Source organism: Amblyomma maculatum, chromosome 3 (assembly GCF_055883805.1).
Source record: "Amblyomma maculatum isolate TAMU_Amacu chromosome 3, ASM5588380v1, whole genome shotgun sequence".
Taxonomy (NCBI): domain Eukaryota; kingdom Metazoa; phylum Arthropoda; class Arachnida; order Ixodida; family Ixodidae; genus Amblyomma; species Amblyomma maculatum.
The window spans coordinates 34,699,235-34,843,413 of record NC_139346.1 but is presented as its reverse complement, the minus strand read 5'-3'; the positions used below and the strand labels follow the sequence as shown (position 1 = coordinate 34,843,413).

At 47.1% G+C, this 144,179-nt stretch overlaps 2 protein-coding genes across 2 annotated transcripts in view; one reads left to right on the top strand and one right to left on the bottom strand.

Moving 5' to 3' along the window:
* Positions 1–13,711, top strand: part of LOC146194493 (uncharacterized) — a 25,590-nt gene extending 11,879 nt beyond the window's left edge. The window contains exons 2-3 of the mRNA XM_084596574.1: positions 11,090–11,190; positions 13,681–13,711. Of these exons, the coding sequence (XP_084452700.1) occupies positions 11,090–11,190; positions 13,681–13,711 (132 nt within the window). The remainder of the gene's footprint in view (positions 1–11,089; positions 11,191–13,680) is intronic.
* A 63,615-nt stretch (positions 13,712–77,326) lies between these two features.
* Positions 77,327–132,179, bottom strand: dtn (transmembrane protein 132C dtn). Its single transcript, XM_084597436.1, has 14 exons — positions 131,794–132,179; positions 123,831–124,189; positions 122,443–122,621; positions 120,130–120,393; positions 116,835–116,981; positions 116,039–116,264; positions 114,235–114,378; positions 110,737–110,939; positions 108,626–108,713; positions 105,353–105,604; positions 99,177–99,371; positions 93,479–93,682; positions 92,034–92,360; positions 77,327–84,051 (listed from the first exon to the last, which is right to left on the bottom strand). The coding sequence occupies exons 1-14, from the start codon at positions 131,831–131,833 to the stop codon at positions 83,266–83,268; spliced, it is 3,414 nt and encodes a 1,137-aa protein (XP_084453562.1). The 5' UTR covers positions 131,834–132,179; the 3' UTR covers positions 77,327–83,265.
* Positions 132,180–144,179: the final 12,000 nt, after the last annotated feature.

Below are 144,179 nucleotides of genomic sequence, written 5' to 3'. Positions count from 1 at the left end.
ACACCTTTCTCACCGCCCGTCTTCTTTTCATTTTTTTTTCGGAAGGGGGAGTAATGCCACCTAGCGTTGCCAGGTGGCGCATGACTGAGCGAAGGACGACGAAGTGTCGCTTGTGGGTTTTGCGTCTGTGCTGCTCACCGCTGTTGTATCGGAGCTATTCTTGATATTCTTCATATCCTCAATCACCTTGTACGTGACAATATATATATATATATATATATATATATATATATATATATATATATTATATATATATATATATTATAATATATATATATATATATATATATATATATATATATATATATATATATATATATATATATATATATATATATATATTGTCACGGTGTTGGCGACTGGGGCTAGGCTAACAGAGCCGGTACAGGTAGAATTACGCGGTCCAAGGTTTAGGTACGTCCTGCGAGTCCGGAGCCGATTCACTTCAACGTCGTTGTTCACTCCGAGCGCCCCCTGGCATTCCTCCCTCCTTAAGCGTAACGCACACAGTTACACGTGCACACAAGCGTACAAAAGCAACCTCCCCCCTAAAAAAAAACAAAAAAGTTTGTAGATGTAGTTTGTCAGTCACCGTGCAAAGTACGGCTTCAATCGCAAGACATGAACTGTCTCTGGACGATGTAGCCGACGGCCTGTGTGCTCTGATCCATCCGAGAGCACCTCGTAATGGACGTTACTGATGCGTCGCACGATTTTATACGGTCCGAAGTAGCGGCAAATTAGCTTGTCTAAAGGCCGCGGCGTCGAAAAGGAGTCCACACCCACACCTGGTCCCCGGTGTTGTAGGAAGCTTGTCTGTGGCGGAGGTTGTACCGGCGTGAATCCCTGTCCTGTTGCTGGGTGATGTGGACGCGTGCTAGTTGGCGTGCTTGCTCAGCATCTTGGGCAAACTGCTCGGCGTCAGAACAAAGTTCGGTATCTGTTTGGTAAGGGAGCATTGCGTCCAGCATCGTCCGAACCTCCCTGCCGTAAACGAGGCGAAACGGCGTGAAACGTGTAGTCTCTTGGACTGCCGTATTGTATGCGAACGTCACATATGGTAAGATCGCATCCCAAGTCTTGTGCTGGGCGTCGACGTACATCGCCAGCATGTCCGCGATGGTCTTATTAAGCCTTTCCGTCAGCCCATTGGTCTGCGGATGGTAAGCAGTAGCTTTTCGATGCGCCGTACCGCTGAGATGAGAGACTTCGGCCATCATTTTTGAAGTAAAGGCAGTCCCTCTATCAGTAATAATACAGGTAGGAGCACCGTGCCGTAGTATGATCTGGTGTACAAATAAATGGGCAACTTCAGACGCTGTACCACTAGGTAACGCTTTGGTCTCGGCATAGCGAGTCAGATAGTCTGTGGCGATGATTATCCAACGGTTGCCACCAGAGGACCGAGGGAAAGGACCGAGAAGGTCCATGCCGACTTGATCAAATGGTGCTCGTGGTGGTATTATGGGCATGAGGAGGCCCGCAGGCTTTGATTGCGGAACCTTCCGACGCTGACATTGCCGACAGCTCTTGACATAGCGCTTAACAACAGTGGCAAGGTTGGGCCAGTAGAATGTCTGTCGTATCCTGGCAAGTGTGTGAGAATAGCCCAAGTGGCCAGATGTTGGTTCATCGTGGCACGCGGAAAGGATTTCCTCTCTCAGAGCTGTGGGTACCACAAGGAGGTAGGTTCTTGACTCGGATCTAGAGTTCTGCTTATAAAGCACACCGCCTCTCAGGCAGAAAGTTGAGAGGCTCCGAGAAAAGCACTTAGGTATGGTGGCTGGCTGACCTTCTAAATAATCAATCAGTGCTCGTAAATCTGGATCGGCACGCTGCTGATGTGACATATCTGAAGCATCAACAGCTCCGAGGAAACTGCCAGCGTCATCCGTGTCTGATGAAGCGATCTCGACAGGCGCGCGGGAGAGCGTGTCAGCATTTTCATGCTTATGTCCGGACTTATAAACAATAGTGAGATCGAACTCCTGTAGGCGAAGGCTCCATCGCGCCAGGCGGCCGCATGGGTCACGCAGGTTGGCCAGCCAACACAAAGAATGGTGGTCAGTGACCACTTTAAATGGGCGACCATAAAGGTAGGGGCGAAATTTCGCAGCAGCCCAAATAATGGCGAGGCATACCTTTTCAGTAGTTGAATAGTTCGTCTCGGCGCGGGATAAAGTACGGCTGGCATAGGCGACGACTCGTTCAACACCCTCTTGGCGTTGCACGAGAACCGCCCCAAGGCCAATGTTACTGGCGTCGGTGTGTATTTCTGTCTCCCCCTGCTCATCGAAATGGGCTAGAACAGGCGGCGATTGGAGACGGAGACGCAGCTCGGCAAAAGCAGCTTCTTGTTCGTGAGTCCAAACAAAAGGGGTGTCTCCCCGGGTAAGCCGAGTCAGCGGTTCAGCGAGATCAGCGAAGTTATCGATAAAACGCAGGTAGTAACTGCACAAGCCGAGAAATCGGCGAACAGCTTTCTTGTCACGTGGAATCGGAAATTCCGCAACAGCAGCAATCTTGTCAGAGTCGGGCTTCACGCCGGCGGCGTTGACGACATGGCCGAGAAATTAAAAATGTTTTAAAATAACTCTGCATGCCAGAAAACACCACAGTTGAATCGCTGGCACATGCAATGGCATGCCATACAAACATTTATGGAGATGATTTACTTAAAGGAACATATAGTAATGACTTTAGTATTGGATGTTGGCGACTGGGGCTATGTTAACAGAGCCGGTACAGGTAGAATTACGTTAACATAGCCCCAGTCGCCAACATCCAATACTAAAGTCATTACTATATGTTCTACTATACTATACTATATATATATATATATATATATATATATATATATATATATATATATATATATATATATATATATATATATATATATATATATATATATATATATATATGTATATATTGTATATAACGGATGAAATGGTTTTAATACAGGTGAACTTCGCATGAAGGCCGGACGCGCACGGCTCAGAAACCCGGATCAGTCTACGCGCGCCTCGCTTCCTCCGCTTCTTCCTCTTCTGCTGCTTCTCAGAAATATGCTGGAAGAGTACTTTCAGAAAAATTTGATTTCGGATTTTGAGCAAACAATGTGACGCACCTAGTTTCAACATAACTTGAGCGCATTCGCGAACAAGACTTATATGCTTAAAATACTTTACATATGTGAATCTTTACATTCCAAACGTATTTTCCCTTTTTCTAAGATGTGACATTGATTGTGGCTACGTTCCAGCTTCCTAACGGAGCTATCTTGGAACGTCGGCGCACAACCATGCGCAGCTGCCAGCTAATGGACCGTTCTCGGCCAAGTGAGGTCTGATGATCGACGCTCACCCGGTCGACCAATTAACGAATTTTATGACACACAACGCTGGTACCGCCAGACGCCACCGGATTTTTTTTCTCTGTTGAAGGGTTTGTATGCCATCGCATTAATGAAGTAGGCACCTTGTAGGTTTTGGTATTCATGAAACCGGCGAATGATGCTGCTCCGGATTCGAGTGGATAACTGCGAATGAGCACTATTAGGTTTGGGGCTCGTGTGCCTGAGGTATCGTAGCATACCAGCAGTTATTACATGCGGCGCGCGGCCCCTCGGTAGCGTTAGCCTTGAGGCTCCGTGGCTCGGCGGACAGCATCAACGGTCCCAGCAAAGACGAGACGTCTTCTAACGAAACAACCTTTACTACAACATCATGAAGAAACGGGCAGAGAAGCTGACCCGGAGAGAATACAGACATTCTCACACAGCTGGTGTCTAGCGTCGTGTCAAAGGCGCGTCAAAGTAGTCTTTGTCGCAGCGAAGTCTGCCGCTGCTTTTTATAGGCATGTCAGTTCACAGGGAAAGGGGGAAGCCCTCACAGGGAAGAGAGAGCCAAACACGTTTGGACAAGACGGGATGACTCAATCGCAGGTGGTCCGACCGCATCTTCTCCACCTCCTGCAGACGGGCGAGGGCAAAGCACTCTCCCTCGAGCTCCAGGCTTGGCCAGCGTTTGCACACACACGCACGCACACACATTTGGAGCGTGGCAGGATCACGTCGAGACTTGCCCGCGGGAGGAAGCGTTGGGCGGCCGATGAACGGCGCCGAAATGGCCGATCCGCTCGCGGTTCTGCCTGTTGCTATGCGGTGGCCGCGTCAGCTGTCACCCTTGTCGGTGGCGAAACGTAACAGCACACATCACACATCCAAGGAGGGTTCGCTCAACCTGCCTGTGAGTACGGCTGCATCACCTAGGCTTGCAGGCGATGTGTTCGCGTTAAGAGGCGGCGCGCTTCTATAATGAAACTCTTAGTGGCGTTGAAACCATTTGCCCTCGGACAGAGTCCACGGCTCCTGGCTGTGCGGTGTCGGAGCACGCTCTGTTTTAAGGCAAAAACCTTTCTTGCCTCATGAGAAGTGCAGACAGAAAACCGACCAGAAGCGGCTAACAGTGTCGGCCACAATTGTGTCCGCGCGAAATTAAGTCATTTGTGTGGTGAACAAAAACAATGTAATAGTAGATTAGGTACAGTGGACAAGCACCATAAATAGGTAATGATACTAGTTAGTCATTGCTAGAAATAGATAGTGATAGTGATAACGACAACTAATGACAGTGATAGTGCTAGAGATAGTGATAGCAATGGCAGTCATGGTTGTTAATGGTAGTGGGGGTAGTTATAATGATGCTGGTGATAGCTAGTGATAGTTAATGATAATAATGGGGATGATGATATTTGGCGATAGTAGTGATGATGATAGTGATAGCAAAACGTCATGGGTTTGAGTCCTCGAAGGTCGTGGGTTCGAATACACTAATTACATAGGTAAAAACTGACCTCTGAAGAAGAATGAAAGCAAAAACAGAAAAAGAAACAACAAACGAGAAAAACAAGAAAGCCAAAAGAAAGTGAAAAGTAAAAAAAAAATAAAAAACACGAAATGAGAGGAAAGAGGAAGACAAGCGGTTTTGCATTTCCGCTCTTAAGCAGATTTAAGCTCAAACCTGTAACTTTAGTGAGGAGAGACTAATTTGGAACGTTGTGCCAATTATTCGAAAAGTGTCCAAAAAGCTGAGAATCAATTCAATTTGTTTCGAAATTTCTAACACACACTGTCTGCCATTTATCCTTTGTGTGATGTTCGAGGCCTTCAGCAGTGACGATCACGCGACATGGCTGCCGGTGGTTTTTGTGGCGTCCAGCGGCCTATTTGGTAGGATCTGCCAACTCGGTCACCACTTTTGAGATGGGAATCTAACCCACCGGGTCCACTGGATCCCGAGTGAGAGGTACTGCTTTTAGGCCATGCAGGCATGTCCCTGAGGCTTCCATACTATGTCAGGTGGTCTTTTATATGACGTGGCATTCTGTGACTGCAGGCTCTCTGCATGAAGTCTGTCACGTTTTCTTCGTGCGACGTATAGGTAGATCTAATTATGAAAGCGAATAGTTGTTCCGCACACGAAAGCGGGCTGTGCAGTTATTGCGACATTGGATTTGAATTTTTATGCCTATTGTCTGTTCGGTGGAAAACATTCTAAAACAAATAAGTTGTCTGCTTCCTATTCCAGGTTATGAAGTAACCATGAGTTCAATGCGCACAACGTGTTCCCTTAGATGTTGCTGCTACTTATATATACATTCGAAACTCACCATCAGATGAGCAGTTTATAACTCCCATGTGGGTCTGCTGTGCGCGAGAAAGGCAGCTCTGGCAATGCTATTTTAGGTGTGCTAATTATTAATAAATGAATCACAACAACTGTATAAAGACAAAATATGTCCTGTGACTCAAGCTGGTCCGCACTGCAGGTGCCTAAGCCTATCGGAACCAGGAAACTGTGGTAGCTTTTAGAGTGAACGCATCAATAAAAAAATCCACTCATTTCCCCTTCATTTGTTTCTTATTTCAGGTGGGACAGATTAAATTTACGTTGAATATCGAAGCTGCTAGACGCAAATCAGAAAACGTTATGCGATTAGAGACCGTGCGATGCGATTAGTAATTACATACATAAAGCCGAGATAGCTATGCTGGGTTACATGATCTAGCAGATACTTATCCAATGCGTAAAAATTATGGGGCAAATATTTATTATTTAACAGCGCGAAAAAAAAAAAAAGCCAGGACGTTAACACACACAACACGAGCGCTCGTGTTGTTGTGTGTGTTAACGTCCTGTTTTTTTTTTTCGCGCTGTTAAATATTGGATAACAACCAACTGGCCCAGCTTTCTATTCTTTTTTTTTATTATTTTGATGACTTGCGACCTTTGGATGGCGCAAAATTGATTTGACCTTTCTTTTCTTTTGCGACCATTAACTTTCCTCCAGCTAGTACGAGTTATGCCAAATCGTGTTTTCTTGGTTGTTACCCCGTCGTCGCGTGTTGTCAGTGGATGTAGGAGGGCGTATGTGCCTCATAAGGCGTCAGCACCTTCCTTCACAGGAGGCACTGTTATCCATCTTGTCGCCTCAGTGTCCAAGCGACGTCCCAATATCCGGGCGGCCCCTCTGAGCCCGTGGGACGGCGGAGCGACCGTGGATAATTGAATGGGTATAATTCTCACCGCCCGGAGCCACAACCACACCGGGGCGTTAACGAGGCACAGTTCTCAGTACGTCGCGCACCGAGCTCGCTGATGGAGGCCGGCACGGACCATTGCATTTCCATGCGGAACCGTGAATGGCCCGGCGCGCGACTCGCGTGCGGCATCTGCCGCAGCCCGCAGGTCGTTAACGTGGCGAGACTTCCTCCCCCACCGGAGAGGAAGGTGGTGTGGACGTCCTTTTTAGTGCGCTACGCGAACACGACTGCACGGTGAATGTGGCGACGGCAGAAACCCATTTCGAGCAATATGAGCATGAAAACAAAAAGAAGGACTGAAACAGGAGGGACGGTTTTGCTTTCTGTCTTTCGCTTACTCTCTAAGTCGTTTGTATTTTATTGTAGTAATGCACCGTTGCATCGCTGGATGTATTCGTACGCCGCTATTGTTTACTGTATGCGTACGCACGTATAATGGCAGCTGCGCTGCATGGCGGCTTGCATGCACCGGCCGCTGTTCGTGCATGCTTTCACTAATCTAAACTAATATGCGCTCAGGTTATGCGTACTACCTAGATTACAACCAAAATAATTTAATTTTTTTAGACACATGAGCTATACTACAAAGATGACCATAGGTACGAGCACTCACAGACGCCTACCGAAGACTATAGTTTATACTTACTGCTGCCAATTTTCATTTATTACACAATCTATATGGGAACGGAATTGCCCGGGCCGTAAATTCATAACAGCCTTACAATTGATGCGTTTATTCAATATGTTACGAAACACTCTGCACATATTTAAATGAGAAATTGACAACACTGGAGCAGGAAGAATTCCACCGACGATTTTATACGAGGTTTATTTTTGTTGTGAACGGCACAGTGACCGCGCCCATTCTTCCGCACTAGGAAAGGTGTAAGTGTTTTTGTATTGAAAGGACAGTGCTATACAAACATTTAAATACTATTGTGTTTTTTCTTCGATGCGTTTTTGGTCTAATTTTTTAATGTACGTATAAAGAATAAGAATACAACACATTTGTAAATTGTACTTTCTTTCTGTTTAATTGTTCTGCATCTTAATCTGCGACGACTTGCTGCTAATATACTAGCCTGTTGACAAAGTTGGCCCATTGCAATGCGCTTGGTTTGGTTTTTATAGTCTAAAATCATAACGCAACATGAATGTATTCACCTGTATACTTCATTCGTTATTCCAGGATGAGATTGGCAATATCTGTGAACAAATAAAACTGTATTAGTGAATTTCAGCATGATGGACACGCAGTTGGCTTAGACGGATATGGGACAAGTCGGGTGCCTGCAGCGCATAGGTGCGCATACTCGTCCGGTCACTAACCATGACAACTGAGACGTTTACGCTATGTTTAAACTCTCTATTGCCCTGAGATTCTGGTTTAAATAAACAATAAAAGACAGGTGAAAAGCTCTCTGTGCAGCGAAACTTACCACGTAAAGAGTCCTGAAAGTTAGGGCGGCTATGAACAAAGGGATGTCTATCGAATGGTAATTGAATGCCCGACACAAAATAATTTTAGAACCTAATGGATGGCTTAGTCACCAATGATAAAATCAATTCCAGTCCAAAATTCCAAGCTGTTTTCGCTGTACTCAGTAAATCTCGACGCTCGGCGAGAACTGTTCATTTTTCCGTGCCGAATCCATTGCTGGCCTGCCTCATTACCTGCCCCCCCCCCCTCTCTCTTTCTCTCTCGTACCCGCCGATGGGAGCCAATATTGATCAAGAGGGCTTTTGTCGGACTGGTTGGTTCATGTTGAACGAAACAAAGAAACAGCGCTAACAGACGGGAAGAGTGGAGAGGCGAAACATGCATATGCGCTGACTAACAACCAAATGGTTTATTGCGACACAAGGAGCAATATAAAGCAGAGAGCCAAAGCACAGATGAAAAAAAAAAAAGCCAGTTGCGGCGCAATCATGGTCCTGAGATGCACTGGGAGCAACCAAGCCGTCTCTGATTGAGATAGGAAAGCTCTTGTGGGAACAGAGCTTCCGACGGTTGGCTGATAGATGTGCCAGCAAATTGGAGAATTTGAAAGGCCTCTCATATGAGGCGTAAGGTAAGATCTTTATATTTGGCGATGATTGTGGTACTATTTAAAAATGCCTCACAGTCCTTGCAATCAGTGGAATGGATGACTATGTTATTTGGGCGTGATCGGTTTATTAAGTTTTTCGCGTGTTCGAGTAGTCGCTCATTGATGCACAGTCCAGTTCTTCCCATGTAAATCGGCCGTATGAAAGCAGAACCTTGTATACAACACCATAACAGCAGTTTACAATTTTTTTCGGTGTTTATTGCCAAATGCCTGTTTTCTAATTACTTGGTTAAGTTTAAATTTTAAACAACCCTCCTAACTTATTCCTGGCGGAAAAACGGAGCTTCACGGCGGTTTTGCTTACGATCATTATAAGGTTGTGTGAAACTTCATGAACGTATACGGTATACATGCCATGCTCTTATATTTGAATCGTGTGCAATGTTCTGAATCCTGCTTTCTGCTAGTATGGACTCTGCTACGCTTGAAATGATATTTGTCGGGTAGCCCGCAGTGGTAAACCTAGGGAACTGCGAGTCAAAACTGGTTTGAGTTCTATGCTTGCATGACCTATACCTCACTATCCCGCGCTTAACTATCTTTGAGTGGGCCGACTGGAAGGCCAGAAGGCTCTTGAGTACATCCAAAATACATGGTCCTCCGATATCTGGAACTGCATCTGGAACTTAAGCTATCGCCGTCTGTGCCCGGTGTATCATACCTCGGGCTAAGATGTTGGCAGCCTCGTTGCCGGGGTTCCCCGAGCGGACAGGCACCCAGATGATGTCCACGTGGCGGGGCGAGTTAGTAGCGTGCGAGGCCAGAATGCAAAAAGCAGGGACATGAACTCTCCAGCGTGCGAAATCTAGTAGCACAGCTTTACAATCCGGAAGTACATATCGCGTTTCTGTGTGGGGAATTGCAAGAACAATGGCTGACTTCTTGGTCATGTCGGAGCTGGATCCGGAGCGTTCGGATTCGAACTGTTTCTTTTTCTTTTTTTTTATTGCGCTGCTTGTGCTGAGGCGCCTAGTGCCAACCTGCTCTTCTTAGTCTAGCGCCGTGCCGTGGCTTGCAATAAGAGCGCGGCGTGAGGGGCACTACAGCCATTTCTGAGGAGGTGACCGAGAGGAGGGGAGAGGCTGTAGTTTATCGCTCACCATGACTGACGCCGCTTCCTCGCCCGAGCATGGGCGTCTACTCGTAACTGCGTCCGTCTTAGAGCCTGAATATTTGTGCAGCGCCTTTGCCCGGGCTCGGCGGCGGGGCTCGTGGCGTTGCTGATGGGATTTTCGGGGAAGGAGTTTTACAAGAAGGTTGGAGTGGATAGGGCGTGGGTTGGAGATGAGTGTGGAGTCGTTAGCAAGGATATGGACATGAAGACGTCATATCGATATGACGTCCGGTCCTGGTCTGTGTCAATCGGAGATACTGGGTTTGTCTGTGGGCCTATACACAAGCTCCTCAATATAATTGTGAAGACCCAATTAGAGCAGTTTCTCTGTGAAAGTGTTGAGGGAAAGGGGAAGGATAGTCTTAAATGTGGTGCGAAGCATCGCGTCCAAGGTGGTGATCTCCTCACCTCTAAGCTTGAGGTATGGATTCGTGTAAAGGAGTCGGCTGAGGATAAATGCATGAACGAGACGATGCAGATCACGCTCCTATGCCTCTGTGGTGGCCTGAAACTCTGCGGATGAGATGCGAGATCGCACCTACTACCTGCTTGAGCTTCCTCATGGTGCGGATGTTCCTACCGTTGTTTTGGATATGAAGTCCCAGGACCCGAAGATTACCACCTCTGGAATGGGACGATCTTCCAAAGCAACGGTTATTTGGGCTGTGGGAGGGTTACGGGTGGTGGGGTGGAGTATGCGGAGCTCGGACTTCTTTGGAGAGAACGAGTCCGATGCTTCGAGTGTGTTCTTGTGCTATTGTGGCTGCGTTTTGTAGTGTCTCCTCTATGTCGCCATCACTGCCTTGCGTGGTCAGTAGGTGCTCCACGTTTATGGGCGAGTGAGATAATTGCCGTGTTGAAAATGAAAAGGTAGAGGACGTAGAACTGGCGAGTAGTAGTAGTCGAAAACGTTTATTAGCCAGGAAAATAAGACTCGAGGAAAAATTACAATGGTTGGATTTTCAATTTCAAAACTCCACTGGTCTTGGCTGCCTATCTAGCTTGTGCAGAGTACGCGCTACAGTTCAAGCTCCGAGCTGAGAAGAGAGGCCTCCCATTGCTCCTTCGTTTTATATGTTTTGATGTCCGGGGGTTTGGGCCCTTGCATGCATCCCCATCTGATGTGGTATTTGTCGGGCCTATCGTCGCACCATGGCGCTCGGGAAAAATTATGCTGTGTTCGTGGAGATTGGGGAATGTATCTGTTTGGAGTTGCCTCCAGTCCCGAGCTTCATGAGCCTTTCGTTTCTTGTGCAGAGGGAGAACGTGCTGTCGTTGTCATCTCAGGAAGTGGAGTCATGTGCTGTAAGTAGCGGAAACTTCAGGAAGAAACTTGAGTCGGCGTTGGAGCCCGCTCGGTTGGTATGTCCTCGAGCTAATGTCCGCGACCTCGTTGCCCTCTAATTCCGCGTGACCAGGCACCCACGTGATCTGATGTTTTAGGGAGGAATTGGTGCTCAGAAGGTTTGTGGTTAAGCCTAAAAGTTTCTTGGGTACTTTAGGAGCCGACAGGCTACTTGGGAGTCTGTCATGACGTGTACACTTTGGCCTAGTCCGTCGCTATACTGGATCGCTAGCAGGATTGGTGCAACTTCTGCCTCTGTGATCGTCGTGTGTTTCATTGATGCGCTGACAATCTCGTTGTGGGATGAGTTCACAGCAACTGCAGTCGCCCTCGTGATCTCGGTGTGTGTTGCTGCGTCGACATACACTGTGTGGGGGCTGCGTGCCGCCGTCCGCTTGATGTATTTTATTCTGGCTGATATTCTGCCGGACTCGGCTCCGCTCGATATGTTTTTAGGAATTGGGCAGACATATGGACCTTCGACCGATATGTTGGGAGGTACGTCCTTGCTCTGGATGATCTGGACGTCAGCTGGGTAGCCCACCCGCTCCAGAATCTGCCTTCTGGGGTCTGCGCGAAGTAGGAGTATGCTTTGTGCCAGGAGGACTGCCTCCTGAATCTCCTCGAATAATTTGTGCACTCCAAGAGCCTCTAGTTTGGCGTTTGAAGTATAGGTAGGAAGGCCAAGTGAATGTTTGAATGTAGTACGTAAGATGACATTTACTTTGGTGAGTTCTTGTCTAATTAATTTTAGTTATAGTAGGCCATATGAAATGCGGCCTACCACGAGTACTTGGATGAAGCATAGTGTGTCCCCCTCCCGCATGCCTGTCCGGTTTTGTGCCACTTTTCTGATCATTTCCGCAACTTGATGTGTTGCGGTGGATAGAAACGTGATGGCATTTGTAGCTTTTGTGTAGCTCTGGGGCCATAATCGAGGATGTGGATTTGTCGGACTTTGCGGATGGGGACGCTATGTAGGAGAACCTGAATATCTCCTGGTGACCTGTAGCTACGCCCTTCTATGGGGATGACCTATTATACGTTTTAGGTGCACAGCGGAGTTCCCACTGGACGGCCGTCTTTTCGACGCAGGTGGCAGCTTGCTGCAGTTTCTTCCTTGGTCGCCACAGAGCCTTTGGTAGTTCATATAGTTATATCATCTCTATACAGTGTAAATCCAATGTTCGGAACTATTTGAAGGCTTCGGACCACACAAATCATGGCTATATTGAAAAAGAGGGGGGGGGGATAATCGACCCCTGAGACGTACCTACCTTTGTGTGGCATGCCCTGGGGGCCGAGGTGCCTGTCTACATCAGGTGTCTCATTCGTGCGCTGTACCACGTCAGTTGCGGGGCTGTGTGCCTGGCGATGGGCCGCACTCCAGTCCTGGATTGGTTATATGGGCCCCGAGGGGAATTCTGTGCTGCGAAATTTTAGCCAGTCCGTTATTCTGGCTGGTCCGATGCTTCTCCGGATTTTGGACGAAATGATAGAGGTGCTTACTATGCCGTGATCACTCTCCAGTGTTTCAGTTAGGTTGGTTCACTTCGAGTGGCTTACGTTCTTTACCAGGTTGAGGTCAGGACAGGAGTCTCTGTTCACACTATCCCCATCTCGTGTAGGAAAGGCAGGGTTGGTGAGGGTCCAAACATGTGTATCGCTTTCAGTATCGACTGACCTCTTGCAGTTTTATCTTGATACCTCCACTCTCTCTGTGGGGCGCACGTTAAAATCTCCCACAATCATGAGATGATTACGCTGGGATTTGTGAGAAGCAGCCAATAGTAGACCTGTGAAGTCACATTTCCTAGGCTTGGGTGGCTTGTAAATGTTTACGACAAAGGTGCTTGCTCGGCCGCGCTTGTTGGGCACAACCTCCATCGTCAGATGTTCGGCGTCCGTTACTGGCAGAGCGTGTTCAACGACAGTAATCTCTTTTGCCACTAATACTGCAATCGATGGCATCAGGGGCTGTTGTAGTATCCTGCAAGCGTCGTGGCTTTGTTGGCTCCCACTGGAGGAATTGGAGTGCTGGCAATGAACTGTTTCAGGAGACCGGCTTTGCGCTTGTAACCGCTACGATTCCACTGCCAGATTTCCACGTGTTCTGCATTTTGGCCGCTTTTAGGGTGCGTGGCAATCTTGTGTGTGTCGGAATATGGTGCCACCCCCATCACTGCTGACTGAGCTAGCGTGACTACGCATTTGTGAGTGATCCTGCCCATATTCTGCCGGCGTGGCTCGCTTACGGAATTGGGTCTGAAGTGCCTGAATGGTGGTTGTGTGTTGGTTTAGTGAAGTCTCCTGTCGCGCGAGTGTCTGGTGAAGGACTTCTATTTTCTCTGTTAGTGTTTGGAGAATTGGGGACATTGAGACTTGCTAGCAATGCATAATCTGTTCTTCGGTATTCGGTATCGCGGAACAATGAACTGCTTGATGGACAGCGGCGACGGATGAAACCTCGAGTATTGTCCAACATCTTCCCGATGTCTTTTAGTATCCACGTCGTGATCCCCATGCTGGCCTAGGGCTGAAACAGTCGTCAAAGGCAAGCCATCTAATCCGGCCATCGTCAGGACGTCTGTCCTACACCAAATTCGAGTGTGCCGCTCGGTGCAGGGTCCAGAATCCACCCCACACACATCAACGCCAGCCCAAATGCGGACTATGAGGCAACCAGCACGAGACGGGAACTCGGGAGTGCCCGAAACGTCTCAAGCCTGCGAAAACACCACGACCCACCACTAAACACGACGACAAGACATCTCATCAATCACGGAAAGACATGGGACTCACTCTCTACAACAGCTGGTTCTCCTCGGGCGAGAAGGAACCAGGTCGGAGAAACAACTGCTCGCGGAGCCGATCCAGCTCCGCATCCCGGGCGAAGACACCAGACCCCTCCCCCCTCCCAGCTAAGCATGAGGAAAACAAGCTCCACAAGGCCAAAGGTAGGTGAGCTGGTCAGGGAGAGCTGAGAGTCCCCACGCTCCTACACACGACCCCCATTTCCAACGGATGCAGGCTACAGTTGCGTCCCAAAGTGCCAAATAGCGGAACAAAACACGAAAATTGCAGCCCTAATGGCAGAAGCAGACGCCTCCGTCTCCACCTAAAGGTAAAAAGCCATACCCCCCAAAACCAACAGAATGTATAACCGTTCAGATTGCCCTGGTGGGTACCGGCGCCTCTAAGGGAGTGTGGAGGTGACGGGTGTGGGCCAAAGTGGGCCTCAGCCATGCAGTTGGTAATGAACGCCCCGATATAGGTGTACGTAGGTACGCCTATATCAAGATGTGAAGGGGCGTCATGATAGGGCCGTCCTGGGTTTGGATAAATCCAGAGCCAGGACAGCCTTTGTTACTCGGGATGACCGGGTCAAAGAAGTCGGTGATGAGCTGCAGCATGGCACCTTGCGCGGACAAAGGGGGACAGAAGCCGATAATGCTGTGGGAGTAAAGATCGTTGTTCATCATGTATTGAGCAAATCTCACCAGTACGTGTTCCAAAAATTTCCCGAGACACGAAATGAGAGAGAAGGAGCGGAGGTTGGCTGTTGTGCGTGGTTTGTCTGGTTGAGGTATGTATATAACTTTTCCATGAGGACATGACTGGGGGAAGGAGCCCTCCACCCAATATTTGTAAACGTAGTCAGCATCTGGGTGATCGATTGATCGTCCAGGTGGTGGAGCATGTAGTTGGAGATTTTGTCAACACTCAGAGTAGAATAGGTAAGGAGAGTGAGGGCAGCCGCTCTGATCGCGACTTCCGTAATCTCCGAATCAAGAGTCGAGTTTGGTTGGCCTGTGTAGGAAGAAAGGTGGTCGGATGTGCAGGGCAATGTATGCATTTGTTTGAGGTTGTACAAGAGGACGTCTCGGGTTAAGTCTTTGTTATGTATGATTCGAACGACATGATGTTGTGTAGCTGTTTCGGACTGTATAGGGCCGCTGAGATGCGGAAGGAGTTGCCAGGCTCGTTTAGTGGACAGATTTCCCGCCATGACCTCACAAACCTGTCCTCGGTTGAACCGGCAGAGCTCCTGTGGATGTTGTGTGATCTGTGACTGCAGTGTGTCTAGCCGCGTTTTCAGAGCGCGGTTAAATCGGTTCTTTTTTCAGCGCTCCAGGAGTCTATAATAAGCCTCCCAGAGATGGGCGAGTCTAGTCTAATTCAGGAGTGGCATACTGTGCCTTCCTTTTTCCCAATTCCAAATTAAACGCAACCCTCTACTACGGCTCCTCTTTCTCTCTTTCCACTTTCCCTCAGGTCTTCATCCCTTCTCTTGCGGTATGGCTCTGGTGTCCTCAGAAACAATTGTGACAGATACTGCGTCTTTTCCTTTCTGTGAACTACCTATTTATTTATTTATGCAAAACTGAAAAATCCGTGAATGAAAATGCGGTGTCAAAGACGCTATCACGTTAACTCTGCTTTATTTGTTTTTATTCTGTTTGGTTCGGTTTATAGAGTTTAACATCCCAAAGTGACTCAGGCTATGATAGACGTGGTAGGGAAGGGACACGGAAATGTCGGCAGCCTGGGGTCTTTTACGTGCACTAACGTCGCACAACCCATGATGCCTCTGTGTTTAGCCTCCATCGAAACGCAGCTGCCAGTGGTCGCGTTCCAATCAAGCTACTCCGGCATAGTGGTCGGCCATATTAACCACTGCTCCACCGCGGCGTTGCTCTGATTTATCAGTTGCAGAAATCTATTTTCAAATGTTGCATTTTCTTCTTTTTTGGTCCGTACATCTGTAATTTTCACAAGCGATGAAGTGACTGTCTCAACTGGATCCTATGAATTCCGGAAAATGTAAAATATTCGTGAACTGAGACAAGAATTCTTAAGGGGATCTCTACACAAGATAAGAGCAGTTGAGCTGAGAAGATAATTGGGGTTATATCGGGTGGGGTGGGAAGCAAACCCAGCGCATTCCGAATGGGAGGTGCGTATGCTACTCATAGGTCGTGAAGGCTTGTTGGTTCAAGTTGAATGAAGAGGAACTGGTTTAGACAGAATAAATAAGTTTGTTGTGGTGCTAACCGAGAAGTGTGTTGGATACCGCACTAAACGGAGAAGTGTTCGTGTACTGTGAGATGTCAGTGCACGTTAAAAATCCCCAGGTGATCTTTCTCTACGCCTTTCTCTTCCTGGAAATCAATTGATTTATTTATTTAAACTTAATATTTTTATTTCAAATTAACTGATCAATTGTACACTTCAAAATTTTCTAATTTGCATACTATGCATTGCCTTTTCGCCCTGGACATTTGACACCCATTGAACCACCTTTTCGAAATTTTACAGTTTCTCATTAATTTAAATTAATTAATTGACGAAATTCACACTGTAAATTTGGGATAATCAAGCATAAATGGGCATCTAAAGCAGTGGCTTTTCATTCTGAGTGGATTCACACCTTGAAGCCTCCTTTTCCAGTTTTTCAGTCTTTAATTATTTCAATCAACTAATTTGTCAATTACGCAATCAATATTTTTCTAAATACAATAGTACAGCACTGGCCTTTCATTCTGAGCATTTTGACACCTTTGATTGCCTATTTTCTTTTTTATTTATTTAATTTCGCAATTATTTATTAATTAGAATGATTTCATTACCTCGTAATTGGCTTATCACACACCAATAAATCATCAATCATGGAACCACAAATTATCATACGGTTTTTTCCGCAGCCCCTGATTGCTTCCGACATGCGATGCCGACTACTACTACTGCCACGTCGACTGCATTTCGGTTGAACGAGCTGTATAAGCTATCGCTTAAAACCACCTCTAAAGCGTCATGACAAGGGAACGAAAAAGAACAGCCACTGCGTCAATGGTAGCGCAGTCTGCGAATATAACCGGTGTAAGCAGACATCAGCAGCAGAATTTGGTCGTCTGCTGATATCTGCTCACACAGGTGACACTCTTAGATTGCGTCGCCATTGAGACAGCCACTAAAACGAAAGATAACAGCCACAGTGCCGATGGCGGTCCAGTCTGCGAGTGTCACCTGGGTGAGCATACATCAACAGACGACCAAAGTCTGCTCCTGATGTCTGCTCTCACACTCGCAGACTGCTCCGGCACAGCGGCTGATCTCTTTCGTTCCCTTGTCAGTAGTTGTGCCGATGGCGGTGCAATCTGCGAGTATCAACTGTGTGAGCAGACATCAGCAGCAGACTGGTCGTCTGCTGATGTCTGCTCTCACAGATGACACTCGCAGACTGTGCCGCCATCGGCACAGTTCCTGTTCTCTTTCGTTCCCTTGTCAGTAGCTGTGCCGATGGCGGCGCAGTCTACGAGTGCAACCTGTGTGAGCAGACAACAGCAGACAACCAGCCTGCTGCTAAATCACTAAAATTGAAAATTGGGGTATTAGAGTGAGCCAGGGTGCAGAGATGGCGTAGCGGTAGAACATCCGCCTCACATGTAAGAGGGCCGGGGCTCAAATCCTGGTGCCGCGAAATTCTCCACCGGATAAAAAAAATAAACAAATCCGCGTGTCGATGGAATTGCATAAACAGGTTTGGGGTGCGACCTGATGCCGGTGAACCACCTCCAGCAACGCACTCCCTCACCAGAACAGGAGTTGGCCACCCTAGTGCAGTAATTGGCCGCAACCTCCCATGATTAGTTTGGAGAAATATGGGAAAGGCCATCGCCCTGCAGTGGGTACAGTCAGGCTGATGATGATGATGATGATGCCATCAAATGGAGCTCGTCAAAGGAAAATGTTATGAATATAGTGCTAGTAACAAGTAGATGATAGCGGACGCCGTTTAGCATGGCAGGCGGAGAAGCATCGCAGCATAGCAAAATCATGTTTTGGAAGCGATCAATACATGCAAGTTGCACGGAACCTGTCAGGCGCTTTAAGAGAATATTTCAAAATCAAATATGTCTGCGATATCCCAATCGAAGGAAATTAGCCAAGTTTCCGCTACCAAAGCGGTGTTACTGGAAGATAAGCTGATTAGACCACACAAAGCATCATAAATTTATTACGCTGCGAATCTTAGTTTCAAGAAGCGAGAGATAAGTATTCTTAGTCTGGCCATTCTTGGTGGATATGATTGGTAGTTGCAATGAACTACGTATAAGCAGCTTCTGAGATGCACGATAAAAACTGTCATTTCAGGTATGAAATGCTTTTAGTACCCGTTGTCGGCGACCTTGGGGTGAAGTCGAGCCAAAGCCGACAGCCGCCATGCGGGCACCGAAACAGGAACATCCGGGCACAAAAGAGGCGAGTTCAACGCCGTCGTACAGGATCGACATGTGGCCTAGAAAGTATGTCTGCACCCCAAAACTTAGCATCCTGGACCCGAAATTTGACCTCGTCTGAATTCATTTGACCAAATTTATTGTCCAAAGTAGTTCTATGTGGCTATTTGGCCAATAATTCAATTATGACCTCTAAGGTTAGATGGGCGAGCCTTAATATTTGGCATGCTTACGAATTCTCCATGCATGGGAGCGATGGGGTAGGATGAAATGAAATATAGAAAGCGTCTTGCGGAAAGGAATCATTATCCGAGTTATACGCGACAGCAGTGCACTGCTCGCCCCTTCTGACAACACGAAGATTGTGCGGCTCCTCAAGAAGATTACAAGGCACGCTGAAAAGGAAGGAAATTTGAAAATGTATGCTGAGCCATGGCGTCACAGTAGTATACTAAATGGTAAATGTTTGGTGTAGTTTTGTTTCCTTATCAATGAAAAGAGTTTGCTATAATGGTAGCTCACAAGTCAGTACCTATTTTTCGAAACAATACAGTTGCGTACAACTACAAGAGCAACCGTTATCGCGGCATACATAGACATTTTTGCTACAAATGGACTTCCGCTCAGGCCCGCATTTTGTGTGTTACTCAAAGTCCGCTGTAAACTGACTCCACTGTCTGTTCATAACTCATTTTTCTTTCCTCCTCGGTGCATTGTTGTTGCATTCATTTCCTTAATGAAATTTGTATTCTGTTGTGTTTTCGGGCAGATTTTTTTAGTCCCAAACAGCGCTATAAGTCACCTGGTATATGTGCAGATTTAGTCACTACTCTTGCCACAGCGTTTCATTGCACTGCAGTGTATGTGCAGATAAAAAGAATATCGTCCACGATCAAGCAATGATGGAGGAACTATGGCCAAACAGGCGTGGAGGCATCACACAAGTTTGAAGAGAGATATACTGAATGAGTGCCTTGGTAGTAAAATTTCTACGAATATCATATTCTTCATGTCATTGTTATCGCGTTTTTTTTTTCAGAAAGGCACCAGCAGCTTTGTTTCCTTTGTTCGCAGATGCCACCATGAATAACATTCTTCTACTTTCTCTTGCTTTTTTTTTTTTGCACCTCTGTTAAACCACGAGTATTCTGGATATTGGAAAACACGTTAAATCCCCGCTGGACAACTCCGCCCACTGCTTCAACAAAAAATGTCAAGGTCTGTCATCATTGATTCATGTTGATGGGATAATCCTTTTTGTGAAGGAGCCGTATGCTAGCCCGCTATGCCGAATTTCCACGATCACTGATATCTTTGTTCCGAGAGCAATGCGCTTTGGTGCGAGAAGTATATGTCCGGGAAGAGTTGCCTAGCTGGCTAACGTATCTCGATGCTTGTGTGTGCCTCTTAGAATTTTAATGCGACAGCACTTCTTGGCTTATGCGTATCGGAGACAGAGCCTGTCATCAGAGTGTGTACACTCACGAACTGACACTTTAAAAAATCTTCACCGCCAAGAATCGAACCACCATACAAAGAGATTAGCTTCCGTGGTCCAGGCACGAGAGCTCTTTCGTATCGCCGCAGGAGATCACGCTTCGTGTAAAACTGCAACAAATTCTCGCACTGTGCCGTAAACATCGTCGTCTTCATTAAGTTCCATTTGCGCCGCTCCTGCATTTTACCTCGGAAAATACGCCATGCCCATAAGCCACCTGGCCGAGTGCTGCCAAGGTAGACTATAGCGTAGCGCAACCACCAGGCAGCGTGACAGAACTCGCAATGCTTTCGCATTACTGCTCCTAAGCAGACATGCGTGCACTCCTGAGATTTTTTTACATTTGTAATGCTGGGGAATTTCTCGGGTGCGGCAGATTCGCATTATGCAGCCCACTGATTTGAGGAATCGGCTGTTCGTGCTCTCGTTTTTCGAAGTTTTTCCGTACAATCAAGAAAAAAAAAAAAAAGCCGGCGTAAAGTAGTGCTTAGCGCACTCGTCTCGGATTCGGTGGGAGGGTGGTTCGATTCATGGACGAGATTTATTTTTGTTAAGTCATTAGCACCATTACGTAAACAAGCAGTGCTATGGACACGTTCGCAGCAAGACGGAAGACTGCCGGACGTAACGTGATAATTTCAGATTTTTATCAGGCTTTAGCGACGAACTCGGTCCCATCCTGGTATAAGGTGGTATTCGACTACATCTGCAGTGCGCCGAAGCAACCTTATCCTCATACCCAAAAGCTCGGCGACTCCATCCTCAAAGTCCCGGATTTCCGATCATAAATAAACTCTTACTTCTACAAAAGAAAGGTATCCGTTACGTTGCGAATATACATGCAACGCACACAGTTAGGCATGCTATTCGTACATATAACATGATACGTGCTGATCATATGTATGAATTTCGCTTACTAAAGGTTATGTATTTCTCTGCATCTAGTGCTAAAAATATCCTAGAAAATATCGAATCCTTGCGCTACAGAAATACAAATGTTAACACCCGGAGCACTGATGTATGGAAAATACCGCATTTCAGAACAAATTATAAACTGCAGTCGCTGGCTCATAATCTACCATATGTACTAAACAAATGTAAGCACACTACCGATTTTAGTTCCAAGGAGCTGAGAGCCCATTTTGTCGAAATGTCGAAATGAAGTCAATATAAAAACCTAATCTGCTTGTACCACTGTAATTTGCGTTTCTTTTCTCACCTTGTCATTCCGTATCATAATGTTGAATATGATTTTTAAGTGCTGATGTTTTAATCTTAGTACGTATTAGAGTGTGACATTGACAATGTAAATATGCTGCCAGTTTGTTGTTCCTTTTTTTTTCTTCATTGCAAGCGATTGTAGTGTGTATGTTATGCTACTTTGTGTACCTTTCATGTTGTGCTAAGATGACTTGTTTTTGTTATATTCGCTACTGCCATGTATTGATCCTCTGGGCCTTTGTCAAGATGTGCGCGCAGCTTTTAGCACAGGGTGACCATCCAGATATTTCTGGCAAATAAAATTCCGTTGATTGAAGCCTGCCGTCCACTGATTATACTTGCCCGAATTCTCCATTGTCTCGAGGTTTCCCTCAGAGGTATCGCGGGCGGTCACCAAACCTGCAGTAATTCAAGGCCCATCTCCCCAGAATGAGGATCATATCGAAGCGGCGGAACTCAGAGATGACCCCTTTGCCATTATCAAGTTGATTTCAGGACAGTTTTCCATCAGTTGTACCGACGGTTATCTCTTCAACATCCTCCGTTACTTAGGATTGGTGACGACCGAATCCAGTAGCTATTTATAGGTTTGCCATGCTGAGATGACAATGTCCATTCTCCTCAACAGAGCTGAGCTAGGCGCCCGATAATACATGGCTGCCGCATGTCCCTTCTCTTTTTTCGCATTACATAGCCATTTTGCCGGTTGGTCCTTGCTTCTACACCTATCTCGGGCTTAACGCTAGACACGGAAGGAATTCGTGTACTGGTGTACGCTGACGGCTTTGCTTTTATCAGCACCGCAGCATACCTCGATCGTGGCTTCGCCCGCTGTTTATGTCGCTTCTTCGTGGCTGAGCTGAACCTTGGAAAATCAAAATGAACCTGGCTGAGGGACTGGCTGGGGGACTGGCTCAGAAAAATGGTCAGCTTTCTCATGAGATTCCGTGCAGCGATACAGTTCACCATCATCTTAGGGTTAACTATGCATGTCTAGACACTGCATTAGGTGGCCGATGGACGCCAAAGATAGCTGTAGCGGACAGAAAACTTCAGGCGAGGAGGACACACCATCTAGCCCTTTTCACAAAGCCTCACGTCTGCAGTCTCTACTCTTCAAGAATCTCAACTATTGGTAATCAATTCTCCAGGCTGCACCTAATTTTGGCTCTGTTCATTTGACTATTCATGTAGGAGCCAATAATGCGTGGAACGAATATAATCGGCAGCATTTATGCAGGCGGACTCGGTCTCGGATCCACCGGTTCCTGTATTTCCGCGATCCGTGCGACCCCTTCCAACTAGCAGCTCTGCAGTCACATATCGCTCCACACACCTCGCACAAAGATGGCCACAACGATATGGCTTCGCCGCCTCACCCGGAACATCACCTGCCAAGCTGCTACAAACAAGTGGCACAGGCCCTCGAACGGCTACGACATTTCATTGGGTCTATTTCAGTATGATGAAACCCAAGACTGTGCTGCGATCTCGTGTTTAAGTTCTCCAGCACAACGCCAGAGTTCTCCCGGAAGCAGTGGGTCCGACCGGCGTCCTGAGACGTGTCCGAATTCTCCCATTGCATACCCACCAACAAAAGACTTCTTTTTTCCGCTTCCACGCAGTTGTCCTGCCAGTGCGAGCGCAGCAGGAGGAGTGTGGTTTTGCCATGGGGTGCCAATGCCATCTAGCTCGTAAACGGAAGACAGCGGAACAGGCTGCCCTGGAATGAAATACAGCAAGCACATTCTGGGACGAACTGAAATGCTTCTTCGGTAAAGGCTAAGACGTCACATGGGTCTGTCTTGGCGCTTTGATGAGCCTTTAGGCTCCGCCTTTGTAAGGCGGAGCACAAAAGGCGCCGTTACACATGGACTTCACCGGACGGTCTGTACAGGAATGAGATCGATTATATTCTTTGCCGGCAGAGATGGAGAAGCGCTATACAAGCAGTAAAAACAGGGCATGGGGCCGATTGTGGCACCAACCATCAGCTTCTTGTTGCCAAAATCAAGCTTCGATTGAGGAAAACGAAAATAACTAGAAGGCCTTTGTCACTAAATCGGCGCACATTTTTATTAAGCTGGCGCGGTGCGAGGCCCGCTTGTCGCCGCATGATAACTTCCACAAGATTCGAGAAAAACCTCCTTCCCCGCGCGAGAGAGCGTGTAGCTTTGTACGCATTGCCGTCAGCCTCTTTCCCATTACCCGAGGATGACGGTGGTTCATCGATCTGGAATGGGCCAGACCTTTCGGGAACATTCTATGGGACCTAACCAGTGACGACGCGCTGCTCGACGGGTGGAGAACGGAGCGCTCTAACTAGCGAAGCTAAGTGTGTTTGCGCGCTAGCTTCGTCGCGTTTTAAGACAGACGCGGCGCGCCCTATTTAAAGAGACCGCGCCGCTTGAGTAAGTTGGTCAGTCAGTCAGTGGTTGCGGCGTGTTCGCCAGTGCTTCGACTGGACTCCCGGGGATCGCCTGCTGCTGGCAAACCCACGGACCTGCGATGGAGCGGCGCTCGTCTTGCATGGCGGCCACATCGTGACTCTATAGGCGTCGGACTGCAACAGTGCCCGGTGAACAATTTTGTGTTTGTTTATGTAACTCTCTCGTGTTTGATCTGTTGTAAAGCCTCTGTGTTATTGAATACCTCTGTAATTACATACTTAGCGCTTGTTTTTTTCTGTGAACCTCTCGTCTGTGCATTTCAAGTGTCCTTGGGTATTCCTCTGTATCGTCTTTTGTTGTGTATAAAGTTTGTTTTGTTTGTTACTTCTGGCGCCGGCCCTTACTCTGGCTTGAACCGGCGACCGCTGGGCACCAAACGACCACCCCCTTCTGTCACTACAAGGTAGTTGAATTCCGGCTGTGCTTGCCACGCAGGTCGAGGGCATCTCCTTTGCGACCGGAACAGCTACCCCACTCACTCTAAGGGTGTCTGGGAGTGTGCGCACCGTTAAGGGCGCATCGTTAATAATACCTCCATAATTAATAACGGGTGACAATTATTCTAGCGTCCATGACAGGACGTTTGGTACACTCAAGCTCAGAGGACGGAGAACGAGTTTGAAGAGTTTACGAAGAGGTCGTAAACTGTGTAACAGCAGAGCGATAGCGAGAGGTACCGCGCTGAAGCGGTTGTGTAAGGTCCATTGAGAGTGCTATATGTTAGCATTAGACAGTTCAGATTGAAGATGAATCTCAAGAAGATTATTACGTTGGGCCTAGAGGAAGGTCTTAAAGGAGCTGAACTGCGGGAATGGGTAGACCTAAAAGAAAGGGAGGTTTTAGAACAGGCTAAGAAAGAAAGAGAGTGGCAGAAAGAAGAACGGGAGAGAGAATGGAACAAGCGTAGGCTTGATAAAGAAAGAATACTTAAAAGAGAGAAATATCCTTCTGAAGAAGCTGGCTGAAGTTCAGCGGTTGAAAGGCATCACCGAGCCTCTGGAGGTTACCTTTCCTTGCATTAGGAGGTATAGCGAAACGAGTGTTCCTGCAACAGAAATTTCAGAAGACTTTACTGGAGTTAAATTTTTCAGGGAAATGAGATAATGCCCTTCGAGAGGACAGGTGTCACAGAAGCTGCAAATGCAGTTGTCGAGCCAGAAGGTGCTCTTCGCCTCAAGAGGAAGGTCAGAATTCTAGCTCCACGTCAGACTGCACAATGCCTGAGTGCATGAGTGATCTAGAGGAAGAGCTGTCAAATAACAGCGAGCCCCAAAGCTCAGATAGAGCTGAAACTGAAGACAGCGTTCTTCCAGGAATTCAAGAGCAGGATTCGAGCGACGGCTCTACTACTAAGGAGGTTCTTCTCACTGAGAAAGATTAGAAGCCCCCTCCCACCGAGAAAGATGAGGAAGACGTTTTCTCAGAGGAGAACGGCAGCGCAGATCCTAGACTGATAGATTCAGATATGAAAGAAATCGAGGACTGCACTGCGATGAAAGAATTCAGAGAAAACTATGAGGAACAAGAAGTAAAACAATGTGAGGAGAATGAACACCGAGTAGAAGATGAGCCCTACTCTAAAAAGTTACGACTGAAGGTCGTAAAGAAAAGGAAGAAAATCGCAAGAAATAAGGGAGAACAAAGAGGTTTTCAACGAGATACTCGGTCAAGAGAATGTTCTGACCATGCCAGTAAAACCGGAGCAAGTGTGTCCCAGCCAGCTGGGCGAAAGAAAGTGAAAATGAAAATAAAGAGAAAAGAATGCAAACCTGCCAAGGCAAGTGAAGAGGAGCAGCAAAGCTTGAGAAGAAAAACAAGGAAGAAGTTCATGAAGGACTGGAAGCGTGAGCGCAAAGAATGTATCACAAGCCGAGAAGGAATGAGACTGCCTAATAGAAGCGGTCCTAGGCATGTTAGCGCTAGTTTTGGCCCTTCCGATCGGAAAGCAGAACTCAAGAGTAGAGGGAGGAGGGAGATAAAATCGCGGATGAGAAATATCATTACAACCAGAAAAAGAGCCAGGACATGCGTGAGAAAGAAAAGCTAGTGCTTTGTGAGAAAGAAAACTGGCATGCCTGAAAGATGGAGAAAAACTGATAAGTCCCAAGGAGAAGGTACAACATGATTTTGGAAATATAGGCGAAAGCTTGCCTTAGGTTTGTGCGCTCCGCGTTTGAAAAGCTGTGGGCTTCTGTGTTGCTTAATTTATGTATATTCTGGCAAAAGTAGTTATGTTTGTGAACATCATGGAATTGATATGTGAATTGTAATGCATTATTGCAATTTGTGAAATTTGTGCAATGTATGTGCGTGACGTGGACATTTGCCCAATGTAGTTTGTGAGCGCATGCATATGCGCCCGATGTTCGTGGGTATTGTGATGATTGTGGGACAATATTCTTTAAGGGGGGGGGGGGAAGTGTCACGAAATCGGTGCACATGTTTATTAAGCCGGCGCGGCGCGAGGCCCGCGCGTCGCCGCATGATAACTTCCACAAGATTCGAGAAAAACCTCCTTCCCCGTGCGAGAGAGCGCGTAGCTTTGTACGCATTGCCGTCCCCCTCTTTCCCATTACCCGGGGATGACGGTGGTTCATCGGTCTGGCATGTTCCAGACCTTTCGGGAACATTCTATGGGACCAAACCAATGACGACGCGCGGCTCGACGGGAGGAGAAGGGAGCGCTCTAACCAGCGAAGTTAAGTGTGTGTGCGCGCTAGCTTTGTCGCGTTTTAAGACAGACGCGGCGCGCCCTATTTAAAGGGACCGCGCCTCTTGAGTCAGTCAGTCAGTCAGTCAGTCAGTGGTTGCGGCTTGTTCGCCAGTGCTTCGACTGGACTCCCGGGGATCACCTGCTGCTGGCAAGTCCACGGACCTGCGATGGAGCGGCGCTCGTCTTGTATGGCGGCCACATCGTGACTCTAGAGGCGTCGGACTGCAACAGTGCCCGGTGAACAATTTGGTGTTTGTATCTGTGACTCTCTCGTGTTCGATCTGTGTTGTAGAGCCTCTGTGTTATTGAATACCTCTGTAATTGCATGCTTAGCGATTTTTTTTATGTGACCCTCTCGTCTGTACAATTTTAGTGTTTGTATGTTCCTCTGTATCGTCTCTTGCTGTGTATAAAGTTTGTTTTGTTTGTTACTTCTGGCTCCGACCCTTACTCTGGCTTGAACCGGCGATCGCTGGGCACCAAACGACCACCCCCTTCTGTCACTACAAGATAGTTGAATTCCGGCTGAGCTTGCCACGCAGGTCGAGGGCATCTCCTTTGCGACCGGAACAGCTACCCCCACTCACTCTAAGGGCGTCTGGGAGTGTGCGCACCGTTAAGGGCGCATCGTTAAGAATACCTCCATATTTATTAACGGGTGACAGCCTTTCAGGTATGATCTGGATCAAATTCCATCAGAATATGCCGTGGAAGTGAGGAATCGATTTCAAGATTATATCTAAAAGACAGAGAGCCTAAAGAGATGTGGACTGATGTTCGTGATATAATACAAGAAGTTGCTACTAATGTAGTTCCAAAGCAGAAAAAATGCAAGAAAGCAAACTGGTTATGTGAAGAGGCTTTGCAAACAGCTGATGAAAGGAGGATGGCAAACGTTATGGGGAAAAGAAAAAGATACAAGGTTTTCAATGCGGATTTTCAGAAAATAGCAAGGAGAGATAAGAATGCCTTCCTGTACATACAGTGCTGGGCAGTTGAGGACAACAGCCAATTAAGGAACACAAGAGCTCTGTATAAGACAATCAAAGATATCAAAGGAAGCAAGCTGGGCGTGATAAAGGACTACGAGGCAAGAACCTCACTAAAGCCTCAGAGATAAAGAAGAGGTGGCAGGAATACACAGACGAACTGTACAAGAAGGACCCGGATGTGAAAACCCAACATAAGACGGTTGTGATTACTGATCTCGAGCCGGGCATCCTGAAGAGTGAAGTTGAATGGGCCTTAGCCAGCCTTGCTAAGAGCAAAGCTAGCGGAATCGATGGCATTCCAGCTGAGTTGCTTCAAAACCTCAACTATGACGCTGTTAACATTCTGCATACATTAAGTCAGATGATTTGGACAACCCTGCAGTGGCCACAGGATTGGAGGAGGTCAGTTTACATCCCCATTCCAAAGAAAGGCAATGCCAAAGATTGTTCCAACTACCGCACGATCGCGCTTATTTCGCATGCTAGCAAGGTGATGTTGAAAATCCTCCAAGGTAGGCTGCAGCAATATTTGGATCGGGAGCTTCCGGACGTGCAAGCTGGGTTTCGCAAGAGCAGAGGAACTAGAGACCAAATTGCCAACCTTCGCTGGATAATGGAAAAAGCAAGAGAGTTCCAGAAACCCATTTACTTCTGCTTTATTGATTATGCGAAAGCGTTTGACTGCGTAGATCACAGCAGATTATGGTAAACTATCCAAAAGATGGGAGTTCCAATTCACCTCATCTGTCTCCTCAGGAACCTGTATGAAGGACAAGAGGCCGCAGTCAGAACTGTGCCTGGTCTTACTGATGGGTTTCCGATCGAGAAAGGAGTGAGGCAAGGCTGCGTACTGTCGCCCTGCTTATTTAACCTATATGCAGAGTGCATCATGAGGAAGGCCGGTCTGGACGAGTCTTCAGCTGGAGTGAAGATTGCTGGAAAACGTATCAACAACCTTAGATATGCGGATGATACCACTTTAATGGCAGAAAGTGAAGTGGAACTCAAGAGACTTCTGATGCGCGTACAAGAAGAGAGTGAGAAGTTTGGGCTTAAACTGAGCATTAAAAAGACAAAGATCATGGCGTCTTGCCCTATCAAGTCCTGGAGCATCAATGGACAAGAAGTGGAAGCTGTGACAGATTTTCTCTTCTTGGGCTCCAAGATTACCTCGGAAGGAGACTGCAGCCATGAAATTAGGAGACGCCTGCTTCTGGGAAAGAGAGCAATGGTTAGCCTTGACCGCCTAGTAAAGAGCAGACATTAGTCTGCCAACCAAGATCCGTGTAACTCGTGCTATGGCCTTTCCAGTTGTGATGTATGGATGCGAGAGTTGGACTGTGAAGAAGGCTGACCGCCGAAGAATTGACGGGTTTGAATTGTGGTGCTGGCGGAGACTCTTGAGAGCTCCTTGGACTGCCAGAAGATCAAATCAGTCGATATTGTCGACCATTAACCCTGACTGCTCATTGGAGGGTCAAATTCTAAAGTTAAAGCTCAGCTACTTTGGTCATCTGATGAGAAGAGAGGAGTCGCTGGAGAAAGAGTTGATGTTGGGAAAGGTTGAGGGTAGCCGGAGAAAAGGTTGGCAGCGAACGCGATGGTTAGATGGCATCCTCGAGGCGCTGCAGATGACGTTATGTGATGTTAGGAAGATAGTGAGAGAGCGGAAAGCGTGGCGTGACATGGTCCATAGGGTCACGAAGAGTCGGACACGACTGAACGACTGAACTGAACTTAGTAAGGGACGGCGTCCTTCTGCTGAGGCCTGCCTGTCTCTGGAGGGTGCGAACGGATGTGACGGAGTGCATGTGCAATCCTAAGCCAGCCTGGCTGCGCTTCAACAAATTTGATTGGGGCAATGTGCGCGCTCGAGACTCCGGACTCGGTACTTAAAGGTGAACTAGTGCGTGACCGAAAGGCTGCAGTTGAATTTAAGATACGTCAAACCCACAGTTTCAAGATCCACTTATGGACCCACATTTTCAAGACCAAAGAGGGAAGAGCCTGTCCTTGCCGGGCAACAGTCCACTGATACCTTCCCTTCACTTATATTGATCAATAGATCTCCCATGACACATACCATCCTGCATTACACTTCTGCATAGTTCGGCTTGTCTTTTTGTGTCACTTGTTTTATTTTGTAGCGAGAGCTACATTGGCCGTAGTCTCGCTATTTCGCTGTGCCTGTCTGTGCCTGTCCGGTGCCTGTCCGAAGAGCGAAGAAATAAGAAGAAATCGCGGGAGGCGGTAGCCCTAACCATTCCAGTTCTCCTCTTCTTCGGGGCAAGCGTCAAGGGATATGCCTTGAAAGCAATGTGCGATTCTATTCATGATTAGATAATTTAAACAGGCAGATTCCTATGCTAGGTAAGACTTCATTACGTTTTCTTTTTCTTTTTATTTTTTTTCCAAATTCTAGTTAAACACCCATATTTATCTGAATACACCAGTACTTGACCATATACATTTGCAATCTACAATGTTCCCTGGCCAATCCCCAGTAGTGGATATGTGCCATTTTGTCTGAGGTCATCATCATCATCATAAGCTGGCAGCTGACACTGCCGAGCAGGAGAGAGAGAGAGAGAGAGAAAACTTTTAATGAGCATAATAATCTGTAAGAATTCGCAAGAGCTGGGTGGTCGGTGCCCCTAGTCCAGGGCTCCGCTGGCAGCAGGTGACTTGCATACTAGCTGGATAATCGAGGCTTGCTGGTCCAGGTTGTCGCTGGTCAGGGCCGCCTCCCACTGCTCGTGTGTCGGGCATGGCAGTATTAACGTTGGGTCAGGTTTGTCCTGGCATTCCCAAGAGATGTGATAGAGTGTGGGGCTTGTACCGCACCATGGACAGTAACTCGTGTATTTTGTTGGGCTTATCTTATTTAAAATGTGAAGATTAGGGAATGTGTTTGTTTGTATTTTTCTCCAGTCTATAGCGTCCGAGGAAGGAAGTTGTTTGTGTGGTGGTGAGAAAATTCTTTCTAACCGTAGGTGTTCCAGCCTGTCGCCGTAGGGTCCTAGGAGAGGGGTGGGGTAGAGATGGGGATCCGCCCGGTTTGTGAGAGCTCGGGCTAGATCATTCGCTACCTCATTTCCTTCTAGGCCTTTGTGTCCAGGTGTCCATGTAATTGTGTGCGTCTGGGAGATGGAACGTAATATTGCACACGCTCTTCTGTGAGGTTTTCCGGCCAGGTAGTCCCTGCAGGCTGGTTGGGAGTCCGTCACTACGTGTGATGACTTCTTTTGGTGGTCTTGTGTTTTTATGGTGACGGCTATTGCCAGTGATTCCGCTTCCGCAGAATCCTTGGCATAGATCGAAGCCTGAATAATTGGCCTCTTCTGGTGGTCAACTGCAGCTATTGTGAACTTGCCAGGCTCGCCGTAAGCCCCTATGTCCACGTTGACAACTTCCGCGTCTTTAGACAATTGTTTTTCCAATGATTTGACTCTGGCTTTCCTTTGACCCTTCTGTAACTCATGGTGCATGTGCTTGGGTATCGGGTTCACATAGATGTTGTTTCTTGTGGATGTCGGAATTTGTTATTTGATCTCGGAAGTTCTTAGTGCCTGCCATAGCCCTAGTTTTGACAGGATTTCCCTACCCCCCTGCGTTGTTGTTAGGCGTTGTTTCTGACTCTCTAGAACCGCCTCCTTGAGCTCCTCGAAGTTGTTGTGCACTCCGAGTGCCCAAAGACGTTCCATTGATGTTGTTGGCGGGAGGTTTAGGGCCGTTTTATAGGCTCCTCTTATGGTAGTGTCAATGGCCCTTTTATCAGTGATTCTAATTTCGTGATATGGGAGCCCGTATGTAATCCTGCTAACGACTAGGGCTTGTACAAGGCGGAAGGTGTCCTCCTCCCTCATCCCTTTCCGGTGCCACGTCACCCTTCTAATCATTCTGGAAATTTGGTTGACTGTGGTTAGAGAGCTGAATTTCTCCTGGGGACTTGTAATTTCTTCTGTGTAGCCTAAGTTCGGATTTTTCTGGGGAGCATTGAAGACCGCTCTCCCCGGCAAATTCCTCGACTAGGTCTATAGCGGCTTGCAGAGCTTCTTCTTTTTGCGCCAAAGATCCCTGAGTAGCCGAGCAGGAACAGCACGTAGGCCTTCCTGACATTACGTTGGGCAGGAGCTATCAGCTCGATTCTCTCCTGTCATATGGGAGGGTGATACCACAATCAGCTTGCCAAAATCCTTGCATTCACACTATCCCTAGGCCACGCAAGCACTTTTATACGGCTCGGTTAAGCGGGGCTTTATATTTTGGCTGGTAGTTTACGCTTTCACGTCATCGCGAAGGTGGGAGTGAAAACAGAGAGAAACTTGTGCCGTAGTGGAGGGCTTCGGACCATCGCGCGATAGAAGCTCGCCTCATCGCACTTTAATCGTCAAAAGAAGAAAAAAACAGATAACTCGGTAGTTTGTAGAGGCGAACGACAACAGCGAGTTGCTAGGACAGAAGGTTCGTTCGAACGTTGTGACGGCGGTATGCCCCGAAGTTCGACGTAGAGACGATGTCATACCACTACGAGTCCTCTACACCCGAATGAGAATGATCAACGACGAGAGGCAAGGGGTGCTAATACTCGAAGTGATTCCCATATGGCATATTTTAAATAAAGCTGAAACCATGGAGTAAACTACTATGTGCAAAAGCCACGTCTTTACTTTCAAACCGATCTAATCGTAGCAGATTGCTCTCGCATAACTAAAAGTTTTACCGCAAGCTAAACCACAGCTAATTTTTATTTTGTTCCTTTCTGCTGACAGGTAACAGAAAAATATTGCTTCTGAACTATCGAAATTTTCTTGATTCAAACCACGCAACCTTACAGCTCCTCAAGTTCGCGAAGCCTGAAGCGCAAAAAAAGAAAGGGATGTGAGAGAGACTCAGGGCCTGTCCCTAAGAAACAGTCTTGCTGAACTTCCCACTCCCCTTCCTGTTCTCCATCGTTATGGCCAATATTAGCCCGCTGCCTACGAGATAAAATCCACCTGCTTTCTAAGATACCCAATTCCATCATCCGTGCATGCTTTACACTGATCCTTTCTCATTATTTCCACTCCCCCACCGCTAAATGAATATTATACTTTTTTCTTGATGGTACTTTCACTTGTGTAGCTGTATGTGCAATCACAAATTATATTTCTTGTTCTGTAGACTTTACCATTCTTGGGTTGCTATATGTCCAAACAAGAATGTTAGTTTTAAGATGATCTGACCTTTTAGCCCCTGCATTGCATTTATTTTGTAAATAAATAATTTGTTTGCAAAAGCAAAATGTGGTGTAGAGTAGAGGCTAGCTCTCATGGCTGAGACAGAGAAGGATCGTGGTTCGGTTCGTGCCATGAACAATATTTTTTCTTAATTAGTGCGGACGCGCTCTTATGACAGGCTGTGCCGACACACCTTGGTATTGCCACCCATCAGACAAGTAATGCTTTTGCTATAATAAACGTTAAAATAACAATTCTTTAGACATTCAAAAACAACATAAGCATAGCATTAAATGTATATAACATTCTTAAATATGGTACAGTAACCCTGCAAGGGCATGTGTGTAGGCCCATCAGTGATGACGGTGCGCAACGTGACCGCTTTGCAGACAACAACCACAGCGACACAACAACCAGTAGAACACGACATGCAGCCTCATGCAACTCCTGCTCTCTTATGTGAACAAACAGCATAAAGGCAATCGAACTTATAGGTATATTGATGACCGAGGGTTGTCCTGGGCGTCCCATGAGTGATAGTGGTAAAGTGGTAAAAATTAAGCAAAGTTTTCTAACCAAATAATGGAACGGTGCATGCACTCTATTGCAGGCATAATTTCAGATTTAGTTGCAAACAACTGTTAGTTAATTACATACTTTACTAGAAGCAGAAAAGAGAGAGCGAAATACATTTGCAATGTTGTTTTACGGTTATGATTAAGGTAATATAGTAACATCTAGGGGTTCTTAATGGAACAGTTTTTAACATCCAAATATTGTTCATAATACAACATAAAGCATATTTGTTAATTTTAACATATACGTAGAAAAGTTAACATTACATATGTTTATTTTGAACGTTAAGCTATTTTCATGTCCCACAAACGTTATGTAACATATTGTTTTTACATTCCTATGTTCGGTACTACGTAGCTTGAATGAGGCATTTTATTTTGATAGCGATTTGGTATGGCTTACGTTGCAATCGGGACGTATCTATTCACAGAGCGACTATTTCCCGGTGCGACCATGGTGCAAGTGACTGGCTTCCATAATTAGCTGGCCATCCACGATGAACCGAAAATTTCAAACTACAACCTAAAAATCGAAGCACAGCACTATGTAACCACATGGAAGGGTCTCCGAAAACGTGGATCGGACGCCCATGTTGTCAGACAAGCAACTATTGATAATTGAGAATTGTATGGGCAGCGCCTAAGGATCGAAGGTTACAATGGAAAATAACGCGTTCCGCGTGCCTTTTTCCGCACCATGTTGTGCCGGTGGGGTTATCACACAGCAGCCCACCGTCAACAAGGTTGTGCCAAGGAGTTGGTTGCGTAGCGCTCGTCACCCGTTTCGTGAACAAGGGCTGTCAGCTCCCTGGCCGGTAGCGATGAATCCGAGTCGGCGCTGGTGAGATGAAGAAAAAGCTTTATACACTATTTACAGGCATTTACACAACGAAATCGGCTCTGGGGCCGAAAGCTAACATAGCCATACGCGACTGTTCTCGCGCATCGACGGCCGGGGAGATTCCGCCGCGTCCGCTCTCTCAGGGGGCGAACTGCTCCCGATGGACGCTAGTGACGAACTCACACTCGGAGTCTCGAACGGAAGCACTTGATTCTCCGTAACCGATAAACCGTTGACGCTCAAAATGGCCCAATCCGACGGCAGCACTTTCGCAGGGCCAATGGGAGAGCTTGCTGCGCTCTCGCTTCAAATATGCCGCGGGGCGAGAAGGGGTTCACCGTCAGGGCCACGGCGCCGTGCGGTCTGGATGCTCAGCTCATGTTGAAACACGTCGCTTCTCTCCTTTTGGCATGGTTCGCCTCCAGTGCACTGATGCTTTGCAGAGAAGTATCCAGATTTTGTGAAGGAGGTGTTCGCCGAAGAAGTTTGGCGTCCGGCTGAATTTCTGGGCGGCTTTAGCCGGGCACAACAACCTGCACCTGCCGAATGAAGCCCACTTTCACTATTGTCGTCCGGACCTGCGACTACTATACCTACCCTAAGTAAATACTTACAGCGTCTCAAATTCAGTTTTCTTCGCATTAATTTTTTCACGCACTGTTTCACTTTTCCTGTCTCGATTGCTTGGTCAGTTACTATTTGTTCCACGAGTTTCTAGAAAAGCAGTTGTAATCAGCAGCTAGGCAATCAGGTAATTTTCATTAACGCTTCCCTCTCAGTTATGATAATGAAGTGCCCTTACTCCGGCCTAAACATCGTCATTTCGCCATCACAGCACTGCACAGCACGACGCACCTGAAAGAAGTACAGACACCTAAATTTTGGGTTCGAGCCATTATGATGGCTGAAAAATTTATAATTGAATTTCTTTTCTCACCTGTTTCAGCTTCGGCTTCTCACCTGTTTCGACGTCAAAGTCAAGGCTAGGCCACGTAAGGGATGAAAAACAAAACAAAAAGAAAACAGCGATATTGTCCTGGTTCAGCCAACAGCCGCTACCGAAGACGAAGTCGCTCTCTCGCTCGAGCTCCGGTCGGTTCAAGTACCACCGTCGCAGTGAATGTCGAACCTCTTGCTGCTGCCGGTCTGACAGGTCGGGGTTCACGTCAAATTGCAGGGGTGCGGCGCCATTCTCCAGCTTCATGAGCGAGGCACACGCCAGAACAGATGCATCGAGCATGTCGTCGATAGCGTCGATGCAAGCAACGGATGTGGCTCTGTTTAAGTGCTGATATTCTTAGCTGAAGTTTGTGATTAAGACATCGGCTTTGCCGGTGTGTACGTGGACGACACCCCTTGCAGCATCGATAGCACGCTCCAGCAGTAAAGGGTAATTTTTTTAGAGCGCAGCTCTTTGGAACCCATTCCTGCGTTTCGCGACGTTGCCGTCGGCGTTGTCCCTCGTATACCTAGCTCCATAAATAAATAAAATAATTAAGTCCTGTCTCCACCGGGAATCGGACCATCATCCCTTTGATCCCAAGCCGAGCGCTTTAACCAACTGCGCCCCTCCCGGGATCGTGAAACCCGCGTCATAATTCTCCAGAGGATGATAGTGACGCTGGAATTAGTGATAACGACAATGATATTGCTAATGATAATGAGAGCAAACGTGATGAATCGTATGCACCAGCAACGCTTAGGCTTTCACGTTTCTACAGTGCAGATTCCACAGTGCTCTTGGAACTTTAGAGCGCAGCTCTCTGGCGCCCGTTCCTGCGTTTCGCGCCGTCGGCGTCACTGTTGTTCCTCATAATCAGCTCCGCAGCCAAAATAGAAAGAGCGTCAAAGAAAGGTGCGCATGCCTTTGTCGGCGCTGCAAAAGAGGAAGTAGTAACGTAATCATAGGTGTTACCATTGTCCTTCGCAAACAGCTTCGCTGTCAAAATTAAAGGGTTAAGAGGAGAATGGTGAAAGCCTACCCTTCCTCTCCTATCACTTGCCTCATTAGACTTCGTTGTAGTGCTACATATAATTATAATTGGTTTACAGGAAATGAAAGGCGCAGTATTTGTCACACTTTCTCTGGAAAGTGTGAGTTTGGAAGTTGGTTGGTTGGTTGCACAATTTTATTTCCATCGGAAATGGGCGTCCTCTTCCCAGCTCCCGACACGCGTGCTGGGGAAGACGGGGAGTCGTGCGCCCGCGGATTAGAGGCTGACAGATAGCCCTTGGCTTGTTGCGGCCGCTTCCGCCAGATGGACGGTGTGATGCTGGATCGCAAGGTCCGCGCTTCGCAGGAGGGTATCGCAGGCTTCTCTACTTGCAATATTTTGTCCTATCCCTGGAGATTGTGGGCACTCCCAAATTATGTGGTCGAGGGTCCCTCTCGCCCCAGAGTGTTCGCCCAGATCATTGTCCCTAAGGTCTGGTAGTGTGTGAAACGCCCAGACCGGGTTCATGAACATATTAGTTTGTAGCCGCCTCCACGCGACAGCTTCTCTACTAAGGCTAACTTCTGGCGGGAGTACCAGTCTACGTCTCAATTTATAATGGTCGATGATTTCTCCGTAATTTTGGAGACGCTCGTCGTAGAGAGCTCGAGCTAGCTGGTGAGCCGCCTCGTTACCAGAGACGGCAGCGTGAGAGGGTGTCCAAATTAGCCGAATTTTCCGATTCAGCGTTCTTTGGGGGAAGGTTTTGGCTGCTTCTGACGATATTCTCCCCTTTCCAAAATTTTGGATGGCAGTTTTGCTGTCGCTAATTATGAACTTGACTTCCTTTCCTACACAAGCTATCGCTATCGCAACTTCCTCCGCAGTCTTTATGTTGCGGCTTCTGATGGCTACCGCGGATACCGGTGCCCCTCGGCCATCGACTACCGAGGCTACCGCAGCACCTTTTCTGCCACTTCCCGCATCAACATAGACTACTTCTATCACTCTCATGTTCTTGAACCGTCGCTCTAGAGCTTCGGCTCGTTTGGCCCTTCTTTCGACATTAAATTCTGGATGCATGTTTCTAGGGAAGGGGGGCACTGCCAAGGCGTCCTTGCTTTCCCTACTAATAGTGACTTTTTTTTGAACTCCTCTGCCTGGGTTGAGGCCTACTTTTGAAAGGATCACCCTGCCCGTCTCGGTCGTGCTTAGCCTCTCTAATTGGGAGACTCGCACTTCCTCCGGCAATTCTGCCCATGTGTTATGCACCCCGAGTTCGAGCAATCGTTCGCTCGAGGTACCCATGGGTAGTCCTAGCGCTTCTCAACGCATCTTCGAATCAGGCAGTCTAATTTCCTTTTTCTCCGGCCTTGATTTCCAGGTAGGGCGTGGCGTAAATGATTCTGCTTATTACATTAGTTTTAATAAATTTCTCTCCTTGAGGCCTCTTCTTTTAGTGGCGACCTTCCTCAAGAGCCCGAGGGTTTGCATCGCGTACGTAATCTTTCTAATTTCTTCAGGACCTCTCCGTTATGGCCGTGAGATTGGATGACCATCCCTAAAATCCTGATCTGATCTACCTTTGGCACCGGTTAGCCCTCTACCTGAATATGAAACTCCCCACTATTCTTGCAGAGGGGGTACTTTGGGTTATATACGAACAACTCGGATTTTTGTGGTGCTCACGAAAGTCCCCTTTCAGCCGCGTAATCGACAATGATGTAGGTCGCTGACTGCAGGCATTCCTCCGTACTCGCATCGCTCCCCTGGTTAATCCAGAGAGTGATATCATCCGCATACATGCTAAAATTTAACCCCTTGATTTGGTTAAGTTTACCCGGGAGGCCTCTCATCGCCACGTTGAATAGGAAAGGCAATAGCACTGAGCCCTGCGGTGTGCCTTTGTTTTCGAACTGTATCGTTGGAGTTTCTAAATTTTGAAATATCATGCAGGCTTTTCTGCCCGATAAGAAGTCTTTTATGTAATTGTACGTTCGCTCCCCTACTCTGAGCCCTTCGAGGCCTTCGAGGAAAACCTCGTGTCTGACATTGTCGAAGGCCTTGGTAAGGTCTAGGCCCAGGATCACTTTGGCGTTTTTCCATCGCGAGTCTATGATATCATGGTTTAGTCGGAGCATTACGTCCTGCGTGTACAAGTGTGGTAGGAAACCGACCATTTCGTGCGGCCACAGGTCGTTTTGCTCCATGAAGCACGGTAATGTCGTCTGGACTACGTGCTCCAGCAACTTCCCTACGCATGAGATTAGGGATATTGGTCTCAAATTTTCCTAATTGCGGGGGTTTGCCCGGTTTGGGTATTAGTATTATGTTTGCCGTTTTCCATTTATCTGGCAACTGGCTCGTTTCCCAAAGTTTTCCAATAAATTCCGTTAGAAGACTATGAAGTCATCGTACAGATTGCTTAGCATTTTATTGGTGATCTTAACGGGTCTGGGGGCTGACTTAGTTTTCAGTCTTGAATGGATGGATTACACTTTAATGTCCAACAGATAAGGTTATCTACCCACCCTCCGAAACGCAGGTCAGGGGGCGGATGCCAACGCCTCATATGCAGGCTGGGAGGTCTTGGGTCCCAGCAGCCTCTTCAGCCAGTTAGACGAGTAGGAGCTGGAGCTCAGGGTCCGAGCTGCGCACCAGGGTCTTCCAGGTGTCTCTACTGCCTATATTGTGCGTTCCCCTGGGAGAATACGGGCATTCCCATATTATGTGGTCGAGGGTCCCTCTCGCCCCACAAAGATTGCACTTATCACTCCTGGCCTCAGGGAACACGTGGTTCGCCATAACCGGGTGCGGATATGCATAAGTTTGTAGCCATCTCCACGTTACTGCTTGTCTGCTGTTTAATTTCGGGTCTGGCGAGGGCACCAGTCTACGATCCAATCTATAGTGCTGCGTGATCTCCCCACATTTTAGCAAGCGCTCTCCGCTCCCTCGGTCACCAAGGGGCCCTGTAGCGGCTCGGTGGTAGAGTACTCGAGCCAGCTTGTGGGTCGCCTCATTGCCGGGGGCGGCTTCGTGCGCAGGAGCCCAAATTATTTGAATTCTCCTATCCAACTTTCCCGGTCTAGGATTCTGGCTGCTAAGGACGAGATCCTGTTCTTGCTAAAATTTTGTATGGCAGTTTTGCTATCACTGATGACAAACTTCGCTTCCGTTCCGACGCAAGCTAACGTGATCGCAGTTTCCTCGGTATTTCTATGCCCCGCCCGCGCAAAGTGGCAGCTGTCACGGGATTGCCCCGGCCAATGATGACCGTTGCCACCGCGAAACTGCCACCATCTCCTGCCGCGCCTACATTAGCCACCTCATGTTCCGAAATTTCGCCGAATCTAATTTCTAATGCTTCTGCTCGTTTTTTCCCTCCTATCTTTGTTATATTCCGGGTGCATGTTTTTTGGCAGGGGGAGGGGGCAATCATCAGATTTTGTCTGACTTCCCTATCTACCTCCATCTTGACCGTGGGACCCCTATCCGGATTTATTCTAACTTTCGCCAAAATAACTATTCCTGTCTTTGTGGGGCTAAGTGTCTCAATTTGAGAGGTTCGCACCGCTTCCGCCAGTTCTGCCCATGTGTTATGTACCCCTAGAGCCATCAGTCTCTATATGGATGTGCATATATGGGCAGTCCCAGCGCTCTATTCACGCATTTTCTCATTAGAGTCCCAGTCTTTCCTTTTTCCACCGTTTTCAAATCTAGATACGGCGTTGCATAGCTCACTCGGCTGGAGATGTACTCCTGTATAAGTTTCATCATTTTTTTCCTTTAACCCTGGGCACCTACTGGCCACCCGCCTAATTAGGCTCATGGTCTGCATCGCGTGATTCCCCAGCCTCTTGATGGTCTCGCCATAATGTCCGTGTGACTGGAGAATCAAGCCCGATTAAGATTCCGATTTGCTCGATTATTGGTACCTCGTTACCCACCACTTTAATACCGCATGACTAGAGGAAGCAGAAGAGGTGGAGGTTCCGAACGTCCGAAGCCACTGCTCTTCCACTTTTCTAGATTTTTTATCGCTGTGAGCTATTTGTGATCTCGTCATCCTTCGGGATGGTGGGTGCACGACCCCTGCGCCCACCCGCCACCGTCGAACAGGCTTCGGCGTACTCGACGGGTCATCTCAACATCGTAGACGTGGAGCTTCTAGACTCTGCAGATGACTCCACAGTGACTGAGATGGATTCTGACAGCAGCTATACACGCCTGTACAGTCGCACCGCCTGAAAAGTAAGCTGCGCCGAACATCAATAACGAGTGAGACACCAAAGAAGAATGCTGAAAAGCAAAGGATCTTTTCCGTGGCCTTCGTACCAAAACGGCGACGGCAAATCTGAATGGTATAAACAGACAGCACCTGACTCAGTTTTTCGACCAGCTGGTTCCCGGTGAAGTTGACGAGGTCAGAATTAATCCCTGGAAGAATGTCCTCACCGTGGATGTCAAATTCAAGGCTACAGTGGACTAGCTGAATGGATTTGGTTGCGATTGGCAACATGCCGGTCCGTTCCTTTCTTGCACATGGGAAAAAGACTACTGCAGGTGCAATCACCGACGTTGACCCCGAGATAAGTGAAAGCGATCTCTGTACGCTGATACGCTGATCAAATCTAAGGTGCGCATCGTGGATGTTCATCGTTTCGGCCGCTCGAAGTGCGTTAAATTACTCTTTGAAACTGAATCCCTCCCATCCCACGTTAACGTGGGCTAAATGTGAGACATCCAGTTCGGATGTATGTTCCAATACCTGCTCAGTGCCACAAATGCTACAAGATTGGACATGTGAATGCCGTTTGTCGAAACGAGGTATCCTGCCGTCGATGTGGCGGTACGCACCCTCATGACACATGCCAGACGGAGACTGTCAAGTGTGCGAACTGCTCGTGTGCCCATGAAGTGACGGCAAAGGACTGTCCTAAAATTCGGAACGAAAGGCATATACTGAAGAAGATGGTGCACGATGATTCGACTCATCAAGAAGCGGCAGCTGCGTCTATTCGTCGTCGCAAGCACCGTTCCCGACGGCGACACAAGGAATCGGAAGGCAAGCCTAGCCTGGATAAGTCAACTTTACACTTAACGTCAGCTCAGGTGCCACCACAGATTGAGCCTAATCCCGCTAAGAATACACTGGCTGTAATATCCCAGGCAAATGATCAGACAGAAGCTGTTGTACTACTTGCCGCCTCTGATGTTGAGTGGCCTGCTCTACCATCAAAGGCCATTGCCAGTCCTCATCCCAGTTTGGTTGCCACACGTGCTGAAACTTTTGACAGCCCCGACAGCCAGCAGGTGAAAGAAATGCTGAAACAGCTTGTTCGTTCAATGTGGGTGCTGCTCTCTAGCATCGACACGCAAGCAGCAAAGATTGCTGTTCAGTTTTTGGACGCATTTGAGCCGCTCTTGGCGGCATTGCAAGAATTCACAATGGCGCAACAAACTAACGCCGCCTCTGTGATTATGCACTTGCGCCGTAGTGTAGTGATGCAATGGAATGCCCGAGGTCTGCATGGTCGGCTGACTGATTTCCGACAGCGGGTACAGAAGTACCGCTTTCCTGTGATTGTGATCTGTGAGCCCAATATGCCGGCTGCTTTCTGCCTTTCTGGATATGTTCTGCTATGGTCTCGAGGAGCAGACGAAACAAGCGAAGTGCTGATGTGTGCACGCCATGACATTGCGCACGTCCGCCATGCTCTACAGCCCCACAACACGAATCATTACATTTGTTTGACGTTAACCCTGAAAGGACGAGTATGTTCTGTAATTGGCGCTTATATTCCACCGAGGGATGTCTTGGACAAGTCATACCGGTATCTATTTTCAACTATCCAATGTTGTGCAGCTCCTCGTATTATTGTGGGGGACTTTAATGCTCACCACCCGCAGTGGGGTCGTGCCATAATGAGCAATCGAGGAAGAGACCTGGCAGACTTTATGCATACGCAAGATCTCGTCAACGACGGCTCACCGACGTTTCTACGCGGAACAACCTACAGCAGCTTGGATGTGGCGTCCGTTTCCGGAAGCCTCCCTCTGTTTCTTGATGTAGTGATGTAGGAACACATGGGAGTGATCACATACCAATTTGTACGTATGAATCAAGTGGTTCGCACCTGCCACTTCGCCTCATGTGCAATACACAGACTGGCCCGCCTTCAAGGCATCTGTGGAGACTTGGAGCGTGGACCTCCAGTCATCATCTCAAATAGAGGGCCTCATTATTTCCTCTCTCAATGAAAACACTCGCCGGCGTCAGTGTCCAGCATCGACGTGGAATTCGAGCGGCGCGCGATCCATCGGCGGGCTGAAAGGAAGTAAAGAACGAAATCCGCGCAAGTTCTCGCACTTTCTCGCCGAGCTGAACGACAAGTTTTGCGTCACCTGGAGAGCTTAGGATGACAACGTTGGAGACAGTTCTGCTCATCACTGGATTCCCGTAAGCCCCTGTCGCGTATCTGTCATGTTGCGAGAAGCTTGCGCACACCTCCGCAAAAAAAGGCACCTTTTTCGTGCCCTGGCCCTTTATCAACACCGTAATGAAGTTGACGCTGCTGAAGATTTTTGTAAAATGGTTGTGGGCACAAACCAGGCACAGTTACCAATTTCAGAAGTTTTTGCGCCACCTTCGCCGAATGATCAATACGACGTGCCCTTTACAATAGCTGAATTAGACGCCGCTCTTGCTTCCTGTCGGCATTCATCTGCACCTGGTCCTGACGGGATTACTTATTCAACCTTATCAAACCTAGGCAAGGATGGTATAACTGCACTACTTATTATTTGAATGATATATGGGCTTCTAGTACTATACCGCGCATGTATGATGTTGGGGGTTTCATCTGTATAATAATATATATATTGAGGCTGTATATGAGGCTCGAAATAAACTGTTGCAAGTCAGCGCTCGTGTGTCCTATGTGTCTTCATTTTGTCCTCGTCCTTCTCTGCGCTGTATTTTTTCATCTTCTAGTACTGTTCCTGAACACTGGAAGATTAGCCGCATGGTTGCTCTTTTGAAGCCTAAAAAGCGCCCTCTCGAACTTTCCTCATACCGGCCAGTTGCCAAGCTATGTTGGAAAACTTATGGAGCGAATAGTGCTGGCAAGACTTGAGTGGTTTCTAGAGAGTAATGATCATTATCCGAATATGATGACTGGATTTCGCCGGGGACGCTCTTCCATTGACAGCGTCATCGACCTTGTGGCGACAATAGAACACGAAAAGCGTCACCGTGGACTATAGGAGCTGCTGTCTTTTTAGACATAAAGGCAGCTTACGACAACGTCTTTCATGATGCTATTCTTGATGGACTTGACGACGTGAAAGTTGGTGGCCGGCTGTACTTGTGGATTGTGAGCTATCTCAGTGGCGCCTCTCTTTACATGATTACGCCTGAAGGAGATACTACCCGCTTTCAAGTTGGTCGTGGAGTTCCACGGGGAGTCCTCAGACCAATTTTATTTAACGCTGCGCTAATTGGCCTGGTGAGTGAACTGCCAACATCCACATAGTGCATATGCTGACGACATCTGCATCTGGGCCTCTGATTCGACGCGCCGACAACTACGTGCGAGATTGCAACGAGCTGTTTCAACGACATCGATGTAATTATGGCGCTAAGGCATATTTTTAGCGGCAGAAAAGTGTGCAGTGATCGCATTTACGGGAAAATATGTGTCAACCGCTACCCGATTACTCTTCATAGAGTTGTAATACCGTACGTCTCCAGGTACAGATTCTTGGGAGTAATTATTGAAATTATTGACCACCGACTATCTTGGTCGAAACATATTACTATGGTGAAGAAGAGGCTAATTAATTTTTGCCATGTACTTCGTTTCATAGGTGGCATCAAATGGGGTCCAACTGAGCGCTCCTTAATACGGCTTTACGAGGCTCTGTTTGTTGGCTACATCCGGTACAGTCTCCCAGTACTCTCTAGTATGAGCACTTCTTGTTGGCGGACTTTAGAGAGCGTGCAAGCGCAGGCACTGAAAATATGCCTTGGACTGCCCAGATGCATTGAAGAAGCATATACTTGTCACACGAACCACTTCGTGTATATTTACGAGCACTTACAAGACACCGTTTTCACCCACTCAGCAAGATTCTGGATGAGCGGCCGGACTGCAGTTTTACAACTGCACTCCGCTGCCATCAGTCGCAAGTACCGACAGGATATACCTTCCCATATCGTCCTGCCCAACCACCATGGTCGATGGATAAGCCTTTGGTGCACCTTCGTGTTCTCGAAATACTAAAGAAATCAATAGTGCCAATTAGTGGACTCAAACAACTTACTCTGGCGCATATCTGGTCAGAATATCCTAATTATATTCACGTATACACCGATGGATCTGTGTCAGCACAGGCATCCGCTGCAGCTGTGGTCATACCAGCTCAGGAAACGACTCTACATTTCCTTTTGGGACATACTTCTACATCAACCGCAGTATTGGTTACTTATGTGGGGAACCACCTCAAAAATGGTGTATATTCACGGACTCAAAGACTGCATTGCAAATTTTGGAAAACTTCTTATGCCACTCTGCCTACTAGTCCCTGGCACTAAACATTATGGAGCTCTTCACATCTGCCCAGCTGCAAGGCCACAGGATAATGTTTCAATGGATCCCTGCCCACTGCGGGCTCTATGGAAATGAGCAGGCCGGTGTTGAAACGAAAAGCGCACTCATCAATGGCCTCAAACAGTTGTGCCTTTTTCAAAATCGGATACGACGTGCCTTCTTACGAGTTGTATGAAGAATGCTACAGCAGCCTACTGGGCCCAGCCAGACGCCCGACACATTCGTCTGAGAAGGCTCGATCGAACATTAAAATTTTATGTTCCGCGTCATCAGGCATGCTTGCTACATAGACTTCGTTTAAACGCGGCTTTCATGCGCAGGTACTTACATTTAATTGGACAGGAGGACTCGCTGGAATGTTCAACTTGTGGCATCCCAGAGACTGTGGACCATATAATATTGGTGCGCCCAGTGTATGTGTGCGAAAGAAGTGTGCTAGTCGCTTCCTTGAAGCGTTTGGAGAAAAGGCCTCTGACGGAGGAACTGCTGCTGGGCGCTTGGCAGGACAAGGGGAAGAGTGTCCAGGGAGTGCGTGCTTTTTGCCGTTTTTTTTTTTGTGCGCCAGCGGACTAGATTCGTGTTTGTAAAGAAAGCTACTGTGCCTGTATATGTATATCATATGCATTCTCCCACCACCACCACCACCCCGCCGGGGTGGCGTAGGGGTTACGGCGCTCGACTACTGTTCCCAAGGGTGCGGGATCAGTCCTGGCCTCGGCGGCCGCTTTTCGATGGAGGCGAAAAGCAAGATGCCCGTGTGCTGTGCAATGTCAGTGCACGTTAAAAAACCCCAGGTGGTAGAAATTTCCGGAGTCCTCTACTACGGTGTCTCTCATAGCCTGAGTCGCTTTGGGACATTAAACCCCACAAACCAACCAACATATTGTCACCTATCATGATCTTCTTTCTTCTCTCCTTCCCCTTCCCCAGTGCAGAGTAGCAGGCCAGATTTTAATTATTCCGGCCAACCTCTCTGCCTTTTCCTACCCGCCCGCCCGCCCGCCCGCTCGTCCGCCCGCCCGCTCGTCCGTCCGTCCGTCCGTCCGTCCGTCCGTCCGTCCGTCCGTCCGTCCGTCCGTCCGTCCGTCCGTCCGTCCGTCCGTCCGTCCGTCCGTCCGTCCGTCCGTCCGTCCGTCCGTCCGTCCGTCCGTCCGTCCGTCCGTCCGTCCGTCCGTCCGTCCGTCCGTCCGTCCGTCCGTCCGTCCGTCCGTCCGTCCGTCCGTCCGTCCGTCCGTCCGTCCGTCTGTCTGTCTGTCTGTCTGTCTGTCTGTCTGTCTGTCTGTCTGTCTGTCTGTCTGTCTTGATCTCTGACGGTGTCTTAATTGCACCTCAAGTGCTTCGGATTGTATATAACCAAATCTTACAATTTCTGCCCTCACCTCTGCCTTCGTGATGGGGGCGTCAAGCGCCTCGTTGGGCGCACCACCGTAGTGACCGTAGCTCGGGATGGGGGAGCGCTGGTTGTCTGCAACGTAAGTTTTTACTAACTTATTCATAAACGCCGTGTTATCTCCTTCAAAGGCGTCTGACTTTTGTCAATCTTATTCCTGAGTGTTTGAATTTGTTGGGTCCAGCAGTTTGGATGGTACTATATCGCTCCTGTCACGTGGCGTTCCTTAATTGGCACGCGTTGAAATGTGGGATCGCCGATGGCATGAACACTAGACTACTAATCTCGCGGAATATGACAGATTTCGCGCACAAATCTGGCACACGCGATTTCGTTCCCTGAGTCTAGAAAGGCTGTCGCCTTGAAAAGAATGGCACCATAGGACTGTATGTCAAGGAAAGGTGTGCATAACTTTGTCGGCACTGTGAAAGAGAACTAGTTGGTATATCGGAAAAAGAATGATGCACTATAGAGAGTGTCAAGAAAAGGTGTTCAAGTGCCAAAATTTTTGAAGTGGTTTAATTAGGTAAATAATTAGAGCCAATAGCGATAATAATTGGTTCACAGAAACGGAAAGGCGCAGTTAAAAATAAAACAACGCGAAACACACGGACGAAAGAATAGAAGCACATACCACAAGCGCTGACTCTCAACTGACCTTTAATAATCGGAAACACGATATATATAAGGGAACTCAACAAACATAAATGACGAACACGTGTAGCTACGTGTTGTCAAGATACGCCACTTCACTATCACATAAAAACAGCGAAGGTTTGCTGACGTACAACCTCGGTCTTTTCTTCATCTTAAAGGCTTCAACGATCTAACGTGTCAGCTGCACCGGGTGTTTATACAAAATGTCATTATAATGGAATAGAGGGGGACATGATTGGCATTCTTGGCAATGGTTGAAGCCTTTGAGATGAAGAAAGACCGAGGTTGTGCATGAGCAAACATTCGCTGTTTCTACGTGATAGTGAAGTGGCGTATGACAACACGTCGCTACACGTGCTCTTCTTTCTGTTTGTTGTGTTCCTTTGTTTCCGATGATGAAAAGTCAGTTTAGAGTCCGCTGCGCTGATGGTATGTGTTTATATTAACGCGGTAGCGTTAAGGAGCTCGTGTCGCAGAAAAGCCGGTGTCGTCGGCATCCAGTGACCGATAAATCCCGGCATGCACTTCATAAATAAACATGCACTTCATAAATAAAAAGCAAGTTCCAAGATGGGTTGGGTGGGAATCGAACCAGGGTCTCCGGAGTGTGAGGCGGAGACGCTACCACTCAGCCACGAGTTTTTTTTTCTTTCTTTATTGCCTGTTTTGAGTTCACATCAATTCAAAAAAGATCCACGATAATGGTAAAACTCGCAACAACCAGACTTCGGCTGTCACGAAAGGTTTAAAATTTTTTGAGGACAGCCAGTTCATCGAGCACACTGATCCAGTCAGGTGGATCAGAAAGCACCCGATACGTTTCTCTAAGGAGCAGCACACTCTCGATAAAGTTCTCGCGTACAGAACGCGTGTTGACATCTGCATGTTGCACTTGCATCCTTGTTTTCCACAGGCTGTGGAGGCTCAGGACCATGACTAAATCCAAAGGAATACCCTCACTCTCGACTGGAAGGAACCGTATGCCATACGGATCTAACGGAAGGTCTTTCTTTAGTGTTCTCTGGAGAACATCCCAGTGAAAGACTAGGTCCCAGCAATCCAGAAAGACGTGCTCGATTGTCTCTGGTTTTTTGCAAAGAAGACAGTCTGTTGTCCAGGGAACGAATAAGCCTCTTTCATGTAACCAGGTTTTAACAGGTAATGTGTTGGAATGTTGCTTAAAGAAGAACGTTTTAACTGAAGGCCTAACTGGCATCTTTTTCACACGCTTTAAGACATCCTGTCCGGGGCCTCCACGGTGTGGTGCACGGTAAATCGGCAACGGTATCATCACATCCAGAAGATCTTTGTACAGCTTCTTCTTACACACTTTGCTCAAGTATTCTATTGAAAAACGCGCATGCAACATTCTGAAAGACAAGACAACTTTGCGCATGTACCCTTTTAAAGCGCCACTCATATTCTCACCAGAACAGACAACGTATTCTGGAAGCATTTTACACAGTCGTACTTGCATGACCGTCCTCAAGAATTTGTCGTTTTGATCACGAAGGAAAAAAAAACGCGAGACAACCTGTCGCAAAAAGAGATGCACAAGGCCCAAGCCCCCCGCCTTAACAGGCAGAAAGAGGTTGGTTCTGCTGCACTTTTCCCATGTTGATGCCCACATGAAAACGGCAAAGACACGATGAATTTTTTGAATGCTAACACGCGTCGCCGAAAGCACATTCATTACGCACCATATCTTTGCCACAAGGAAAACATTGCACACATAAGCGCGTGAGAACATTGACAACGGCTTGCCCTGCCATGAATCAGCTTTCTCTCTCGCTCTCTCTGCTTGGCCAGCCCAGAATGGGGTGGGATCTTGGTACGATTCAAGCGGCACGCCTAAATACTGGGTCGGCAATTTTGACCATTGCAAACGAGAAAAGTATTCAGGCGTAACATCCCAGTCTCCATGCCAGAAACCGGCACTTTTTTCCCAATTTACTTCACAGCCTGTCTGTCGGCAGAATTTTTCAACAAGGGCAGTAACTTCTTGAATGCTTTCTCTGCTTGAACGGAATACAGCGATGCCATCTGCATATGCCAGCATTTTGACCTGTGCTGACTGCAGCATAAAACCAGTTATACGTTCATTGTTTATGATAGACCGGCAGAGAGGCTCGAGGTAGGCCGCAAACAGTAGGGGTGACAGGGGGCAGCCTTGCCTCACTGACGACAGCACACGAATGCTGTCAGTGAGCTCTCCATTCACAATTATCCGTGTCGTGCAGTTCGCATACACCATTCGAACACCTTCCTCAATCACTCGCCCTATGTTTGAGTGTGTCAATACTTCGAACAAGGCATCGTGCGAAACGCGATCGAATGCTTTGGCGAGATCCAGCTGTATCATTGCCACTCGAGATCCAATCGCGTCACAACACTCCAAAACAGTTCGTACCACGTGCACATTAGTTGCGATGCTTCGACCTTTAATGCCGCACGTCTGGTGTGGCCCAACCAGACTCGGTATTACACTTTGAAGCCTTTTCGCCAGCACTTTCATGTATATTTTGTAATCCACGTTGGTGAGGCTTATCGGCCGATAAGAACCCACCAACAGGCGTTTTCCTGGCTCATCATACTTCGGAATCAAAACAATGTGTGAGGTAGAAAACGAAGGTGGGACCTGCTTACGTTCGTATGACTCATCTAGCACTTTAAGCAAAATCTGGGCTGTGTAATCTTTAAATGCTTTGTAGAAAGCAGCGCCAAGCCCATCAGGTCCTGGCGACTTTCCCATTGGAAGGTCGTCTATCGCACTTTCTATTTCTGTCAAACTTATGGGTCGTTCTAGACGCGTTTTAACATCCTCATCGAGCTTTGGCATTTGGCGCAAAAATTCTGCCTGAAAGCCATTTTTGACTTCGCGTTTACGGCCAAGCAATTCATTGTAGTGTTCTATAAAGGTATTTTTGATAGTAGCAGGGTCACTAGTTACAGCACCTCGGTTGTCAATTTGCCGTATTTCCTTTTGATACGCGTGCCGTTTCTCATCTGCCAGCGCTCGCTTAGTTGGCGTCTCCCCCGCCCAAAATTTTTCCGACCTTGCTCTTATCACTGCTGCCTTATACTTTTCAGTGTCAATGTTTTCAAGTTGTCGTTTCAAGGCTTTTATTTCTTCTGCATATCTTCCCGGCTGGATGCTATCCATGCTAAGCAAAAACTCAAGCTCCTCGTGCATTTCTTTCTCTTTTCTTTTTTCCTCATATCGAATTGCGCTTGCAGTTTTGATAGCTAAAAGCTTTACTCTCTGCTTTAGCTCCTCCCACTCAACTATATAGCTTTCGGCCTGCGTCGAAAGTAATTTATCGAGTTCTTTCGTTGTCTCTCTTACAAAACTGTCGTCCTCTAAAAGCTTCACGTTGAATTTCCACAGGTGCCAGTTAAATCGTGACCTCCGCTGTTTCCTGCCAAATGTTCCAATTACTAAGCAATGGTCACTGAAGCTTACGGGCTTAACTTCATACTCTGTGCACAATGAAGCCAGTTCAACAGAGACATAAATTCGATCTAATCTGGCGTGGCTATCCCTTTGAAAATGCGTGTATTTAGGGTGTGCGTCGTAAGAGAACAAATATCCAACGTCTTCGAGATTACACTAATTAATTAAAGAGTGCAGCAGCTGAGCACTCTTATCCCTCACTGGCAAATTTTTTGCGCGGTCCTGAGCGAAACAAACACAGCTGAAGTCTCCTATCAATATTACTACCTTGTCGCACCTAAGATGCATTTCGAGACTTTCGAAAAATGTTCTGCGCTCGCTCACCGCGTTCGGAGCATAAACACAGACAACACGATAACTATAATTTGAAAACGAAAAGTCAACAACAAGAAGGCGACCGCATTGGGAAGCCACAACGGAAGCAACGTTGATGCCTAAACTTTTACGAATAAATAAAACGCAGCCACCCGACGCGCCGACGGAATGGCAGACGCATGCGTCATACAAAGAAGAAAAGGACGACGCCATACGATCAGTTAGCTCTTCGCTTTCAATCTTAGTTTCTTGGATAGCGATTAGGTCAAGGTCATTTTCAAGAATTAGGCGTCGCAGCTGACTTTGTCGTCTACTTGCTCCCAAACCCCGGACATTTAAAGATGCTAGACGAAGTGTTACATCGAGATTAACCGCCATGTTTAGTAACAAAAGCCCCGCTAATAAGAGTTCGTGGCGGGTAACAAAACACTAAACTCACAGTGCATAAAGCCTCCATGCAGCGTTCCCCAATCCAGTCTTTCGCAGGCGCAAGTACAGATCACAGCCAGCACCGTCTTTACTGAGTCCACCTGGCCACACAGGCCAAAGGATTATGGAGGCGGTTTCACCGCCTGCCTTGACTCGGATGGGACGTTCGGGTTCGGCCGCGATTTGACGGCCGGCCGTCTCCTCCCGGTTGTTTTTGGTGGCGGCTCCCCGCTGCCACTGCCGTCCAGTTGCTCACTCTCGGTATCTTTCTGGTCACGCGGCCGCTTTCCGGGAAGTATACCGGCACCGACGCCAGCTACTCCCTGAGTAACGTCCATTGCGGGTGCTTCGGCGCCCTCGATGTTCGATTCGTCGTCGTTCGTCGCGTTATCCAACGCAGAATCCTCTTGGTCGGTAACTATTGGTTTGCTCGGTGGGCTAGCGTGAACACTAGGCTTCTGCGGCACAAGGACTTGAAGATTAGGCTGCAATACATCCTTGTCCGCTGGTCCTTTTCCTGCTTTCGAAGTCTCCTCAGCGTCCGCCTCATCCATGTACAGCTCGAACGCTTCATCGCTTTTGCCGGGACCGGTGACGCTTGCGTATGTGCGAGTGCACTGACTCTCTTCGTGTCCGAACCGACGGCAAGAGCTGCATCGCGGAATGCGGCACTCACGCCGTATGTGACCTGTACCTTGGCAGCGCAGGCAAAGCGGGGCCCTGCCAGGCACTACCACTAGAGCCAATTCGCCACTGACGCTCACCTGATGCGGAAGGTCGTCGAGCTTGACACCTGGATTCAACTTGAGTGTCACAAGTCTTGTTGTTGAACCCTTATCCGACACGCCCTGTGCTCTCCACTTCTCCTTTGCAACATCTGTCACCCTCCCGAAAGCAGCAAAGGCGAGCCGCACGTCTTCGTCTGGTACACTGTGCAGCAACCAGTGTACCTTCATTCGGACGTCTCGGTTAGCAGGATCGATGACGAGACACCGAGCACCTTTAACCTGCAGGTCTGCAAAGCGAAGTATCCTCTTCATCGAGTCAGCGTCCTTGAAGGTCACGGCCCAGACGTGGTTCATGCGGTACGCCCCCAGGGCGATAACATCCGGCATGAGCGAAAGCGGAGCAAGCGCATCACGAAAGTCTTCCACCCGGTATGGGCGGGCCCTGATGTCACCGTGCAAAAAAACAGTATTTTCAACAAATCGACCTGTAGGCAAACTTGGCAGTACAACCTGATAATCACTGTCCGAAACAAAAAGCCTGTTTCCGCGGCCAGACATGACCGCTGTACCCGCTCCAACGGAGCCCAACATAACACGTCCGTTCGCTACGGCGGCCGGAAGTGGAGTCCCACTCAGCCACGAGTTCGATGCATGAAAGCGGTACAAAAGCGCTTCTAGTGAATGCGGTGTTGCCTTAGAAACATGCCGTAGAACGTTATACTGCAGTGCATATCGGTAATTATGAGCATGTTACTTACAGAAGTCGCAGTTACACGAGTAGCGAAGTACGTTTCCGCTACATTTCTTCTGCGCTCTGCGCACATGCAGAGCCACCTTGCGGCAAACACAGAAGAACCCCTCCTCGCAATGTGCGGCGCTGCCCCGACATGTGGCGCGCCACTCGCCCCTGACGCTTCGCCGTGCACCCTCACAGGTTGTAGAATCAAGCGTCTTTCCTTTCTTTAGATCACTATCTTCGCTCACCCGCTTCTCCCCTTCGGGCCGCGCGGGTACCGGTGCGAGGATGCCCCAATACCCTTGCGTTTAGTAAGTTTTCTCGACGAGGTGCAATAACGCTATCGCGTTCCACTCTTGAAGGCGAAGCTTAAGCGCCCTCCAATTTTTTTTATTTCGCCTGTGCGTTTCGCGCCATTTTATTTTTAACCATGTATGACCAACTCGCTCACTTAGCTATTCTGTTGAAAGGCGCAGTGTCTGTCACACCTGTTCTGTGGACACATTAACCGCGCCGTAAAGGAAGGGAGGAAGGCGGGAGTGAAAGCAGAAACAGAGAAAGGGTTACCGTTGTGGAGGGCTCCGGAGTAATTTTGACCACCTGGGGATTTTTAAAGTGCACTGACATCGCACAGCATACGGACGGGGGGAGGTGGTGAGGGGTGCTGTTCCTGGCCCTACGGGGCTGGAATTGGTAGAACAACGCCGCTTGCGGCGGGGGCTAGCCTGCCACCGAATTTTTATCTGTTGTAGGCCGTCATTGCACCCGCCGCCAGGTGGTGGACGACGGCTGTTCGGCGCGCGTGTTTCTCTTCGTCTTTTTCTTCTCTACTTTCTCCCTTCTGTCCGCACGAGTACAGTGAACTAGAACACTGTAGCACGAGGCAGCGAAGGTGGCTCAGCTACAGAGCCAGTAGCAGTCCCGTGCATTTTAACGCGGTAGCGTTAAGGAGCTCGTGTCGCAGAAAAGCCGGTGTCGTCGGCGGCGTTGGCCGTGAGCGATAAATCCCGGCATGCACTTCATAAATAAAAAGCAACTTCCAAGATGGGCTGGGTGGGAATTGAACCAGGGTCTCCGGAGTGTGAGATGGAGACGCTACCACTCAGCCACGAGTCCGATGCTTGAAAGCGGTACAAAGCGCTTCTAGTGAATGCGGTGTTGCCTTAGAAACGTGCCGTAGAACGTTATACTGCGGTGTATATCGGTAATTATGAGCATGTTACTTACAGAAGTCGCAGTTACACGAGTAGCGAAGTACGTTTCCGCTGCATTTCTTCTGCGCTCTGCGCACATGCAGAGCCATCTTGCGGCAAACACAGAAGAACCCCTCCTCGCAATGTGCGGCGCTGCCCCGGCACGTGGCGCGCCACTCACCCCTGACGTTTCGCCGTGCACCCTCACGGGTTGTAAAATCAAGCGTCTTTCCTTTCTTTAGATCACTATCTTCGCTCACCCGCTTCTCCCCTTCGGGCCGCGCGGGTACCGGTGCGAGGATGCCCCAATACCCTTGCGTTTAATAAGTTTTCTCGCTCTCTCCCCTTCCAACATCCAGCGTGCGTCACTCGAACTATAGTGCCTAGAATATTCTAGGCACTATACTCGAACAGTGGTGTTTAGGCGACGCGGCTCCTCTTTACGCTCACAGCGCGATTGCTAGGTGCAGCGTCTGATGCCGGACGCCTCTGACGTGATCGCTGCGCCGTCATGTGCATTGACCTTGGCGCCGTAGCGCTTCTGCTGGGAAAGCGTCCCCTGCGATGTAATAACGCTATCGCGTTCCACTCTTGAAGGCGAAGCTTAAGCGTCCTCCAATTTTATTTTCTTTCTTCCTACAGCCTGGAAGCTATGCACTTCGTTTCGCCTCCATCGAAACGCAGCCGCCGGCGGTTGGGATCGAACCCGGATACTCCGGCACAGTAGTCAGGCGCTCACCACTGTTTTCGTTGTGTCTGTTGTTGTTGTTGTTGTGGCTGTAGAAAGAAGGAAAAGAAAATGCACGGGCCTGCTACTGTCTCTGTAGCTGAGTTACCTCCGCTGCCTCGTGCAGACAAAAGAGAAAATAGAGAAGAAAGAAAAGAAACAGGGACAGAAAGACGCGCGCCGCAACAACAGCCGTCGTCCACCGCCAAAACGGTGGCGGGTGCAATGACGGCCCGCAACAAACAAAAATTCTGCGGCAGGCCAGCACCCGCCGCAAGCGGCGGTGACCTACCTGCCCCAGCCCCATCTGGGGAGTACTAGTTAAGGAAGAATGAAAAGAAAATGCATGGGCCTGCTACTGGCTCTGTAGCTGAGCCATTGCCTCGTGCGGACAGGAGAGAAAATAGAGAAGAAAGAAAAAGAAAAGGGGGAGAAATACGTGCGTCGCAACAGCCGTCGGCCACCTACGAACGGGTAGCTGGTGCAATGACGGCCTACAACATATAAAGGTATGATGGCAGGCTAGCCCCGCAGTTACCTACCAGTCCCAGCCCCGTAGGGCCAGGAAAATTTGGTTTGGTTTGGTTTGTAGGGTTTAACGTCCCAAAGCAACTCAGGCTATGAGGGACGCCGTAGTGGAGGACTCCGGAAATTTCGACCACCTGGGGTTCTTTAACGTGCACTGACATCGCACAGCACACGGGCACCTTGCTTTTCGCCTCCATCGAAAAGCTGCCGCCGAGGCCGGGAGGAAAATTTATATATATATATATATATGTATATATATATATATATATATATATATATATATATATATATATATATGAAGGAAAGAAGCCAGCAGTCGGCGAGGCCAAGGAAAGCGTTGGGGATGGTACTTTATGTCTATTTTTTCTTTTTTTTAATGTTTACTTGGATAATCACAGAAAATTAGTAATGTAATCTGTTAGGGGAAAAATAATTAAACACAAAGTAGAAGAAAAAACAACGTGCCGATGGTGGGAAGCGAACCCAAGACCTCCGAATAACGCGTCCGGTGCTCTACCAACTGAGCTACATAGGCCGCTGTCCCCCCCTGCTACTTGCTTGGGTATTTATGTTGTCTGTATACGAACCTTGAGAGTGTTCACCAGCGCCACCCTCAGCCATAGCGGCGGACGTAGAACGTCCTTTGTTACCGCCAGCGTCACGTAGAACGTGATCAAGAGCGAGGGCGAAAGCTGTGCTAGAACCCTCTTACGCTACCTATGGCTTCAAGACTGCCAGAACCGAGACCCCCGTAAGCTACAAGCAGATCAATTATGGGGAAATGAGGGTGCTCGTTATAATACATGAAGGAAAGAAGCCAGCAGTCGGCGAGGCCAAGGAAAGCGTTGGGGATGGTACTTTATGTCTATTTTTTCTTTTTTTTAATGTTTACTTGGATAATCACAGAAAATTAGTAATGTAATCTGTTAGGGGAAAGATAATTAAACACAAAGTAGAAGAAAAAACAACGTGCCGATGGTGGGAACCGAACCCACGACCTCCGAATAACGCGTCCGGAGCTCGACCAACTGAGCTACATCGGCCGCTGTCCCCCCTGCTACTTGCTTGGGTATTTATCTACTTCTACTTTGTGTTTAATTATCTTTCCCCTAACAGATTACATTACTAATTTTCTGTGATTATCCAAGTAAACATTAAAAAAAAAAGAAAAAATAGACATAAAGTACCATCCCCAACGCTTTCCTTGGCCTCGCCAACTGCTGGCTTCTTTCCTTCATGTATTATAACGAGCACCCTCATTTCCCCTTAATTGATATATATATATATATATATATATATATATATATATATATATATATGTATACATATTGCCACCTAGCGTTGCCAGGTGGCGCATGACTGAGGTGTGAAAGGAGGACGAAGTTGAAGTGTCGCTTGCACGTTTGCGTCTGTGCTGCTGTGTTGTTGTGTCTCGGCTACCCCCTGCTATCATTGGTATCCTTAGTCACCGTGTACGTGACATTCTGGTGGAGCTGCTGGGAAAAACGATCGCCTATGCAAGAATCTCCATCTACAAGACGTCGCTCCAGCCCTGTACCATTGGACACCCCCGTGCATCGCTCCAGTCGACGGCTCCAGGGACTGTCTCCGGAGTTTCAGCCATCACCCGCCGCCATGACATCTAGTGCTCCTGCTCAGCAGGTAACGGGCGTCGCACCGGCCTGTAACTACACCTTGCAGGCCCCTCGGGTACCGAAGTCTTTCCATGGGGACCTCTTTGAGGATGTGGAGGACTGGTTCCTTCAGTTTGAACGTGTTGCTGCTTTCAACCTGTGGGACGATGCTGCCAAACTAAGGAACGTCTACTTCAGCCTTGAGGACGGCGCCCGTATCTGGTTCGAGAACCGAGAGCAAGTATTAACTTCGTGGCGGGAATTCCGTCGTCAACTGCTCGAGGCTTACACTAGCGCAGATCGTCGCGAGCATGCAGAACGGGCCATTCACTCTCGCATCCAAAGGCCGAATGAGAGTGTCCAAGCGTACGTCGAAGACATGACGCGCCTCTTCAGGCGAGCCGATCCCGCCATGTCCGAGGACAAAAAGGTCAGGCACTTGATGCAGGGTTTGAAAGAGCAGCTGTTCGCAGGCCTTGTGCGAAACCCACCGTCGACTGTAAACGGATTCCTTGCGGAGGCCACCACAATGGAAAAGGTGCTACACCAACGTGCCGTGGCTTATGACCGACCTTTTCATACAAGCACAATCGCGGAATCATTTGGATCTTCAGAGCGGCATCCCGATGCATTGCGCGAACTGATTCGAAGCGTCGTGCGCGAAGAACTAAGCAAGTTCTGGAGCCCTCTGCAGCAATCGCCAACTTCCGTTTCTGCTATAGTGCGGGAGGAGGTGCGGCAGGCACTCAAGAGCCCTCTTTCGCCTGTAGTTCCGAGCCCGCCATTGCTGTCGGGGCCGACAATCGTCCCACATATGCGGAAGTTCTGCAGAGTCAGGCTCCCCCTTCACCACCGCCCATTCTCGCGTCACCTACAGTTCCGCTGCATTCGGTGCAGCCAGTGCAGAACTTCGACAATCGTCCGCTGCCCCGACGCAAAGCCGACATTTGGCGCACGCCTGACCGCCGTCCGATTTGCTTCCACTGCGGTGAACCAGGACATCTTTACCGGGATTGTCCGTATCGACGCCTCGGTCTCCACGGCTTCCGCATCGACTCGCCTCCTCCCCGGTTTGGTCAACGACCCCGAGTTATTGAGGAGTACCTGGCGGAGCAGCGTTCTTCATCTCATTCGCAGCGTCAGCCCCGCTCCCCTTCGCCAAGGCGCTCCTCCTCGTTCACCCACGGTTCCTCGCGAGAGGACCAAGGCCGCTCGTCTAGCCCTCATCGGGAAAACTGAAAACAGCGACCTTCGGGGGCGAGGCCGCTGGTAGTCGCTGCGTTGAAGACCTCCCGTCGTCGCCGCTTCGATCCGACCGCGAGCTGCTGGTACCGTCACCTAGGGAAGCAAAAAGCGTTTCTCTGGACATTCCGGTTATTTTAGACGGTCGCACTACGGTCAATGCATTAGTGAACACCGGTGCCGATTATTCAATTTTGAGTGGTCGCATGGCGACTGTTTTGAGGAAGGTGCTCACTGCTTGGCCAGGTGTGTACCTTCGAACCGCCGGCGGTCATATAGTTACTCCAAAGGGGATGTGCACGGCTCGCATTCAGATTAACGGACGTACGTTCGTCGTTAGTTGCGTTGTTTTAAGTGACTGCTCCCGTGACCTTATCCTCGGCATTGACTTTCTGCGGGAGTACGGAGCAGTTATCGGCCTGCGAAATAGACTCGTCACGTTTTCGATGGGACAATCTACCGAACAAGATAGTAGCAGTTCTTGCAATACCGCACTTCGTCTCCGAGAGCGTCTCGCTGCCGCCGCGAAGCAGTGCTCTTGTGGAAGTTACCTGTGACGATTTCCGTACCGGTGATGCTGTAGCGGAGGCGAACCATACACTCCTGCTTGCTCATGGCATTTGCGCTCCCCGAAGTTTATTGTCGTTTCACAATGGCCGGGCTGCACTCCTTGTCACAAATTTTTCTAATGAGCACCGACACCTGTTCCCGGGGACTGCTATCGCTTTTGCTGACCATGTTGCGCACGATCCGGTCTGTTTTGCATCCACGGCAGTAGAAACTAACGAGCCATCTCTTGACAACATCGACATTAACTGTCACTTGTCAAAGGAGAAACGACGGGCCTTAGAGCAACTGCTGCTAGACTTCAAGCACTGCTTTGCTTCTTCCTCGAAGGTTCGTCAAACGCCCATCACACAACATCGCATCATTACTTATGACGACGCTCGCCCAATACGACAGCAGCCTTATCGTGTGTCTGCCAAAGAACGAGAAGTGATCCAGACGCAGGTTCAGGAGATGCTGGATGATGGTGTTGTGCAGCCTTCACAAAGTCCGTGGTCTTCACCAGTAGTCCTGGTCAAAAAGAAAGACGGCACTCTTCGATTTTGCGTCGACTATCGGAAATTGAATAATGTGACAAAGAAAGATGTATACCCGTTGCCGCGCATCGATGACTCACTGGACAGATTGCGACGTGCGAAGTATTTTTCATCTATTGATTTAAAAAGCGGCTATTGGCAAATCGAAGTAGACGAAAGAGACCGAGAAAAAACCGCATTTGTCACTCCAGATGGCCTATATGAATTCAAAGTACTCCCATTTGGATTGTGCTCTGCCCCAGCTACATTCCAAAGGATGATGGACACCGTCCTCACTGGCCTCAAGTGGCAGATCTGTCTTGTGTACTTGTACGACGTAGTTGTTTTTTCCGAAACATTTGATCAACACCTCGAACGCCTTCGAGCTGTCCTGGAAGTCCTCCGTTCTGCTGATCTCACGCTGAAGCCCCAGAAATGCCACTTCGGGTATACAGAACTCAAGTTCCTCGGCCATGTTGTAAGCGCTGATGGGGTGCGCCCGGATCCCGATAAGACTGCTGCCGTCGCACGATTTCCCGTTCCAGCTAATAAGAAGGCTGTTCAGCGCTTCCTCGGCCTGTGCGCATATTATCGGCGTTTCATTGCGGACTTTTCTCAGATCGCAGAACCTCTGACGCGCCTTACAAGGAAGGACACCTCCTTTGTGTGGAACTCTGAGCAGCAGATGGTCTTCTCTTTGCTTCGTGAGCGCCTTCAAACATCCCCTGTTCTGGCGCACTTCGATGAAGCGGCTGACACTGAGGTGCACACTGACGCCAGTAGTATCGGTCTTGGCGCGGTCCTTGTTCAGCATCAAGACGGATTTTAGCGAGTAATAGCCTATGCTAACCGTACTCTCTCTCGTGCCGAAATGAACTATTCCACCTCAGAAAAGGAATGCCTGGCGGTCGTATGGGCTACTATGAAGTTTCGCCCCTATCTTTACGGCCGGCCATTTAAAGTCGTCACCGACCATCATTGTTTGTGCTGGCTGGCAAATCTGCGAGACCCATCTGGACGACTTGCACGCTGGAGTTTACGACTTCAGGAGTTTGACATAACCATTGTTTACAAGTCCGGCCGCAAACACGAAGACGCCGACACGCTGTCACGAGCACCCGTTGACACTGGCGATAGTACAGCCGATGACGATAGCGGTTTTCTAGGAGCCCTCAGCGCATCTGAGCTCAGGGATCGACAAAGAGCTGATCCAGACATCCTTCCACTCATCGATTATCTGGAAGGGCGTGATACGACCCTGCCTCGACACCTATCTCGGCACCTTGGTTCCTTCTGCATACGGCAAGGCGTCTTGTATAAAAGAAACTCCCAGGGCCACGACAGAACTTACCTTCTGGTAGTGCCATGCGAGCTCCGTGAGGATATTCTCCTTGCTTGCCATGATGAACCAACGTCTGGTCATTTGGGTTGCTCACGGACTCTTGCTCGAGTGCGCAACATGTATTACTAGCCAGGACTCTCCGCAGCTGTGAAACGCTATGTACGAAGCTGTCGCGAATGCCAGCGCCGTAAAACACCGCCCCAGAAGCCTGCCGGATTTCTCAAGCCCGTCAAAGTACCCCGCATTCCGTTCGACCAAATTGGAATGGATCTCCTTGGCCCTTTCCCTTTGTCGCAGGCCGGAAACAAATGGATAGTAGTCGCTACTGACTACCTGACTCGATACGCTGAGACAAGGCAATACCTCATGCCACAGCTTCCGAAGTAGCAGAGTTTTCCATGCACAACATAGTCTTGCGGCATGGCGCCCCTTCCTACGTCATTACCGACAGAGGGACAGCTTTCACTTCACAGCTGATCGACCGCATATTTGAGCTGAGTTGCACGACCCATCGCAAGACCACAGCGTACCATCCACAAAGCAATGGCCTTACAGAAAGATTGAATAAGACGATTGCGGACATGTTGGCAATGTACGTCGATGTGCAGCACAAGACCTGGGACGAGGTGCTGCCGTACGTCACATTTGCGTATAATACAGCCTTACAAGAGACAACGCGCTTCACAATATTTCGACTTGTTTACGGACGCGAAGTTCAGAGCATGCTCGATTCCATGCTCCCGTGCCCAGATGATGACCAGCTATCCTCAGATGCCCAGCAATATGCCATCCGCGCTGAGGAAGCCCGCCAGCTCGCCCGTGTGCACATTGGGCAGCAGCAGACCACTGACGCGCACCGTTACAACCTCCGGCACCGCCAGGTTGACTACAAGCCTGGAGACCAAGTCTGGGTATGGACACCAGTTCGCCGTCCAGGCTTGTCAGAGAAACTCCTTTCCCGCTACTTCGGGCCGTACAAAGTGTTGCGCCGTGTGAGTGACATCAGTTATGAAGTTATCCCAGACAGTGCCACACAGCCAAAACGTCGAAAGCACAGCTCGGACATTGTGCACATTGTGCGACTGAAGCCGTACTACCACCGATAGCGTATGGCCACCCGCTGTGACCACTCTCTTGCTTTTCACACCATTTTTACCGGCCGTTCTCATTTTTTTTTTTCGGAAGGAGGGATAATGCCACCTAGCGTTGCCAGGTGGCACATGACTGAGGTGTGAAAGGAGGACGAAGTTGAAGTGTCGCTTGCACGTTTGCGTCTGTGCTGCTGTGTTGTCTGGGCTACCCCCTGCTATCATTGGTATCCTTAGTCACCGTGTACGTGACAATATATATATATATATATATATATAATATAACCTCCTTGGGCCAGGAGCAACCCCCCTCCCCACTTCTTACCATTGCACCACCGCGGCGGGGGACAAGCCCTGAAGCGGATTCGATGCTTATGAACATTGTTTTTTTTTTTTTCATTGTGCCACTGCTCTCTCCACGAAGTCATCGCGCCACCGCCCTCACCCATTATGTCACGTTGTTGCTAGGATGCACAATGACGTCTGCGGTGGCGGTCTCCATTGCAACCGCGGTGGCATGACGCTAGACGTGCCCAGCGTGGTTGTCTTTTAAGGCGCTCGGCTGGTGGTCGGATTTGGTTGAAAGGTTGAGTGTAACACATTTTAGGGACGGACGCGCACTCGTGAGCCTTAAAATTTCATTGCGAGAATGTGCTGCGTATACCATCTGCTTCGTCCCGCCGTAGCACTTCGTTTTAGCTTATCGCGGGATGCCATCGCAGCGTGTATACGCAACTTAAACAACAAATTATAAACGTTACGATGACAGCAGAGCCTAAAGCAATATATATGGCGCTCCAATACACTGCCTTTTACAATAGAGTTTGGTCAGAATAACGTGTGGAAAATCTGCCGTCTACTCGCCGTGTAGTTTTGGATTCCGCGGCGCGCGCATGTTTTCGAAATTATCACACCAGCGCGAACGAGCCGTGCAAACAGCGCGAAATTAGAAATTCCTGCAACACACGACTCGTGTACAAATAAAAGTGGCCCTCTTGCCTGCTGTGCTTTAGAATTCTTCGTCACGCAGACACTGAATCAAAAAATACAGATATCGGTGCACGAATTTTCAAAATACAAGCAAACCGAAAATTGCCCTCAACTCAAATTCCCGCTTTATCACTTTCCCATTTTCATCGCCCATGACTACACGCTACGGAACCAATCGAAAGAGCCTACATGAGAGCGTCGCTAAAACGTCGCGGAAAGTGACTTTTCAAAAATGTTTTGCTAAAGTTGACGCCTAGCGTCTTGCCTAAGCCCGCGTGGGTGCCTCGCAGAAATAGAACGGGTAGCATCCCAAGCAACCACCGACATCCATCGGACGGCCAATGGCCATCCGTTTCGGATGTTCCGGATAGCCGATGGACGTCCGCGAACAGCCAGTGGACGTCCGTCGGCCGTCCGATGGGCGTCCAAATGGACATGCTTGTCTGGCCAATGGACGTCCATTTCGGACGTCCGTTCCCGGATATTTCTCGCATATTCGCATATATGCTGCATGCATGCTTTTTTCGCTCCCACGAGGCAATAAAATAGAAAAGCAGCTTAAAGTACAACAGGCATATTTTATTGTAAAATGTCTAATTCCTCAATATGACGTAAAACTTGAAGCGCACATCCATCTTCCGTGATGAAGTGGAAGCGACCAGCTTTCTGCAAAAAGAGAGAAAAAGAAAAAAAGGTTAGTAAATAGTCTGTAGCTCATGCACAGCATAATCCTTGACTCGAGGTTTTCTGGAGGATAATAACAAGAAAATTGAGTATTTCTCATATTGTACCTGCCCTACAGCACTTGTTACAAGCAGTCTCAAATATCAGCGAGGTTCTGCCCTCCTTTCCCTTAGTTCACGCCAGTTATATCGCACCCGCTATCTTTCGAATATCACATAGATTCATCTGCAATGCTTCAAGGATAAAGCTAAATAAGCTAAACAGTTCATAAGGCAGTATCATACAGACCATACCTAAATTAAAATAAGCTGATAACGCGCTTCAATAATTTCAAGCACAGAAAAGGCCACTCGCTATATGAAATGATTTTTTTTTTTTTGTAGTGGTGCACAACTTTCAAGCTCGCGAGCTTGGGCGATTATCGCTTATCGCATTGTACAGGAGCAGTTATGCATTTTATCACTGTAATGCACTGCAGCGCAGACTGTGCCCTCGCAACCTGCAACTTGCATTGAAAAATGCAGAGCATGCCACTAGCGAAGGCAAGCATATTTAAAAAAAAATCTTTGAAGACCGACTGTTTACCCAGCGCCTTGGTTGACGAAAACAAGGAGGTTGGTTATAAGCCTCGCAAGATTGCAAGAGTGGAACGCGATAGCACCTCCAGCAATTTCCTAGTTTGCGTAGAGGAGAGGGAGAGCCAACTCAATCGACATAAGGCCGTTTCACATGATGCGATTCTCGCCGCAGCAGTGTGCGATTTCTGCCGCACAGCGACAGAAGGGCACGCCGCACCCGTCGCAGAGCGGCTGCGACAGACTTCCAACATGTTGGTCGCACGCCGCTCCCGTCGCAGCGATCGTTGCGAACGAAGCGGCCGCCAGCCAATAAAATTCTAAAACGTGACATCACAGGAAACGACGTAGCGGAAGCCGTCGAAACTGTAGCACAGGTAATTTTCACTTTCTTGCAAGCAAACCCGCGTTATTTGATCGCACAAAATGTCTCGCGCTTTGTTTAATGAGATATTGATAGACGAAATCGAGAAGCGCCCACTTCTGTGGGATGTGTCATTGAATGACTATCGTAAAGCAGGCAATAGCCAGCTGTGGCAAGAAGTGCAAGACGCCCTGATCAAGATTGATCCATCAGGTATGTATGGTTGTTTCGGAATCGTCTTGCATATGTAACTTGATAGTGCACTAGCGCAATGAAATTAACGAAGTGTGTCTCACTATTCTGTTTGTTCATAAGTTAGTGACGTTATGTTTTGTTTTTGGCGCTAAATATAAGCTGTGACAGCGAGCGCGCGTATGGCTCTAGTATAACGTCCACGATTGCCGTAGGCGCGAATACCGCCACACACCAGCTTTTCGTTGGTAATTCTTGCACGTCCAGGCAGGAGTATAAATTTACTGATATATATCAACTGCTAACTTTATCAAGCTGCGAAGCGACTGAGCACATGCGGGCTGCACAACTGCGCAGAGCCCATCAGCAGCCGCCAATTATTCGTGGTACGTGGTAGCGCTGGGCGAAACCCTCCAAACCTGTCGGCGTTAATAGAAAATAAAACTTCTGCGGGAATGCGAGACGAAGAGAGGCACACAACAGCGTAAACTTCCAAAAGAGTTTATTTCTTGGAAATTTAAGACCCCCGCGAAAAAAAAAAAGAAAAAAGGTTCAAGCAAAAGTGACATCATACAGAGATTGGAGAAGATAAGGGAAGTACTCCCGGGCGTAAAAACTGTTCTGGCTTGACATGACCGACTAAACTTTTCAATTCTTGCATTTAGGGTGATAAACAATAACTTCTCTTCCAGTCTTATCTGTGCATTTAATGAAAAGTTAATTTAATCTAGATGTCCAAAACAATCTTCATAGTTATTGAACTGGAAACACACATTAATTACTGCCTATAGCAGAGCAAAAAAAAAACTATGCAATCTTCCTTATGTAATTTTGTTTTATTTTTTTCATCAACATCATGACATCCAACTAACCATCCTTGTCACCACTTCCACACCAGAAAGCTGTGTGCACAATTAAGTAAATGTCTGAATTCGAAAATTGAACGTTTATTTCATTTTTGAAATGTAAGGCTTTATTAATTTTGAACCTCTCGTAATTGTAAAATTTGTAGGGCTTGAAAAAATACTTTCATAAAGTTTTGTGTCATTTCTTTCTTCGGACAGTTACACTAGACGAAATCCAGTCAAGATGGCGAAACCTAAAAGATACGCTTCGCCGAAAGTTAAAAGAGCTGAAAGACGCCACACGAAGCGGCTCCAGCGGGTCTGCAAAATCCAAATGGCCATATTTGGAAAGGATGCAGTTCATGAGAGATATTTTGCAACCACGCCAGTGAGTATTCATAAGCAAGTGAAATAGCGAGGTGGAATAGTTGCAAATTGTGATGGGGAAAAATACAAGGTAATACTTAAATACAGGTTGTGTGATTTTGAGTCCAGCTTCCCCTCGAATCACATGCTCAGCTAGTGTGTTTCATTTACTTACTGTATCTTTGTCAACAAGGCCATCATATGTGCAAGCTGAGGCATTACCGTAAAAACCCGCGTATAATACGAGTTTTTTTTCCAACTTTCAGCGTTCCAAATTTCCGCCTCGTATTATTTGCGGATCCCAACCAAAATGTCAAAGTTTTGCGAGAAGTTTTGGTTTCGTTGTTGCCGCGTGGCTACGGCTTGGCTTTGTTATCGATGTGCGGCTACGGCTTGGCTTCGTTGCCCTAACGTGGCCGCACCCCGCAGTGGCCACGACGTCGAGGTGTCGTCTCTTCGTTGTTGGGTCGTCGAGTGCGCACAGCATCAGCGCATGTGCTCTCGTGCAAACCACGGTTCGCGAAAAAGTGCACGCTTTTTTCTTTAAGTGAACGAGCAAGATGCCAGGGTCTCGGAAACAGTACTCAGCTGCTTTTAAGAGAAAGGTGATTTTAGTTGCTGAAAACATCGGCAACAGTGCGGCCGGGAGGCAGTTTGGCGTCACCGAGGGAAGCATTCGCTGATGGCGACGACAGAAAGAAGCCCTTTTCGCGTGCAAGGGAATGCGAAGAAGCTTTCGCGGGCCAAAGAATGGCGCATTCCCGGAAATTGAACTCGCTCTGACGGAGTTCGTACGAGAACAGCGAGCATCGCATCTAGCTGTGAGCGTAGAGCTTATGCAGGCAAAAGCTAGGGAGCTTGCAAGGGAAAAGGGAATTCCGAGCTCCGCCCATAGAGAAAGAGATTGGTAAAGAGCGGTCACTCGGCGAAAACTGGCCCCAGGAAATGACGCGCGACTTTTTGCGCTGCCGCCGATTGATGGATGGCGGCACCAACGTGCGCATGCGCGGACGCGCGCGCGACGGCACTCGCTGCAGCGGTAGCCCGCCGGAGCAGACGACGAAGTTGTCGAAAGGAGCGGTTTTGTGCTCGTGCCTCACCGCGCTTGTGCGGCACAGACCTTTCGTGGGCTGCTGCGTGGAACGACAGCGGTTGGAAACGACGGCAAGGTGAGCAACGTTTTTTGCTTAACTACGCTGCATTTCAAGCAGTTTACGCTGACCATGCCGGCCGGTGCCAATAAGTTTCGCAGCTCGTGAACAGGCACGCCGGCTGTTGAGGCGCAGTTCATTACGCCGTAACTCTGGCGGTTCCTAACCACGGCGAGGTGTAATATGTTGTGTTCCCGGGAAGCAGCTTCATTTCGAACAGTTTAGCTCGTCACGCTTGACAAACTGGCATGTGAAGGCACCAAGGCACGCCGTTGCGCCAAAATGGCGTGTTCGCCGGCCGGTGCGGCCATGCTGACGCAGTTTGCCGGACGGCTATAGTTTTGCTAAGTGTCGCGTTTAGCAGAGTAACGGTAAAGTGAGAAACGTTTCATTCTTGGCTTTCTTGTTAAACTACGCAGTATTTCAGGCAGTTTAGCTCAGTACGGCGGTCTGCGCTTCACAAAGTCGCACGTGAAGGGCAGCCAACAGGCATGACAAGACGCTCGCCAATATGGCTCGCCGGCCGCGATGACGTGACATGGCGTGAGGTTTTGCGAACGGCTAGTTTTGCGTGGTGTCGCGTTTAACAGGACAACCGCAAGGTGAAAAATGTTTCATTCTTGTAAAACTGCGAGGTATTTTGGGTAGTTTAGCTCAGCGCGGTGGTCTGCGCTTCACAAAGTCGCGTATGAAAGGCAAGCCAACATGGCGTGCTCGCCGGCCGCGGTTTTGCGAACGGCTAGTTTTTTCTTGGTGTCGCGTTACATTTAACGAGACAACGTTAAAGTGAATAATGTTTTATTATGCGGCAAATTTCATTGCTTCAGCTGTTCAGTGCTCTTGAGGAATATTGTTAGATTAGTGGCTGTTATTTCACTCTCTGTAGAAATGCATTTTCAGATAGGTTTGGTTAGCCTGCATTTCCTGACCTCTACGTTGCAAGAGTAGCTTTTGTATCAATTTTACGAATGACAGCTTTTCTGTTCTGGACCATAACTGCTGCTCACCAAGTTTTCAGTACCCACCCACATGCACAGATGTGTGCGCGGTGCAGTGGCCTTAATTTCATTGCAACCTTCTGCATCATGTTCATTCCTTTTCCAACAGCACTACATGGGCCCACGGACTGCAGCCGAAGCACGGCAGATGCGACGAGTGAATGGTGTGGCCTTCCCTCAAGCGTCAGTACTCCTCTCTGCCCTGGACAATACAAGTTACCCTTGCTAAGGTAGCCACTACTGAGACTGAGTAGTTTATGTATAATGCCTGTTTTGTTACATATCATTTGCAATAATTCGGAAATCAGTTATGCTATTTTTTGTCTCTACTTAAGTGCTGTTTCTCACCTTGTGTATTTTTATTTTTCTGTATTGTGCACATCGCCTAATGTGTGTCAAGTATTGTCAATGCATCCGTCTACATCTGTTGCATATATTGTGTGTTTTTTATGCAGCAAAATAAATGTTCATTTCACAAAGCACTTGACGTCTTTTCTGCAATACTGTTTTGCAAAGGCTGTGGCGCATCTGCGTTGATGGCCAATTTAGAGAACTGTGAATCTATTTTTCCTGTTGTTATGCATGCTGAAAATAAATAAAACAACTAGCAGATTATTTAAAACCAAAATAATGCGCCAAAAGGGCAGGGAAGGGCGCAGCGCATGGCTAGCATTCAAATCGCGCGCCTTTCAGCAAGACCGGAAGTAGTGGCCGCCGGCCGCTTGGTGCACTACAGTCAAATGGGCCGCTGGGCCCTATGGGAGTGTCCGCTCTTTACCAATCTCTTTCTCTATGCTCCGCCTTCAAAGCAAGCAAGCACTGGATACATCGCTATATGTGCCGTGCTGGATTCTCGCTACGCCGGCGAACCTCGATTTCACAAAAGCTGCCCGAATCCTTCGAAGAGCTGCTGGTGGCTTTTCAGCGCCACGTGATTTCTTTGCGAAAGACCAAAAACTTTCAGCTGGGGCAAATAGGCAATGCTGACCAGACGCCGGTTTACCTGGACATGCCATCGCCCCTCACCGTCCATGAGAAGGGCTCTAAACAAGTTTGTATCCGGTCTACTGGAAACGAGAAGACGCGGGTTACAGTCATGCTATCGTGCACGGCAGACGGCCGCAAGCTCCCGCCCTATGTCATCTTCAAGCGCAAGACAATGCCGAAAGGTGAGGAGCTGCCGAAGAATGTCATCGTGAGATGCCATGAAAAAGGTTGGATGAACGAGGATCTTGTCCTCGACTGGGTGAAGTCAGTGTGGTGCAAACGGCCCGGTGCACTGTTGTCCTTTCCATCCATCCTCGTGCTGGACGCGTTTCGTTGCCATTTGGCCGACTCGGTGAAGAGGCTGCTAAGCGACTGCCGCACAGAACTTGTTGTGATTCCGGGTGGGATGACCTCACAACTTCAGCCTCTCGACGTTTGTGTCAACCCTTCAAGGACGCAGTCAAGCGATGCTACGCGGAATGGATGCGGTCAGGTGAGCCTGCAGTGACGCCGGCCGGGCGGCTGAAGCGAGCATCGCCAGCCACGCTGTGCAAATGGATTGTGGACGCGTGGGCAAGCATCCCAGAGGAGCTTGTGCGCCGTTCGTTTAAGAAGTGCGGCATCTCAAACGCCCTCGATGGCACAGAAGATGAGTACCTGTGGGATGATTTGTCCGACAAAGAAATTTCCGAGGAAAGCGCTGCTGAAGATGAAAGTGATTGAAGTGTGAGGTCCGATTTCAATAAATGTCTTGTTTTTTCTCTCGTATTATATGCGGTAAAAACTTTTTTTTCCATTTCGCGTCTCCAGAATTTCACCTCGTATTATATTCGGGTTCGTATTATACGCGGGTTTTTACGGTACTTTCAAATTTATTTAGGTTTTCAGTCAGTGATTTGGTCATGTAAACATGTCCAGAACTAAGATACTGCATACATTCACATGAAAACATGATTTACTTCCAGGAGTCATAGCAACATGCTGGCCGAGCCTCAAGTGATTTGTGAATACCAACTGCCGGGGGACGATTCCCAGATACACACATCACCGCAAGGTGAAGACTCAAGTGAAATACTTTCACCAGCCAATGAAGCGGCTGTGAATGAGGTTTATCACATGCCAGGTGATGCATTCGTGCAAAAAAGCACTCCGAGGCACCCACAGTCTGCTCCGAAAAAAAGGAAACGAAGTGCAGAAATAGACGCTATTGATAGCCAGATTGAGGCAGTCAGAGCTGCTATTGACGCTGAAAAGCCCATGGATGACATCAAACATTTTCTACTCTCGCTATACAAAATGATGACAGAAGTGCCGAAAGAAATGCTGAGCCATTTGAAGATGGAGATGATTCATATTACTTCCACCTATGCTGGGGGCACTTACCCGAGCAGCTTGTTTTTTACAGGTGCGCAGGTGTTTGACCACAGTCTGAACGAATAGTTTTGCTTCAATGTATATACATTATATGTATATGTATATACATGTATATACATATGCATGTAATGTATATGTATATACAAATATGTAAATACAATGTATATGCATAAAAAAAATGCACCTCAGCATAGTCATATCATCAGACTCACAGTATACTGTGAGTCTGATGATATGACTATGGTGAGGTGCATTTTATATACATATATATTGTATTCGTTCATTTGTACATTTGTTCATTAACCTAGAATGTATATTTTTTGTAATCTTCAACTGCCATTGCAATAAATTTATGTACTTTGCAGGTATTCATTTATGTAAATTCATTAACCTAGAATGTATATTTTTTGTAATCTTCAACTGCCATTGCAATAAATTTATGTACTTTGCAGGTATCCATTTATGTAAATTCATTAACCTAGAATGTATATTTTTTGTAATGTTCAACTGCCATTGCAATAAATTTATGTACTTTGCAGGTATCTATTTATGTCAATTTATTTACATCCTATTTGTATTTACTGGAGTTTAAGTAATTGCAAAACTGTTTTGGGCTGATGTTTGAAACTGCATTTACATAACTATACCTAGCATAGTCTAGATTGGGCCTGGGAGTCTGTGCACATTATGGCCGCAGGCCTGCAGAAGCTCGCTGCCACGGCACTGAACCTAAAGCACTAGAAAAGTATGTGCAGAACAAGTCCCTAGTTTCAGCAGCTGATCGGCTGTAGTTGTGTCCGACTGGTGGTTGGAGGAGCATCATGCCCTGTCCCTCTCTTGCAGTGCTCGGCTCGTCGTCGCAGGTGGCAGACATGTAAATGACATCGTCCCGTAAGAAGTTGTGCAGAACACAACATGCCATCACAACATAATCTGCGTTATGCGGCAGCAGATTTATCGTCCTGTGGAAAATTCTGAATCTAGATGCGAGGATCCCAAATGTATTTTCCACGCACCTCCTGAAAAGTAACCGCAATAAGAATTAATTGCATGCGAGGACAATAATGTTTTAACATAAAGGTGCTGACCATGCTTTCACCTTGCTCTGCTCAGCCGGTAATTAAAAATCCTTTTTTCTTCACTCTGGCCTCTGCCAGAGTAAGGGCGAAGGAAATCCGGCCGAAGCTGGAAGGCCTCATCTCCCACAAAAACATAGGGTGCTGGGGTATCGGTGCCTGGCAGGTGTGCAGGGCTAGGGAGCCTAAGAAGGCCTTTCTCTAGACACTGGCCAAACCGTGACACACTTAGAGTGCCTCCATCACTCTGGCGGCCATATGCACCCACATCTATCATGACAAACTTCAAGTTGCTGTCTGCTACAGCCATCAATACAATGGAGTATGTGCCCTGAAAAACAATGTAACGATACAGTAAAATCTTTACTTAATGCACCGAAACCGAGAACTTTATACCTTATAGTTGTAGTAAAGGCTGCCAGAGTGTGGTGGAGCCTGAATCTGGACATGCTTCCCATCCACTGCACCAATGCAGTTCGGAAAGTTGCACCTTTCCTCGAAACCTTGGGCAACCTCTTTCCATTTTTCAGTTGTTGCAGCCTATACACAGAATGGAAACCTTTCAATGTACTACACATTCCAGTAGCAATAACAATGTATGTTTGTATGCAAGCTGCAAAAGTACTGTTGGACTGATATTAGCGGTACACTATATGCCAGTTTATAAGAGAAAAGAGCAACACAAACTTCACTCTAGGAGAATATTACTAAATAAACGTATAACATGCTTATCTGGCCGGCTGCACAATTGACCCCCAATTATCTCTCTTTTTCTTTTCAGCTCTTCTACTTGTGGGCAAATAAACATCTTGTTCAGTACTCTATGGAGGAATACTTTGTTACGGTAAAGTACATTAGCTGATAGAATATCTCACTGACACACAGAGAAAGCAAACAAAAAGCTATTTATTTGTGCATAAAGAGATGGGTGAATAGAATAAATACCTTGAGGTACAGAGGTTGCAATGTTGTCCAGAGGATTCGGCATGTTGCATGAACTATGTTGGCCACAGTTGAAATTCCAACTCGAAAATCAATAGCAACATCTTGCATAAACATGCCAGATGCCAAGTACCTAAAAAAAAACATAATTTCACTGTTATTTGTGATACTTTTTTCTACACTTTAACGGTGGTGCGGCCACTCATTTGCTTTACTAGGTAAAATGAAAGAGGTTAGGATAAGAACAAAACGCATTTTTCTAGTCACCTAAATGAATAATTTGAAAAAAAAAAAAAAAAAGAACGAAAAAAAAACAAACACAACAACATCGAACCATAGCAGTGGTAATTAAACTTTGGAACGTCATTCCATAGAGCATTAAGTCCCCTTAAATTATTGCGTCTGCTCTGAAAAAAAAAAAAAAAAACACGTGCTATGAGAACAGTGTACCTCCCGCGACTATGGAAATGTTCATGTGTATGTTGCAGCAATAAGCTCCATGGATAGATATATAGCAATTTTGTAAAGATCCAGATACCGCCATCGACGTGAAATTTGTGTATCTTTTCTGTGCAATAATGAATAAATAAATCCTTCAAGAAAAAAACACGATACGGAGCAACCATTCCGTTATATGACCGCAAATGGTACCTGAGCGTGATCGCAAGTCTCGCTCGAGAAGGGATCGGCTCCCGTACGACATGCAGTTTCGTGAGAGGCTCTTCCAGAAGCGAGTGCAGCTCCTCGAATTTTTCAGGGGTCATCCTGTAATATTTCTTGAAGTAGGCTGGGTCCCCTGACATAAGCAACGGCATCTGCAGACGACAAATTTACTACAGTATGAGAATATACAAGCAGACGACGAACACCAGAAAATGATTTGTTTAGCATGAACTCACCACCGTGTAAAACTCCGATTCCTGCTTTCTGTTGAGCCAAATCGGCCTCGTCCACCACTGCCTCGGAGTAGGAGCATTCATTATGGCATGTCTCTTCTTTAGCAGAAAACACTGCTCCAATATCAGAAGGTGCCGACGACTACAATCATTCGCTGGTTGAAGCAAAGTGTCCGCTTGGCCGTTCTCCTCATCGGCTCCGTGATGTCTTCTTTCTAGGAGCAGCTTCTTTTTTTCGAGAAGACAGAGAAGCTCGAGGAGCAAGCGTGTGTTGCTCGTATATTCCATTACGGGCGGGAAACGTCGCAAAGCGCGCTAAACGAGGCGCTGGCTAGCAGACGCTCAGCCAGAGCACAACTGTCATACGCAATTGCGTACAAAAGTAAAAACATAAAAATAAAAATTTTGTGTAATGTGCTTTATATTTTAATAAAATGACATAAAGTAGATACAATATTTATTCTCACGCGAGTTCTACATTTATTATTGGTATAATATGCCGGTACCGCTTGCGCCGCACCGACAGAAATCGCAGGCGCCGCCAGCATGTGAAATGACTGTTGCGACTGGCGCCGCAACGACACTGCGACTGGAGCGAAATTTTTCGTGCGCGTCGCACCATGTGAAACGGCCTATACACGGACGCCACCGCGCCGATTACTCCTGGTTTTCGGTGTAACTAGCTCCTTAATGCTATCGCGTTGAAATGTGTCAGTAGGTTCACTGCGCTGTTACATATTCATACAATTTTCGCTGCACAGATTTTCACGAAGCTCGATCGCAGTACTCACTTTCAAACGCGGTCGTTTTCGCCGGAGTCGTCCGTCCTGATGTGTTGTCGTCGTGAGCCACTGTTGCTCCAAGGGGGTAATCCTTTCACACTATAGGAACTGGCACAACTGCGCAATCGTTGTTCTTGCAGCGCACAAAGATGGGTGAAGGCATTCGAGCATGGTTGCGTGCACCCGCACAGAACGAAAAAAAAAAAAACTGCTGCCGCGAGCCGCGGCGGCAGGACGACAGCCGGCAATGGCGGCACAGAAACACGTGGTACGAAACTACGGCAGAAACATTCACGCGCAGAATTGAATCGGCCATAATAAGTTAACATTATATTTTTACTGAATATTGTTAATTTTTTTAAATAGGAACCCTTTCTTGTAAGGATAATCAAGCGAAACCTACCATCTCCCTTCCTCCCCTCCAACCCACACACACTACGATGGAATACGCAACCTTCAACCAAACAGCACGGCCGCCGGCCGGCGGGACTGGCGGTGATTTCAAACAGCAAAAAAAAAAAAAACTTTTTGTAAAGACCCACAGTGCAAGGTAATCCGGCGCTTTCGTTGGCCAAGACGTCGTCGGGGACCATCGTGGATGGCGAAGCCGCGCAGGTGGTACATGTAGTACATACGTTCAGGCTCAACTAGAGTTACAATTGAAGATCACGACCGCCGCTACCAACGGATACAACGAATTGCGGCATGAAAGCTGAGAAATTAATGACAATCGCCCCATACTGTGTATGTGCCAGAGTTTTTTAGGCCAACCAGCTAATCATTTGTTATATAATACAATTCGCTATCTCAGGGGCCGAATGTAAGTTGCAAACCTAATTGGATTTCCTATTGGAATTTTGAGTACCATTTGGAAAATCCGAATGGAATTTTACACGCAATTAAAACTATTTGGAATGCCCAATTGGTATTTGCAGAACCATTTGGTTAATCCAACTGGACTAATCCATTGGAGAGGTGGTGTCCATAATTGGGTCCAGATGTGACCATTTGTAGGTCCCAATTGGCCCCGTTTTTTTTACTAGGCAGGACACATCTCGAGCATTGAAGACAAGTGTGAATGTTGAAACAGAATTTTGTCAGCGAGGAAATATATGTCCTGGAAACATACTCGTCCGTACGTACATTGGACGTACACCTCGTCTCTCATGCGGATATACAAAAACGGACGTAGTCCGTACGTACATCGGACATACACCTCGTCTCTCATGCGGATATACAAAAACGTACGAATACGGATGTCCGAAACCGGAGGTTGTACGTATGTCCGACGGACGTACAATTTCGGCAAAGGACGTTCGGCTCTAGCTCGGACGTACAACGGACGTCGGTGGTTGCTTGGGATAGACCGGCAGCACGCAGGAGGGTCATTCCTTTGTCATTATGCACCCCCAAAATACACACTTTTCTCGTGAGTGCGTTTGTTGACCGCCGCCATGGAGGAAGAAAAAGACTAGGAGGGAGCGCCGCGGCGGAAAAGTGTAAAAAATATAATGGCTGATCCCGCGGGGCCGCCGCCGCCGCGCAGTGCACCCGTGTATTTCGCGAAGTATGGTTGGGTTTTCTCAGCTGCGCCATATGAAATGCTTGCGGGGCTCGACGATCAGACGAAGCACAAGAAGGACGAGGGAACGAAGCGCTGATCATCATTTAGTCCTGTCGTCCGCCGTGTTCTTGCGCTCTGTCTTTGTGCGCTGAGTCCCGCAAGCACGGAATCAAACCAACTAGCCCAACAAAAAGTACTGCCATATGAAATGCTGCGTGCCGGGATGCAAGAACTACACGGATACACCTCTCGGGGCTGTCGCTCCAACGGCGAGTATCCTAGCTGTTATGCGCACTCCTCGAGAAACGAAACGTTTGTTTGCCAGGACAGGTGCATATATTGTTCGAAACGAAAATCGTTTGATTCATTTAGGAAATGCAGACCTCAAATACACATTGTTACGCTGAAGCCGGTTCCCCAGGCATGCAACGTTATGTCGAATTCGTAGTCTCCCTAACGAAACCAAACATGAAAAGGCCACCTGCAGTTCTCACTAGAGTGTCTATAAACACGGAGTACAATGCAACAATTGTAAACAAAGTAACATGTGTTACGACGCGACACGCAACTTTCGGCAGACCACTTCGGTAGGCTTTCCGCGGGGACATCCAAAGTCACAAAAAAATATCATGTACCCTGCTGCTTTTGAGTCTGGCAACTATGTTGGCTAAATTCCCAAGAATCATTGAGCGCAAGAGAGAGAAGGGAGCGGCTTCAGAGGAGGTTGGCTTGCGGGGGCTGCGCGCGCTTCCTCCTAGTTGTGACCGCCCCTTTCTCTCCATCCGCAGGCATCCTACAACAGAGCCCCCTACATGGCTGCATAGCCTCGGGTACCTATTGTGCATATGCTGTGAAAGTCTGGTGCAAAGTAGTAACCAGCGGCGCTCTAACTGTTGGCGCTTTTTGCATCCCTTGCTTTGCTGTGCCTTTGCAGAAACCAAACACGTTGAATTCATTCACTGAATACAAAATACAACAACGTGACGTCACGTTGTTGTATATTTTTCTAATGGACACAATTTACACTGCATTAGCTATTTATCCAATCGTCAACGCTCACCAGTTGCAGCTATATCCACCATGAATTGGCCTTGTATCCACTACAAAGAACTGCCACTAGCTGTGTGCTGACGCGCCGTCAGTGCCACAATTTAGGTTTTCGAACAAAATTAAAATATTACATATCGAAATATGTTATGAAATAGCATTGCCATAACTCGGCGATTGCAACAAACAAGCAAACAACGCACTCAAATTATGTTGCAGGACGCCAAAAAGGCAATCTCTGATATATAAATAGCCCCGCGGGAAATAATTGCACTGTCGTCACCGCTCGTCCAATGCTGCTGCTAATAGAACGTTTTTCTGGAGGCTCACATTATGTGACAGCACTTAAGTAATCAAGAGGCACATAATCCAACCGTCTAATCCATGGTGCATCATTAAAATACAATGTCGCAGTCCAGTGCTGCGCACGGAACGAGAAATGGTCGCGTCGCAGGAGATGTAGTACTGCGGCGAGAGGTGGCCTGGGAGCATGTACGAACACTTTGCAATGAAGCACCTCATTGCTTCTGCAGACGCGCGCTTTGGCGCTCCGCGAGCCGTACCACACATTTTTTTCCTTTCTTTTTTTTTTTTTTTTTTACGCAAGAACATAGCAATAACTATGCTGCCAAAAACACGTGGTGCCGGCATGCGGCGGCCACCGAAAATTCAAGATTCAAGACCTGATGCGTCGTTGCCAAGACAGATGGTGCCTCCGTGTTTTAGTGCAAACTGCATGTCCATGTCAATTTCTCTATACGGAATCATGTCAAAGGACCACAGGCTACTATCATGTCATATGCTTAAAGCAAAGCTTGTGTCCTCCCAACTTTCGCTTTGGCTGGGAGTTTAGAGTTGGGGTGCTGCGGAACATAAGCATCGACACTGTTTCGCCACTCCAAGGGGCAGTCGCTTCATTGGTTTGCTGCAAAGTTGGGATCGGGCATTCCCGAAATCTTGAATTAACCGGGCTTGTGCAGGTTGCCCCTTTGAATCATACGTGCGGTCAGATTTACGTTAGAAATTACGTAACTGCAGCAATTCTTAGAATTGTCCGGAATTTCAAATTAACAGAGTTGGAGTCATTGATATTTACTGTACTAAAATGAAATGTAGTGAAGTGCTGCCATCAGCGGCCAGTTTTGCAAGTAAACAGCATGCGCTGACACCGAATTTTCCCCCTCATCCCGACACGTGCTGTATTACCAGTACCTTAAAATGGAAGCAACCAACCATGGTGATGGCGTATAGATGCGCAAGCTTGAATCAAGTATAGAGAAATGTCAAAATTCAATTTTATCACCTGTAAATGCGCAACTGAATTAATGTCATATCAAGAAAAAAGTGTCAGAAATTTTTTACAGAGAGCATGAATTCAATGGAGCTGTTCCCAGTGTCCCTTGATTTATGTAAGTGCCAATGATAGCGCAGGAACAAGCAAGAGCAAAGGGTCACACAGAAACGTCAAGGGGCTTCATGTTTATTGGCTTGCTCAAAACAAGTACAAAAGAAATACCGAGGGTGTTAATCTTTCCCTCGTGACTAGACATGCCTACAGAGAGCTCTCCCTACCTATACAGCTTTGAGGTTTTTCTATGTATATATATATATAATGTGGTTTCTTGTTGCGGCTGTTATATCTATACACATACCGCCGGCAAGGTCACACAACAATGCAGTAAATAATGCATATATGTACATTTCTCATATTATGCGTAGACTGTACAAACACACAAAATAAATTAGCATCACCCTTAGATAAAACTGGAAAAAGGGATGGAGGAGGAGAAGAAATAAACTCGCTTTGAATGCAGTGCACAGATGCTAGCATATGAAACATGGCTGAAATGGGAAAGACTTCATAAAAGAGAAGCATGCCTGCAGACTGTGAAGCATGCTAAGGTGAAAAAATAAAAACAGAGGTTTTTGTTTTCTTCAAGGTTGTCTTCCCAACTCGCATGCTTGAACTCCTGTTTACAAACACATGCATACATCGGACTTCAGAAACAGTAGTTAAAAAAAAATGCCTGGTGTGTGTGGCATGTGTGCAGTAGTCAAGAGGTACAGATATAATACAATGCACAGCATGGGTTATCGGTATAAGCAACTGCCATTCATGTCCAAAACACAATGCAAGCATCAAAGGCATGTGCGACTGTGGAATCAAGGCCAACATGCTGTGCCCTGCTCGTCCACTGCACAGTATGGTGTGGTAAGCAGTGTCATGCAATATGAAAATTTGGAGCATTCACACTGACTGCTCCTTGCAAATTCTCGTCTTTCGAATGTACACTGGCGTCATTGTGATAAAAAGTATGAGGTCGTGTTCACAAGCATACAGAATAACTGCCGCTCTTCAAACTGAAGAACAAGCATGAAAAGCTGCAAAAACTAGACTACCGAGTCAAGGAACGCATTGCGACTTCTTCAGCGTACCTGCAATATGCGCACACTGTCAAAGGTATAAGCTTAACACAAACAAGCTCAGGTGCATCGATGCTTCCCTCGGAGGCTAGGCTTAAGTTTTCAGGCAGCAGTGTCATGATCTAGCTGACTTTATATTTTTCACATCATCATTACTGTCCTATTTTTATGATTCGCACCCAGTGTGCAAAGCTGTCAATGGAAGTGCATCTTGCATGCGGAGGTGGGAGTACATACAATTTGCTGTAGCTCGGCCCCTTCTGCACACAACATTTTCTTTTAACCTTGTGTCACCAGTAACCATGTGAAACTGTACACCACGGGCCCTTGCTGCAAATAGGGTACCATAATTTTTTTCTGCTGAATAGGAAAGCATGCTGCATTTGTACACAAAATGCACTGAATATCAAATCTAACTGCTCTTAATTCCTTCTTCACTTCAAAGCTGAGGAAGTTCAAACTCTGTGTACAATCAGAAACTGAATAAATGCACAGTTTGGTTAAGGAGGTTTGTAGGCAAGACTTACACTATAGTAAAAGGGCTCTGTACTTTGATAGTGCAAGGAATAAAGGACTTGTCGACTTACATCCTGTGCACTTTCAGTAGTTAGGTTGTTCAAGTCGAAGAAATAGCAGCTGTATGAACAAATTTTTGTCTCGTAGCACATAAATTCATGCACAACCAGGTTCACGCATCATAATTTGTGTTATCATACACAGTTGCACATGGCTTTTTTTTTTTTCTTTAGCGTTCATGACTTTTTGTTCTTTGCATTCCATCTTTTGTGCATCTCTGTAAAAACCCATTCCAAGCAACAGAGCGCGTGGTTTTTCAACCTGACTATTTTCTGAAGACGACCAACTTCTTTGTCGCAAAATAGTCGTCACTCATGGCAAAAAGTCATATTGAATATTAATTTTAATGCTATTTCTTTTGTTAGACACTCTTTTAAAAGAACAATGCTTATTTACATTTATAAAAGGCAACCTTGAGATCTAAATTTCGTTCCCTTTGGATATTTGTAATAGTACCTTGAAGCTATCGCAGCATATTGTTGAATTCTTGTATAAGAACAATTTAGTAACTGGACAACTAGACAAAAGAACAGTGGGAATACATTATTACAGCTAACCAGGGTGCTAGTTATAAACATGTAAAGAAGATTCTTTGGAAAACGTGACAACACTGTGCTCAGGCACAAGCCAGTCAGCATCAAAGCCATAATGCAATAGAAACTGCCTCCTAACGGAGCATTCGGCTGAAAGGTGAACAAAAATAAAAACAAAATAATGACAAATGAAGTAGACGACATCTGTGACAGTTATGATCCTTTCAAAACATTAGTGACATGGTAACTACTTGTGAACGAACAGAGCATCTTGTGTACAGAGCTATTAATGAAAAAAAAATGCCATAAAGGCATATCTAGTAAAATTTCTCTCTCTCTGTCTCTCACAAGTAAAACACAGAGTTCTAAGAAATAAGTGAAATAAGTGCAGCAATGCTGTCCGCACAGAGATCATAAAATCACTAGCAATTGCAATCTAGAGATCTTCACCTAACACAGTGAAATTATGCAAGATTAATGGCAGCAAACGCAGTTGTTAGCTGAGAACAATTGGTTGGGACATGAATGAGTGACAAATATTCTTTTTGCTCTGTAATGATGCAAGATGTCTGATGCTCCACCACAGGAAAAACAGCAACGCTGTGTAACATTACCCATATATTTTCCAGCTTTTGCTCGCTATGTGAACTGTGTAACTAAGCATTGAAGAGAAGGCCTTCTCAGCTTTACACACATGTGCGCCATCACAAACATTACAGAATTTATTTAAGTCCCATGCAGCTGTTCTGACTAGAAGGCAAAATAAGTTCCACTGTCATTTTCGAATATACACACTCTACTTAAAGCTAGTTTAAAAGCACAGGTTTAAAGCAGAAATCTAGAAGCATCAGCTGTGACATAATCACATATTATAACAGCCGGACAAGTAAGCACCCCATTTAGAATGAGATAATATGAGCTATGGGTTCAAAATGAGCAAATGTAAAGGAAACAAGACCAAGGGCATTGCAGCAACAAGAAAGCAAGAAAGAGGCAAACTTACTCTCACAACATTGCTGCTGAATGTGTGCTGACTGCTCTGCAACAGTATACATAAAGAAAAAAATACTTTTTCTATGTAAATTATAATGACAACGTACTTAAATGCACAGGCAAAGTTCCTTATGACTGTGCAGGCTGTAGTGCTGATCTTAGTGTTTGTACTTTGTCTCACATTAAGTCCCAGAGGGGTACGGTCCTTTCCAGCAGAACAAAGAAGTTTTGCTTCTAGCCAAGCATGTGCTTTTAGATGCCTAGATGGCTCAGCATTCCTTTGCTCGGCAATTTTAGCCTCTTCAGAAGACAACTATGCCTGGCATACAGTTCCAACCTATTCGCAAGAGATTATACATGATCCTGGCTGCTTAACAGTCCTGGAACCTAGATGTTCTTAAGGGAAGGAATAGTTTTTTTTCCCCAGCCAACAAATCTCAAATTTCATTTAGACCTCAAACGATACCCTAATCAGGCCTGTCTTCACATGACAGTTGAGTTCAGAAATATGCAGGGCCTAAGGGAAATAAAGCACTACGTCATGAGATGCATTTGTTCTGTGGTATATTGCACAATGCAACAATGGCAGTATGATGCGATATGCAGACCGTGCTTCGTGCTAGAGCAGAGTTAAGATATGAGGAAGGAAAGAGACGCTAGGACTTATTCTTTTTGCAGCTTTTAGTTTCATGAATTTTAGTGGTCTACTGCTGCAGGTGTACGGTGCAGCAATTGAAAAAGTAAATCAAAGTATGTATCAGTTAAGCAAAAAGGCTGCTTTGAAATGAGGTGATGATGTAACATATTTCAGCCTGAGACATTACTCATTGTTACATACGAAATGACCACTGTCACAAATCTCATTCACGAGAGATAAGCAAATATGCGAGTTTGCTGCTGTGACCCATCTACCAAAATGGAAGAAAAGAGAAAAAAGTACACAATGAGGTCACTGCATTATTTCTTAACAGCAGTAACAAGCCACTTGTTAAAGCACTATTTATGATGGTAATACGCCTTCTTAGGCACACAAAAAGAGCTCGGGCAATGATGAGCAGAGATGAGCATGCACAGTAGGATTAAAAATGCAGTGCTTGTGCACAGCTTAATTAAAATGCTTCAAAAGCAACAATACATGTATTGCACGGTACATTCAGTCTCATTTAAAATACTGAACATTTCAAAAGATAATCTTGCATAAATAACCACTGTGTAGCTTGGAATTCTTGAAGTATAACTTTGGTCCAGAAGAAATTATTTGAAGGGTGGCAACAGAGAGTACAGGTGCACATACACATAAAAAATGCCACTTGATAAAGTAGGGGCAGCTGCTAATGCCAAGTGCAAAGTATGCAATGTAAAAGTTGCTCCAGTGCTTATCATGTTGGTGCACACATCCCTGTTTTCAAGAATACCTTGCATCAAAATGGCTGCACAAACACAGCTGCCCACTGCCAAACACGTGAATTGCTCTTGACTGTTTTCTATAAGTTCAATGCACTCTTTTACGAGTGTCACACATAGACTCCGCACGAGAGAAAATGCACATTTTCCTGAGATCTTTTGTTCAGACGCAGTAAATAAATGCGAGCTATTTAAGTTAGGCAGAGCAAACAGAAACACTGGTATACACGAGATGAGGTACACCTAAAATAGATGCGGCACAAAATCTCAACTACAGTCACATTTTCAATAAATATGGGTTCAAGGCAAATGCACGCATGAAAACGAAGCAAACAGACCGGAACCAAGCTCTCTCACTGCACAGAGGTCAAAGCAAAGAGATGCCCCTCGAAATGCAACATGTTGTGTGTGCTTAGGAGAGAGCCAAGGTGAGCATCAATGCACTCTGCATTGTAGACCCTCATGTGAATCCACGAGCAGCAACAACTGCGAGGACTGCATTACTCTGGCTTGGTAATACGTTTTTCATGCTGGATCGAGTGCTCCATCTCATTAGCTGCCAACAGAGCGAGTGGGTGGTCACAATAAATACAGAGGCATGGAAACCCTTACATCCCAGCACAGGTGGCTTTTGAATATGTCCACATACATTCCCCACTGCCCTTGTGCAGGCAATGCGAGAAGGGCCATTTTTGTTCGATATTTTTTTCTAGGGCTTCCAACCACCTAACAAATGTGCATGAACACACTACATAACAGCAGCAATTACTATGCAACTGCACTCCAAGAGGCCTGGGGAAATACTGATGCAAAGCTCACCACAGTGCATAAATTACTGGCGAAATGTGCCGAACAACGCAACATTATGAAGCAGCCACCACTGACGCCTCCAAGGAACGTGATGCGAAAGACACAAGCCAACATCACAAAGGTGTGAGGAAAAGTAAACTATCCTACATAACAGAAGCGCGTGAAGGTACGACGGGCACTGCAGGCTTCAATTCACCCATTTTTGCAATGGCCGTGCTTGCATGGGGAAGCCAGCAACACCCTGTCACACAGCAACGCTCCTCCCCCTCCCCTCAGGCACAAGCGGGGGCAGCTGCCACAAAAAGGTGCTTGCCAAACAAGTCCACAGAAACGCCTGCAAACCACACTCTTTTGCATCTGAGAAGCGAGTGGGTAGGGAGGCTGCATAAGAAAGACCGACACCTTGCCAAAAAAGGAGGCTTACAGGAGGCAAACAATAGCACTGGTTGATGATTGTGACTCCCTGCAACAAGCTGGCAGCAGCATCGCAGAAAAAAATAAAGACAGAGAACACTGACTCATCTTCAAAGTCTGTGGGAGTTATGGCTCAAAGTCAACAATGCTGGCTCCCATGGCAAGGACACCTCCACTGGCTTTCCGTAATTGCAAAAGATGCAGCTGGTGGATGCCACATCTGTCGGCGATGACCTGCACTCTCCCTTTTTACCACTTTAGGCGCTGGACTCCTTCAGCGAATCGAAATACTCGACCAGCTGGTCATAGTTCATGCCCTTGGTGACGTCCTCCCATTCAAGTGTGCTGCCAGCAATGGCCTTCCCATTGGCCCTAGCTTTCACAACCTTGCAGATTGGTGGAAGAATACCCCTAGTGTTAGGAGACACAGATTTGGACTCCGGAGATGTTGTCTTGGATCCACCTGGTGAGGTGGTCTTCGTGTCCGGAGATGTCCTCGACCCTGGAGAGGTTGACTTCGAGTCAGGAGAAGTTGTCTTCGAGCTGGGAGAAGTCGTTTTTGAGCTGGAAGAGACTGTTTTGGACCCAGGTGACTGAATCCTCACATGAGGGGACAGCGCCCTCTGGTGGTGGTGGCTGTTACCATGGCCCAGTAGCGGAACATTCTGGAGCGAGTCAGTGGCGGGACTGCAGCGTGAGGTGGTTCGATGTGGGGGCACGGGGGGTGGCCGAGTGAAGGTGAGCATGGGGTTGGTGCGAATGCGGGGTTGGGGCCCAACCTTTTTGATGGCGCCATCGTCACCTGGTGGTGCACCACTATCGGCATTAGTGATGGTGCGGCTGGCGGGGTAAGGCAGGGACGAGGGGGGACTCTTGGAGTGGTCCTCGGGGGCCACCAGCGCTTGGGAGCAGCGCGTATTTACGGAGCTGCGTTCGAGCGTGGCCCGCCCCAGCCAGACCCAGTCGTGGGCACTTGACACTGGGCGGCGAGGGTGTGTGGGAGGTGCCGTGGGCTGTACGGCAACAGTTGTGCTATTCACATCCTGCCGAAGAGAAATACCATAATCAGCATCATTCACAATGCAACCAGGAATAAGATCAGGTCACAGAAATAAAAACTAAACACAGTAATAAAGGTCCTCTGGATCAAAAGTTCATCATATACCGTATTTACTCACATACTGCTCGCACTCGAATAATGCTCGCACCCCCAACAATGGGTGCCAAAAATTGGAATTTTTTTTCCTCGCATAATCATCGCACCACCAATATTACCACTGTGAGAGTCGCCTGCTTGTAGTAACAAGCGCCATATTTGGAGCGCTACTAAACCTAGCAGGCTTCGTTCATGGCCTCCGAGGTTACCCCCGCGCGTTTCTCTCTGGCCGTTCCAATCGGCGCGTGCCCCAGCCTAATGTTGTCGATTCCTCCAGGCCCCACCAGGCGGCTGTAAGCACCTATGCGTTGAATGCGTCGATGCATCGTCTCGACCGCTGCGGCGTATCTCTGCTGGCGGTTCTCTCGTTTTTTGCACGTGTACATTGACGAAAAGTCTGTTATGAGCATGTCATGCAGCCTTTCATAGCTGGTTTTCCAGCAAAGACTGACCGCAAGGTAATGTTTCACAATTTAGGTGTTGTGTTTACTACCAATGCAGATTGTTGATGTTCTTGCCATAACGCATTCCGCTCTACTTAGAATTTACACAATATGCTTGTGTAGATAGTTTTCTTTGCTTGTGAAACAGTTACTCGTCAAGACTAACTCGTGTAGGTGGTAGTCTTTGAGTGCCTAACGGTTACTCGTCAAGCCGGCGGTCAATCAGCGTCACAAGCGTATGCTCAAGTGGTCAAAGGCATTCATGTTCCTTAGTTACAAAGTCTTGTTGCAGTTTGGTGAACTGTGACATTCGTTTTCCTCCCCATTTTTAATCCTAAGATTTCTGCGCTTAAACAATGTTGACGACTGAACAAGTTGGTAAGGGTTCATTTTTAACCAGCCAAAGGACGAGACACAGGGTAGAAGAGGACAGGACAAGGCTGAACTAACAACTGAAAGTTTATTGAATGAAAGACCCGTTCTGAAAAGCCCGCGCACAACTCAATTGGTGAAATGGCAGGAAATTGAGAAGAATAAAAAGAAGAAAATTCAAAGTCAAGGCCTAACTAACGACTTTTCTAATAGAGCAAATTCCTTACAATAAAGGCTAACCGATGCCTTAGCCACACACTCGTCCTCAGCCTTAGCAATGTAATACGCCTCAACCAACTCTCGACAGAATTGTTTACCATTGCTGTAAACTACACCCATATTACTAGTCCTTTGGCTGGTTAAAAATGAACTTCTGCGCTTGCTTGTAAATATAAATTCCAGTGTAGCATACACGTCGCTAGCTTATGTTGCCTTACTTCGAGAGGTGCTCTCTTCTAGCTTGAGCAGCAAGAATGGTCCGCGCTACTGCCACGGTGAAGATACCGTATACACGCGTGTATTGGCCGCACTTTTTTTTTTCCGAGATTCGAGTGAAAATCAGGGGGTACGGCGATTACATGAGAAAAAAAGACAGCGAAAAAAATTATTTGCGGTGGTACCTGCCTTTATTATTGTCAAAAAAACTCCTCATTCTCCTCCGCTAAACTCGTCGGGATTTCAGGCTCGTCCTGTGTCCAAAACATCACTCCTCGTCGTCGTCCTCCTCCGAACTCATCGGGACTTCAGGCTCGTCCTTGTCCTCACTCGAGAAGTGAGTCTTCAACTTCCAGAAACATGCTCTGCTTCCCTCGGAAAGCGCGCCTCTGAACATTTGTTTTCCTGAGGGCATCTTCTTGGGAGCACCATCGCCGTACACATTTTTCGTCAACACCGAACTTTCGTCCAGCTGCTCTTTTTCCTTCTTCTTTCGCGTAGTGAATCACTTTCAGCTTAAAGTGAGCGGTATAACTAACATATTTTCCCATCGAGGAAAAAGAAAATCTTCAGCTCACGAGCGCAGAACAAATCAGGGCAGCGATGCGTTCCGATTGCGAGATCGCACATATGCTCCGGCCGATTGAGGAAATGGCTGTAAAACAGAGGAGCGAACAGACTTGGATTGGATTGGACTGGATTTGCTGGCCTCACCATTTGCAACGAGCGGGCATCGCTGCGGCTAGGAGCGCCCCATTTGTAACGGAGGTGGTGGCCGCTGCCCCCATGCTCGACTTTTTATTTCTTAAAATATTTTGTCCTTAATTCTTATTGGCAATTCTACTTCTAACCTTATGCTTCATTTTGGCTTTCACTTGATTTTTGGACCCCACCTGGCGGCAGTAACCACAAAACGTTCCGTATTTCTTGCACCGCACAGTAGACGGCACTGCCCAACTTCCTGAAACTCATGGTGCGGCTTTTACTCGGGAAATTTTTGAAAAGTTTTTTTTCCCAATTTTCTTTATAAAGTTTGGGGTGCGGCCATTACACGCGTGTATACGGTAATTATATAAAGGTGGATTAGGCCACAACTCTTCAATGCAGAAAAAAAAGTAAATGATCGAGCAGCTTACCGAACAAAAAACTACTGAGCAAGATATATGTGCTGCGTGTTTAGTCTGGCGAGTTTTAGCTTTGCGAATGGAGAACTGCGCAAGTAGTCATCATGCAGTGATTGAACTCTGTAAATAACAAAATGTTTATCTGTACTTCTTGATTGTGCTTGCCCATATTGTTTTTCTCTTTGTCCACCTCATGAGTTTTGTAAATAAAGAAACATGCCATTTCTTAATTGCTCAAGGTGTTTGCCGCGTAATTTAGTTCAGAAAGTGGCTAGTATCATTACAACCTGCAGAGGTTTAGTGCCAAAAATGTTCTTACAAGTTTCGCCTATCAATGAAAGTGCAATGAAAAATTGCTAACTAGTGTGGCAGGCGTGTATGACAGTCGTATTCACCATCCTATTATTCTAGTCTAATCATAATTTGTTTGAACCCACTTGTTTGGCTTGGCCCTCTGCGTGTGGAGGCAAAGGAATAAAAAAAATAAAGAGCACCGCACTCAGTCTGCAGCATATGCAAACAAGTGAAAACAAGAAAAAATTAAAGAGCACTGCAGAATCTGCATTGGAGTAATGCGAAAGCACCGATGCTTTTTTTATATTGCTTTTTTTTTCTCCTCTTTTTGCTGTTCTTGAATTTTTTTTTTTAACTGCTTCGTTGCGCGCCAACCCTTCTTATGTCTTTCTTGGGCTCTACTTCCGGTTGTGTGACGTCACATCCTTGATGTAACCTTAATTGACTGATTTAATTAACTATTTCGTATTTCATACATCTTGACGTCACCCTAATTGACTTACTTAATTATTTTAGTATTTCATACATTCAAATGTGGCACCAAGCCATTGGCTAATGAGTCCATTTTCACCTTTACTTTTACATTTTTTACCTCTAATTCATTGCCTAATTAACTTATTGGCCTAATTATTTTTCGGACACAACATTACGTTACCTTCTATTGGTTGACACCACTCATTAACTTCTACTTTTACACTTTCTGCCTCTAATAATTTCCTAATTACCTTAATGTCCTAATTATTTTTTCGGACACAACATTATGTCACCCTCTATTGATTGACACCCCTCATTAGCCTTACCACTTGTCAAGTACTCACAACTGTTGCAGACACGATTTTGTGGACGCATTCTGCGGACGCGGTCTGCGGACAGAAATTTGTCAACATAGCGAAGTAATGTTTTTGCAATAATAAGCTGCAACTCGAGTGATAATTGCGCACATTTATGCTATGATGGGCCGCATAGTTTACAAACGAGGTAATAGCTTTTCCTCACTTTCGATCGTATAAGCTAATCCGTTTTTAACGGCATTACTTTAGAAAACCTCGCATATACTTATATGACGGCAGAGGTGCCTGAACGTATCACGATTACCCTTCACCTCTATTGAACTTGCGTGCTTACGATTTTCCAAGGCTGCTTTAAAACAGTGCGAGAAAAAAAAAAGCTACTATTGTGACATGCCTCCAAGTCAGCAGCAATAATTTTGTGGCTAGTGGCGGAACCATTTATAGAATTGCGTTCATGTGATGGATGCTTATGTAAGTCGCCACAGTCGTAGATACTGTGTTTGGCAAGTTAGTGAACTCGTAAATGCATGGCGTGTAAATATACACTGACAAAAAAAAAAAAAAAAAACGCGGAACCGCTGCAGAGGGTGCCAGAGCAGGCATGCATGCTTCGGGCGAGCAAGCAGCTTCGGGTAGTCGCTGCCTAACTTTGCGCATGTGGGCCTTGTATTATTAATATGTTGAGGATCGTGAAATTGTTGGCTACCATCTTGCCTGTGGCATTTTAAAGCAGTCCAACTGTGGTTCGAGCGCAAGCTGATGAAACTCGTATATTATAGTTTGCGCCAAGCTGCACGGAACACCTGATGCATAGGTGGCAAGCGCCGCGGTGCGGCGAAAGACATTGCCACGCCCCTTTTCCAACTTACGCTCTGTCTGGCCGATTGGAACGGTTGGAGAGTAGCATGCGCGGAGGTGATTTCGAAGGCCATGCCTCGTTGTGTGCACGCGCTACCAGGCAGCAATAGCGTGCTCGGGTAGATCATCATCAACATCATAGGTTATGCTCTCCCTTTTTTTTTAACTCCATGATGCTCGTAGTCATCACTATTTTGCGAGGTGTCTCCGCATTTAGTTTTTCATTGTTCCTTCATTCAGTCTGTGTTACCTGCTTTGTTCCACCGTCTACCGTGTTCTTGGTACCGCATCACGGTGAGGCAGTGCGCAAGTTATACAGCTGCTTTTTAACTGAAAGGTTTCGAGTACGGGCTACAGCATAGCAACCGTGCTGCCAGCAGGCACTTCGGCATCAATGAGTTCTGCGTAGTACGTCACTGGAGACAGCGATTGCAGTGTTGACACACGAACTCGGATCAAGTCTCTGATCAAGAGTAGAACTGTATGGTCTGCTGTGAGCATTATACCATGAAACACAGAGAGTGATGATGAGGCTGCGTGCAGTAAATAAAGTGCTTTAGCAATTTGTGTTTATGGCGACCTTGTACTTTTATAACAAGGGTAAGTTCTGCTTGAAAGTAATGTTTTGGTTATATTTATAATAGCTGACCTAAGAATCCCGATTTGCACCTTATTTAAATTTGCTTTTAGCACTCCAAAACATTTGCTTGAAAACTTTTCCTGCATAATTATCCCACCCCCCAACTTAGCATCAATTTTCCGCCAAAAAAAGTGCAAGCATTATGGGAGTAAATACAGTATACCAGCAGTTCTCAGCAGTACACTCGTGCAAAATTTGGTTTGAAAAGACTTGTTAAGCAGAGTTACTGCAATCAGAACACTTTTCTTACGCTGTTCAAAGCTCAGCTCCAGTAACCAGTAATTTCTCTTTAGGTTGAGAAGCTGGCCTCAAGTGATCTTCCTCACTTCCTTCTTTAGGAGAGGTGGTGGTGACTATGCGAACAGTCTATGTCCTTCCTGCACCCTCTGTGCATGGTGCCAGATTCAAGCTTACGGCAGCAAGCCGCCAAAGAAGACTGTGCACTGTACTATGCTGCAAAATACTACTGCGACAGTGCTGGAAAGCACTGCAACGCAAAAGCAATGGGCCTGGAATGTGGATGTGCTTTCATTTTCAGTGGAGACACACAGGTAAGTGCATGGTAAGACTGAAGAACCATAGGATCAAAATGAAAGATCTGTACAGTGCACAGGCATCATGAACATGCAAATGGATAATAAAGCAAAGTTGCATTAACTATTACATCATGCTGGAAATTAAACGGAAAGTAAAAACAGGAAGCATATCACTGATCTATCACAGCAATGGACTAATGCTATGGTTGGGCGTCTCACGTAGCGGATATGCCTGTTCTGTCCCTGGCAAGGAGCACGAACAAGAATAGTATACTGAATAAGCCATTTTGACTATTATGCGGCCAGTAAAAGAACACTGCTTGTAATCTGCGGTCGCTGTCTATATCTTTTTGCGCTGATTTTTGACAAAACGTATGGATGAGGAGATCGGCTAAGTCAGCAGGCAGTGTGAGATAATTTTTTTGGTGTGAATTTTTATTGTCCTTCATAGATAACTCCAAAGGTTTCTGCAGATAATCGATGCAGCCAAGCCCGGATATATTAGACACTCAGAACTGCGCTTTGGCAAGGTGATGCAAAAGTATAGCACCACAGTTGGCGTGCATCGAACTCGGTTCAGTGAACAAGGCGTGCCACAACCCTGCAAGCTCTGCTTCTTCTAATGCCGCCCTACGCTTCCTTTTACCAGGCAGAGATGGCTCAATTGCATGGCCTTGGTCATCTAATTCGTAGTGCTACAGCACTGTGGTACTGCATAAAAAAGTGAACGTGGGGTGTGCTTGAGGGTGGGCGTTAGTCTCTTGCACCCATTTTTCATGCCACGCCCTCATCATGTGGTGAAGCCAACCTGACTAACTAAAGCCTAGTAGAGACACTTGCCCAGCCATGGTGAGGCCACAGAGAAATCTGCAGAGCACTTTGTCCAGACTCTGATGAGGCAGGTGTTCCACACCCGTGCAGCTATCACTGGGACCCTGCAATGGCTGCCCACCCAATTTTACTAATCCATTTAATTTTTTGCAAAAGGTTTTAACATGGTTGTGTTATGCCTACCCCCACCAGCCAATTAATGGGAGGTGGCTTGTTCCAAAGCAACTGCCGTTAACTCAACCGGAAAACATGAGCACAGGCATCACCGACCTGGCAGCCAATTCTCACAAGGGCAGCACCTGGGGAAAAGTTTCACGTCCAACTTCTCCCTATGGGCCAGTCTGCCTGCTTCCAACAGCCTCCTCAAAAAAATGGACTGGTGCATGTTTGCGCTATAGTACTTGCGGTTGTCTTTGCTAGTTCCCAGGGAGATGAAAAAAGTGGGTTTTAGTTGTTTGGCAGCTGTATATCAGCAGACTTGGCAATGCTGTCCAGCTCAATCGTGAGAGAGAACCCATGAATTGCCATGTCTGCTGTGACTGTGTTTAGTCTGTATGCTACAGCCATCAACAAAGTGTACAAGCAGTTAGCTATGATCAGATACAGCTCAAGAAAAATGCAGCTTTTTATACCAGTGCAGCCGTTGTCTGCAAGGGCGTTCCTGTTCAAGAGTGACAATAAGTGGATACAATTCAAGAAAAAAGCAGCGGATGACCCTCAAAGGAGGCTCTTCAGCCAACGGTGCTGACCGATTTTCATGGTACCCTGGTGAACCCATGGTGAAACCCCTTTCACCTGCTGCCCCTATGCTGTCATGTTACATCTAAGGGGACCCCCATGCAGTTGTACCTGCTAGCGTGACAGGGTGTCAATGGCTGCACAAAAGTCCCCTTAGGCCTGCTAAAGTGAGAGTACAGATTGTGGCAGAGGCCACAGGGCATACCCTTATTTCTGCTAGCATGGCAGAGCAGGGCATGACAATGTCTGACCTTTAGACCTCCCGCTAGTATGAAAGTCCCAGGTGTGCCAATGCTGCACGGTGGTCCTCTCAGACCTCCTGGTAGAGTGACCGCAAAGGATGTGGCAATGTCTGCGTGAGAGTCCTTTTAGATCTGCTAGCACGACAATGCATGGTGTGGCAGATAAATGAGGGTTCACCTCAGATTAACTGGATTGACTGTGGCGCCAAGAAAATAGTCCAACCTGATTGGCTTCCTTCAAGGGGCATTTGCCACTTTTTTCTTCAGTTGTATCAGACTATAGTCACTTGTAAACGCATCATAATGAAGGCAATCCTGTACCCATTATAACACCGGTGGGTACCTGGCAGCAACAGAGAGGGGAGGGGGGGTAAACCCAGCACCTGTCAAATGTAAAGTGGACACTCCACCACACGGTCACCAGTTTGGCAAAAGGTATACAGCTAGCCAAACAGTATCCTTCCAGCAAAACACAGTACAAGCCACAATGCCACCACTATATGTAGAGAGAGAAAATGAGCGAGTGTAGCAACAGGTGTTGATACTATGTCACCTGGTCACTGACCGTATGCTTCTGGTACTTGACAGCGAGAACTGTGCACCCGGTGACCATGACAGCGGCGGCCAGACCCAACACACCGAGCAAGGCGTAGAGGCCCAGCTCCAAGGGAGAGGCTACGAGCGGTCGCGATCCATCAGCCGACAGGGCAGCCCGGTTGTGGTGTGCCTGCACCGACGGCTCCTGGGGTCGTGCGCCATCCTGGTACGGCACCGCGTCTAGGCTCCCGCTGGCGCCAGCTGCAGTGAATCGGGCATTGACCCGGGCCCGAGCCCAGGCCAGGGGAGCCCCCCGGCGCCGCCGCTGGCAAGCTTCACCCAGCTCCAGGCTTAGCTGGGTTTGAGATGAGAGTGCAACAGGGCGTGAGCAACATGAAAACGTACAAAGCCCGACTCCAAAACCCTTTTTCCCGAAACTATGTTATTACATGGTGCCTGATTGAAGCTACTTCAAGGGTGCATTTACAGCTATCTGTTCGTAATTCGTGCTGCTTGCTGAAACTGTAGCAGGTCTGTATATTGCATTTGCTTGTAATTTAGTTGTGATACTTGTAAAATTTTCCACCTTCAGAAATTCCACAAGACACACCGAGTTGGACTGCCTCTCAAAATGCCCAGCCCATTTACTGCTGCTAATGTTACTAAAAGGTTTGTTTTGTAGGATTTATTGTTCCAAAGCGACTCAGGCTATGAGAGACGCCTTAGTGGAGGGCTCAGGAAATTTCGACCACCTGGGGTTCTTTAACGTGCACTGACATCGCACAGCACATGGATGCCACTCCATTTCGCCTCCATCAAAACGAAGCAGCCACCTGGGGTTCTTTAACGTGCACTGACATCGCACAGCACACGGATGCCACTCCATTTCGCCTCCATCAAAACGAAGCAGCCACCAGCGGACGGGTACGAACCAAAAACATCCCATTTTAAAGAAGTGCATACGAGTAGAGTTTCTTTATTGAGTGGTATTTCTTCCCCATGAACACACCATGATAGTTCAGGCACTGCTTGGAGCACTGCAGAGCGTGCTGGAATGCAGAGCTTGAAACAGCACCTCCTCATGGATGTACATTTGCACAGATTGTACTTTACTTCTCATATAGAAGTGCTATGCTGTGACCAGCTGGCACCACCCAGTGTCACAAATGTACAGAACAATCAATAGGTGACTCCGTCACGAAAAATTATCTACAGAAGTGCCCAATGTACAGCGACTGATGTGTTCATACGAACTCTTTATTAACTGCTTTTGGCTTCAATTCCAGGAAATGACTGAAATGATTTGGCACCGCATAATCAAGAAAAGGCTCGGGGCTTTATTTAAAAATGCCATGCCATATATATGTGCAGAAGATGACCAAATACCAACTGGCCCACGACCCGTTCAGGGCAGCCCTCTGCAAGATAATAATGCACACACATGCAGCTGCAGTGCGAATGTGTTGTTGGTACCTGCAGGAGGTTTCCCTGCCCCTGTCCGATAGCCACAATGCGTGGCCGAGCCGCCAGGCCTCCCGATGAGGGGGCCACGGGGGCCAATGCCACCACACCGGGATCCATGCTCTCCGTCACCAGGCTGAAGTCAGACTCTGGCACATCCGTCAGTGGCGTCCATGTGCCGTCCGAGAAACGCAGAGTCACGTCCAGCAGGCCCTCCTGCTCGGAGTGAAACACGCGTCATGTTTCAGGCAAGCTGTGCGCTGCATGTGACTGCATGCTGACAACTACGGGCCAGATGCAGTGAAGGATACACGTACCAGGGAGGGCTAAAAAATAAAAAACACCAAATTGCCCTCTCTACACCACCTGTTGGCAGTGATGTGTAATTTCAGAGGTCATCGTGCCATATACTAACATGATAAGTTACCATTACTGTCAGGTTCAGCAAATTGGGATCAGCTGCACTGCATGTGAAAGTGACATTGAGATGTTTGAGAATGGCAGCGCAGGAAAGGTGCACACGCCCACAGCTGCCGGACTTGTCTGCTGCTGACATCACCATGCAGATGCACTACACAGCATAATATTGCCCTTAAGTACATAATAGTTACCACAGTAAGCTGAACACAAATGAGTAGATTTTAAAATCTAGAGGCCTATGCACAGTGGTTGACCAAGATGCGAATCATGGCCACGGCAGTGTGTAGGAGGAGGAGGAAAGGCAGTGGTTAAGACTTCAGGCTAGAAATGTGAAAAGTGAGAGAATGACGCGAACAACAAGCTTGACTTTTGGCTGCCTTTTGAGACCTCTCAAACTACAACAGCTATAACTGCCACTGTTGTGCAAAGGTTCACTTGTCCTCCCCTCTCGAGAGAATCGTTCAAAAGATTCCCAAGACAAAGCTGCTGTGGTGACGTGTACAGATGCTATCTACGTAGCAAAGGTTCACTTGTCCCCCCCCTCTCGAGAGAATCTTGCAAAAGATTCCCCGAGACAAAGCTGCTGTGGTGACGTGTACAGATGCTAACTATCTACGTACATTACGAATGATGCCCGCAGTGCCCTCTGCCCTCTCCCTTCCCGATTCCTGGATTGAACCCAAACCTATGCTCAGAAAGCAGCCCTGCTAGTTTTGCGACTGGTAAACCAAACTGCTCCCAGATCATGCTTTAGCCCAGCCATCTAGCAAAGCATGCCTCGTGACGATCAGCAGCTCATAACTGGCAGTGATGCTGCAGGTGTTGAGCAAAATTAAAGTGCTTGCATCTCGCATCTTTTCTTGTACGCTCTTCACAGTGTGTCATTAGGCGCATTGATTCTGACGATGAGTTTTCTTGGTGTAAGTGGTATGTATGCCTGCCGATTGCCCTTAATTGTAGCATGCAGTGCTTGCATTGGCCGAGTGCAACAATGTTCGAATTTCTTTTATTCTTTAGTTTTACAAGTTCAGGTGTCAACACGAATGACATGCTGACTAACACGCACGTTAGTGCAGCATTTGATTTAGCATACTGAGTGAAAAACATGGCAGTTATTACTAGCTTTTATTTACCTCATGCTGCAATATGGAAAAGAAATTAAGGCCTGATGCCTTATCAACCGAGAAAAACTTTCTGCTCTTTATGCAAATTCAGAATTAATGCAACATTCTGAATAACTGACCCGTTTGGAAAGCAGTGATTTTTATATGGTCAGGAAACTCTCCCAGCAGGTGCATGTAATACACTTAGCTGCTTCCCAAGTGTATCTAGTTTAAATTCTAAATATCTAATCTACCACTTCTCGCTCATTGGCATCAAATTTCAACTTTGCGCTTCCATAAATTTCGCTATTCACAGCTATCCCTTACCCATTTCACCAGAATTCACAGCATGTTAGCCACAACAAAGGTGTTTACCCGCTGCCTCCCCGTACTAATAAACATCTTTTTTCATCTTTAATCCAGACTGCAGAAGACTGGAATAATCTTCCCGCTGATGCTATGCTTCACTCCAATCTGCAACATTTTAGAAGATTCATCACGAAAACATAAGGAACTTTACCGATGTGATAACCAATCTACTACTTTGATATAATACCTCATGTAATATCCCCCCCCCCCCTCCCCCCAAATCTAGTGACATTCTGATGTGCATGTTCTGAATAAATGATATCTTTGCCATTGGTCTTCATCCAGGGTGAAAGCTGTGGCATACTGCGGGTGGATGGGACTTGCGAAAAGAAGTAAAACTTGAACTGAGTTGTCTTTGTGAATGCATGCTGTGAGCCATTAAACATCAATGCATTCATTTACACACACCGACATGGTTTCTGGAGTTTGGCAATGGCCATAACATTTCGTTTATTTCAGCGCCATTTCGAGTGCCCGCTACAGTTTTGTTAGCCCTGTTTTGCACGAACTGTTATCACTGCAAGTGAATTCCTCATGGCTACCTTTTATTATTTGCATCATCATTCGTGACAGCAAGGTGATTTGGCTGTACTAATTGCAATAAAGCTGCTCATTTGCAATAAAGCTGAATAAAATACACACCTACAGCTGGCTCACTGCCTGCTCTAGCATTCTGGACAACTGTCGCAAGAGAGCAAGTGATCACTGTTGCAGATTAGTGCAGGAATCTGCAAGAGAAACAGGAGGAGGATGACGAAGTTAGGGACAGGAAGAGCGTGCGGTAGAGACTTGCCGCCATGCTGCCACATCAACAGACAGGGATTAAACGCAATCAGAGGTGGCCTGGTGCCTGCCCTCTTTCTATATATTTTGGTGTCTCCTTCTATTATAGAAGGAGGGCAGCCACCAGGATGCCTCTGAATGCATTTAATTCCCCAGCTGTCCCCGGCTATCGATATGCCAACATGGCGCTCAGTCTTTATCATGCGCTCCAGCTTCCGAAACCTCATCTTCCTTCTTATTCTGTTTGCAGATGCCTTCGTGAATCTGCAACACGCTACGTGCCCCAAGGTGAGACATAGCTTGAAGCTGAAACTATGTCACCTCAATGGTCTCTGACCATTGGCATGATGAAATCGGTTTAACACCTTGCTCGTGAATCTTGTCAGTGATGACACAAGATACTCCACTTCCAACTTCCGCAACAGGACACCGACAATGCAGAACAAGATGGATCTGTAGGGCCGTGGCAGCCCAGATTCGAATCACACACTGCAATCTACAGTCAGGCGAAGTTCTTCTGATCACTCTGCTATACACCCACCAACACACTGCGCTGAGTTGTCAGTACTTAGTGACCAGAATACATCGCTTGACATCAATCCCTTGGTCCATGTGGGAGTTCATTAAGTACAGTGGCACCTGGGTGGTTTTCATGCAACCTGTGGCACCTCTCTTCATGATGACCTGCTACTAATGAATGCCACCCAAAATGCTGTCGTAAGAGCAGCAGACCAGAAGTTGATGGTGCTCGTCGAGCATTGCTTCAGTTTCCCATTGTGGCCCACCTGACAGTTTTAACTGTTGATATAATCGCTGATCTGCTTGCGTCATCGTAGCCATGGGACCCTCATCAATGTTGCACGATGTCCACGGGTTATGGTTCTGTTGGGCGAAGACCAGAGCACCACCTCTCCTGACATCGCCTGTGAAACCATTTGCTCTGTTTCCAGGTGACGTGGTACTTTGAGAGAAAGGGTTCACCCAGCTCCTTGCATGACATCTAGTTGTTGGAGCCCTGCTCCCTGGCATGAAGGTCTTGTAGTCGCTTTGCCCCACTTCACTGTAAACATAATAGGCTTTTACCTTGTTCATAAGCATAAAATGGTGACTTCAACGCTGGAAGTTCACAGCTGCACCTTAAAGTTCTGCACAGCTTTGACGTAAATGCTGTGACAAAACACAACCACACACTCGATCTCAAGTTATTAGCACAATGTCACACTTCCAAAAAGAAAAAAAAAACACAAAACAGAGTGGTGCTCGCTGTCCTAAACCAGTTCACATCCTTCAAGAGCAGCCACCAGATCGGTGCGTCCACCAGGATTGAATTACTAGCGCCTCCCGTGTGAGAAGTTAATCACCTGCAGCACAAGCCATCTGTGCAGAATAAGCGTCCCGGTCACACCGTGCACTCTCTGATTGCAAGCCCTTGCAAGCTGTTAGTGCAGTCCAACCGCACAATGCCGAAGTGGCACGAACCTCACATCGGCGAGCAACTTCGTGCGTGACACAGCCAGCTTAAACAGCTTAGTTGTTGCTATCCAATGGTCGAGCACCTTCTCATGCACATATGCGCCGAGATCACAGAATGGTTCGTAATGTGCCGTCAACTGTGCCGGCGTTTCTTGGTTCTTGTTAGGGCGACACACAAAGTCTCTGTTAATGTCATCACTAAAGCGAACCTGCCCCACTGGGCTTCGAGTGCTTGTATTGGGCTTTCAGGACTATCGAATCACCTATTTTGTCATGCGCACGAGATTCATCGCAAACATCTTCCATACCCTCAATCGCCCCGACATCCTCAATATTGTCTCCTACGCTAGCAGGGCTCGTCTGCACACTGGAAGCTAGGTATTGCTCTTCCCTTTCTACCACAACTGCATACACAACATCATGTGCCTCGCTGCTAAAAATATCTGCAATGTTCACCGGGCAATGCCGTCTTGTGTTGTATCCAGGGGAGAACGATACAATATTTGCTGAGCCAATATTGTAATGACATTTGATTCTTGACATTTGATTCTTGAAGTTTCGCTGAAAGGTGCGGTTTCTGTGGGACTGAGTATCAACCGGTTTCATGCCGTCGCACTTTACTTGCGCCTCTGACTCACTGCATAGTGCTTTGCTGGCATTTTTCTTTCGGGAGGAAGCGAACAACAATATTCCTGCTCTAGCACTACTGCTGTCATTTCTTGCTCAACTGCTGTTTTCATAAAATGACGGCTAACGACAGCAGGAGTAGACACCTGAAGGCTCTCAATGTGGGGGTGAAGGAGCGTCATCATTCGTGTGGTAGTTTCCTCATACTCTTGTACAGCTGTTATGTCTTCTGCACAGACGTGACTGACTCTAAAATCCTGCATCTTCTCATGTAATATGTGTAAACTGCCGTTACAGTTCTTCAGTTTGGTGTGAATGAGCTTTAAGTCAAGAACAGTCCCATCATTCGATTTCAGTAATTAACTTGCCTCATGGAAGAACCAGGTCTGAAAAGCTAGTTGAATGATGCGCTTCCTTTTGATGCGGTCCATGGCATCTCGATGAAGCCCCCTTTTTTCTCTGCTCGGGTTTGCTGGCTGAGCTCCTGGTATCTTTCCGGAGGGTTGTTGGATTTCTTCCTCCAGGAAGGATCGATGGAAGAGCTCACTATGTACCTTTTCGGGTTTCGGCCCCAAAATTATAGAAGGAGGAGGGCAGGCACCAGGACGTCTTTGAGTGCGTTTACTTCCCCAACTGCACCCAGCCATCGATATGCCAACATGGTGCTCAGTCTCTACCGTGTGCTCCTGATTCCAAAACCTCGTCTTTCTTCTTGTTCCGTTCGTAAATTTTCTCAACAATCACCTTCATAGCAAAAAGGATTGGATGCCTTCATGCACGTAGTACTATAATGTTTATCTGGACTCATCAGCTCACTTGGCCTTACGCACACACACCTGTGTTTTCAAAACAATAGGACAATGTTCAGTAAGCTAAAGAGTGAAAAGCACCGAGTAGTGAGCAGCAAATGAGAGGTGAGAATGTGACCCCCTTGCCTGGTAGAGAGAGGTGAGCGCCTGGCTGGTGGACGTCTTGGCCACAAAGACCCCCTGGGCAGCTGCCTCGTCAGGGAGCACCTCGAGCGACAAGCCAGTCACCAGCTGCACCTCGAGACGCACCAGACTCTCCTTGTCCGTGCTCACCCGCAGCTCGCTCGCACCCAGCACCTTGCCCGTGATGGGCGACAGGACCTGCAACAACAAGACCAGTGGGCATGACTGCTGCGCTCTGACCTCCATTGCTCACAGTGAGGAAGATATCCTTTTTTTTTAAGAGGTGCATAAAGGAGTACTGAACAAGGGTAGAGGGGGAGTCTCAGTTTGCAAGCCAAACCAACGTTTCGACAAGTCCTTCGTCGAAGACAAGTCCACTTGTCAAAAGATTGGCTCGGCTTGCGAACTGAGGCTTTCCCTCTACCCGTGTTCAGTGCTCTTTTATACTGTGCAGCCATCTTCTATCTCTCATTCTATTCTTTTTAGGGGTGAGTAAGTTAACGCGCCACGTGGGCTCCGGCTAGCCCAAAAACCGGGCTAAGGCATGAGTCATTTTGCCAGGCATAGGTCGAACCCAGGCATGAAGCAGGCCTCAAACGTTTTCATTCGGCAATTTCTAAAATTATTTTTTGTTCAAGTTGGTTTTTGGGTGAAGGGAGGCATAGCACCTGTTTTATTTTTGGGTGTACACCTAATTAGGTCAAGGTCATTCAGACCAAGTGAGGCCAAATCCCAAATTGCACCTCGAGTAGTAAGGCTTACGCTCTAAACGTCAAGGTTTATTGACCTATTTATTAATTACCCACCACAATGGCTTAGTGGTCAAGGCACTCAACTAGTGAGCCAGGGTACCTGGGTTTGATACTGGCCACGATGACCAATTCCAATACTACAGGCGAAAAGCATGCTCCCGTGTACTGTGCAGTGTCAGTGCATGTTAAAAAACCACACATGGTCAAAATTGTCCGGAGCCCTCCACTAAGCATACATCATAGCCTTGGGATATTCAATCCTTCAAACATAACCTTTATTTACTTATATTTTGGTGTCTTGTAGAGCTGTATTTTTCTCACACAGACAAATCCTGCAAACAAAACTGCACTGTTCTTTCCTTTCTCTCTCTACTGAACAGAACTTCTCGTAAATGAAATACCAGAACCTTTGAGAGTTTAGAGACCTTACTGATGCAAAAGAAGAGAAAGCTTAACTACGTCATTTAAAAATTGAGTCAATCCGAGTCAGTTGCAGTGCAATGTCCAAGTAATTTCATACAAGTGCCAGACCACGTTGAATGATACAAGAAGATGGCTCTCCTCGGTGAATGAAGAGCAGCAGTGAAATGTCACTCTCGTGTGGTTTAAGGGGGGAGGCTACTCTTAGAGAAATTTTTTTTGTTTCTGCACCAAACTTAATCAAAATGCACACCCTTTACTATTTTTTCGAGCCGATTTCAAAAATGTGATTGCTTTTAAGATACGTTAACTAGTTCTCAGGATACATTTAATTAGCTCCTTATAATTACCATGAACAATGGGGGAAAAAGGACCTTATAAAGGGTTACAAATGGCACATGGTTAGATTCTAGAAAGAAAGAGGGATGCAATGTTGGAAGCAGTTTTTTCCTTTTATCATTATAAGAGATTTTAAAAGACACTGAAACTTAAGGTACAAATCGTGCCTAACATGCAATCAAGAACTAGAGCATTTAAAAAAAATTCTGAAACATAATTAAAAATTATGCTTCCAACATTGCATAGCCTACACAACTAGCTACGTGCTAAAAAAAGAATTATGGTTCTATCTGCCATAGATGTCGAGATATGCTAGTTTGGGATCTGCTGAGTGTCCAGAATTTTCATTTTGAGAAAAACAACAAAAACAAAGAAAGTGCTGTTTATGGAAAAATGCATCAAATTTATTCACATATTGGTATTGCCGGGTGCTTAATACCCCCCTGGGATATAGTCAGTCTGACTACAGTCATTGAAATGGCGCTTTCTCAGCGTGCGCTGCAGAGTTTCCGCCGACTTGCGCTTCTGTATAGATGCAGTTTTCCGTTGATCATCTTTCTCGTGCATCCGCTTGCGTGTCTGGGGGCTAGGCATTAGGCTGAGCTCTTGCAGTATACGAGCAGCAGTCCTTTCACTACCGGCATTGAATTTCATCACAGCTTCAGCCACAGCAGCCTGAACGGTGAAGAGAGAAGCATGCCGCTCCTTTCGGGCAAGTGCCCATATCATTGCATGCAAACTCTCATTGTTGTTTTGAGTCTTGCCTCGTTGGCAGCGTTCCAGCAGCCTCCTGTCTGAAAGCCTTTCGTATATAGGCAGTAAGGCACTGCAGACATAGGATGGCAAATTGTATCGGTGATGTGGCATAGCTTCACCTCTAGCCTCTGCCGCATTTTGCCGGCACCAAGAATCAGGCCCTGTTGGACATAGGCTGTGGTTGTAAGTAGAGTCGTTCGATGTCACATGATGGTAGGTAGCCATCACAGCTTTGTGAGTGGCCTCCACATCACCTATGTGTGATTTGAGCGCCCATGAATAATAGGAGCTCATTCTGGTGATCAAATCTTGGGTGAGTTTGCCTCTTCCACCAAATGGTTCTCCAGCAGGACCCTTCTGCCTGGTGACCAGATTGCGCAGCGCAGTGCCCATGCGTTTTTGCACGTGATTTACGCAATCTTCTTTCTGAATATCAATGTAACCGTACACTTCCGCTTCTTTCAAAGCAGGGAACGTGCGGCTGTCCCCGTCCGAGAGCATTGGAGGTTATGCTGCTGTAGTGACCGCTGGAATAGGATCAGGGCAGCCTCAACCTCCATTTCACCAGCCTTTTTGCTCGTATTTTTTTGGCAGATATGGCTCTGCTTCCAGGCTGGGTATGTGGGGTCGTCTTCTTTCGGGCCCCGTTCACACGCGGCGCAGAAGTTGCTCAGCACAACGAAGTCGAGAACAAGTCCCGTGAACAGTTCAATGACAGTTCCGATGCCAACGTGCGAGGAGTGTCCACGTGTCATCCAGGAACCGTCGAATGAGACCGCGATGTTGCGTGGATGCCCAATATTTAGCTCTGCGTAAACTTCCTGAACTGCTCGCGCACAGTCGGAAGTCAACTTATGGGCTGCGCGATCCACTGCTGGCGTCAACTTCGTCTTGACGTACTTTTGCCAAGTTCTTGCGTGCAGACCGCGGTGCGATATATTCATTGTCGAAAATATATCATTCAGCGCCGCACGTTGATTTCCGGTCGACTGCATCGCACGCGCGGCGAGAATGTTAACCACGAACGGACTCACTGTCCGGTCGGTCTTCACGCGCGGCGAGCTCCATCGCGATGAAATGTCTCCACAGTTCGTGCACACCAGATTCAGTTTGGCGGCAAGGCCGTATTCCCTTTCGGATTTGTCGATGTTTACGTCGCCGTCGCACACTTTGCACTTCACAGACGCCAGCATTTCGTTCACTAACTTCAAGCTTACAATCGTGAAGGTTGTGTCGCTAAGAGGGGCGATCGTGGCGTCAATTCTGTCGATGATCTCAGTCTTGCGCTCCGTTGCTGCAGCCGCTGCCATCTGTTGAATCTTCTCTTGGGCCTTCCTGTCCCTTTCTTGTATGTCACAAGTTTCTAGCATCGGAGTATCGCGACGAACGCGACCGCTGTCCGAAGAGGTTTCCGCAGTCGGCGCCGCCGTTAGGCCTATCCGGGTCGGCACTTCCCGATCCGCTGGCGGAGGCATATCCAGGGCGGTCGAGGTTTCCACAGCTCTCGGGGTGTCCACGGCTCTCTTCATGTTGCTAATCAGCGATTTTTTTCGCTTCTTTCCGTACTTGTGAGAAACACGGAATTTCGGAGCCGACGTCGTTATCGTTGCAGGCCGCTCCACTCCGACGAACGCACTTTGGCAAGATGGCTACCGCTTGTGCGTCGCTGACGCTCCCAGCAGACGACGCGGGGCGCGTCAACCAATAGGATAGCGGGCTTCAGTCACGTGCACTGCCTAGCGAATAGCGTCGCGTGTTTCGGCTGGTCTTTGCCGGCATTTTCTCCCTCATCCAATACGCGCAAAAGAACAGCAATGGCGCGAAATTGAAAACGAAAAGCAGCTCTTTCAAATGAGACCAAGATGGCGCCGATCGCTTCAGTAGACGACGATAGCGTGCCGCGGAAAAAGAACTGTCCTTGCGCGAAAATTTCCTCAAAGCGAGCGCGGATATATGTTTTTCTACTCATTTTACAGTGTAAATATTGACTCTAGAGGTTAGAAAATTCACAGACTGGTAGTAAAACAGTTGCAGATTTCTAAAATTTTATTTCTGAGAAATCGATTTTTTCGCAATTTTTTCGTCCTAAAGAGCCGCCTCCCTCCTTAACGCACTGGACCCAGCAGCGGGCTGCACTGATGTGGTTTTGAGAGGAACGGTGTTACGCTCTACATGCAGCTGACTTCCCACGATTACTCGTCTACTAAAGTACAGAGAAAGGCTGGCTTGAGCTGTTTCAGCTATCAGCACACACCATCAGTTCTACCAAAATAAGCTGCACATCTTGTCAGTTTTGTGTTCCTGCTTGGGACTCGAAGTTGGAAGTTTCATAAAAACCACTGGGGAAAGACATTTATTTGATTTTTCAAGGAGCCATCATTTTTAACAATACAGTCCTTTAACATTCTTTAATGCCTCAGCCGCAAGAATGGCATATGTGACTAGCGTGAGCTACAGACATTGCGTTTTGAAGACATCTTGCTGATGCAGCCAGGGCCGAATTGTTAAACCAAGGAGCTTCGATGGGAGCATAAAATAACTATGCTTTCTCCATGAAGAATCAGCAGCGGTGTCCCTGCGAGCTTTCAAAAAACTGCGCCACTCGCATACCACAGGGCAGCCACGCCATCAGAACCTCCAAGGCCCACAGAACAGGAACAAACCAGGTCTTCAAAAGAAATAAGTGTGCTGCAGATTTTCTGCAGCCTCCCGGCATGTTAGGTGTCATGGAATGAGCTGGAAACTCTCCAAGAAGAATTTCAAACGGTTTCTGGTGGTGTCGCCACCTGATGACAAGGCCTGCATTCTAAGGTCACCTTACTGCTCAGCATTACGAATGGTAGGGCGACGGAAGTCTACAAAAACCACGTTCAGTGGCAAAGAGCAGTTGGATGATTACGCCACCATTATCAGCGAGTCAAACGAATACCATGAAGCACAGAGGAGTGAAGCTTGCAAATGCTTCAGTGTATGCTAGAACCAGGAGAGGCTGTGGAACAATTCATCAGAGACCTAAGGACTTGCTTGCGGATGCAACTTTCAAACAAAAAGCAGATTCAATGATTTGAGACAAGCCCCATGACACTCATTCACATAAACTGAGCCCTGGAACTGTATTACAGAGTGTGCTACGAAGGTACGTGTAAATAGTCATCAAAATTTGTCAATGCAGAATGCAAGTGCTCTGCATAAACTAGGTGATACACACAAAAAGTTGGATGCACAGCTAGTAGTGGCTTTAAAGTAGCACGGTGCAGTAACTTGTTGCGTGGTGCTGCACTTCTTTTTCCGACCTGCGAGCATGCAGTGGCTTCCCTGCAGTCACGCTTTATGGCTGTCAGAGTATTGGTTTTCAATTTTTAAGCAAGGCCTGGCATGTGGGCGTTTGCCCCATGTGCTGGCTGTCAGTTTAAGTTAATGCATGTGACATGCACAAGGAACTGCTGCTTGGAAATCTGTAATTTCTAAGTTTGAGGAGTCAAAGTGCGGCGTGAATCAAATCGATCAGCCGACATTATTTGCAAACTATTTGGAGTTTCAAATATCTCCATGCCCCTACTCAAAATTGAAGCAGCATTTTGTGTATAAAAAAAGAAGAAGAAGAAAAAAAAGATATCACCCCAGCCCATTTCAGCGGTGCATATGTTGCTAGTCACATACTCCCATTGCCATAAGCTCCAATGCTCTGCACTTCCTCTGTACCAAGTAAAATAGTTGGATGGCTGATGACCCATATTGTGCGAGTGGGCTTTATGCACTAAAGCTGTCGCAGCATAAACTCCACCAAGCCTGTTTTTCTGAAAGTGCGTAGAGAAAGCAACGATCCCAGGGCCTTTAACAGCGCCTACTTTCTCGGACTACACCTCTCGCATGATGCTTGTGGCAGGTCAAGCGGCCACCTGCGGCCCTCACCTGGACCTCGGTGCGGCCTGCACGCAGTCCCCGTACGGTGGTGCCCTTGAGGGTGGCCAGGTGGGCGTCAGCCACACGAAGGAAGGGCGCCACCAAATGGGTGACGGCCACCTGGGTACGGCGCCCCAATAGGTAGGCCTCTCGTCCAGAGTTGTGATCCACACTCTGGAAGCGCGTCAGCACCTCCACCCGTGCCTGCTGGAAGCGCAGGCGACATGAGCCCGGGGAGCCGCCCAGAGAAGGACCTTCCCCCTGCAAAGAAAAGAATAGTGTATTACAAAAAAAGAAAGAGGACAGCAAGCAAAGTAGTGCACAGTTCTTTACAAAACTTCTAGGTCAACTACACGAGCAATTGGAGAAACTGTCGAGCTACGCTAAACAGCTCCTATTATGTTCCTGACATTCAGAGCTGGACTTATGCACACTGGTGGGACATATCTGACAAGGTAAAACAGCTAAATCTGTCAAAGCATCACTATGGTTGTTCTGCATATCACTATCTATTTACAAGCCACAGCTGAATACTGAAAGAGGTTGAAAGGTTCCACTTCAGAGCCTAACTCAGACTTGAGGCTTCAAATTAGCTTAGATCACGAGTTCTTCACCATCAACTGAAAAGCCTGTATGTGGCCGCCTATTGTATTTTTCTCCTTTTTATAAACAGCTGGCATAAATGAGGATGAAACGATGCACCTTGGCACTGAGCAGCAGGACTCCATGGGTGCTGAGCCACTGCCTAGAAGCCAACGGTAAGCTTAATGCTTGCATGCTGTTTTACCAGCAATTAAAATCGGGTGGCAGACCATTTGGTCTAACGCAAACGCAATTAGACTTGATGCTGGGCTAGTCGGCCTGCAAGTGGTATGGCGAACTTGAGAAAGCACACCAGAAAATGGAGAGATGACCTACTTCTGCAGCACTAGCATGCGCTCTCTCTATTTAGTAAGTTCTGTCTCATGCTTGCTAGGCCGCATGCATATGTCTGAAACTTCTGATGCCCAAAAGGGCCTTTGTTATCTGGGATTCAGCAATTTAAACTGGAGCACCGCCAGCTTTATTTGCAGCTCAAAACAGCAGTACCACCACTTTCTTCTGTAGCACTTAGAAAGTAAGCTGCCAAAATTGGGAACAGTAGAGCACCCTGCATTCAGACTGTGACTACAAGATGAAAAAATACAGCGCAGAGAAGGACGAGGACAAAATGAAGACACATAGGACACACGAGCGCTGACTTGCAACAGTTTATTTCGAGCCTCAGAGCCTTATTATACTGCTCCCATTTGGGTCTGCACATTCCAAACTTGTAAAGAGGGGTATTGCGGGACTGTGCTTAAGAAATTCCCTGTGTAAGTCTTGTCCTGAACTTATGGCTGCCAGCTTCAATGAACAGATCCTTCGTCTCCGAGCTGCGGGATATCCCACACATGTCATTATCAGTGTCGCTGAAACCCTACTTAAGCGCTTGTGCTCAAAAGAAACTAGTAAATCACTGCCGCCTACTAACAAGCGGATTGCTGTGATCCCGTACATTCACGGCCTGTCTCATCGCCTGAAAAAGATCGGTGAACGGGGGAATGTGAAAGTTGTCTTTTCTGCCCCCGATAAGCTGCAGAAGTTGTGCAGATTGACAAGGCCCGGTGGTTCAAGAAACCCTAATTGCAAGAAGAACCACCGTACAAAGTTTGTAGAATGTTCGTGTTCAGTGGTCTACAGCATCCCTTTGAAATGTGGGAAAAGCTATGTAGGGCAAAGCGGTAGGTGCTTGAACGACCGCCTCCGGGAACATTGTAACAATGTGTCTGAAAAGCGAGGAGGGTTTTTGGATGTACACTGCAGGAAATGTAAACTAAACTGTAATGACGAAAATGTAAACCAACACGATCCAGATGAAATGTCCGTGTGCCATCCTGACTACCAAAAATGCCATGTTATCGCAAAAAACCGATGTCAACTGACTCGTGAGATTATAGAAGCTGAAATGATAGATCGGTTGGGTGGGTCTTGCGTAGCCAAGCCTTCTATCGCTCTTACTCGTAAGGAGTTGATATACTTAAGACAAGATATGAATGTATCGCCTACTGCGCATGTATGATGTTGGGGTTTCATCTGTGCTCTGAGGCTCGAAATAAACTGTTGCAAGTCAGCGCTCGTGTGTCCTATGTGTCTTCATTTTGTCCTCGTCCTTCTCTGCGCTGTATTTTTCCATCATGAATAACCAACACGCCCAGACTGCTACGGTATGTGACTACAAATTTTAGGATTGGACAAACATAATTTTAGCCAGTCGCATGAAACAAGCAGTAAATCCTCGTTAAGACTAGAAACTATGGGGCAGAAACTCCACACAATGGGCCCCTCCCATAATGCCCCATACTGTGTTTCCCTCTCTTTTATTTTTTTTGAGACAGTTGTAGTAGAACATTTTCACTACTTTAAAAATGTGAAACACGCAACACAAGGAAAACAGAAGCATGTTACTTTTGGTACCTACAACAAAGTTCTTATGCTACATTAAATGTCTTTCGTTCTTTACCAGCATCAAAAAAAGATGGCGAGTAATAGTGACATAGCCAGAAATAAATTTCTGGGGGTGTTATTATATGCCCGGGGGGTGGGAGATTCTAACACTGAACCTTCTCCTCCATCTCCTCCTCCTCCTCCTCCTCCTCCCCCCCCCCCCTCCCTCCCTGGGAGTAATACTGTTGCTTGTTCCCATAAAACAGAAAACAGACTTGGTTCTCTTTTTCCTTCATATAGGTGTTTCCTCTAAGCTATGCCAAGCCACATAAACGCTTTCCAGACTGAAAAATTGATCCCCCCTTCCAACGAGACAGAGCTGCCCACAAACTTGAATTTCTCGAAAACAGTTTGGTTGGCAAACAGCAGAAGACAAACACTGCTATGTCGCCATAATCAACACTGCCATCCCATACCTATCTGTACCCATTGTAAGCACTGGAGGGTGTGGCCTTGAAGGTGCTTTACAAAGGAGCGAGGGATAAAAATGAATTTTGCAAGAGTTTTTACGTGAAGTAGATTTATAAATTTCTAATCAAGAAATGCATAGAAATCTGAAGACAAGTTTCACGGTAAAAAACGAAATGCAACAAACCTCACTGACAACATTCAGTGGGGAAAACAAACTCTCTCTCTCTCTCTCCTAATGACAAAAATTTGCAGTTTTTCTGACATCTGTCTTACTGAGCAAAAGAAAAGGCTGCTTTGTTCTAAAAACCAAACTACGGTGGAACCAAACAGATGGAGGCAACTCACGTCATCCCACTTGTCCAGGATGCGACGCTTGTTGCGCAACCAGTTGTTGCGGCAGTCCACGGTCCCTTGAAGCAGAGGGTTCCGACACCTGGAAAGGCATAGGGAGTTCTTGGCGTCCGATTTTATGGCAGGCCAGCTCTAAGGTGGCTGGAGCGTGCACTGGTGTGCACGAACAACATGGCCTCCATAAGCTTTCCACTGTTCCTTTGGAGCTCAGTTGCCACAAGCAGAACCCACTTTGTAATGCAAAGACGCCATATGACAAATGGAACTGCATCGCCTACTCACAAGCAGATTAAGAAAGTCCCTGTCGCTTGTGTGTGATTGAGGTATGTTTGGCGAATTCTGTTTCCTGTATGTTCCCTTGGTAAGAACAAGAAAGAAATGCTTTGCATCAATTTCATCAATGGCAGGTAGAAGGGAGATTTAGTTAGGCCTAAAAAGTGGGATTTGCTAATACATTTACGATGAAACATTATTACAGCCTTCACCACATTGAAATGGTGTACCACTAAATGCCACAGGATGCAGCAGAACCTCCTGGATACATGTTTTAAAATAATGCGAGGGAAAAACAAATTATCTAGGAAAACAAACGGTCCAAAACTACTGAGATGTTGCAAACTATGACTGAAAAGTATGTAAGAATTAATGGTTAACATCTGTTCATGAAAGATCTGAGGACCATTTTCTGTTTCTGTTTTTTCTTTATTAGAAAGTAATACTGCACTAGTTGTTTAGACACATATGCAGACAGACGTAAAAAGACCAGAAATAGGGAGGGAGGGGGGGGGGGGCACATTCATGGGCCACGCTAAAAGGGGGCTGTGAGAATGGTGGTCCCAATAAACCATAGATTTCATTGACTTTCATGGTTGAAAAAAAAGTGCGTTCATGCAGAGCTTTTGAATGTGAAAATTATGAAAATTTTTGCCTGGCAGGAGGAGGGGCGAATGGGAGGGGGTTTATTCTAGCGTTTATTGAAAGCCAAGCAAGTTACAGTGTCATGTCTCTCTCTCTCTGTGTGTGCGTGTGTGCCTGTGCGTGCGAGTGAAAAGTAGCACTGCATTCTTTTACAGGAAGAAAAAATGCATTATGAACAAGTTTATCGTTTAACCTTTTTCAACCATTTTCTTGTTATTTGCACTACACAAAACTTTTCATCACATGAAGTTTGGTGACGGCAAAGCTGGAAGTAGCTAGAATCTTTTCACATGCACCATCCTCCTTTTTGAACACACCTAGCTGCACTGCAGAAAAGCCACTCTAGCAGACGAGTGTGCCCGTGTCCACATTATTGGCCCACTTGTAGTAGATTTTATAAAAATTATGAACATACCTATCGGAAAGTTTTATAACATGGGAATGTATTAGCCACAAAGAAAACAATGCAACTCTCGACTTCGAGTGCACAAATTGGGAAAATGTAAGAATTGGGAACATATATAAATGAGGCTTTATTGTAGACTGTGCTGGAACCAATTTCTATGCTTGGATCAAATTCAAGCCAGGAGCCAGCATGGCTGTTGTTCCTGCCTGCATCAGTGGCACATTACAAAGGCTCCTTCAAAAAACTCAACATCAATTCAAACGACACTACCACTGTTTCCTCGCTGCTTTGACATTTTTTATTTCATTTTTTTATTGGTGGGCCTATTTAAGTAAAAATGGAAGGCTAAGGTCAACCCATGCTTGGGTAGTAAAAAGTATGCTAGCGACCCTTGCAGTGGAGGTACTGCAGCATTCTGCTCAAAGCGCCTTCCCGCTTTCTCCCGACTGATTTGGCAGGCATAAATTTACACCAAGATGAACACTGCAATAGCGACAAGGCAAAACAACCCCTAAGTGCTACCCACATCTGTAATGCGAGAAAGAAGGGGAAATAATCCTGCTGGCAAACTGCCGTAATAGCTGCAGTACAAATTAATTGGTACAGCAAGGACCTTTACTTAATGCAAAAAGTGCAGCTTATTTGTGGAACAATAAAACACTACCCGTTCCACCATCCCCTCCCGCTCTGGACGTAAAACAAAGGTTGTTGAATGGTAGCTGTGCATAAATGGCACGTTTTAGATGCAGAGCATGGAAGGAGAGGTCGCATGGTGATGTACCGCTTGTGGCGGTGTGGGGTGCGCCAGGCGCGCACTTGGCTCAGCTTGGGGTCTGAGAGGCGAAGGTCTAGGGGAAGCTCAGGCATCCACACCAGGAAGGCGGCCTGGCCAGTATAGGTGCCATACTTGACCAGCACCGAAGCATTCTGGGAGCCCCGCACCTCCGAGCCATCCAGGTACACCGACGTGCATGACGGTGAAACCTGTCAAAATGAGAGGCGGCCATGGCTATTACGTCCAGAAGTGGGGCAGGTTTCCACATTTCACTCAGTCCAAACCTCAGCAGTCATGCAGGCAATGTTGAATTCGAGGGTAGAGGAGCCATATGCCAAAGTGTACTGGAAGATATCTATAGCGAATGCACAGCAACCATAGCTCTTCATAAAGAATGTAATGAAATTCCCATAACAAAGACTGCTAGGAAAGAAGACACAATCTCTTCAGTACCATTCACGACTTGCTTACAGGAAGTTTTCAGAGACTGGTGTTGGGAACAGTTGCGGTTTGGGATCGCCTTCCTGATTAAGCAACTCGGGACAAATTGCAGAGGATGATCGATGACCTAGACAAGCAAAGCGGAACACTGGGTCTAAGAATTAATATGCACAAAACCAAAGTAATACCCCTGTCAAGCGCGCAAAATAAAGTGCACTTACGGCGAGTGTCACTTACGAAAAGTGCACTCTACCGCTGCTAAACAGCGTAACATAAGTGCACTTGCCAAAGTGTGCACTCAGGTTGGAGTGCGTTCACAAAACAGACTTCGAGGGCTGAGCGCGTAGCCTCGCCGGCAGAGATTTCTTCGTCACAAATGCATTATGTGATAAGATATGTATACAAGTTGATTTTACGTGTTTTGTACATATTTTCATTTGATGAAATGCTTTATAATAGCGACGGGCAAAATATCAAATAACAAAAACGTGATGTAACCGCGTACGCAACTTCCACATTATGAGTGGTGCGCTACTGCGGCTACGCCATTTTCAGTTAGGGGGCGGTTGTTATTGTTCATAGTGTTCGTTGATAAGGGGTCAACAAATCATGGCCCGTTGTCAAATTTTAAGCATTTTTTGAATGTTTTAATACTTTAAAAAGCAGTTTCCTGAACTTCGCGCTTGGAGGTTCCAATTTCTTTTTTAAAACATGTTTTTCAGTTGCTAGTTTCGTACCAACGAGTGCTTATGCTAGTGCACTTCGCTTTCCCGTTTAGCACTGCGTAGCGTAAAGTCTCTTTCAAGCTGCGAAGTACACTCCGCGGAAGTGCACTTTAACTTGCACGCTTGACTGGGGTATAATGTTCATTAGCCTCAGAAGAAAACAGCAGTTTATGATAGGCAGCAAGGTATTGAAACTGGTAAGGAAATATGTCTATTTAGGACAGGTAGTGGCCACAGATCCAGATCATGAGAACAATTAACTAAAAGAATAAGATTGGGTGGAGAACGTTTGAAATATGTCTATTTAGGACAGGTAGTGGCCACAGATCCAGATCACGAGAGAAATTTACAAAAAGAATAAGATTAAGAATAAATTAAGAATAAGAATAAGATGCAACGTCAGATCTATGAATAGCAGTTTATCCCCAAGAGAGAAAGTAACAATAGCTGTACCTTATCAGTACTCACCTAATGGGCAGAAACGTAAAGGCTAATGAAAAGAGTTCAGCTTAAATTGAACGACAATGCAGAGTGGTATGGAAAAAAATATTTCCGTGCAACATTAAGAAACAAGCAGCAGAACATTGTAGCAAAAATCGAGAACGAGAAATGGGCATGTACAGAACATGTAATGCAAAGGCACGGTAACTGGTGGTCACTAAGGGTGGCAGAATGGATTCCAAGGGAAGGAAAGCATAGCAGAAGGCAGCAGAAAGTTAGGTAGGCAGACGAGGTTAAGAAGTTTGCAGGGGTCAAGAGGATGCAGCTAGCACAGGACTGGGTTAATTGGAGGAATGAGGGAAAGGCCTTTGCCCTGCAGTGGGTATATATATATATTGTTATGGAGCATGCCGCAAATGAGCACAGCACTGGAAGATAAGGAAGCGCGGTGCGAGCACGCGGCGTGAGTATGTGGATGAGAGATGGTGCAATAGAAAGACGGTTGGTCAGCGGTTTGCCTGTGTCTGGCTGGTGTCTTCCTGTGGTATCCCAAACCATAAGAATATGTAGTATTATATACTAGTTAGGTGGACGATGACTGTGTTAAGTAATAGAAGGTTGGTGTGCTAAGAGGCTTTTCTGCTTTAACCAAATTACCATTTGAAAGTTAAAGAACCCTTCGCATAATCATGCTTCCTTTGTTGACACATGAAAAGCAGCAACGAGATTTTACATGCAGAAATTTAATGTCTGTCAAATTCTGTGGTGCAAAAAAACTGACACAGAAAAAATGCCAGTACCACAGTGAATTTCAGAGGCATTTCCTTCAACTGCAAAGCAGACCTTCTCCAAGCTCAAATTTCTTCCCTAAGCAAACATTCAGTCAAATAAATAACTTCCCGACTTGCTACAAGACTCTCCAGTAAAATAAATGCAACATGCCACACAGTCCCCTCTAACTACTCCACGAGAGTGCACTGTTCAGTGCTTTGACTGCTCTCGTTCTCGAGGAACAAGAGCTGTCCATGATGAGATACTACGATAAAAACCAAGGATGGCCTTGGCCTTGACTGGCGCCTTCACCAAGGTCTAGCCTCCCATTTCTTTGAGTTGGAATGATTTTTGAGGCTGCCAGTACCTGTTAGCACGGCACAACGTGTACTTAAAAGTGCAAATGCTGGCTTCCTCAGCCCATCATATTGCAGCCACCCTAGTACTTTTACTTTAGTCACTTTCAGAAGAATTAGACAAAGCTGCGTTTGACATGTGGCACTGAGAATAACTTGGCTACTCCTGCTAAATGGCAACACCATTCAGAAATATCCAAAAATAATTCAAAATATACCACACGTGTGCCACACGCAATGGCTACTGCGATTTGGTACACTAGGGGGTTTTTGCACAATTGCTTTCTCTCACTTTAGTCGCTCTTATGCTCAGAAAGTACACTCCGTAACACCTTGGTGCTTACAAACATGCCACTTGGCACACTAGCAAGTCGAGCATTAAAACAAAATACGGCAATCAAAGGCATGCACTAGCTGGAGCAGAAAAAAGATGTGAAAGCAGTGATAGCTCAGGTAAACATTAAAAAAGATGACTTTTGAATTCTACCACTGACGTCGCACTACGCACTCCCTCTGACTGCTTGAAGTCCATTATCAAAGAACTAATGTGCACAGGTCTACTCCTGATCCAAGGACTCTGAGGGCCCTTCCAGAAAAGGATAAATGAACAAACAAATGAGTGAATGTACAAATCAGGTAACAGATGAACAATTGAATGAATGAAGGAATATATATATATATATATTTTTGTTTTTGTGTCCAGGCGCAATTAGCAGTGGTGCAGAGAGAAGGTGCTGCTGCTGTGAGGAGAGGAAGGAGGAAAGGCCCACCTTGAGGACAGACTCGTCGGCCGAGTGGCAGGACGACTGCAGGGTGACATCCCCGAGCAGCCCTGACTGGCTCACCACAAACACCTTCATGGGCTGCGACACCTGCTTGCCCGTCAGCACGGCCGTGTTCAGCAGCTGGTTAGACTGCATCATGTCAACCACAGCTATAATTACCAGCCCTGTCCTCAAGAGCTGCCACTGGTATGGTGCGTGTGGTCTGTTCCACAAACTCCAGGTCTATTACAGAAATTTAAAAAGACATCAAATTGTTGCTCTTAGTGAGTGTTAGGTTCTTTATGGCTATGTTGATGCCTGCCTGAAAGCAAGAGATGCCTTTATTCGTGAAAAAATTCGACTGAGAAATGAAAATCTCTTCTCGCACGCTACAGTATTCAAACTCGTAATGGCAAGACTGAAAAGAACTTGGTAGTAAGTGTTTGCAAGCCTCAAAGGTTTGCAAGAAACGTGATCTCGATGCTACTGCCCTTTGCTTGTGAAATCAGCTGGTGGCAGTGACACTGGCAGCATATTTCATTCTTTTTTCTTTTTTCCTTTTAACAAAAGCTCCCTTTTAGAACCATCAGAACACCACACATGATGACAAACTTAAGATTGAACATGAAGCCAAACAATTCCAATGACTTCTTCAATTTCCTGTGCAAATGCTATACAGCAGAAACAATCTTCAGCCCAAAGCAGCGCCTGGATCGATGCCAGTGCAATCAAGGTGGTTTCATTTTCGGATGCCTTACTACTTTGACATCGCTACTGCTTCTTGAGCCACAGGTTCTAAATTAGATTCTCTCGTGCTACTGTTGTAAACTGTTATCTATCTGTACTTTCTATCGTGCAACCAGTGTGGCCAAATGACAGTGACAAGCCAAGAGTGACAGTGATGAGGCCAAGGCCCTTTGTAACGGGGTGATCACAGTGAGTTTGGATATGATCAATAAGAAAAAAAAATCATTATATGATGCTCAGTTGCACTCCGCTGGTTATCATTTTTGCGAGGTGGTCTCACTTCACCAAGACTCACCGGTGTTGCCAATGGCAGCTGTGCATACTAGCGCACAGAAGTTTGGTTTGCAGAGTTTAATGTCCCACAGCAGTCACTCACATATGAGGGATACTGTGGTAGAGGGCTCTGGAGGAAGGTTTGACCACCTGGAGTTGTTTAACGCTCACTGACATCGCATGGTACACAGGTACCTTGCTTTTCACCTCCGTGGAAAAGTGGCCGCTGTGGCCAGGGCTGAACCCACTGCCTTGGGATTAGCAGTAGAGCACCCCGACCACTGCACCACCATGGTGAACCAGTGCACAAAGGTGAGAGGTGGCCCTAGTGCACCATAAAGGTAAAAAAAGAATGGCTACGTGGAAAAGCATGCCAAGCAATAACAGCAGTGAGGCAGTCCGAGTCTACTCTGTGTGTGAAATGGCTGAATGTGGCAGCATACAAAGCACCAAAACCAGTAAGGAATGCTGACTGTGCTTTCCAGCTGAAAGAGAACCTCAAGCCTCAAAAACAGCCAAGTAGACCAAGTGCGTGCTCCCGTTTAACAACAGAAACGGGTGAAGGCCTAACCAGCAATCAAATAAAAGAACAACTAATCACAGCTACTGCCATGTATGAGGCATCCTAGAGCGTGTTTCACTTTTCCTGGAATGCGTTTCAAGCTCGCACTTATACTCTCAATAATGAGGTAAACGGCAAAAGTTTTTTTAAGTTCTCCCATTCTCGGTTCTCGCTGACCGTGGCACAGATCGAGCTGCCCCCACCAAGGCACTATGAGGTGGCACCGACCTTGGCGACAAGCAGAACAGCCTGGACATCATCCTTGTGGATGTCCAGTCGAGAGGTGAGCTTGACGCTGTCATCAACGTCACTGGTGCCTGCGGTGCTGGTCACAGTGGCTGCCACGTCTGGGCTGGGGGTGTCCAGGTAGCGCAGGTGCCAGGTAATCTGGCCACCGTCCTCGTGCCCCAGCCCTTCTTCCACCTCAAAGAGCCAGTTGAGCACCTCTTCCCCACTGGAAGGAGGAGCAGCATGCCAGAACCACAGCAATCTTTCAAAAAAAAGCACTGTGAGGACAATTCGAAGTTGGCCCACATATACCGACTGATCTTACTCCAGACTAATTAATGACAAACGGGCTACACGCTTCGAACAAAAAGCTCCTAATCAAGAGAAAAGGCCAAGAAATGAATTAGTACAGCTACTGGTACCAGCACTTGTTCTTAAATGCAGACTGCAATGATGTGAATTCTTAATTTGTGGTGAACCTCAGGCTCTAGGCAAGGCTATCGTTCACATCAAAGTGGAGTCAAAAACTACAGAACAGCCTTGATGTGGTCACGGACACCGCAAGCTTTAACTGAGTGATAGTAAGTATATGTTCGATTTTAAATCGAAATTTATAATGGCAAACACGTGTCTGTTCCTGCCAACCTGAAAATGAACAGTCACAAAGAAGCGAATGAGGAAATTTTGTTGAGAACAAATACTGGATGTAGTGATCCTCACTGCCTTTTGCCACCAAGGGTAAGGGAACAATGAAATGAACATTCCCCAATTTTCCCTTCTTTCAGTGGTTCCGAACCTTTCAGGAAGAGCAATGTCTTCGCTGAGACGAGTGACGGTCACTGTGGCTGAAGTCTGCTTAGAGTTGGTGTCCACAGCAACATTCCAGGACTGCTTAGCCGTAGGCTGCACCTGAAGGATCCTCAGTCCAGGCTTGACCTTGGCTCTGGTGGACGGAAATAAGGCATGCAGAGAACAAAATCACCACTAGTATTCACCACAAGACTATTGGTCGCAACCGGCAGCATGTCTCATGTAGGGGGTCCGAGGCAGGGAGAGTTACAGCTGAGCTCATATTCCAGAAAAATGCTGTGCTAGCTGACATAAGAGTGCATACTTTAACAGCCTGACAGAACAAAAGGACAACAGAAAATGCACACTGAAAAAGTCTTATCACAGACATGAACTGATTTTCTGAAACAGTGAAATTTTGCAGATGGCCTACTTTTTTAAACCTTTTTTTCAGCGATAATGTGCTGCGCTTCACAATTCCTTAGGCTGCTACTACCACTTGGAAGGCTTATTTATACATAGTAGTGTGTTATACTCTCAAGCGCATACATTTTCTGTTTCTGCCACATGCTACATTTTGTAACGGCTTTAAAACATTTGACATTACATTGCTTTGATTAATAGTCAGGTACAGTAAAAGCTTGTTAATCCGGATCTCAAGGGACCGGAAAAAATGTCCGAGTTAACCGAATTCCGGATTATCGAATGCACCATGAAAATAAGAAAAATGTACGGCGCATAAACATACCTTTATTGCATGAAAAACTGCGTTATTTTTGTTTGCCTAGTCGCCGGAATTTGCGCAAGAACGATTTTCTTCAACCCCATCAGGTGGTGGTGCGCACGCTCACTGTCGCGACCCTCTACACAAAATTCTTCTAGTACAGCGAGGGCCTCCGCGGCCTCCTGCACGGTGCGACGTCGCGACGGCGGGTCGCGATCGTCTTTATCGGAATGATTTTCGTCCCCGTCGAGCACTTCCGATAATATGTCATCGTCAGTCAGCAGGCCAGCAACGGCAGCATCATCGTCTATTGCTACGTAGTCGGCAAGCTGGACACCACTAGGTAGGAGAAATTCAAAGCGCCTGTCATCCAATAGGAACGTCACAATCATCAGGGCGGACAAACCCGCTGTGCCTGAAGGAGTTGGCTATGACCTCCGCCGGCGTGTTGTTCCAAACTTGCACTAAATGTGAATGGCACTGAGGAGGTTTAGGTCATATTCTCGCCCTGCCTCCTTGCACAGCAGCATCCGCTCTAGCACATGCTTCCTGTATCTGAATTTTACGTTCTGAATTATGCCCTGATCCAGCGGTTGCAGTGCAGCCGTCGTGTTTGGAGGAAGGAATACGAGCTCGATGCACTCCAGCCCTGTCACTCGGGTGTGCGCGCTGCAGTTGTCCACCACAAGTAAAACCTTGCGCTTGTTAGCGGAGAAGCGGCGGTCGAGCTGCCGCAGCCAAGCTTGAAAAATATCCGACGTCATCCAGGCTTTTCTATTGGCTCGATACTCCACCGGCAAACGGGGAATGTTCTTAAAACACCTTGGGTTTTTTGCCTTCCCGATGACAAGTAGTGGCAGGCGCTCCGTGCCTGACATATTTGAAGCGAGAAGCACAGTGACCCTTTCCTTAAAGGTGATCGTTTTGTCCGGCAAGGCTTTGAAAAACAATGCCGTTTCATCGGCATTGAAGACGTCGGCAGGTTCATAACGAGCCAGGTACTGGAGAAGCTCGGTTGTCTTCCAGTCAGCAATGCGGCGTTCATCCACCGCTGCCTTCTCCCCACACACGTTTCTAAAGACTAGTCCGTGCCTTTCTTTGAAGCGGGCGAACCATCCTTCAGACGCACTGAAAGATTCTATGTTCATTTTCTGTGCGTACCTGTCAGCTTGCTGACAGATCAGCGGGCCACTCAAAGGAAGCTGTCCGTCACGCATTTTTGTAATCCACCGTAGCAGTGCTTCTTCCAGTTTCGGGTGCGCAGCAGTCCTTAGCCTTTTTCTCTTCCCGGTGAATTTGCCGCTGTCAAACGCTTCGAAAATTTTTTCTTTGTTTTTCACGTAGTCGCTTAGCGTGCTTCTCTTGACGCCATACTTTTTCATTACCTCTTGACGAGAAATGCCTTCGTTCAGCTCCTTCAATATCTTTACTTTTCTTTCTAAATCATTTGCTGGCTGCTGTGGTCGTTTCGCTGGGGTGGCGGTCGCCATCACTATGAAGAATGACGGCGATGGCACAACGCACAAGCACAGTCGACGAACGCAACGTGCACCCACAACACAAAGATGAAGCAGCGTAGGGGCACTGTATCGTAGGCGTAGCACACGTGGCGTTGAGCAGCAGAACAAACCGTCCCGTCGTCCTTGCAGCTTTCAGTAGATGCTGGATGGTCCGGCGGCCCAAAACCCCAAACCCATGCATCGGGTGGTGGCTGGCGCCACCTAGCCACTGCTCGCTCATTCACTATCATCATCGTCATTCTCGAACTCCTCATGCAGCTTTTGTTCGGTTTCGGTTTCTCCAACTCTCCTGCAGTCTCCTACCACGCCGTCGGTTACGGCAAGGAGTGTGTGCCTCCGAACCGCTGAGCATCGCGCGGCTCACTGGAAGTTGCGTTAGCCCTCGGGAGTTGTCCGAGTTAACCGGTGCGCGGCTAAATGCCTCCGAGCTAACGAGCATTTCACACCATTGAACTATACAGTTTTGCCAGGACCGCGCCGCGAGTCCGAGTTAACCGAATTTCCGAGTTAACGAGATCCGGATAAACGAGGTTTTACTGTACTAGCGAAGAGGAAACTTTCCTCTAGTTAGTAGTGTGCCACCGAATTTCTGCCACTTCTCCGAGCCTGCCCAGCACGTACATCATCGACAAAATGTACACCATAGTAAAGTGCTCAAGATTACATAGCCAGATGGCATTGTACAAAAAAATACTACACAGGGCAGAATAAAATGCAAGCCTTGCAGCCATCACGATGACCTTAACAAACTTGACAAGATGTCGGTGACATGCATTCTCTGATGGTAGAGCACTGCTAGAATTCATAAACACACCATAGAAAATTCCACAACAAAGTGCTTCACTGTGGACAATTATGCACTTTCACTTTTCCTTGATGTGTTCAAAAATGCCTGCAGTGCATTGGCCTCACAGTGTCATAGCAACTAGCTCAAGCCTAGCTGTGTGCATGAGTAATGCTAAGGTGCTTTCCAAGCTATCATGCTATGTCAACGAGTGCAGTAATTGCCTTTGTGTAGACTAGCTGTGTAGTCTGTAGCGTACTGGCAGACTACCCACCTGATGGTGAATGAGTGGAGTGGGTAGGCAGGGTTTGGCCGCACCAGCAGTGGCACGTAGACCTTGGACCGTGGGTAGACAGGGCCCTGGGGCACCAGGAGGCAGACCACGCCATCACCACCACTCAGCTCCTCATAGCTACCGTGTGCCACCGACAGCGGAAGCCGGCCAAGCGACAGCCCAGCCCCTCCCGATGGCACCGCAGAAAGTCTCAGTGACTGACCCTGGCACTCCTGGGAGATGCTGCTCCGCACCAGTGCATAGCTGCGAAGTCAGGTGACAGTCGTTGCAGTTTTGTTTACACACGACTCAGAAACGTAATTCTATGTGCCCAGCTTTGCAATGCTATCTGATTTTGCTATCACTTGACTCTTCGTGTGTATTTTTTTTTTTGCCTTAGCGTAAACAAAGAAGTGTCTCTACAGATTGGTTTCTTTCTTTTGTTCTGTTGCATAACAGATGCATGCGTGCAGGTATGACACACTTCTTCTAGCATAAATGCTGAATACTGTCTGTCCATCAATGCCAACAGTGGTTCTTTGTGTGTATTTTTTTTTTTGCCTTAGCGTAAACAAAGAAGTGTCTCTACAGATTGGTTTCTTTCTTTTGTTCTGTTGCATAACAGATGCATGCGTGCAGGTATGACACACTTCTTCCAGCATAAACTCTGAATACTGTCTGTCCATCAATGCCAACAGTGGTACTATATATTAAGGGCCACAAAATAGTCAAGGTAAACTCATTCTTCCAGGCACCCTTCAAATGGAACCACAAGGCACACAGGAAAGGAGAAAGTGATTCTGCACACAGGGATCTCTATAGTAGTGATTGTCCAACCTACAGAGGTGGAGTCAGGCTCGAGCATTTTGGAGCTACTCAGGAAGCAGTAATAAAGCCAATTCGGTGCAAATCTGAAGCAATCAAATGAGGGTTTGAAGCATTCAAATTATGTTTTGAAGCATGTTTCTAGGGTCAAACACTTTTAATAATTGCAAGTTTTTGTTTCTGTCATACAAAAATTCCCAATTTGATTCCTTTCTAATGCTTTGCCGACTACACCTGCGTCTCTGACAAGACAAGACAAACAGCCAAAATGTACAGAAACACAACTGACCTGTGCATCAACTTGGAAAAGACTAGCAGTGAACCAAATGCTTCCTTCTACACATTACAACTGAACTAAGTCTGACTATTTTAACATAGATTGAAATTTGTAGTCTATCACTTTGATGCGCTCAAGCAGCATCACTAGTTTGGAATTCATATAATGACTGGCACATTTCCGCTCTGCTTGTGCATATCCTTTTTGATCCTATGCCTATACTGAAAAATTCCAAGGCACTGGTCAATAGCACCTTCAAAAAGGATAGACTGCACTCCAGGGTAGCCTTTTCCTCCTCCAGATTCCTTTGCTTCATAGTCTTCTGCCAGCGGTTCCTGTTCTCACCTGAGCAACACTGGCACTTCCTTAATTTGAACACGTTGGCAATAGGCCCTGTATGGCTTTCCAATACTCTTGAGAATATATCTAGTGAATGGCACCATGTGGTGTCACCACATAACGCTTCAAGTATGCTTTTGTCTGACGCAGGCTTGACATGCTTGGTATTAACAATGAGACGCGATAGTGAAGTACCTGCTTGTTTTCACAGCTGAACCCTAAGAACAACTAGAGTTGTTCTGTGCTGTTGGAGAACTTTCCTAATGGCTCGAGATACCTGCTATGACTGCTTTGCTCACTTCTCTCACCACCGGCAATACAGGAGGTGCTATGTCAAGTGCAGAAAACATTTTTTTGTAATTATTTCCCTCCAATCGCTTCTTGTGACTTTTTCAAATTTTCTTGCAAATTTGTTATGCTCTATGCTTTCCTAGTTTATGAAAGTTTCATATGTATTAAGCTCAGCATGAGGTGCATTATAACTGTCCCCACTGTTGTGCTGTCTTTGCTTCCCCTAAAACGGCCCCTGGAGCGTGTACATGGGACTCGCAGCATGCCACAGCCCCATGTGCGTCTTATTGTTCCTTAATCAAATTGCCTCAAATCACATTTTTGGAGAAAATATCATTATTAGCTTCCTGTGCAGCAAAACTCTGTGTTCTGCTGAATTTGATGGCAGAACATTGAGGCAGCTGGTTTGGAGCAGAACGGAGCAAATGGAACAGCACTTCTACCCCTGAATTTGGTCATTTTACCTTTGATAAACCTTGCACAGATGCGTCCAATCAACACATTCATGTACCCTCATAATCACTGTGGATCCAAGAGGGAACAAGAACTCCAAAGCTGTACTATAGCAGACAGGTGTTCACCGGAGAGCGATGGTGGGCCGGTGTGCCTTGTGTGCAGTGGCCCAGAGGGGGGGCCACCAGGCAGCCGGCAGGGTCAGCTCAGCCAGGCAGGCCCCATCCCGGTTGGGCTGGCACACGCTCACCAGCTGCTCGGGACCCAGCTGGGCATACAGCGCCACACACACCGACGGGCCACCCACCTGCGCACACAAGGTCGCCGCAGCACCAAACCAAGGTGCCTCAAATTCGTGTTGTGCGTGCAGTTAAGTAACTCTTCACTGAGAAGCTGTACACAAGTACCACACAGGCTTAAGAGTTACAAGGAACAATATAGCCTCCATAAAACTTACGCGCACTACTCCGTTTGTACTCTGTTTGTGTATAATCACTTGGCAACCGCTCGGGTTTCTGAAATCAGTGCTCATAGGCACACAAAGCTGCAATCAGCAAGGCAGGGATCAACTCACAATAAGCTTTGTTCAATGCAAAAGATAAGCAAGATGACGCAAATCCAAGCAAGGTTTCAAACCGAGTAGCATTTCAAATGTCAGTTTGAAGTCCAGAGCAAAAAGAACTAAGAGACCTTAAGAATCCTTAGAAAGGAATGCGAAAGCCTTCCAGTTTGATTTTGAGGTTTGAAGCATGAAACTAAACCATGCTAAACCAGTCTGAAACATAAAACTAAACCATGCTTGGTTTAGTTTGGTTTGATTTTGGGGTTTAACGTCCCAAAGCAACTGAGGCTATGAGAGACACCTTAGTGGAGGGCTCTGGAAATTTTGATCACCTGGAATGCTTCAACGTGAATTGACATCACACAGCACACAGGTGCCTAGCTCTTCCACCTCCACAGAAAAGCGGCTGTCGAGGCCGGGATTCGATCCCGCACCCTTGGGTGTAGTAGTTGAGCGCCCTAACCACTGCGTCACCATGGCAGGGCAGTTCTCAGCTGCAGTTCTTTTATATATTTGCATCAGTTTTATTGCTACACTCGCCAGCACAACACTCAATATAAACTGGAGGTTGCAGTAAGGAATCAAATTTTTTTGGTGGGCAAAGGCGATATTTCCGTAATAGACTTCTATGGGTGCTCTCGCAATTGGTCCTTCATAGTCACATGAACTATATGATGTCATTACTGTCTAAACCAATCAAGAAATTTCGTCTCTGACAGCAGCGGAATTTTAGCATGACAATAAGATAGGACCACAAATTTTTAGGGAGGGCAAGGGGGCCATTTTTTTAACCTGAACTGTGTCGGTGATGCTTTGCGATTGGTCATTAATGGTCGGGTGACCAAAATGAGGTCACTGCTGCCTCAACCAATTAGGGAATTCTGTCTCCAAAGGTGGCGGTATTTTTTTGTGATGCGAACTCTTCCACGTTGGCTGTCTTCCCTACACACCCACCTCAGATCCCGTGTGAAAGAGGATGCGCAAAGTGGGCTGATCCCTGCGTGGTGCCGGTGTCACCAGGTGGGCTGTCACGTCGCCCATGGGCTCAGGCACATCTGATGCGGGGCCGCTCTGGTTTCCCGCCGCCGCTGTTGCCAGGGGGCTGGCGGCATACACCGTCTGGCGCACCGAGAAGGGCCCAAACTGGGCCACCACCGTGATGCGGCTGGAGAAAGTGAGCGCAAAGCGCCGCGATGGCTCAGCCCCCGAGACCTCCACACCACTTGGCTCATCAGGAGAGCTCAGAAAGAAGGCTCCGGTCGCGTCCCCCGGGTCGAGCACCACGTCGACACTCACCGCCCACAGGCATTGCACTGCGCCACGAAGGAAGATGCGAGACAGAGGGGGATTAGCAAGCAATACACTGTCAAGCATGCCACCTCAGAGTTCAGGCAGATGCAAACAAATAATCCACACATGTGTACTACACTACTGATTCAATAGCACCAGAAAAAGCACCATCACCACCAGCCGTCACACAGTCAACCCTCAATGCTTCAACATTCTAAATAGCACACTTTGTGGATATCATTCTTGACTTGACGTATACAGTTGTCTGAAGCCTTAAGTGCTTTAAAGTCCATATTGTACAACAAATGAGATGGCTCTGAACATTTAGGACGCCTGGTGGAAGTCTCACAAAAATTGTTCCTGAAGTACCTATAGTGTGCACCTCTACAATTAATACATATATCTGTGGCAAGAGTCAACATTTCTTTGTGAGCACAGAACAGATAACATAAGAGCAAGAAATACACTATGCACCCACTCCATCCATATGATTTCATAAATAATGCTCGCTCAATCTGGCACACCAGAAAAATTAAGTGCCCCTTCATGTGCTGATGGTAATTTTTTTATTAGTCAAGCTGATATAAATTTCATGCTTATTTGCATCAGTACAATCAGATGAAGCTCAACAGTAGCAGCTATTTTGCATATCACTATCATTTGCTCTTTCAGCACCATGCCTAACACAGTGTTATCTGTTAATAAATTTCTGCTAGGATTTATGAGGCACATCATATGAGGCCTACTGGCTTCACAAAGGTATAAATATGAACAGATTGGCAGTGGAAGAGTTAACATGGGAATGATAGAGAAAACCCAGCGTTAAGGAAATTTCAGAAGATGCCAACAAAGGGTACATGAAAATATTTATGGGGGTGTTCAAGCTCAGTAGTACTTGCGAGCGGGCTAGTTGGCTATAGTTGGTAGGGAGCGCATCACCTGCGTTAACGTCCTGGTTTAATTCTCTTGTGTGTGTATTGTTTTTTGTCGTCGGAGTGTTCAAGCTCGCCTTAAAAGTAGCTTAAATAGCACCTTTAACACCATCTTTTTATTTTGTGATTTTAGAAATATTTTTTGGTTAAGTACGTTTTTGGGGAAAAGAAGGCGCAGTATCCGTCTCCATTTCCAGTGAGCCAATTTGCAAATTGGCTTACAGGAAACAAAGGTGCTCTATCTGTTACAGTTCCCTGTGGACACGTGGACCGTGCCATTTTTCTTGCCATGTTCCGAACATTTCCGACAAAACTTGATAATACCCGAGAAAAAATTGGAGTATGATGGAGGCTTTTCGGCCGAATGAGCAGTATATATGGCCATTGTGTAACAGCTTGTAAAGATACAGAACTTGAAAAAACATTCCGTTTCACCTTTATGCTTAAGAGTCTCTACAGTCCCTTGGATGTTTCCCGATGCATCCTCTTGTCGCATATTATGATATATTAACATATTTGTTGCCATCACATACCTCTCATAACCAAGTCAAAAGAACACGCCTCGGTGGCATATGGGTAGCATGTTTGACTCACAACTCAAGGGTGGCAAGTTCAATTCCACCTCTTGAATCTCGTTTTAGAGCGAAAGTTACATTGTGGTAGGTTTTCAGGCTATCAGTGTGGCACCAAGACAAACGGGAAGGAGAAGAAAAAGAAGAAAAAAAAAAAAGAAAAACGATGAAAAAGATGCATTAAAAGAAGTCTGTAGTTGATAGAGATGAACAACAACAGCGAGTTGCTCGGACAGAAGGGTCGTTCAAACGTTGTGACAGCGGTGTGCGCCGAAGTTTGACGTAGAGACGATGTCATACCACTAGAAGTCTAGCTACACCCGAATAAGAATAGTCTAAGACAAGAGGCAAGGGCAAGGGGTGCTCATATGTAAAGTGATTCCTCTATGGCATAAATAAAGCTGAAACCGTAAAGTAAATTACTATGCACAAAAGCCATGTCTTTACTTTGAAGCCGAACCTAAGCGTAGCCAAGCAGATTGCTTTCGCGTAACTCCAGGTTTAACCACAAGCTAAACCACAGCTAATCTCAGAGCGCAGCTCTTTCCCGCCCGTTGTAACCAGCTCTGCCCCCCAGCTCAGCCCCCTCTTCCTGCGTGGTGCCGACCACGCATATTATCTGATTGCTGCACGCGCTCCCCTGTTCGCCACTGCTTAACGTCCGAAAGCGACTCGGGATCAGAGACGGCGTAGTGGAGGACTCCGGAAATTCCGGCCACCTGGAGTTCTTTCACGTGCACTGACATCGCACAGCACACTGACGCCTTGCTTTTCGCCTCCATCGAAAAGCGGCCGCCGAGGCCAGGATTCGATCCCACATCCTTGGGAATAGTAGTCGAGCGCTGTAACCACTGCACCACCTCGGCAGGACAAACAGCTGATGAACTGCGCTCAAATTTCGCATTAGAAAGTTAATGTAATCGTCGGCAATTTTTTTTCTTTCTAGCAACATCCCTATATGTAATGTCTTGACTATGTCATGACGATCCCTCTTGAACCCCAGGTGGTCGAAATTACCAGAGTCCTCCACTACGGCGTCTCTCATAGCCCGAGTTGCTTTGGAACGTTAAACCCCACAAACCAAACCAAACCAAACCAATCACGATTTCTCCAGCCACAATGCTGAGAAACTCCCGAGCTTTCCACCAAATGGCACCTTTAGGGCTATCAAACTAAATGTGCAACAAAGAAGGGAATAAATGAAATGAACTGGGGTGAATATATTTCAAGGAACGCATGAAAACTTTCTGAAGTTTGTGGCAAAGTGGCAAACAGAAATGGCACTACAGTGAAAAGCAGAGCTGGCAATTTGAATGGAAAATGATGGCAAAGGTTTCAAATGTTTGTTTATTGAACTGCATTTCACCAAATTGGCGAATTGAAGTTTGCCTGTATAAATAGCTCACCATGCTCTAATAACGAATACACGACACTTATCGAATACAGAGCTTTTACAAACTAGAAAGAGACGAAAGCATTATAAACAAGTGGCAAAGTTCAAAAGTATACTGCACGCATCAACACAGTTCTTTAAATAAAATTCCTGAGGTTGAACTATACCACCACTCACTTCAAGACAGTGTAGATGTAATGATTTTGGATCGGGTGATGAGAAAGCACTTACATCCCCACCAATATAATCGCCCTTTTCTGCTTGCATAAACTTCAACATTTTCAATAAGAGGCACAGAATAAAAATAGGGTGGAGTTTTCTTCAGTGTGTCTGCCAATAGCAGCTCATAGTGAGTAACACTGGCATAAGGGACCAGGCATGCCTGCGCATTTATACAAACTTGACATATGAACAAAATGAGCAACAGTTTCAAATATCAAGACACCTATAGCTGTTGGCCATTCACATTGAGTAGAGGGAAACCATATGATGAGGAGGTACGAGCAAGGTCTTAATTTAGGTGCCAACCAATCAAATTTAGGATGACATTATTGAATGATGACATAAGCCAAAAGGAATCCCCATTTTTACATGCACGCATCTTTTCATTAATGATGCGTCAGATTTCGTGAACAGTTTTCTGTGATTTCAATGCAGAGTACAGTCGTGCCTCGTTAATATGGACACTTTGGTTACCGCACAAAACTGTCCATAGAGTTGTCCGTAATAACGAATCGGAATCTAAAGAAAAAAAACTACTAAGGGTAGTGTCTGCTTTAGAGCATAATGTAGGGCAGCGAAGTTGGCATTGGGAGCTACAAGAACATTATCCGAGTCATCGTTGTGCTTCAAATGCGATGCAGTTGAAGGTATTGTGATGCAGTTGCATATTTTTTTTGATGGCATTTCATTAATAAATTACTTGACTTCTACTTTTCATTTCCCACGAACCCCTGCTATGTATCACTATTCAGTCGGTTGAAAGTTGCTGAGTCCAACTTTCTACAAGACGCTAGCTGCTCTCAGAGTTTCATTCATGTGAATTCATGCCATGCAAAAAATTGTAACGTGCATCGACTGCACAACTTCGCAGTGTAAAATATGAAACCACAAGCGAAAAGGGCAATCAATCAGCCATTAGCACTATGTTCATGTGGTGCCTGTCAATAAAATTTAGAAAAGAAATCTTTGAGGCAGTGTATCAATTTGGTTTTCATGACTGTCCATATTATCGCAACAAAAACACATGGACCTTAATGGTATCTGTGCATTTTCTCCTTGTCCATTGTCCGGACATCGAGTTTCCATATTAACGAGACGCAAATGCATGAAAAAAGTTTGGTCCCCAGAAAAACTGTCCATAATTCGAGTCGTCCATATTAACGGGGGTCGTATTAATGAGGCACGACTGTATACCTTTGAAGACTGAGCTGTCTGCTTTTTCATTTCTCAAAAACACTATAATTGCATTGCCACAGAGTGAAATGTTGTATGGTGGTCTACAATGGTGGCCAAGTGATATGCAAGTAACCAATGTCTTGGAAGATGAGCTAGTAATTCATTCGAAGGATGCCAGGTAAATTTTGTACAACTGCTTTACAGTTCGGAAATATGGTTGGTGACCTCGTTGTCAGCTCACGCGCAGCTGTGCCAAAGAGGGGGATGTTGCTTATTCAAGTCGGTAGATTGTCTTTGTGGAGCACAATAGAAGTCACTAAAATATACTCTTTGCTGGAAAGGGGGGAGCCTTCATTGAAGATTCAAGCTTCTGTACGTGCATTTCTGCCACGTTACTCAGTATCGCAACCTGTGACATGCATTTCTCTGCATTAATGCCAGGTAAAATAATGCTTCATTTTAAGAGGCAAAACTGCTCGTGGAGAAAGACAATAAGACATAGGTTGCAATGGTTGGTTGGAAAAGGAAGAATAAATTATTTCACAGGTTGAACAAAGCTAGAGGGGCTAGGGGCTTTGTCAGTGCAACAGAGACCACTTTGTCAGAACTCCATGCCACAGATGAATGCAAGTTGTCTGCTGAAAGCTCATTCCATCAAAGGTTGGACAACTAGCTTCCACTACATTTCCTGGACAAGAGGACCCTTTTGCAAATTTGGAAGAGACTGAAATATAATTGCAGCAACCTGCTTAATATAAAAGATGCCCACTGGAAAACTGGGAGACGCCATACCTTATGCTGTGCACCATTCAGTATAAGGTTTGTAAAGGCATATCACTGAGTGGCAGTCTCTATCCAATGTGGTACTACTACCATACACTTAAACAACATCCCTTAAATTTCTACCTGACATTTTGCTATGAAAACATACATGTAATTAAATGATTATATTATATGCATATAACATGAGCAAGGGGTATATTTCTGATGTTTCTTTTAATATCACTATTATAACCCAAGAACATCCTAAAAACACCAAACCAAGACGTAGGTTGACAGGTCAATACAGGGAATCTACTGAATGCTACAGTAGACTGGGTAAAGAAATTCATGGAAGACCCATTCTTCCTCCTTCATTGGCCAATAATATCTAAGGACTTCCACTAGCCAATTCACTACAAAGTTTTGAAGGCGTTAATAGAATTAAAACAAGATGGAATCAAATGTTTTTGGAGCTTCTTTTTTCATTGGCAGAGGTCACAAAACCTTTACACAACTCAATGCCATGAGGACATCAATCCAGACAGAACCTAGCACAGATGAGCACTATGCTGTCTGTGTAGGGGTCTCGCCACTATTCCTCGACTGCAACTACAAGAATGCACCAAAACATTGCGATGTCTGTCCTTGTACTGCACTCTGCACTGTCTGCTGGCACTTTGCCAAAGGAGCAGGCGCTGACCTCCGCACAAAGATAAAAAAAAATTTCTTCTGGCTCACACATATATTATCTAGGTCACCCAAAAGGATTCGCCAAATGGGCAAGATAAAGTTGAATAAGCTGCACAAATCAGCAGCAGGTTACAGCATGCTGCTGATGAAAATACATGTATGGCAGCCTTTCTGACACTTTCTAAGCTGCACCTCCTTGTATCAAGCACGCTGACGAAAAATATGTTGATTAGTCTTGAATCTGCTCATGATGTACAAAACGTATATACAAAACATTTGTGCCTTGGTGTCATACCATAAAATTTCCACAAGAGGAATAAATATAAGTATATATATGAGGCCTTCTGAATTTTATAAAATTTAAGCAGACCTTCCATATAGAATAGAAGTGTGTGAGTGTGCTTGTACAATTTTTACAGTACAATTCCATTAAAGAATTAAGATGCATTAAATTTACAAAAAAGGGAAATCTATATATTTAAAGACAAACTCTTGAAAGTGTTCAAAGTCTACTATTATTTTTTTTCTTTTCCAGACAATTCCAATAATGTAGCGAGCTTATTTTTAATTAAGCCACTTCGAGCTAATGTGAGAACATATTTCATGATTATCACTGGTGTGGACAAATGTATAATAAACTAAATTGGCAGATATATATGTACATTGCGCCACTCAACTATTTATCTCACATACACATGGTAAAGAAGGATTAGAGGCCACTTTATATTGGCCACTACACCGGAAGAGGGACTTGGCACGCGTGTGCACAATTTTCTTCTTTCCAGCAACACGACTCAACTCGACGCGATGAATATATACCGCGATTTCGAGGCGTCTGAAGCATGTACCCGCGTCGCCTCCCGCCCACAAAGGGCAGCCGGACAGCTGCTCCAAATTGCTCGAGTCAGGGACAAGCGCTGACGCCGAGCTGCCGCGCGCAATAAAGCCATAAATCCTTCCGGCGGCCAGCAAGTGCGCTCCGCCGCTATACGCGCGCGCACCCTCCCCTTCGCTCCCTTTAAAAATGGCCACCCTATTTTTGGAAGACCGAAGAAGGGAAAAAGCTGCACCACATTGACAGGACCGGCACTGCCGCCCAGTTGCGACATGTGTCACCTATACCGCGCCCAACTCGAGGGCAAGTTATAGCACAACTCGTCCTCGGCTCTTGTTTGCTCTGCGCTCGCCGCCGCAACACGCGGGCATCGAGGGCCTGAGACAGAACTGGAGCTGTCAATTGTTTCCGATGTGGCCCACTCACGGCGTGATTAGGGAAATGCGCAATCGTCAGCCGGCAGAACACTTCAGGCAGCCACGAAGTAACAGCATATTTGTCGTGAACGCCGACGATTCGCATAAAGCGTGCCGGGCGGGCGGGCCGCAGTAATGGAAGGCGCATGCAAGCGCGCGCTGAAAAGCACATGTCAAAAACAAAACGTCGCTCGAGAATGGCAAGTCGCGATCGAAGGAGATCGTCTTGTACACGTCTCGATCGACGCGCGGATCTATAACGAGCCCGTGATCGCGAGAACTTCGACAAATTAATCTTGACATGAGAAGCCGTGAAGTTAGCTCGAACGACATGCCAGTCACGTCGGTGCGGCAACATCGGCACCTGCCGCGCCTCCGTCGCGACTCTACTGCTGCCGCTTACACAAAGGATACAACGGATCCTTGTAAGCAAGCCGCAGTCGCTGTTATTTGCGACATTCGCTCGTGGTCTTCCGAGTGTTTCTGTCGAGCAAGGCAACGGCGTTCTTTGCGCGCGCGAGAAACGCCCATGCAAACAAGCCGTTCGCTGTCTCGGAACGCGCAAAACAAAACCGCACTGTCGTGGGTTTCAGAGGGATCAGAGCATGCAACTCGCAGCCTTCACTCACCGGTACAGAATATCCACACCAGGAATTTCCACTGTTTCATGTCTAAAAGTTCCGATCACGAGCAGTTCGTTAAAGGGCCATTGCTAGCGGCAAGAGAAATAAAAAAAAAGGAGCCCTATATCGACTGGGCGTCCGCCATCGTGTGCAGATGAGCGTCTGCATCGGCTTTCCCACAATGCACTCGAACATCCAGCAGCATCCTTCGGTGAGCGCTGCTTCCTCGCTTTTGCCCTTCCTGCTTCCCACAGTTACGAAGCGCGCTGCACTATGCTGTTTCATCCGACGCGACAGCAAAGAGTAAGCAAACGCAAGGGCTAGCTTCCCCACTCGCCGTTGCGCGGCAACTCTGTCTACTTTAACAACAAACTTTAGCGCATCTAGTCAACCAAAGACGCAAATTGGTGAACGTGCAGCGCCAAGAAAAGCGACTTTGTGTGCAGCGGCCGAATAAAGAACTAAGTGCGGTAGCGGCGCTGCAGCTTGCGGTTCTGAACGAATGGACGCGCGCAGCACTTTCTTGGCCACTTCATGCAGTTGACTCTTTTGATCAGAGCGTGCTGCTCTGATTTCGTATCGATCAATCCGACAACGCGCGCGCTCTACCACGTTCTTTTTCCCAAGGTGAATGCTTTGCGGTAGCGTCGTCCTCCATCGGCATGACGATGAACTAATTAATCGCGCACCAAGCAATCGAATGTGACACATACAAAACAAATAAAGCAAAAAAATTGTAGTGGGCATTCCTACATCCCGAAACCAGATTGTCAATTATTTTCATTTGTTTTTCTTCTAAATCGGTTCGAATTTGGGTTCACGCTGTTCGGTTTCGGTTTCGCTTCGCAGCGTCGCATCTTGATCCGTCTCAAACCGATCCGCGCGTGTTCGAACAGGTTTCGGACCCAAGAAACATGAACGCATAAGGATTTTCTGTTCTACTATGTAAATGCATCGTTCTCCCCTCAATGTAACATTAGTATGCAAACTAAAAAAACTGCATTACATAAATGTCCACCGCAAACCTCCCCCGCCCACTTAACTTTCTGCCGCGCCCTGCTACGCTTTCCTTCCCTTGGAATCCAGTTTGTTACACTAAGCGACCATCGGTTATCCTCTCTTCGCACTACTTTCCCTGCCCATGTCCATTTCTTCTTGATTTCCTCTAGAATGATATTAAATCATGTTATTTGTCTGACCCACTCTGCACGCTTCCTATCTCTTAATGTTACCCCTACCATTTTTCGTTCCATAGCCCTCTGCGTTGTCCTCAACTTAAGTAGAACCTTTTTCATTAGCCTCCACGTTTCAGCCCTATAGGTCAGTCCCGATAGGATGCAACATACACTTTCCTCTTGAGTGATACCGGTAAGCTGCTAGTCATAATCTGTGAATACTTGCCAAATACGCTCCATCCCAATCTTATTCGAGCAAAGTAGAGTTCTGGGCTAGTTGGTAATACATGATAAGTGGGAGGCTTAGCGCGGAACAGACAGAACAGCGCGTCCTGTGTGCCTCTCTTGTCCTTGTCTGTTCCGCGCTAAGCCTCCCAGTTATCATGAACAATCTTATTCGCTTTGGTATTTCCTGTTCATGGTCCGGATCTGCGGTTATTACCTGTCCTGAGTAGACAACCTAACGTAAACTGCTGTTCCTTCCCGAGGCTGTTGAACATTACTTTAGTCTTCTGCATATTGTGTTTCTTTTTTTTTTTTTGCGCAAAAAAAACACGACGTAAGAGGAACGAGGTAGACAGGACAAGCGCCAACTAGTCTGCAAAAGTGTACTCGCAAGTTATACTTCTGCTTATTCATTTTGTAGCCTACCTTGCTTTTTCTGTCTAGGTCATCGATCATTCTTTTCAGTTCATCCCCTGGGTTACCTAGCAATGCAATGTCATCAGCAAATCGTAGATTACTGAGGTATTCTGATTCTACCTTTATCCTTATAACTGCTCCCATTCCAAGTCTCTGAATACTTCCTCTAGGCAAGCTGTGAATATAGTACTGGGGAGAACGTGTCTAATTGCCTAACACCTTTCTTTATGCGAATTTTGTTACTTTCTTTATGCACAACTATATGGTTGCCGTGCAGTCACTATATATCGTCCAGTACTCAGTGCTTTCACATTCACATACGGCTCTCGTCTACACCGAGTTCGCAGTGCCGCCGAGGTTTCAACTGAGTCAAATGCTTTTTCATAATCAGTGAATGCTATATGTATAAGGGCTGGATATATTCCGAGCATTTTTCTATCCCTTGGTTGATGGCATGGATATGATCGATAGTAAAGGACCCTTTTCGAAAACCTGCTTGATCTTTTTGCTCGATTGGAGTCTGAGCTAGGTTGTCCAGATTCTATTGCCGATTACCTTAGCTAATACCTTATACGTAACAGATAGTAAGCTGATTGGTCTGTGTCACAGAATAGGCGGCATCCATTAATTTGCTCATGTTGCATTTATTACACACGCTGAATTGTAGTTCTGTAAACCCCATATGTTCACGGGACCTGTATATGTGACCGTCGGTCGGGCGCGCAAGAGCGCGTACTTGCTCGTTGCCTCGGAACAGATTAGCTTTCCCTGTGTTAACTCCAACTCTCTCCATGCTCGAGCAGAAGAATACGCGCTGCCTGTGTCGTACTTTCCCCACTCAGTCACCCCTACTACGTCCAAAGTATAGAGCTTCCTTTGTATATCCCTATATTCTTTTTCCCTGGCAATGTGACCCTTAGAAAAACCGAAGTTGGGGCTTACGTGACTGTTGTTTTTGTTGTGCGTTATTTTGTTTTTTCAAACCTAAGATGGCGGCCATGCAGTGCTAAAGTGTGTTGTACGTGTCTACGTGAGCCTCCCTCTGTGAGTGAACTACATTGTGCTTCGGACTCCGACCCTGCGCACAAGGCATCGTCGACAAAGGTTTAAAAAGGAGCCGCCGAGGCCCCAAAAGCAGTCGGCCCAGTTCTCTCCTGGAGAAGAAAACCGGAGCTGCCGCGTACTCCCGGGGGGTACCCGAGCCGCTGGCACCGCAACGGACCGCAAGCCTCACAGGAAGGATCATCGCCTTCGAGTGCCGCCTGTCTGCGGCGTCCCAGTGATGGACTGCCGCCGCGTTCCCCGGTCAATTGCATGTTCGATACTGCTCTGAACTTTCTTTTCCCTTGCTGTTACTTGAACTGTTAGTTCAATCCCGGAAAAGCGTGTTTAACCCAGTATACGTAATTCGCAGTATTTAATTCGATTGTTTCTTTACTGGTGTCGTTGCCTTTTAGAATATTAATTGTTGTCTTCGAAATGTCTTGGTGTATTCCTCGTTCTCAGCCTATAAACGTCTTCTTATTGTTGTCAAATCAACACGTCTTCGTCTCATTCTCCACGTTTGTTTACCGGCTACGCCGGGCATCGAACGACCACTCCCCTTTTTGTCATGTCTCGGTGATGACCTCTGGTGATTACCGAGCACGTGACAGTCAGAAATTTTTCAAGTCCTTAGCGCCCCCATCCCCGGCCTTCCTTATGAATTAAGATAATGTTTGCTGACTTCTTCCATGGTTCCTGTACCGTCGATGACACCAGACAATACAGGGTGGCCAGTTTTCCTAGCACGATATCCCCTCCCCCTGTCCTTCAACAAATCTGCAGTTACCTGATCCTCTTAAAAAAAAAAAAAGCTGCTTTCCCCCTTTTCATAACTTCTAAATCTTTCCTCGTCCTTCGTTACTGGCGGAGCGCCTGACTGCTTTTCCTTACAGTATTGCCCTGACTGCTGCTATTTTACAGATAAGTATAGAATTCCTCGGCTACTTCGACTATCTTGTCTATATTGGTGATGTCATTGTCCGCCTTGTATCATACACCTGATTTTTGCCTCTGTCCAAATTCTTCTTCACCGCTTTTAGGCGTCCCCCGTTCTTTAGAGTGTCGTGTTAGCCCAGGCAGGGGGGGGGGGGGGGGCGCAGCCGCACCGGAACGCTGCCCGAGAAAGCAGTCCAGACACCGCGCTTCCAAGCGACGAAAATGACCCCCGTTTATTATCGCGCTCCGCTTTTATACACTTGCGCCACAGATCCACTATCGCAGTCGCGGCTGCCAGCCAAGCCAAGCCAAACCAAAACAGATGATAACAGCACATCCCCCTTATCAAGCACTATTAACTTTACATGCATACACTTCAAAATAACATTGGAACACACCCAAGAAAACAAGACAGAACACAGTCACTCCAAGCATCAGTCGTCCACGCCCAGCCTTATGGGTTTGCGAACAACTCTGCCAAATCTGGTCGTAGTTACAATCCTAGCTCGAGAATTGCCACCGTCAGTCTCCGTCTGAGTTAGAGGCACCAAAGCTTCCGGAGCTTCGTGAAATTGATTGTCTACTCCAGTTACCAATCCGGCCCTGCTGGGCTGTTCCTGACTATCCGGAAACTCGTAGTTCCCGCTATCTACCCGGTCTTTTGGGAGACGGTTAAGCATTCTCCTGTTTCGACGGACTTCAACCCCGTTTTCCGTTTGAACACGGTATGAACGCGGCTGTGGTGCTGCTCCGAGCACTGTACCTTTGGTACGGAGATCAGTCACCCACACCACATCACCTGCTTCCAGCTTTGGGAGATTTTTAGACCGGTGACGTCGGTCGAAGTGGCGGCATTGCTCCTTTCTGACTTTACGCTCCTTGGCTGCCGCTTCTTGCAGACAGCATTGTCCCGGATTGCGGTGCGAAGGCAGCATTGGGACTCTCGTCCTAAGCCTTCTACCCATCAGTATCTCCGCTGGGCTGACGTTCAAAACACCAGGCGTGGCCCTATAAGCCAGCAAGGCTAAGTAAGGGTCGTCCGATTTTAGAATGAGATTCTTAACCGTCTTTACCATACGTTCGACTTCCCCGTTTCCCTGGGGGTGCCTCGGACTCGAGGTGACATGACGGAAGCCATACAGTTTTGCAAATTTCTCGAACTCGGCACTGACAAATTGGGGACCATTGTCGGTCACCACACACTCGGGAATGCCATGTCTCGCAAAAATGCTTTTCATTCGGCTTATCACGGTAGCAGACTTAGTTGACGGAAGAATGGCAATCTCTGGGTATCGCGAAAGATAGTCTACTACAAGATATTGCCGTCCCTGAATTTGAATCAGATCGACCCCTACTCTCTCCCAAGGAAAAGAGAGCGTTGGCGATGCAATCATCGGTTCGATCTGTTCTGGCGCATGCATCGCGCAAACGCTGCACTGTTTCACGAATGACGCTATCTCAGTGCTAAGTCCCGGCCACCAGACAGAACCTTTAGCCACACTGCGGCATAGCGAGATGCCTTGGTGACCGTCATGCAGTTTGCTTAGCGCTTCCTTGCGAAGGGTCTGAGTAATGATAAGCCTCATACCTTTGAGCAGAAACCCGTTCACCAATGTAATGCATGCACGTTCCTGCCAGTATGGCAGAAGATAACAGGGAACATTTTGTTTCCTGGGCCACCCTTTTTTGCACACTTTGCGCAAGCTTCGACACACTTCGTCTTTTGCTTGACCTTCTTTTACTCTTTTCAAGAAATCGTCGCCTGTTTCTAAACCCAGTAAACAAGGTTTCGAGTAAGCGGTTACCTCTGAGACAGCTCAACAGCTTTCCACTTTCGTACGAGCTAACGGCGAACGTGAAAGAGTATCAGCAGTGGTTAGCGATTTGCCTGGTACATATAATACAGAAAAACTGTATCGCATCAGGCGCAGACGAAAACGTTGAATTCTTGGCGGCATAGCGCCGATTGCCATGTGACCCAACAGCGACACCAAGGGCTTGTGGTCAGTTTCAAAAACAACTTCCAGACCACGCATATACTCATATCAAACCTTTCCGCTGCCCACGTCAACGCCAGCGCTTCCTTTTCGATCTGGGAGTACCGTTGCTCGGTTTTGGTGAGCGAACGAGAAGTGAATGCAACTGGTCTACGTTGCCCGTCTTTTTGCTTTTGAAACAAAACTGCTCCCAGACCGAAAGACGATGCGTCAGCTGAAAGAGTGGTTTGTAGCGAAGCATCGTACAAAGCCATGCATTGCGCTGAACAAATGAGCTCTTTGAGTTCTTGGAACGCTTTTTCCTGATTGCTGTCCCTGACCCAGTCCCTATCCTTGTGCAAAAGAACACGCATGGGAGCAGTCACTTGGGCTAAATGTGGCAGGAAGCGGCCCAAATGATTCGCCATGCCCAAAATGCTTCTAAGCTCAGTAACGTTTCTGGGTGCTCTCAAATCTTCTATAGCACTGACTTTCGCTGGATCAGGATGAATACCTTCTTCATTCAGAATGTGACCCAAAAAACGCACTTGCCTAACCCCGAATGAGCATTTCTCTTTGTTTAATGTCACATTTGCCCTTGTTAGGCGTGTGATCACGTTACTTAAACGCTCATCGTGTTGAGCTTTGCTTTCGCCAAACACTAGGACATCGTCCATGAGATTAACGACCCCCGGCAGGCCACCTAGTATCTCAGACATTCTCTTTTGGAAGTACTCCGGAGCGGAGGTAATTCCAAAGGGTAGTCGCGTGAAACAGTATCTACCGAAGGGTGTTAGGAACGTGGTTAGCTCTTCCGAGTCTTTACTGAGTCGCACCTGGTGGAAGCCTGAGTTGGCATCGAGCTTTGAAAACCATTTCGCTCCCGACAGTGACCCTAGAGCTTGATCCACAGTTGGTAACGTAAATCGCTCTCGAACTACGCATTTCTTCAATTTAGTGAGGTCTACGCAAACTCTCAGGTCTCCTGAGGGCTTCACTACCGGAGCTATTCCGGCGCACCATTCGGTGGGTCCATCCACTTTTCTGATTACGCCTAAACGCTCCATTTTATCTATTTCGCGTTTCAGGGACTCCCTCAGGGAAATTGGTACCCTGCGTGGAGCGCTTATGGCATGCGGGATAGCGCCAGCTTGTAGCCTGATGGTGTACTGCCCTGGCATCGTACCTAGACCGCGGAACATTTCTGGAAAACGCGTCTCGTACTGCAGGTTTCCCGACTCGACCGCGTCTGCAAATTTCAAGATACCTAAGACCTCAAGTGCAGGTAATCCTAGAAGGACGTCGCGTAACGGACTGACAACGTAGCATGTTTGATACACTGTTTTCTCTTTCCATGCGATCTCTGCTACGAATTTGCCTAGTACGTTAAGCTTACTGCCTCCTGCACCTTGCAAGATTTCCTCGGTTTTTACCAGTTGGGACGGTAATCCCGGAAACGTTGATGGTAATACTGACACTTAGCACCTGAGTCAACCTTTGCAAAAATGGGCACAGAATTTATGCGCACCTGAACAAATCGCGCTTTTCTGCATGCATCTATTGATCCCACGAAAGTCTCTCCAGTTTCCTGGTTGACCGCTGAAACGCGTAGCTCTCCAGTGTCCTGGTTGACCGCTGAAACGCGTACCTTTCGTTGAGCGGAGGCCGTTGCTTTCTTCAAGCAGGCCTTTGCGAAATGTCCCTTCTTGCCACAGTGGAAACACTTGGCAGCTCTGGCTGGGTACATTGTCCTGGGGTGGGCGTCGCCACTGCAGAAGGGACACCGCACCTCCGGCGTTCGTTGCCCATACTGCCGCACCTCCGGCGTTCGTTGCCCATGCAGACGTCCCTTGTGCCTCTGTTGAACCACCGCGTCCACATTGGGGTCCTGGTCACGAATTTCCGATGACTGATGGCTGTGTTGTCCTCGTAGAGTACTTTGCTGCTGTTGGACGCTTTCCTTTAAGCGAGCCTTCGACAGCGCCAAAGCCAGCGTGAGCTGAGAATCCATTTGCAAAGCTTCCGAGAGCTTTGCGTCGCGGAGCCCGACAACCAGTCTGTCTCGGATCATTCGTTCTTTTAGTTCACCGTAGTCGCAACGTTCCGCCAAGCCGTGTAGCGCAGTGACGAACTGGTCCACCGACTCTCCTGGCATTTGTACGCGTCTGTGAAAACAGGCGCTTTCGTACACGATGTTCCTCTCTTTTACAAAGTGCCCGTCGAACTTTTTCTTTACGGTTTCATAGTTCTTGGCGTCTTCGTCAGATAGTGAAAACGTCCTGATTATGTCACGAGCTTGCCTCCCCATTGTGTACAACAGCGTTCGTACCTGAGCCTCCCCGGAGCATTCGTTGAGTTCCGTTGCATATCGGAAGTCGTCGAAATGTTCGATCCACGCCGGCCACTCTGATGTGCGGTCAAAGTCCAGCGGTGGCGGTTGCTGCAGTCCATGCAGCCGTATTGAAGGCGTCTTCGACATCGTGGATGTAAGGTGCCTGGCTCAGTGGGAAGATTCTTGACCATCTGACCTCATGTCGTAGACGGCCACTTCTGACACCATGTCGTGTTAGCCCAGGCAGGGAGGGCGCAGCCGCACCCGCGCCGGAACGCTGCCCGAGAAAGCAGTCCAGACACCGCGCTCCCAAGCGACGAAAATGACCCTCGTTTATTATCGCACTCCGCCTTTATACACTTGCGCCACAGATCCACTATCGCAGTGGCAGCTGCCAGCCAAGCCAAGCCAAGCCAAACCAAAACAGATGATGATAGCACGGAGATCATGTTCAATTTTCTCCATGTTAGACTTCCTTATATCGGCCAATTTGCGCTTATCGATGAGCTTTTACATTTCTGCCAGTTATATCTGGTCTGTAGAGTTGGAAGCTTTTATAGTTTGGCGTTTTTTCATAACGTCTTTCATCTCCTTAGGCAGCTTACCAGTATAAATATCCTACCGCCTACTCTACAGCGCACTCAGTAATGATTGTTCATTGCTTCTATGGCTAATGCCGTCATCCTCGGTTAGAGCTAAATATCTATTCTGTAGCGAGATCCTGAGCTCTTCTACCCTGTCTCTCACCGCTAATTCGTTGACTGACTTCTTTCTTACTAATCTGTTTCGTTCTCTCTTCAGATTTCGACTAATTCGAACCCTTACCATCCTGTACTCACTGCATCGCACTTTCCCGATTACTTCTACATCCTGCATAATGGCGAGGCTAGAACACAATATGAAATCAATCTCATTTTTAGTCTTCCCGTTAGGACTCTTCCATGTCCACTTCCGGTTCTTCCGTTTGCCGAAGAAGGTAATCATGATTCTTACGTTATTGCGCTCTGCAAACTCATCTATAGTAACTCTCCCTTGCTATTCCTATAGAGGCAATGCCATAGTCACTGCCCGGTCTCCTGCCTGCTTTTTCCCTACATTGGCATTGAAGTCGCCCATTAGTACCGTATACAGCGCACGGTATACAGCGTCTTTCCTTTCCGCACTGCCGATTCTACATCTTCATAGAAGCTTTCAACTGCCTGGTCATTATGACTACATACAAACTTCAGTTTATACCGCCTATTAGGCTTAATTACGATTCCTGCCACCCTCACATTAATGCTATAGAATTCCTCTATATGACGAGAAAACGTACTCCTAGTTCTCGCCCCTCCGGTAAACTTTGATAACATGGTACATAAATGGCCGTTCTTCAGTACAGTATATGCCTCAATCGACCTCCCCCCTCTATAGGTCTTTTAACAGCTCTGCTAAACTATATAGCCTCACTAGCTGGGATTCTGGCATTAAATGTTGCCAGGGTCAGTTTCCAATGGCGGCCTGTCTGGGGCCAGAAATTTTTAGCACTCCCCGCTGCGTCAATAGGTCTGACCTCCGCCGTGGTCAGTTGTTCCGCACTCGCTGGTGACTGAGGACCGGGGTTTTATAGGACTAATCATGGGAGGTTGTGGCCAATTACGGCACTAGTGTGGATAAAACTTGGCGAGGGAGTGCCTTGCCGGGGGTGTTCACCGGCATCAGGTCGCACCACAAGTCTGTTTATGCAATTCCATCGACCCGCGGACTTTTTTTTTTTTTTTTTTTGATCCGATGGAGAATAACGCGGCGCTGGGATTCGAACCACGGTTATAGGGAATTGGAATACTTTATATCACGGTCCTCTTGCATACGAGGTGGATGTTCTACCTTTACGCCACCGCGGCTTTCTCTAACATGTACCAAAGGTTAAAAAATTAAATATTTGCGATGAGTCAGTTGCGTACAGCTGCTAGCCTTCCTGCGTACCACAGGCAATTTCTTTGTTGCGGAAATAATTAGTCATTTAGGTCACTTTCTAATTTGCCTAATATTGGCTTTAGACAATAAATGCGACTTGCAAAGTCGGAGAGCACATTTCGAAACGTCCACTCCATTTGTTTGCGATATAGGAAGTCGCACGTATATTATTCTTCCGAGCTCCAAAGAAAGCCCGCGAAATACAAAAAATCCCAAAGTGAACCAAAATCACAAGCTTCTGTGCCTATAGATGGCTCAGTTCAGGTGTTAAGATGATAAATTGGCAATGGCTGCAGCCGGCTCAGCCAGCTCACAGCGATAACTGCAAATTGCACCGTCCCATGCGCCTACTGGCTCACGCAAGCGAAGAAACCACCGCAGACATACCGGCCTGCCGCTGCAAAAGGAGCCATGTAGACACGGTGATTGCTGATTTTGTTCAGTCAAGCCACGGTTGAGACCAGCGCAATCGTGGCGCGCGAATGCGCCAGTCACGTGACAATTTTTGTAATTCGCAGGCTTGCTTTGGAGCCCGGAGGAAAGACGCACTTGAGGCTTTGTTTATCGAAAATAAACGGAATAGAGGTTTCTGAAGGTTCTCTCCATCTTTGCAAATAACGTTTACAGTCTAAGTTAATAGTTAGTAAATGAGAAAAAAACTAATTATTTTCCAAGCCATAATTGCCTGTGTTGTGCAAGACGGCTAGCAGCTTATGCAAGTGGTGTTCCTAGGCTATCTCAAGTACTGAATTTTTTAAATCCCTTGTGATGGCTCGGGCGCTTGCACGAGGTTGCGGACGCCAGTCAGTGACTCATGGACACTGCTGACCGCGCCATGCCGGTGTGGAGTGGCCAAACTCTAGGTATGCCCATATTTGGTATCACGGGATGAAAATCTGCCCATATATGAACAGCCACCGACTATTCAGTCAGGACCTGCCACAGGGTGAAAGGGTGAAAGCCGCAGGGAAGCTAACAAAGGCAGCCCGCGGTAGCGGAAACCGGTCAACCCGTGAAAAGGAGGCGAAACAATGGAGCGAAAGGGCTTAAAAAGAGGAGGCGAATGGGAGAGCGGGGGAGGATTGCAGGCAGCGGACGAGACGGTCGAACAGAAGACGAGCAGGGCACACAGCGGACTCCATCGCGGACGTGGTGTCCACCCTGGAAGAGGCACAGTACATGGGCGACGTCGCCTTTCTCGCCCCTTCTGGACGTCGAGTCTGCCTTCGACCATCTACCACACCAGGCCATCCAACAGGCTCTGGATGACCTGGGAGTCACAGGTAACGTGCGGCGTTTCATAATAGCCTTTCTTTCCAATCGTACCCTGCAGGTCCGGGTTGGACAGACCCTGAGCTCGCCTCGCCCCATCAACACCGGAGTGCCCCAGGGGTCTGTTCTCAGCCCCTTCCTGTTCAACCTGGTGTTGGCCGGTCTCCCGAGCGCCATCAAACAGGGTCGGGACCACAGAGTGCTGACCTCGATCTACGCCGTCGACGTGGCGCTCTGGGTCCGGGCCCCAAGGAGGAGGATGATCTCTGCTAGGAAAGCCCTTCAACGAGCCCTCGACTCCGTGCAGCAGTTCCTTCGCGACAGGGGGCTCAAGCTCTCTGCCGCAAAGTCGGAGGCCCTTATGGTGCACCCTTTGGGAGCACGAGCGTCAGCCCATGCAACCACCCTGATGATCGACGGCACCAGCCTGCCCTGGAGACGCCAGGTCAAGTACCTGGGGCTGGTGATCGATCACCGCCTCACATGGATCCCTGCAGACAAGGCCTACCTGGGTCATCTGAACCGGGTTGGCCGAGCAGCCCAACGTCTTCTTGCAGGGGGCAACGGCTGCTCCACATCATGGGCAATCCGGCTGTTTGAGGCGGCCGCCACCTCTTCCATACTTTATGCCCTCCCTTTTGTTTCCCTCAGGCCCACCAGAGTGAACATCCTGGACGGAGCACGCAGGAAATGGATCCGACGCCTGCTGGGAGCAACGCAGTGCTCTAGGATTGCGGCAACACTGGCGGAAGCCGGTGTCTACCCCCTGACCCTGCAGCTCCTCCAGAGAGGCCTCACTCACGTGGACCGCCTTCACCACGCCCCTGACGGAGCTTCCCTCCTGGCACGGCTGCGCAGCGCCCCCCATTCACGGATGGGACAACTGACGGCTGTATACAACGACTTCATCGGAGATGCCCCAGAGATCCTCCCTCCTCCACCAACACGTCCTCCTTTACAGGTCACCCTTGACCTGGAGGGGGTCAGCAAGCGCCGCTCCCCAGTTACTGCCCTGGGCCAGGCTGCCGCCGCCCTGATTGAAGAGTGCAAAGGGAGCAC

What these genes read in the sequence shown, in the direction of transcription:
- dtn (XM_084597436.1), bottom strand. Translation starts at nt 131,833, where the DNA reads ATGAAACAGTGGAAATTCCTGGTGTGGATATTCTGTACCG. An exon ending in GACATTGCTCTTCCTGAAAG is followed by an intron (nt 116,265 to 116,834) that starts GTTCGGAACCAC and finishes TCCTCCTTCCAG; the next exon opens with TGGGGAAGAGGTGCTCAACT. An exon ending in TCCTGGACAAGTGGGATGAC is followed by an intron (nt 105,605 to 108,625) that starts GTGAGTTGCCTC and finishes TTTTCTTTGCAG; the next exon opens with GGGGAAGGTCCTTCTCTGGG.